At 37.0% G+C, this 129,497-nt stretch overlaps 2 protein-coding genes and 3 pseudogenes across 7 annotated transcripts; 2 read left to right on the top strand and 3 right to left on the bottom strand.

Moving 5' to 3' along the window:
• Positions 1-25,584: 25,584 nt before the first annotated feature.
• LOC120610149 (uncharacterized) lies at positions 25,585-25,704 on the top strand (annotated as a pseudogene).
• A 4,368-nt stretch (positions 25,705-30,072) lies between these two features.
• On the bottom strand, positions 30,073-36,370 carry LOC120609614 (uncharacterized). Of its 5 annotated transcripts, none has more exons than XM_039872291.1 (3): positions 36,011-36,370; positions 32,514-32,544; positions 30,073-31,547 (listed from the first exon to the last, which is right to left on the bottom strand). In XM_039872291.1, the coding sequence occupies exons 1-3, from the start codon at positions 36,254-36,256 to the stop codon at positions 31,516-31,518; spliced, it is 309 nt and encodes a 102-aa protein (XP_039728225.1). In that variant the 5' UTR covers positions 36,257-36,370; the 3' UTR covers positions 30,073-31,515. The 5 variants fall into 5 exon arrangements, 4 of the variants coding, with proteins under 4 accessions (XP_039728225.1, XP_039728226.1, XP_039728227.1 ...); XM_039872292.1 differs by having other exon boundaries at positions 30,073-31,439; XM_039872293.1 differs by lacking the exon at positions 32,514-32,544 and having other exon boundaries at positions 30,073-31,545.
• Positions 36,371-36,511: 141 nt separating this feature from the next.
• Positions 36,512-103,868, top strand: WAPL (WAPL cohesin release factor). 2 transcript variants are annotated; one of them, XM_039872289.1, is made up of 19 exons: positions 36,512-36,904; positions 39,595-40,115; positions 56,869-57,909; positions 60,163-60,263; positions 80,043-80,138; positions 81,178-81,330; positions 81,604-81,740; positions 82,464-82,575; positions 84,254-84,481; positions 87,615-87,726; positions 88,062-88,159; positions 89,127-89,203; positions 91,859-92,034; positions 92,343-92,458; positions 92,834-92,998; positions 94,988-95,195; positions 97,381-97,469; positions 101,130-101,225; positions 101,531-103,868. In XM_039872289.1, the coding sequence occupies exons 2-19, from the start codon at positions 39,617-39,619 to the stop codon at positions 101,594-101,596; spliced, it is 3,570 nt and encodes a 1,189-aa protein (XP_039728223.1). In that variant the 5' UTR covers positions 36,512-36,904; positions 39,595-39,616; the 3' UTR covers positions 101,597-103,868. The 2 variants fall into 2 exon arrangements, with proteins under 2 accessions (XP_039728223.1, XP_039728222.1); XM_039872288.1 differs by having other exon boundaries at positions 60,145-60,263.
• LOC120610064 (uncharacterized) lies at positions 47,508-47,626 on the bottom strand (annotated as a pseudogene).
• On the bottom strand, positions 49,804-49,919 carry LOC120610141 (uncharacterized; annotated as a pseudogene).
• Positions 103,869-129,497: the final 25,629 nt, after the last annotated feature.

Genomic DNA, 129,497 nt, shown 5'->3' with positions numbered 1-129,497 from the left:
TATCAAAGGATATCAAAGCTATCAAAAGATCATGAGCTAGTTACTGCTTAGGCAACAGCTCAGTCCCTCTGGGGATCCTTTGAACTATTTGTAGAATGAGCCCACCAAAAGATGGGCAAGTTAGAGAATTCTCCACTATAAGCCCTGAGGTAGAAAAGCAAAGTGAGACCACAGTGCGTAAGTGGGATTCTGGTAACTTGTATGGAACTGCCCACCACAGCCGCTCTAAAAGCAAGTATCACACACTGCCTGATAGAATTCCTTGGCCTTTGTGACCAATGGCTTCAGCCCTTCTAGATCCACTCTATGCCCTAGAAAGTGGATGAACTACAGCAAACTTTTTCTGTAAGATGCCAGCTAGTAGTTATTTTAGGCTTTGGGGGCCATACGGTTTCCTTGGCAACTTGTCAACTCTGTGTCTGAAATACAAAAGCAGTCACGTAAACAAATAAATGGGTGTGGCTGTGTTCCAATCAAATTTTATTTATGAACACTGAAATTTATATTTCCTATAATTTTCATGTGTCATGAAATAGTCTTCTTTTGATTTTTTCTAACCTTTAACAATGTCAAAACCGTTCTCAGCTCACAGGCCATACAAAAGCAGGATGGATTTGGACCACAGGCTATAATTTTGTTGACTTCTGGACTATAGCAACAGGTTCTTTTGCTTCTAGTTGTAGGCACAGGCAGAGGGAGAGTGAGGCTGAGGCCCTCGTAATTCCCTCCATGTCAGGTTGCTCTGGTTGCTACATCCCTTCCTAAGGTAGTCCTCTTTTACTGCGACTCTATCCAGGTTCCACTCACTCTTGCCCTTTCAGGCCCAGGGGTGCTAATAGCTCCCTGCTCTTGCCAGCCCCAGGATACTGCACCATCCTCGTTGGTTTCCTCTAAATTACCCATTGCAGTGTGACATCTGTTTTCTGCCCGTGTGACAGCCATCATGACCAGTCCAGCCCCCACTTTCCCTCCAACCCCCATCCCCATCTTCCCAGGCTTTCTCATTCTAGTTTCTACATAACTTCATCAGCTCAGAAAATTCTTTTGAATTTTACTTTCTGTAGGTTATATTACAAATCATAGGCTTATTTAACATGATTTTTCAGTCACTCGTAGCCCCCATTTCCCCCAAGATCTTGACATGTTTCATCAGAGATGACTTTACTCCTTGACTGCAAAGTTAGCATCTATCCATCTGTTACAGAGTTTCTTATGAGTCCCTAACAGTTTAGGAAGCCACAGCCGGCTCAGAAATTGCATACATCATGGTAGCCCCACCCCTGCTCATTCTTTCCTAGGCACAGCCGTGGTGGTTACCTCTTTGTCCATCTATCTGAAACCAGGTCTGAGAAGTCTGTGCTCTCTCACCTAACCCTGAATGAGACTCTCTCCTGAAATACAGAAGCTGACCCTCCCCCTCTTTCCAGGGCTTTCCCTCTGCTCTATCAAGGCCAGTTCCACTCTGGAACACAGCTCTTTTCCCATGAGCTTAATACAGTACTATTAAGCTAATTAAGTCAAAGACTCTCCGAAGTCTAAGCAAGATCAGCTATTGGGGATGACAAGAAAGACATGACAGGGTATCTCCCAGAGCTCCAAGAGCTCATGGTGGAGACACAGTCACCTAATGACTTCGAACAACAAAATAATGGCTTCGATTTATTACAAGAAATGATTATGTTAGGTAGCTAGTCAGATATGATTTCTGGCTGAACAAAAGAATAGGAGCCCAGCCTAGAGACCACCCAAAGAATATCCTAATGGTAGTAGAATTCTAGGTAAGCACATGCATACTAGACAGAGTTATATAGCAGCCAGGCGTTAATCAAAATGACCTCACTTGCCAATCACCTAGGAATGCCTTTGGAACCACCCCATCACGATCCTAATATAAGGCAGACATTTCCACTTCTGGGCCCCTTTTGCCCTTCTGGGTCTTCTTTTTGTGACCTTTTTGTATTGATTACAGCACTGGGACCAGGTGCCTCCTTGGGGCATACTTTGTCTTTCTTCATGTGCTTCTTTGGGGCATTCTTTGTCTTTCTAAAATATACTTTTAATAAAACTATTAAATTTCAATGTCCTGTGATTCTTCACTGCCAGTCATTTGAGGAAGAACTGAGGGAAAATGCTAACTACATGCCTGAGCCATCATCCCTCTCCCTCTTCCCTACCAAACTCCGATTGGCCCCAAGGGTGACAATTATTCCCACTGAGGGACGAAAGGTGCATTTGAGCTGAGCCTTGAGCTAGGATGAGTCAATAGGTCACAGAAGACAGTGTGATCAGGGCTGCACTGTTGGCTCCCAGTAACAAAGGTACAGGCAAGAAGGAGAGTGGCCCCCTCTGGCTCAGCAAGGATTTGCTGGATCAATCAGAGTGCTGAGGAGATTAGAAAGGGCGGGGGGCAGGACCTCAGAGCATCCAGACTGCAAGATCTGGTGTCTGCCCACAACCCTGCCACCCCACAAAGGCCTACCCAGAGAGAAGTAGGAAAAAGGCCATTGCTAGATTTTTCTGGGAAGCTGGGCCATGAGCACTCAGGGTCTGGCACCTCTGTGAAATAGAGTCTTGGAGGGCCTGAGGTGGGCTGGCATAGGAGTCAAGAACACAGAGAGAGAACCAGGGGTCTGGCTGCCAGGTGGGCCACAATCTGTGTGAGACCTTGTCCAAAATACTTTGCTTGTTGTTCACATCTTTAAAATGGATACTCCATGAGGGTATCTATCTTTAAGCTCTTTTCAAGGCCAACTTTCTTGGAATGATCCTCAAGATCCATAAGTAAATAAAATCATTTTGTGAAATATAAGTAAAAAAGCAAATATGTTTAATGTATATAATTGCAATTATTTAGTGGTAACATTCATTAAATAGAATATGATAGTTATTTGCTTATTTCAGCCACCTGTCTGTATTGGATAACTTCCACTTGGCCTCCAGATCCGCAATCCACTCTTCTCCGTCTGTTCTTCCTCTGTATAGGTTGCATCAACTGACTTCAAGGTGAGTTTGGCCAATGGGAAGGACCGCAAGACAGGATGGGAAGGAGAGGGGCTTGCTGGCATCGCAGGCGGTGAACTTCACGTCCGCTGTGTTCATCAGGGAGTGCAGAACCTCGCACTGTTGCCGGGGCTGTGGGAAGGTGCGCCCATCTCCAAGACAGAGATGGTCGCCACCCGCACGCTCACTGCCAGGGTCGCGACTATGAAGTGGGCGGCCGAGCGCAACCCCGAGCCAGTGCCTAGTTTCCTCCGAGTGTGTGCGTGCTCACCGCACCCGACTCTCTGCCAGGGCTCCTTGCGAGCACGCGGAAGGCTGTTGCCCCGCTCCTGCCCCACCCTGAAAAATGAGATTTACAAAGAAAGGGCACGGACAGGGTGGAAGGGAGAATTGATGTTCCCGACCCTGGTCCCGAGGGTCTGCAGGAGAGGAGGAACCCAGAAAGGGGCGAGAGGGCTCTTAACCCTCTTCAGATCCCAAATATGATCCCAACGAAGCAGCACTTTGCAGAGCAGTGACAGACAGATTGGCTCCCGGCACACCAGGGGTCCCTGCTTGGTGCCTACGGGACATCCTGGGATCCTCCACCAGCCCAAGGAGCAGAGCGCACCCATTGCACAGACGCGGGGCTGGTGCGCAAAGAGGGCACATGACTTGCCAAGGGCTCCCTGCAAGTGCAGGTGACTCGGTGACTCAGATGGGTTTCAGGTGTCCTGGTCCAGTCCATTCTCCAAACCCCCCTAGCCGGCAGAGGGAGCCAATGAACCTCCTCAGAATCTCAGGGCTTGGCCGAAAACCCATCTCCCCGAGCTTCCCTGGTATTAGCGCCTTGCGGCGGGGTGGGCATCTCCAGCACGTGTACTTTCCCCTTCACATGGAAACAAACATATTGATTCCTCAGTGGTTCCCACGCTTTGGTGGATATCAGAATCACCTGGGAACTTGGTAAAAATGCAAAGGCCCAGGGCCCACCTACTAAAATAAGCCTCAGCCTCCGTGTTTTTTAGTAGCTCCCCAGTGATTCTAGAGCATGCCAAAATTGGAGAACCACCACCGTAGAGCAATGGCCATATTTCATCAGAAAGCCTGCACCACCGGAACCGCAAAGGGAAAAGCTTTCATTACCCCTTGCCCATTCACAAACCTGGCAAAGCCATAAAAATCAACCCTGTGAATCTGCTAAATCTCTTCAAAATACCCTACAGATGTTATGCCGTCCAGTAAAAGTCACTTTGAATTTTTGGGAAATTTAAGGAGTTAATTCCAAATGAGACAAAACAAAACAAACAAACAAACAAAAAAAAACAAAAAAAAAAACCAAGAGTATAAATAACAATGAGTGGTAATATAATTAGTCATTAGGGATATTCAAATCAAAACCACAGTGAGATACTACTACACATCCATTAATTTTAAAAAGGAAAAGGAAAATAACAAGTGTTGACAAGGATGTGGAAGAATTGGAAACTTGTGTGTTGCTGAGTGGAAAGGTAAAATGATACAGCCACTGGGGAAATCAATTTAGCGATTCATTAAAAATGTAGGAATATTATGCTGCCTTAAAAAGGAAGGGAATTCTGACACATGCCACAACATGGATGAGCCTTGAGGACATTATGCTAATTGAAATAAGCCAGTCACAAAAAAAGACTAATACAGTCAGGTTCTATTTATATGAGGTACCTAGAAAAGTCAAATTCATAGAGTCAGAAAGTAGAGTGGTGGTTGCCAGAGGCTGGGAGGAGGGGAAAACAGAGTTGTGCAATGGGTATAGAGTTTCAGTTTCAAAAGATTAATTTTTTAAAAAGATTAGTTGTGCGACAATGTAAATAGATTTAATACTACTAAACTATACACTTAGAAATGGTTAAAATGTTAAATTTTATGTTATGTGATTTTTTACCACAGTTTTTAAAAAAGTTAAACATGGAATTACCATACAATCTAGCAATCTCATTTCTGATTATATACCCCCAAAAAACTGAAAGCAGGGTTACATAAGCCCTCCAAAATTGAAAAGAGGGACTCCAAAAGAAGTCTGTACACCATCTATTTCCCTGAAGAGGTCATAGCAGCACTGTTCACAATAGCCATAGATAGAAGAAGCAACCCAAGTATCCATCAACAGATCAATGGATAAACAAAATGTGGTATATAAGCATACTGGAATATTACTCAACCATAAAAAGGAATGAAATTTTGACATATGCCACAACATGGTAGACCTTGAAAACATAATTAGCAAGATAAGCTGGACAAATATTATGTATGATTCCACTTATATGAGGTAGTTACAATAAATATATTTACAGAGACAAAGCAGAATAGAGGTTACAAGGAGCTGGGGGATGAGGGCAAGGAGGCTTTTTTTTAATGGGTACAGAGTTTTTGGGAATAATGAAAAGTTTTGGATATAGATAATGGTGATGGGAACACAGCATTGTGAATCTATTTAATGCCACTGAATTATACACTTACAAATGATTAAAATGATTAATATTATGTTATGTGCATTTTACTGCAATTTTTTAAAAGTTAAATTAAAAAAATGAGCAGCAACTTATTGGATCAGATCCAAAAAATCTAAAACAATCAAAACAGTATGATGCCCAGATGGGGTAGGAAACAATATCAATGGATTAGAGCAAACACTCCAAAAATAGTGTCCTGTGAACACATTACTTCAGGAAGACTCCCTAGTAGCAGAGCCTGACTCTGGGATTCTTGTGTAGTGATTTGCTGAGGGAGAGCTTTCAGAACTACTAGGGAGTGAAAAAAAGGCAGGATAGTATAGGGAAAGAAGCTAGGCAAAGCTGTGGGTTCTAGAGAAGTCTAGCTTCAGCCTGAACTTCCAGCCTCGGGGGCTCTGGAGCATTACGGGCACCACAGAGGTTATTCCCAGCTTCAGTGGGCTGGTACACCCTGTTATCTGCCAGTCAGTGGCATGCATGAGGTGGGGTGTGACCTTCTAGGCAGCTCTGGGCAGGGCAGCTCCCATCAGTTGAGGTCAAGCAAAGAACAATGTAAGTGTGAGCTGTTAGCAGCCAAGAGCCCGAACAGCAAAGAACTGGGTGTACCAGCCTAGAAAAGGGAATTTGGACACCTGGACACCAAGAGCATCTCTGTAATATGGTTAGGTAATAAATAAAATGTAGCATTTCAAGTCAGAGTATGAAAGAGGAAATTTCAGTAAGTGATATCAAGACCACATCTTCTTCAAAAAGAATTTGATCTACACCTCATACTATGAATAAAAATAGGTTCCAAAATGGAACCAAGATTAATTCATCTTAAAAGAAAAAAAAACAACAAACTGGATTAGTTCTCTATTTCTGCATAACAAATTAATGCAAAATTTAGCAGCTTTAAACAAACATGTATTATTCAGGTTCCATGGATCAGGAATCTGAGAGTGGCTTAGCTTGATGATTCTGGCTCAGGGTATCTCATGATGTTGTAGCCAAGATGTTAGCCCAAACTTCAGTCATCTGAAGGTTCAACAAGAGTGAGACCCACTTCCCAAATCACTTGGTGGTTGTTGGCAGGCATTAGTTTCTCAGTGGCTATTGGCCAGAAACCTTGTTCCTCTCCACGGAATCTTCATAGTTTTTCTGAATGTTCTAATGATATGGCAACTGACTTCCCCCAGAATGAATGGCCCAAAAGAGAAAGAGAGCCCAAGATGGAAGGTACAGTGGTTTATAACCTACTATCAGAAGTGACATGCCATTACTTCTGCAACTTATTGGATCAGTCTTTCGGTCACATTGTACCAACTCTGGCACATTGAAAGAGGACACTATACAAGGGTGCGAATATTAGGAGCAGGGATCATAGGCACTATCTTGGAGAATGGTTACCACACAAAATCCTTGAAAATATATAGAAAAGTATTTTTATAGTCTTAGTTATGCATGTCAATAAATCCAGAAGGCATAAAGAAAATATTCTTCTCCCTCATTGCATGCAGATTTGGTGGGTGTGGTAGTACGGATAAGCTAGCTGCTATAAAAACAATCTCTAAAACTCAGTCTTAACCCAGCAAAGGTCTCTTCCTGGTTCAAATGGAGGAGGAAGTTACAGAGTCCCCTGGGAGTAGAATAAATGGCAGATCTGGAAGGCCTCTCCAAGGAGATATGAGACCTGGTTTGAAGGATCAGCAATCTTCACTCCTGTGGTGGGTTATGACAAATCCAGCTCAGAGGCTCCCAGTGACCATCTGACTGGCACCTGAACTGCCCAGGACACCCAGCTCCAGAACTGCCTTTGAAAGGAAATATGCTTCCATTATGCTGTGGGGTCTTTTTGCTCTCTTGGAACAAAAAGAGGCACCCAATCTCTTCTTACAAAAATCTGCTGTTCCAAACTTCAGGTCAGTCTTCAACACCGTGAGCATTTGTGCCTCTTTCACTCAAACTTGTTGAGTAGCCTTAGTCAAAGCTCTCATTCACCGAGCCTGAGTCCTCAAAAGTAAAACGGCGATAATAATCCCAACCTCTTAGGGGTATTGTGAGGATGAAAGGAGAGGGCAAGTGGAAAATAAACTGGCACCTAGGATATCCACTGGTATTTGTTATATCCAAATTATAGATAGCTTACTGATGAGTTTTCAGTTTAGCTTCATTAGATTCTAGATCGGTTGTTCTTAGCCACAGGTAAATTACTTTTAATAATTATTCGCTCAGTTACAAAAATTATACACTTTATGGTAGAAAATGTGGAAAGGCGGAAAAGTACAAATAAATAAAAATAACCAGTCACTATGTCCAATCATGTTGAAACTCCCACTCAATCCTTTCACATCTCCATTTTCATATTTGCCCAATATAACATTCTGTGAAGCTATAGCTATCTCCTATTGGTGATTTCTTCGATTGTTTGCAATTGTTCACTGATATCAAGAACACTGTGATAAATCTCCTTGAAAATTAACCTTGATGCTCATCTACTGTAATTTCTTTAAGAGTGATACTTAGAAGCAGAAGTTTTAAGACAAAGCACAAACACAATCATAAAGGGCCATTGGTATTAGAGGTTAACAGAATCCTAAAAGAATGATGGGAGTTTGGACCCTAATGTATCACCTACTGACCCATGTGCATGGCCTGCTTGCTGGCAAAATCTCCAGTGGCATTGCCCCATCAGCAACTACTTTGGGGTCCAGATCCCAACGGAAACTTTTTAGACCAAAGATTATAACCAAGGCCTCTGCTGCAACACTTTCTCACTCTAGCTTTTGTGAATCTCCTGGAGAACTGATTGAGCTTTTCATTTGGTCGTTTATTTGATTAAAATTCAAGATTTATTGAACATATTTTTTTAACCTTTGAAGCCCCCTGCCCACATTTGATACTCTGCCATTCTTCCCAGAGAGCAGGACCTCCCACTCCATTGACTTGACTTTGTAGTCAGTCTACTAGCTGTGTCTCATATTTTCTGGCTGGACACAGAATACAAAAACTGAGAGCTGATTTTGTGTTCTTGCTCTGTCCCCCCTCACTCTCCTATTGTGCACGAAGGTAGCCCCATCCCTCTCTTTTGCAGTGGGGTTCCCTTTTTGCCTTCCATCTGAACCCAGACCGGAGGTATCTCTGCTCCCTGGCTTCATCCTGTAAAGGTACATCCTTCTCCTCATGACAGAGCTGTTCCTCCCTCTGTCAAAGCCAACTTCATTCTTCCTTCTCTGGAATATAACTCTATTTCACTGAGAGAGAAAGTTTTATCCTGCAACTAAAAGTCTTGCCAATCCAAGAAAAAGGCTTGATGGTAGGGAGGTTCAGGTAGGAAAAACTGCATCCTCTTATGAGATCAGGAGTCCTGGGGCCCCAGGAGGGTCAGAAAGGCCTTGTAACAGTATAGCCTAACCACCCTGACTTATGCACGAGGAAACCAAGGCCCAGAGAGGGGTGTGGCATGTCCAAGGCCACACAATGAGAAAAGGGTCACAGCCAGGACTACGATAGGGTCTTTCCCCTGCCCCTTCTGCTCATTAAGACCCAAGTCAAAGGCCGACTGTTTCCATGCATTTGGCAGGTGCGGTACCTCTGAGTTCCTGCCATATGCCAGCACTGCGAGAATAAAATGGAGCAGACCTCCCCAACCCTCATGCTTGCCCCAGAGGTGTAACTGACAGAAAGATAATAGTACAAACTAAACAGGCATTACACTTATACGTACTTTACCTGTATGGATTCATCTGTTCTTCACAACCTGGCAGGGCAGGTACTATTCTTCTTCTTCATTTTATAAATCAACAAACTGAGGCCAGTGAAGTTAAGTAACTTGCCTTTAGTCTCACAACACATAATGGGTGAAGTTGGACTGTGAATCTAGGCTGCATCAACTAGATATTTGCGGGTGCACGTATAGGAGGGGCAAGGGAAAAAATAGTATCTGAGCTGAATCTTGGAAATTTTGACAGACTGAGAAGGGAGAAAGGTCAGCAGGACAGGGAGAAGAACCACATGACCCTCAGGCAGATATAGCAACACGGAGCCAAAATTCTGTGCCCAAGGATCCCAAAGGCACTGGGCATGCTTCTCTGCTGTTCCACCCCATTTTAACCTTAGCTGTGGAGTGCAGAAGGGCCCTGATAGGACTGTGACCCTTTGGTCGCCTTCAACTCCAGTAGTAAGTTGCCCCCACCAGCAAGAGGTAGGACCTAAGGGCCCTAGATGGGCAGCCTCAGTACAGCCAGCCTGTCACTGGGTGGCACTGTGGCTTCTCAGAAAGAGAGCAGCGCCCACGGGGAGACTGACTAGCCAAGAAAAGGAGTGAGAATGCTGCTCCGGCCCTCCTGTGCAAGTGTTTGGGATTACAAAGAGGTACAAGAAATATTTCTTGCTTTCCATAGGGACCACGAAGGGTCCAATAGAAATATGAGTAACTAATTAATTGCTCCAATAATAGACATAATTAACTGTTTTAACAATTGGTTCCAACTGAAGGGTGCGGGGGTGGGGGGGCTGTGGAGAAGAGGAGGCATTTGAGCCTTAGTGTAAGATTCTACACAGGCTATTCTAGTACAACATGGCTATGATGGCGCTGGCTCCCAGGGCACTACGCACAGGGCAATGGGGGTTGTCGAGTACCTATAAGGGCAACGATAGGGAGCTGGGAGCTAGAAGTGACAGCAGAGTGGGCCTCTGTGCACACAGGCTTCCACGCAGCCACCCCAGGGTGCTCTTTGTCGCAATGAAGCACTTAGCTCAGGGGCAGAGGAGAGGCCCCTGGTGTTAAGATGACTAAAAACTGCTAGAAGCCATGGGCAGGGGTAGAAGACAACTGGTCTCCTGTCTTTTTGCTATGCCTCGCTGGGGCTCAGCCTTCAGTCCCTGCTGGTCCCATCTTGCTATGGAACCCAGGCCCAGACACAGCAGCTCTTGAGGCTCAGTGGCTGCATCTATAAAAGGGGTCTTTCACGTGCATAAATGTGTTGAAAAAATGAAAAAATCAGAATTACAAGATGAGAGGAAAAAAAAGTCCAAGAGAAGCAAGAACAGCCTGATGTTTCCTGCTGACCCAAGACAAGCCCTGATCTTCTTTCCAGAGGCGAAGGAAGGAAGAAGGACTGAGTCCCTCTGCTGGCTTCAAGCTCAGGCAGGGCCCCATGGAAAGCCAGAATATATTTTTGTCCTTGGAGGGCAATTCATCTCCCTGGTCTCTATAAAATTTGATAGGCCAAGCTTCGTGGCCAGGAAACGGTTTAATATTCATTTGGTAGATACATTTTCATTAAATTTTTAAAGCTATAAAACTCTCTGTTTCCAAATTTTCTATTCAGAAGTTAGCCCATCATGTTGTTGAAACCCACATCCAAATGATTGAATTAACATAAGCTTCCTAAAACAATATGAGGGGTGATGGACTAGCTGCAGTTTGTGGCTAAAGGCTTCAGGCCTGAAGGGGGCATCTGTTTTTGCTCCCAATCTTCCCACTAGAACCGAAAGGACAAGGGCACTGGGGGCTGCAGGCCAGGGCCTTGTATCATTTCAAGCATATACTCCGTACCTCCTTTTGTCATTTACAAGTGTCGATGGTGAGAGGTGATAAGGAGGGGCTCCTCCTCACACTGCCCTCCACCAGTGTCCAACAACAGACCTAGATCTGCCCATCCAAACTGGATATCCCAAGTCACCTTTTACAGAGATTGTTCCCTTCTACCCAATGGTGGCATGAGGGACTTTTCTTCAAGCAACATGTATATATCACGCAAAACTTTTTCATTTAAATAGTATATTACAGGTCAATTAAATTGTGGTTTTCCAAGGAGTGACGTCAGAAACATGGCAAAGTGAGAGAAGTCCCCAGATTTCTCCCTTTGAAACAACAATAAGTTTAACATCTAAAACTCAACAAAAAACACCCAACCCCCACACAAGCACGTCTGAGTGAGGGATCTGCAAATAAGAGCTATCACAGGTCAGAACCACAGAGTCCGGCAGAACACTGGGAGAAACAAAGAGGCTGCCTCTTGCAGCCAGAGCTCCCTGCAGGAGGAGGGGGAGGGGAGAAGGTGTGGCAGGTTCCCTGAACAGCTCTTCCTGAAAGAGCTGTGAGCTCCACACAGCGGCAGTGCCCAGGGATCAGGGCAAAAAGCAGAGAAGTGGGGATGGCAGAGAAACAATACTTGATTATTACCAGCCACAGTTGCAAAACACAAAGCTGAGCCACAGCCCCCATCCCCCAACCTAGAGGGCCACTCCCACGATATCCTCAGGGAGCCCCAGGGAAATCTGAGTAAACCTTACTGAAACTGTCGCTAACTCTGACAAGGACTGAGACTGAGGGTAGTGAGCATGATTGAATATCTATAAGGGGAAAAAAAGCATTATTAAGACTTTATATAAAGCAGGGCTCCAAGAGGCTTAGGTGCCACCTACCGGAAACCAAAAGAAAAACATCTTCTCTGCGACAGGCTAAAGAGAGACCTTTATATAATAAATCTTTCTGGAGGAAAAAAAAAGCAGAATATACTTCCATTAATGTCCATGTGGGGAAATAGTCCATTAAACACCATGAACAACTAAGGCGACAAGGGAGTTCAGGAAGAAAGAGAAAAATCTCCAGGAAATAAGCTTAAAGACATAGAAATATGCAATTTGAATGACAGAGAATTCAGGATGGTACTGCTGAAAAAACTCGGCGAGATCCAAAATAGTTCATATCAACAATTCCAGGAATTGAAAAAATAACTAGATGAGCAAAATGAGTTCTTTAGCAAGGAGATTGAAACCCTCAAAAAGAACCAAATAGAACTTCTGGAGATGAAGAACACACTGAAAAAGATGAAAAATGAAATCGCAAGCTTGGGAAATAGAGCTGACCAAATGGAGGAAGGGACCAGTGGTATCAAAGACAGAAATCTAGAAACAGGTCAGAAAGAAGAAGAGAGAAACTGAAGAATGAAAAATAATGAAAGAGAAATGCAAGAACTAGCTGATACCATCAGGAAAGGAAACAAGAATAATGGGCATTCTCAAAGAGGAGGAAAAGGAGGAGGGATTAGAAAGCATTTTCAGACAAATAGTTGACGAGAATTTCCCAAATCTAAGGAATGAGCTGGAGCTTGGAATTCAAGAAGTCAACAGAACACCCAATTATCTCAACCCCAAAAGGACTTCTCTAAGACACATTGTATTAAAATTATCAAAAATCAATGACAAAGAAAGAATTCTTAGGGCAGCCAGGGAAAAGAAGATGGTAACCTATAAAATAAAACCCATTAGATTATCGTTGGACTTTTCAGCACAAATCTGACAAGTCTGAAAGGGGTGGAATCAAATATTCAAATTATTAAATGAAAGGAACTACCAGCCAAGAATAATGTATCCAGCAAAGCTCTCCTTCAGATATGCAGGAGAAATAAATACCTTTCCAGATGTACAAAAATTGAGGGAATTCTCCACTATGAGGCCTACATTACAGGAAATACTGAAAGGGGTTAGCTCGCCTAAAACAAAAGGACAAAAACAAACAAACAAACAAAAAAAACCACATCAATAGGAGTAAGGTGACTACCAGGCAGATAGAAGCAGAAGAGTGCAACCCTTACTAAGAACAGGGCATTATAAGCTTAAACAATAAGAGATTTGCTATAGCAAGATAGTAATGAACGTTCAGCATACATAGGGACAAATTGAGACAATGATGACAGAAAAGAGAAGGATTCAAAGATCCAAATTTGCAAAGGGGAATGAAGATAAGGCACACGCAGAAGAAAATGGACTACTCTATGTGTGTATATATATAACTATCCTCTACATATTCATAATGCTAAGCACACACCAAAGATTCAGAACTGAAGTATAAAACATAAAACAAGAAGGACCAGAGGGAAAATCCATAAAACTCAACCAAAATTAAAACAAAACAAAACAAAACAAAACAGACATACAAGGAAAGGACAAGGAAGCAATGGAAATACCAAGTTAACAGAAAGGAAAAAATAAAATGGCTATAAGAAGACCTCATTTTTCAATAATTGCCCTAAATGTAAATGGAATGAACTCACCAATAAAAAGGCACAGAGTCGCAGATTGGATCAAAAAAAACCCAACCATATGCTGCCACCAGGAGACACATCTCAGTTCCAAAGACAAATATAGATTCACAGCGAAAGGGTGGAAAATGATATTTCAAGCAAATGGCATTCAGAGAAAGGTGGGAGTAGTAGTACTAATATCAGATGAAATAGACTTTAAAATTAAAAGGTAAAGAAAGATACTGAGGGACACTTCATAATGATAAAGGGAATCATATACCAAGAATACATACACTTATTAATATCTATGCTCCCAATCAGGAAGCCCCACCGTGAAATATATAAAGCAATTACTAACAGAACTAAAGAGAGAAACAGACCAAAACACTATCATAGTAGGGGACTTAAACACTTCAATGTCGGATATGGACAGATCATACAAAAAGAGAATCAATAAGGATATAATATCCTTAAATGACACATCAGACTAACTGTACATAATTGACATTTACAGAGCCTTTCATCCCAAAACAGCTGCTTATAAATTCTTCTTTAGTGCACATGGAACATTTTCAAGGATTGACCACATACTGGGACACAGAGATAGCCTCAACAAATATAAAGGGTTAAAATCATACCAACCACATTATCTGATCATAATGCTCTGAAACTAGAGATCAACTGCAAAAAGAAAGCAGGAAGAACCACAAATACATGAAAATTAAATAACATGCTACTGAAGAATAACTGGGTCAGAGAAGAAATAAAAAGAAAGATCAAGAGATACATAGAAACAAATGATAATGATAGTCTAACATATCAAAACTTTTGGGACATGGCAATAGCTGTCATAAGAGGAAAGTTCATACCATTACAGGCCTATCTCAAAAAGAAGACTGAGCCCAAAGAAATAACCTAATGCTTCATCTTATAAAACTAGAAAAGGAAGAACAAATGAAGGCTAAAATCAGCAGAAGGAAAAAAATCATCAAAATTGGAGCAGAATAAAATGAAATTGAAAATAAAACAAAAAAAATAGAAAAAAATAAATGCAATAAAGAGCTAGTTCTTTGAGGAGTTTAATAAAGTTGACAAACCCCTGGCCAGATTCACTAAAGAAAAAAGAGAAAGGACACAAATAAACAAAATCAGGGATAAAAGAGGAGAAATTATTATGACAGATACTGCAGAAATACAAAGGATCACACAAGAATACTATGGAAAAGTATATAACACCAAATTTAATAACCTAGAAGAATTGGACCAGTACTTTGGACTTTAAGAGGATTTTATGAATTTGACTTCAAAGACAAGGGGAGTAAAAGCAAAAATAAATGAATGGGACTAAAAAGCTTCTGCTGCACAGCAAAAGAAAGCATCAACAAAGTAAAGAGACAACCATCCGAATGAGAAAATATATTTGCAAGCAACGCCTCCAATAAGGGCCTAATATCTAAAATATACAAAGAACTCATACAACTCACTAACAACAACAAAAAACAAACAATCCAATCAAAAAAAGGACAGAGGACCTGAATAGACACTTCTCCCAAGAAGACATACAAATGGCAAACAAGCATATGAAAAGATGCTCAACATCGCTAGCTATTAGGGAAATGCAAATCAAAACCACAATGAGATACCATCTCACACCTGTTAGAATAGCTATAATCAACAAGACAAGTAATAAATGTTGAAGAGGATGAGGAAAAAAAGGAACCCTCATACACTGTTGATGGGACTGCAAATTAATACAGCCACTATGGAAAACAGTATGGAGGTGCTAAGAATTAATCTACCATATGATCTAGCAATCCAGTATTTACCCCAAAGACTTGAAAACTCATATCTGAAAAGATACTTGCACATCGATGTTCATAGCAGCATTATTCATGGTGGCCAGGACATGGAAGCAACCGAAGTGTCCTACAACAGATGATTGGATAAAGAAGCTGTGGTACGCATATACAGTGGAAAATTACTCAGCCATAAGAAGAGATGAAATACCACCATTTGGGACAGCATGGGTAGACCTTGAGATAATCATGCTCAGCAAAATAAGCCAAACAGAAAAGGTTGAAAACCACATATCACTTATATGTGGGATATAAACCTAAAAGCAACAAACAAACAGAACAAAGACTCATGGGCATGAACAATAGACTAGTGGTTACCAGAGGGTATAGGGGGAGGTAGATGGGATAAAAGGAGTCAAATGTGTGGTGACAGAAAGAAATCTAACTATGAGCGGTGAACGCAATGTAATATATATGTGCCTTACTGTTGAGTTGTACACCTGAAACTTACTGGATTTCATTAACCAATGTCACCATAATAAAAAAATTTTAAATAAATAAATAAATAAATGGTGTTTTTTTTCCAAAGATGCTTTTATTTACACATTTCACCACAAAACAACAGAAAATTTATGTCATTAGACTAGGAGGATGCCTGAGGGGAGTTGATAGTCCTGCCCTCCCCTTTGCCTTTGCCCTGTTTTCTCCTAAACAATTACTTTTTTTAAAGTATAGATTAAAGAGTTGTACAGCAATAAATCGAGACACGCACTTGGCCCAGGCTTTGGGGTACCACATTCTGTATTCAGATTGAATGTAATTTTGTTCCCAGATTGATAAGGAGCCGTCAGTTCAGACCAGACTAGGCTCAGAAGCACTTCATATTAACCAATGTCACCCCCAATAAATTTAATACATACATACATACATACACACACACACACACACACATATGTACGTATGTATGTACATATGTACATTTTTTAAAAAGTGCTTCATCTTTATCGACAAAAAGCTTGCCTTGGAGGAAATGTAGCTATGTGTCCCTCCCTATCCCTTTATACACACACAACTGTGTGTCCCATGAGAGGCTTTGGAGGGACCTGGGAATTATCTATCCCTCATCTGTCCTGCGGAATACTTTGAATCTCTTTGTGGTTATTCTGGCATCACTGAGTTCCCATTATAAATTTAAGATACGTAAATTTAAGCAAGCAATGTTGTCTGGTCTTTCCATCGGCCAGAGCTACTGTTGACTTTGTCAGTATCTTGGTCATATATTAACTTTAATATATAAAGGACTCATATAAATCAAATAAAAAATGAGTACCCCAATTTAAAAATGGGCAAAAGACATGAAAACTACAATTCACAAAAGGCTAAGAAATGTTCGGGGGTAGTGATGTGTAACTGGCCCTCACTTCCTATGACTGACTACACATGTAGTTTTATACAATCCTTTTATCTGAGAATAGTTTCAAAATTTTAAATATGTATACCCTTTAATTAAGCAATTTCACTTCTTGAAACTTATCTCATGGAAACATCTGCCCAACTAAGCAAAGACAGATGTACAAGGACTTTCTTTGTAGCATTATTTACAATACAGTCCATCAAGAGTAGATTGGTTAAACTATGGTGTAACCATACAATGGAATACTATATAGTTATTTAAAAAGTAAGGTAGATCCATACCTCTTGATGTATGCCAATATGTCCTCAACATATCGTCAAGTAAAAAAAGCTTATTAAAAACTGGTATGTTCCCTACCTCAACATAATAAAGGCCATATATGACAAACCTATGGTTAACATCATACTCAATGGAAAAAGGCCAAAAGCTTTTTCCTTAAGATCAGGAACAAGACAAGGATGCTCACTTTCACCACTCCTCTTCAACATTGTATTGGAAGTCTTAGCCACAGCAATAAGACAAGAAAGAGAAATAAAAGGTATCTGAATTGGAAAGGAAGAAATAAAACTCTTGTTATTTGTGGATCACATGATGTATGTGTGTGTATATATATATACACACACACACACATACATCATGTCACACATACATCGTGTGTATATATATATATACATACATAGCGAGAACCCTATAGATTCCACCAAAAACCTGTTACAGCTGATCAATGAATTCAGTAAAGTAGCAGGATACAAAATAAATATTCAGAAGTCTTGCATTTTTATACACTAATGATGAACTTTTGAAAAGAGAAATGAAGAAAACAGCCCCATTTACATTTGCATCGAAAACAATAAAATACCTGGGAATCAAATTAACCAAGGGGGTAAAAGACCTGTTCTTAGAAAATTGTAAGTCATTGAAAAAAGAAATTGAAGAAGATACAAATAAATGGAAGCATATACCATGTTCGTGGGTAGGAAGAATCAACATCGTTAAAATGGCCATACTATCTAAAGCAATCTGTAGATTAAATGCAATCCCTATCAAAATACCAATGGCATTTTTCAGAGAGCTAAAGCAAATAATCCTAAAATGTATATGGAACCATAAAAGGCCCCAAATAGCCACAGTTATCTTGAGAAAGAAGATCAAAGTTGGAGGTATCACACTACCTGATATTAACCAATGTACCTGATATTAAAGGTTGCAGTAATCAAAACAGCATGGTACTGGCATAAAAACAGATACATTGATCAATGGAACAGAATAGAGAGCCCATAAATAAATCCACGCCTATATGCTCATTTAATATATGACAAAGGAGGCAAGAATATACAATGGGGTAAAGACAGTCTCTTCAACAAATGGTGCTGGGAAAATTGGACAGATACATGCAAAAAAAAAAAAAGAAAGAAAGAAAGAAACCAAACCACCTTCTTACGCTGTATACAAGAATAGACTCAGAATGAATTAAGACTTAAATGTAAGACCTGAAACCATAAAACTTCTAGAAGAAAACAGGCAGTAAATTCTCTGATATTGCTAATAGTAATTTCTTTTCAGATATATCTCCTCGGGCAAAGGAAACAAAAGAAAAAATAAACAATTAGGACTACATCAAACTAAAAAGTTTTTGTACAGCAAAGGAAACCATCAGCAAAACAAAAAGATAACCGACTGAATGGGAGAAGATATTCACTTATGATACATCTAATAAGGAGAGATTAATATCCAAGACATATAAAGAACTCATATAACTCAACAACAACAAAAAAACAATCCTATTTAAAAATAGGCAGAAGGCCTGAACAGATATTTCTCCAAAAAGGACATACAGATGGCTAACAGACATATGAAAAGATGCTCAAGGTCACTAATCATCAGAGAAATGCAAATTAAAACCACAAAGAGGTACCACCTCACACATATTAGAATAGCTATCATCAATAAATCAAAGAACAAGTGTTGGTGAGGATGCGGAGAAAAGGGAACCCTCGTACATTGTTGGCAGGACTGCAAATTGGTACAGCCGCTATGGAAAACAGTATGGAGGTTTCTCAAAAAATTAAAAATGGATTACCTTACCTTTTGACCCAGCAATTGCACTTCTGGGTATTTAGCCAAAGAAAACCAAAACAATAATCCGTAAAGATCTATGCACCTCTATGTTCATGGCAGTACAATTTACAATAGCCAAGATATGGAAGCAACCTAAATGCCCATCAACAGACGATTGGATAAAGAAGTCATGGTTCATATATGCAATGTAATATTACTCAGCCATTAAAAAAATGAAATCCTATCATTTGCAATGACATGGATGGACCTAGAGGTTATTATGCTGAGTGAAATAAGTCAGAGAAAGATAAATACCATATGATTTCACTTATATGTGGAATCTAAGTAATAAAAAGAACAAACTAATCAAAAACGGACTCATAAATATAGAGGACAATCTGGTGATGGACAGAGAGGAGGGAGGTTGGGAGGCTGGGAAAATGGGGTGAAGGGTTAAAGAAGTATAAATTAGTAGTTGATAAATGGTCACGGAGATGGCGAGCATAGCACAGGGAATGCAGTTAGCATTAATATTATGGCTAAGTGGAGGGCCAGGGGAGGGAGGGAGCAATTGGGGGGATTGTTTTATGAACTATATAGATGAATAACCAATGTACTGTATAGTTGAAATCAATTTAAATAAATAAATTTTTAAAAATACCAGACAAAACAGACTTGAAGTTTAAAGTAAAGAAAAATTTTAAAAATTGATAATTATGAAATCTTTATTGAACCATTAAACCACTGAAAAACTTTTTTTTTTTGAAAAACACTTAAATAGAGAAAGTGTTACATAGTTATACAGTAATATGAAGTTACGTAAACAAAAACCAGAAAACACTCCTCCAAAAAGTTGCTGTGTTAGGGTGTGGAATTACGGATGATTTTCTTTTTAAAAACATTATGCATGGCCTTTTATCGTATTTCCAATAAGAAGAGGGAAGGACAAAAGTAAAGCAGGCACTTCATTGAAGTTGGCTGATGAGTGACAACCAAATATCAGTTCTAATTTTTTAAATTGATATATAATTTACTTATAACATTAGATAAGTTTAAGGTGTACAATAGTTGACTTGATGCATTTATATTGCAATATGATAAGCATTGTAGCATTAGCTAACACCTCTATCTTGTTTCATTATTATCATTTATTCTAGTGGTGAAAACAATTAAGATCTAGTCTCTTAGCAAGTTTAATGTTTAAAATATAGTTGTCTACAATCACTATGTTGAGTATTAGAACTCCAGGACTTATGTATCTACGAGTTTCAAGTGTGTGCTCCTAAACAACATCTCTTCCATACCCTGACCCCCCAGGCCCTGATAACCACCATTCCACTCTCTGTCGATGGACACTAAGGTTGCTTCCAGGTCTTGGCTATTATGAATAATGCTGCAATGAACATAGGAGTGCAGATATCTCTTCTACATCAGTTTTCATTTTTGTCAAGCAGAACATCTCACTATCATTTAGAAATTATTCTGAATCCTCTGCTTGCACTTTTTGCCTAGTTTCCTCTTCAGATAGTTTCCAGGAAGGGTATGATTAAAAATGTGGTGTACAAATTCTAGGCATCCTAGACAAATTTGTCATATTTGAATGAAAACCACTATAAGGGTTATAACATTTAGTTTAATAGGACTATTTCAAACCCTCACATTTTTCCATGTATTAATTCACCACTAGATGCTGCTATAGGCTGAGATATGCTTCCCAAACTGGTATATTTGCCTTTCCTCTTTCCTGTGGGAAAATGACAAGCATTCTTTTTAAATGTTTTGTGTTAGGACATATTTATATGCATTTCTTATGCCAAATAAAGCCCAGTGAATTGGAAATATCACCCTTTTTATGTCTTTTGAGCAGAGAGTTGGAACTACAGTCTATGGAGCACCTTCTCTGGGCCTGGAAGCTTTCGTACATTTTTTTCATTTTTCAAATGGTGTCTCATTCTTCACCTTTCTGCACCCACTGTGTGCTCCAGAGGCTGAGCTGAGACTGCATCAACCAGCTCTCTCCTCTTCTGGCTTCTCCTTGGTTTTTTGGCCAATGAGGAGCATCAGCAGGAGGTGGCATGCAAAGGAAAGACTACCTGAGGTGTTTGTTCCCCAGTTCCCTCTGCAGAACATCCACTGGCTGGCTGTGTCCTGCCACCAATAGTTCTACCCTTGTAAGGTGGTCTTCCACACAGCCTCTCTGTCTCCAGGTTTTTGTCCTCCAGGCCCAGGGGAGGTGACAGCCCTATTGTTCCTAGTCCCTAGTCCTGGAGTACTCACACTCCCTTGTGGTTACTCTACACCTTATTTGCACTTTTGTAAATAGTCCTTTTATTAAACACTCCTCAAATTATCCAACTGATTGTGTCATCTGTTTTCTGCCAGGACCCTGACCAATATAATACTTAAAGAGACAGGGAGTAACTCATCCAAACTAAGAGTTAGTAAGTGGCATAACTGGGCTGAGAAACAGGTCTGTCTGCATCCTTTGCCAGTTCAGGCTGCACTGCCTAGGAAGAAGCCTGTTTGAGAAGTGGACAAGTTGAGGTCCAGCAGTGGGCCTAGGGAATGGACTCTCCTGCTTTGTGACTCAGGCCACTGCACATCCAAGACACATTCCCACTTCTGTCTTTCCTGAAGTTGGTGTGTGTCCTCATTATTCAGCTGCCATTGCATTTGTTCAGGAAGCCTTTGCTTGCAGAGCCCAGAACATTCTCCTTAATGGCTCAGGTGATAGTATTTTAAAACATACTCTTGGAGGTTCTTCCCATCAGGAGTGGAATCTAATTCTCCTTCCCTTGGATGTGGGCTGTCCCTAATAATTTGCTTCTAACAACTAGAATACAGAGGAAGGGATATGCCATTGCTTCCAAGGCCAGGTTCTAAAAGCAGACCAGCTTCTACCTGCTCCCACTTGGGATGCTCATTCATGAAATGCAGTGCCATGCTATGAGGAGACCTGGGCCACCTGGAGAAGCCACATCTGGGCATCCAGCTGAAAGCCCCCTAAGGTTCAAGCTGTGATAAAGCTCTCAGTCCCCAGCCATCCTGTGACAACTGCATGAGATACCCCACAGAGAACTGTCTAGCTGAACCCAGTGGACTCTAGAAACAGAGATAGATAATAATAATAAAATGATTGCCATTGTTTTAAGTCACTAAGTTTTGAGATAATGTGTGACACAGCAGTAGAAAATTAATAAGCAGCCTTCTGCATAACAGTGGTGGAGTACCAATATTGATTCTCTTTTGGGTGTCCAAAATGTCCTGGGAAACTACTCTTCTCTAATTCTCTCAAAAAATTTCTAAATCTCCGATTTTTAGCTCCACTATGATCTTGTCCTAGATTTCGCTCCTGGATACTTTGAATGTTGAATCCTCTTGGAATTAAATGTACCCGAATTTTTGTTTAGAATAAGTTCATATTCTAGAACTTGCTTTTTTTTCCACTGAGTAATGTATTGTTGACAACTTTCCAGGTCAGTAAATATAGGTCTCCTGCTTTTTAAAAAAAATAGCTTCATAGTATTAGGCTCCCATTTTTAAAAGTTTTCCCCAAGCTGTATATGCCACCAAATAACATCCACCTACAACCAGAGAATTTGTTAATTCGTTTATACATTAATTCTCTCATTTGCTCATTCAAAGCACCATGAAGGAAGTGTTAACTACGTGCCTAGTGATAGTTTTTGAGAATATTAAGAACTTTTTAGAGCTCTAAACCTAATTTTATAGAGACAATTTTTTGCTTAAGTAAACCAAAATTACTTAAAAGAACCCTGAATAGAAGAACTCAGTTCATGTGAGGTGTGAGGTATAAGCAATAGACTCTCAGGGAAATGGATAGAATCTGAAACTGGTCATCTTCTCCTAGATAGGGCTGAACATAATTGTGGTAGGCAGCCTTTAAGATGGCTCCCAGAGGTCCTCCCCTCCTGCTATTTAGGCTATTGTGTAACCTGAACCTAGTGACTTGCTTCTAACAAATAAAATATGACAAAAGTGTTGGGGTATTTCATAATCACTTCCATGATTAGGTTACAAGAGTCTGTGACTTCCATCTTGTTCAATTGTCTTCTATGTTTGCACACTTTAATGAAGCAAGCTGACATATTGGAGAGGTCCAAATGACAAAGAACTGAGGGTTATTTCTGACCAACAGCTCTTAAGAAACCAAATCCTGTCAACAACCTTGTAAGTGAGCTTGAACATGGATCCTTCCCCAGTCATGCCTTCAGACAAGACCGCAGCCTTAATTGATACCTTGATTGCTAACTTGTGAGAGACCCTGACACAGAGGATGCAGATAAATTGTGCCCAGACCCCTAACCCACAGACACTGTGAGATACTAAGTATGTGTTGTTTTAAGTCCATAAATTATAATTTGTTACGCACCAATAGATAACTAACTCAGTAATTATGTAGAGATGGGAAATTGCAAGTCATAGCATGTGGTGATAAAATAAGTGATTCAACTATTGCTTAGGGTTTTCCATAATGAAGTACTCACTGAGGCAAGGCTCTGGGGGAGTCAGTGGCTGTTACCAAAAAACAAACAATTAGAAAAAGAGGAATTCAATGACTATGAGTGATGTCATTGCTGAACAATTTAAGGAAAGAGATTGACAAAAACAAGGTCATAAATTCTTGTATCTCTTCTACTTTCTTTTACTTTTATTCTTCCCTTACCTTCCTAAAAAAAAAAAAAATTAAATCTTAAAAGCATTAGGTAGGGCAGAGCAAGGATGGCATTTGTGCCTGGAGAGAAAGGAACTGTGGAGGCACAGAGTGGGGTATTGCTACTGAATTGGGTAAGGAGAGCATTTGTGTGGGAGGGCTGCCTGACACAGGGAGTCAGAACCTGAACTGGCTGAGAAGGGCATTTACACAGGAAGGTGGCCTTGCATAGGTGTCAGAGCCCAAGAAGGGTGAGAAGGACAGCACTGCAGAAGAGTAGCTCGGCGAGGGTGTCACAGCTTGAGCAGAGTAATGAAAGTGTGTTAGTTATCTCTTGTGGTATTAGAAATTACCTCCAAACTTAGTAGGTTAGAACAATAATCTTTTACTATCTCAGCTTCTGTGGGTCAGGAATTCAAATAAGGCATAGAAGGAGTGGCTTGTGTCTGTCTGTTCTGTAACATTTGGGGCCTTGGCTAGTAGACTTGTTGGCTGAGGGCTGAAATCATTTGAAGTGTTGGCTGAGGCTGGGGGATCAACTTCTAAGGTGGCTCACTTCATGCCTAGAAAGTCATTGCTCACAAGTTGGTTTCTTTTCATGTGGGCCTATCCATACATGGTCCCCTCCACAGGACTGTTGAGTGTCCTCACAACTGGCTTCCCTGAGAGCCATTGATCCTTGAGACTGAGCCAGGAAGAAGCTACGCTTTTTATGACCTAGCCTAGAAATTCATATGGCATCATTTCCATCATATTTTATTCATTAGAAGTGAGTTGCTAAATCCAGCGCACAGTCAAGGAGAGGGGTCCCACCTTTTAAAGGGAGGAGTATCGAAAAATTTGCAGATATATTTCCAAACCACTACAGAGAGATGGAGAGGCAGCTTGGTGTGGGTTCTCAAACCCTGAGCAGAGTGAGGAGGGCACACACACAGAGGGGGAGCCTAGCAAGGTTTGTCAGAATCCCTGCAGGATGAAGAAGGCATGGGAGAGACAGACTGGTATGGGGAGTTGGAACTCAGGTTTGTTTGAGGAAGACATCTTGGGGTGGGGTGCAGAGGGGAAGACAGTGTTGGCAGATGGTTTGCATACAGGGGACTGATCACATAAGTAAATATATGAAGGATAATTGGGGCCAGTTTTCTCACTGTCAGAGGAATGCAGCTACCAAAGTAACACCTTTGAACACATTTGTGTCTTTCCACATTCTCAGATTTATTGACTGGAAGCTTCTCAGATAAACTAATCAGGTATCCATGCAGGTTAAAACACAACATACAGAGAGGGAAAGTACAGTCTTCCACAACAGAGTGAATGGATGAAAATCCTCAGTGTCTCCAAAGCGATCTATGTTGACCTGCAGTGTAGATGGTTTCGTGTAGGTCCCAAGCCAGCAGCTGTAACAGGCAGAGGTCAGAGTCTTCATCTCTCAGCGTACCTGTTCCTGATGCTCTTGGGTCAGGCTTGAGCATCGGCTGTCTGAAGTGTTCAGCTTATATGGTCTTTACAGGGTGAAATCCTTATGCCTACCGACTCCTGCAGTCAGGGGCTTATCAGTGGCAGCCGTGGCTGACACTTTTGTGGTTTTGGGTGTTCCAGTCACGCCCTAAGGACATTCCCATTATGTGCCAGTTGATATTATTATCATGGCTCCCATGGAATCCATTTTTTAAAGTCCAAAAATTTCTCAATTCTCTATGCTCTATACAGTTACAAATATGGAAAGGGAGAAAAATAACACAAATTCCGTGATGTTAGATTGGGAACTGGAAGCATGAGTGTGGACGCCATGGTTTTCAAGATAGGTAGTTAGACAGGTAGGTAGACAGAAGTGTGTGCGTGTGTGTGTGTGTGTGTGTGTGTGTTTCCTATTGCTATCCATAGGGCGTGGAAGAGCAGAATCCTAGACTAACAGGTAGAGAGGAGACAAAGAGGAACAAAGTAAAAGCCCTGTCCCAGGAGCATGTCAGTCACCTGGACTGAGAGAAACCCAATGAAAGCAAAGGCTAGGAGGCAGTGGACTCGATGTCAGAAGGTTCAACCCAGTGGCTGTAGCAGGTGATGAACTGCCCCCAGCTGTGGTGGAGGGTGGAGGCAGAGAACTTCAAGGGGGAGCCTTCCAGTAGGTAGCTCACTGCCAACAAAAACACTGAAGCTGGTCTATGGCCATTCTACCCTGAACAAGCCTGATCCCGTCCGATCTCGGAAGCTAAGGAGAGTTGAGCCTGGTTAGTACTTGGATGGGAGACCACCTATGAAGACCCAGGTGCTGTATGTAGGCCTAAAAAATAAGGGATTGTAAGCTGACAGGGTCCTTGCAATCCGTGAGGTAAACCAAGGATTGCCTCACCTAAACGAACAAACAAACAAACAAACATTGAAGCTGGACAGCCCAAGTACTTGCTGGAAAATAACAAGTAGGCCAGCTTGGCCGGAGAAAGGAGTTGATAAGCTAGGATGCAGAGCCTGGGAAGGCCCCTGACTAGGATCCTTATACCTCGGTCTGGACAAATTTCATGGCCTGCAGCCTGAAACCAGGTACAAAATTGGGAGACTGTATGCATTTTTCAAGGCACAGAGTAGGTGTCCTTTTCTCAAAAGGGGTAGGTATCCTTTTCTCAAAAGTCAAGACTACTAAGGAGTTTCTGTAACGTCAGGCTATCTACTGGGGCTTCTGGGCAGAATAAGATAAAACTCGAAGGACCTGGCATGGTCCTTAAAGTTTATTAAGGAGGCCTGAGTAGCATTGCCCTTAATTCACTGGTGCCTCTTAAAATCTTTTCTGGAAGGGGGAGGGAGACTGGTATAATTGTCTTCATTTTACCAAAAACTGACACCCCATTCCCTTTCACAACCCCAGGGATACTCTTGGGGGTATCTCCACGATTCCAGAGAAAAAAGTGCACAGCGTGAGGTGAGCACGAGAGATCCTGTATGCAAAAACATTCATTCTCCAGGGGAGACCCATCCTGAGGGAAGCCAAGGCCTGGGGAAGACAAGGGCGCACACAGCTAATTATAATTGCTACTACAACTCCGTAGAGTGCTGTTAGGGATCACCAAGAGGTTTGGGCCTGCAGAAGAGCCCACAGGCCCAGAGGCTCTGGGTGTGCTGTGTTGATCAGCTTCAGCAGGACCAAGGAAGCAATGCAGATGTGAGTGCGGGGGAAAGGGGGAGTGAAGCAAAGACGCGCAGGAATCTTGCATTTGGCGGCGGAGCCCCCAGTAGCAAGGCGCAAGGCTTGGGTGGACACTAGCCAGTGGCACGCCACTAGGCCCACTTCGCATGGCAGTTTCGCGCCCACACTTCCTTCCGCTGCACTGGCCGCACCTCGATGGGACGCAGTAGGCGGGAGGCACGGAGGTTCAGAGTATCCGTTTCCTCCGGGCTGGCACAGTAGTTGCTAAGCACTTTTGTACTCTAAAGCCTCATATAAGGAGATCAAAGCCCAGATGGGGGTGGACAGGTCAGTCTCGCCGCCGCAAGTCGGTCCTCAGCGGCTTCCGACCGACTCACGGCAAAGCCCGTGCGCTCGGGCGAAGGTTGCCCACATACGCTCCTCCGCCGCGGGAGCCCCAGGATCGACCCTCACTCAACGCCTGGCATTCGCTTCCCGGGCCGTTCTCTTTCAGCAGCACACAGCCCTGTGGCCAGCGATCAGCCCAGAAAGTGGCAGCGAGGTCATCAACACAACAAAGGCGGCCCCAAGCAGCACCTTCTGTCTTGTAAAAATTGCCGGGTCCCGCCCTGGGGGCGGAGTGGAGCCGGGTGGGGAGAAGTAGCAGGAGATACCCTGAGCCCTCTCCGCCCTATTCCACAACTCTGTAGTGCATTCATTTGAAATGTTAATGTTTTGAAGCTTCCCTCTTGGCCCGGATCTCTCTCCTTTAAAGTAGGCTGAAGCCTCTGGGATTAATAAACAAACCAAACAGGCATTTGATTGGGGTGGGAACCGGGTAAACATTTGTTGGTCCAAAAGAAAGAGGCAGGTGGTAACGTAGACAAACGCGGGTAAATTATTTCACGGCCCCAGCCACTCGCTTTAAAAAGACTCCTTTGTGCACTGGTTCCAGGAGTTGGAGAAGTTTTACCAATCAACAGACCCTTATTTGCACCCTCCAGACTGAGAGCTCACACTGCGCGGGGCTTTCACCCCGCCACGCACAGAGGAAATCAGGTCACGGGAGGGAGGCGGGGCGGGATGGGGCCGCGGTGAGGCGGAGCCAAGCCCAGGCCCCGCCCTGGTCCTGCTGGGCGAGTCCAGCCCCCCAGCTCCACTGTGGAGCAGCGGCTAGGACTTCAGATTTCCTGGGGTATCCTGAGGATGGTGAAGCTGGCCGGTAGGCCTGAACCTAACACAGCCAGCCATCGCGCCCGAAGAAGACACTGAGGGGTGTCACAGCGGGTGCTCTTAAAAATCTTGGCATGCGTTTCCCCGTCCACATTTGATAATTTATCAGGGTATTGCCAAAATATAACCGAGGTGAATTCCTTGCTCAGCCAAGCTGCTAGCGATGATAATAGTTCTCGCAGACACTTTAGGAGCACTGACAGACGCTGTTCAAAGCCCTTCACATGGATTAACCTGTGATGAGACATAAGCCATCCACTCGCTTCTTCCTAGAAAGGGTACATCACCTGCTCTCCATCCATTCTCGTGGGGTGAGAATTGGGGCGCGCGTCCCGCTGTTTATGGGGTCCCAATTTTGCAGATATGACTCCTGGTACCTGTGTGTGCTGGAGAAGGGCTGTAGAGGTCACCAGGACACCATCGTAGTCCTGAACCGCTTCCAGGCCCCCACAATTCTCCAACTTCAGTATTGTTTAATCCACTAAATCCTCCAAGCAAGAGCTGTTTTGTCTTCCAAAAGCTTTTGCCTCAAGCTGGGAAAACCCAATAGAGGAATGATCATTTTTCAACCATGGGAGCCAACATTCATACATAACGAAGCAAGTCACACAAAGGACAGAATTCTTTCCCACTCTCCTGGGAGAGGCCCCTCAGCCCAGGGAATCTTCAGAGCTTCCCAAATGACCCACACTGGAAGCCAGGCTGGGGTGTATATGGAGCAGTGGTTGCCCTCTGAGGAGCCCTTCTACCCACCCAAAGGCTGGAGTTGGTCACCCAAGGAAATTCCAGTCCAGGTTATTTTTCATAAGCATTTCTTAGAGGAATCCAGTTCCTCCCTTTTATCTGCCCCAAGGGCAGTTGTAGATGCCCTGGGCCAGCTGAGGGACACAGGGAAGGGAAGAACAGTTTACAGTAGAGGAGCTCCCATATACCCCAGTGATAGCATCTGGGTGCTGTCAGAGTACCCAATGGGCAGGGTGGAAAGAGATTGTAGATCACCTGGTTAAGAGAAAGAACTGGCCTCAAATTGGTGAATAAGCCTAGCTTTGTACACATTTGTTTGCCCCTTTACCCTTGGTGCTCACAGATGCATCATCTCCCAGGTCTGCTATACCTTCCTGCCGGCACTAGAACATTCCTGGCTCCTCCAACCTGGCCTCTTCCTTTAAATACCTGTGAGGTCTTAACCAGTTTCCCACTCCTCTGGGCAGACCTGGTTTGAAAGAACAAAAAAATCGGGTTCTTCTACCTGGCATGATCTTAAGGGCCTAAGATAATAGCACATGCTTCATTTTTGTGATTCTTGGAAAGACAGACACCTCTTAAACAGCTGGGTGACCTTGGGCAAGTCATTTATCTTTGTTCAGTACTCCTAAAGTTTCTCATCAGCACAGGGGTGGGATAATACATCTCTGAAAGGGAGATGCAGGGAAATCTTCACTGTAAACTCAGCACCTGAAAGCCCGCTCACCTGTGTTAATGCATGCTCTCCTGAGGCTCCACTTTAAGATGTCACTCCCACACTGTCATGCACCCTGGAAGTGAAATACCTGAAACCAAATCACCCTGGCATCCTAGTTTGGGTGAGCAGCAGCCAGAGGCAGATTGGCTTTCAGAGCAGGTGACAGACAGCCCAGAGGCCTCTCTCCTATAGCGGTAGGTAAGCAATCAGGTTAACACCACCTCATTGCTGGGATGGATCTTGCTTCCAGCAGGGCATCCCACTGCCTCCTGCATAGGAGGTGAGCCCAAGCAGATCTTCACAGAAATTCAATAGCCCTGTTCAGCTTTCACTGTTTCTGTCTCAATGATATTAATCCCTAGTCCACCAATGGTTCTCAGAACTATTTTTCAACATTTCTAAGATTAACATATAAACTCATTATCCATTTCCAAACTTATTAGAGGCACAAAATATCTAGATAACCAAAACGCCATATGCTTGGTTTTCTGCATCTTTTAATTTAGAACCTATGGAAATAAGGAAGAGAGGATAATTGACTTATATGGAGAGTATATAACACATGGTCAAGTTTCACAAGTGGAGAGGGAGGGTGGTCCAGGCAGAGGGGACTGCATGAGTCCTGCAATAGAGGCTTGTGACCCTTGAGTAGTCTTTGTATATCTTGGGAGAAGAGACACAAACCAGGTGTGTGGTAGAGTGACAAACATCTGTTAATGCCAATGCAAATATCAGTGGATGTGAACTTTTTTTCTGAGAGGGCACTAAAGTTTTTTTAAAAGAAGGAAATAGTTTATTAAATTTATGTTTTAGAAATACCATTCTGGTGGCTGTTCAAGAGTGGATTCATTTTTTAATTACTTTTTTAGAACAGTTATAAGTTCACAAAAAAATTGAACATAAAGTACAGAGAGCTCCCATTTACTTCCTACTCTGCCCCCACATTTTATTATTAATGTCTAGTATTAGTGTGATATATTTGTTGTAATTAACGAGCCAATATTGATACATTATTAACTAAAGTCCATAGTTTACGTTAGGGTTCACACTCTGTGTTGTATAGTTCTGAGTTTTGAAAAATGCATATTATGAACCCAGCATTACAGTATCATACAGAAGCATTTTACCACCTTAAAAATTCTCAATGCTTTGCCCACTTCTCCATCTCCATGAACCCATGATCTTTAGTGTTGCCTTTTCCAGAATTTCATATAGTTGGAATCATATAGTATGTAGCCTTTTCAAACTGTCTTCTTTCTCTTAGTAATATGCATTTAAGGTTTTTCCATGTCTTTCTGTGGCTTGATAGTTCATTTCTTTTGGTAAGTCTATTTTATATTTTCCTTCAATAAATATTTACTGAACTTCTATATCAGTATTCTTCCATAGAAATATAATGAAAGTCATGAATTTACTTTTTCTAGTAGTCACATTAAAAAGATAAAATTTACTTCAATAACATTCTATTTAACTCAATATATTAAAAGTATTATTTCAACATTTAATCAGTATAAAAATTGAGATACTTTATACATTTTTTATACTAAGCCTTCGAAATCCAGTTTGTACTTTATATTTTCAGCACATTTCAAGTGGACTAGCCATATTTCTAATGTTCAGTGGATACACTCAGCTGGGCAGTGAAGTACTATGCTGGGGATAGGGCAGGGATCAGAATGGACAAGGTTTCTGCACTCATGTAGTTGACAGTCTAGGGTGGTAGATAGATAATAAAGAAGTAAAATCATTTCAGAGAGTGATAAGTGTTACTGAGAAAATAATGCACTGTAATTACACAGAGACTGGGAAGCTGATTTAGATTGCCTGAGCAGTCAGGAAAGCCTTTCCAAGGCTGAGATCCAAATGAGGAGGCATTAACCATCAATTATCTATTGCCACAATAATGCTGTAGAACAAACCACTCCAAAATTCAGAGGCTTAACATAATAAGTAGTTATTATTGCTCATGAGTCTACAAGTCAGCTGGGCAGTTCTTCTGGTCCCACGTATGCTCACACATGCATCTGTGGGTGGCTGCACATCAGGTAGGTAGCTATGCTGATCCTGGTTAGGCTTGCATGTTTGGGGGCTGCTGGCTGTTGATTGGTTTTGGATGACCTCAGCTCTTTTCCATGTGGCTTCTCATCCTCCAGCAGGCTAGCCCAGGCCTGTTCTCATGGAGGCAGGGATCCAAGAGAATGTGGAAGCTGTCAAGGATTCTTAAGGTTCGGGCTCAGACTGTATCACTTTTGCCGCATTCTTTAGGTCAACGCAAGCTACAAGGCCAGCCTACATCCTAGGAGGAGCTGTAAAGTCACGTTAAAAAAGCTGTGCATACAGGGAAGGATGGAAAATTCAGGCAATTTTTGCACTTAATCTCTCATATTATTTAAAAAGCTTTCAATTCCACCAGGACGTTATAATGACTGTAAACTTAAATGTGCCAAATAAATTATCTTCAAAATATAAAAACAAAAATCAAACTACAAGGAAAAATTGACAAAATTACTCTTATAGTGAGAAATTTTAATGCATCTTTTGTAGTTGATAGGTTAACCACACAATAAAACATTAGCATATCAACAGATAGAGTTGAACATAATTTACAAGGTTTTCAGTCAACAAATACTTATGACATACTTTCTGCATGTGAGGTACTACTCTAGATGTGCTGGGCATATAGTAGTGAACAAAAGCCAACAATCCTTGTCCTCACAGAGTTTATATTCTAGTGGAAGAAAACAAATAAGAAGTTAATATGTAAGACAAACAGATGACTACTATGGAGAAAAAATGACAAGGTAAGGAGTTGAACTTAAATAGCATGGTTAAGGTAGGCATTACTGAGGAGACACTAGAGTGAAGACCTGAAAGAGGTGAGGGAGTGAGTCGTGTGCATATCTCCAGAACTAGTGGAGGGAACAGCAGCTACAAAGGCCCTGAGGCAGGAGCTGGTTTGGCAGGTTCTAGCAGTAGACAGAGGCAGGCTTGGCACTGTGGAAATGGATTAGAGTTGTCAGAGGCCAGAACATGTAGGACCTTGTAGGCCATGATAAGGATTTTGGATTACAGTCTTGAGGAAGCCCCAAAAGGGTTTTTGTTTGAGGGGGAAAGGATGAAAACTCTGGAGAGAAGAGGGCTGTTTCAAGACAAGCGTCAGGTAGCTGGACCTTTAGATGTTGCGGGGTACCAATCTTTGTAAGGCAACATGTCTCAAGGGAATTTCCCTAGCTTTGTCTTTCAACTAGACAGCAGTTTACTGCCCAAAGGATATCACCATCTCCAGAGAATATATTCCAATTATCCTGGAAAACAAAGTAATTGGGATTATAGCATTATTCATTTGCTCAATGCTCAGAATGAAAACCTATCCAAAGCAAGAACAGAAGGTAACTCAAGAAAGCACTCCCTTCTCCATTGGGAAAACCATCAACAATTTATGGATTCACAGGTTAAGTGAAACTATTGTTGGTTTTGAGTCACTGATAAATGCCCTGAAAATTTTTTTCTCCAGATAAATGCCCTGGAGAAAAATAAACTAGGAATAGTGAGCATTCGGGAGTAGGGTGTTACAATTTAAAATAGGCTGGTCAGGGAGAGATTAATTGAAAAGTCATATCTGCCCAGTCTGGGCAGAGCAGAGTTGGGGAGTGTCAGAGAGGGAAAGGCAGAGTCTGGCCCACATCTTGTAGGTTGTTCTAACACAACCACTACGAGGGCCAGTGTATGATTTATAATTTTATTATTCCACATTCTATGATGAGGAAAAATTTTCTGTACCCAATGTGGTAATTTCTGATTTCTAGTTCTCTGAATTTTGTTATATTTTACCACATATCATCAGAAAGACTAAATGGCAACTCCAGTTCTGAGTTTCTATGCCTATGCTAGAACACAATCACAATAATGGCAGAACAGGCACTTGTATTCATTTTTTAATTTTTGCAGGATTTCCTTTTTTTCAGTTAAAGCAAAGTATGAGTCCACCTGAGCGGAACTCAAGGTCATGGGGTTCTGCCCTTGTCAAGAAAGCATACAAGACGGTAGCCTGCAGTATCAAAGGGTACAAGCTTGGATCAGATCCAGGATTTCAGTTTCTGGCATAACTATGACATTTAATACGGAAAAAAAATTAGACATCTGAGGGCTTGCACAGAGGCATTCTAGCAAAGAAGAAAGCACCTACTGACTAATTGGTGTGTGAGTGAAGCAGGTTCAAATGAAGTGAAGAGAACCAATCTAGTGCAGTATAAACTGAGGGAACTGAGAAGACAAAAACCTGCTTGCTTATGTGTTATCCACCTGGATGGAGTCCAGTTCACTCGCTGTGGTGTGAAACTCAGGGCTATGGCAAGAGAATGGAGTAGGGTCATTAGGGAAGGGGCCCTTAACCCCCAGGGACCATGGACCTGGTCTGAGGCCTATTAGAAACTGGACTGCACCACATGAGGTGAGTGGTGGGTGAGGAAGCGAAGCTTCATATGTATTTTCAGCTGCTCGCCAGAGCTAGCATCGCCACCTCAGCTCTACCTCAGATCATCAGGTATTAGATTCTCGTAGGAGCACCGGTCCCTGGTGCCAAAAAGGTTGGGGACTGCTGATTTAGGGCATTTGCTTGCCATGTTGGAACCAAGGAGGCAAAAGGTAAAGATGGTGGTATAGTCTGCAGGCCCAGAGTCTGAACATCCTCTAGGAGGGGCCCTAGAGTGGGCAGGCTCTCCACTTGTCTTGAGTGTGGGGCACATGAGGGTGGGAGGCCTAGCACAGCTCGGCTCAGTATTTTTTATTTTATTTTTTTACTTTTCAAATCATGTACCATTTTCTACCAGATTTAAGAATGTCTACAAGTAATAATGGAAATTCAATGTTTAAGAAAAAGTTTGATTCCTTCATTAGTTGCAATACCTTGAGTGAATGCCAACCTATTTTTTCACCTGTCAAATAAGGATAACAGGCAAGGATGTCAATGAGGCTCTCTGGAAGCCTGGCATCATACCTGACGCATAGTAGGTTCTTAATGTTCTCCCTTTTCCCTCCCTCATCTAAATGAAAAATATTAGGTTGCTGACAAATGCTATGGGTATACTTTAAATCAGTGCTTGTCAACCTCTAATGAATGTGAGGACGAATCACCTGGGGGAATCCTGGTAAAGTGCAGATTCTGATTAGGTGGAGTTGGGGTGGGGACAAGCATGTGGCATTGCCAATAAGCTCCCACGTTAAGCCCATGCTGCTGACTTGGACTCTTTAAGTAGCAAGAATTTAACATTACTAAATTCCATTACTTAGCAAAACTACCACAAAAAAAGCCCCCAAAAGAGCGCCACAGATTGTCTATTCCTTTAAAAAATTAACTCTTCTACTTCAGCTTAGTGCAGTCACTGATCCAACCAAAGTACCCAGCACCAGCCAGGCCAGGGCACAGTGACATAGTGCTCTCCTACAGGGAGAGCTTGAAATTGTTTCCCCACCACTTTTGGCGTTTTAATCTTAGCTTTTGCCTCTGATAATTACCCCTAATTAGCACCCACCACCTTGTCATTTAAATAATTATAGTAAGTGCAGCTTACATCTCTGCCGGCAATCTTCAAACAATCTTGGCAATCTTCAAACCAACCGATAAAACAAGATCCTATGCTCTTTTTAAAAAGACAAAACTGACCCAAATAAAAGTTATGTGCACACCACCAACAGTGGAATACATAGACCTGTTATAACTTCCATTCATATGAGCCACCTAAGAGTTGATTTATTTTGAACCAAAGAAAGTACCGCATAGTATTTGGGAAATTGTAAATGTCAGAATATAAATTTTCCAAGCAGTGGCACAAAAATTCAGCCACACTCAGTTCTGCGTTAAATTACTATTGGGAAGGACTACAGGATCTCTGAACTTTTTTTCTTTTTTTCCCTTTATGGAGTTTTCAGAACATATTGGAAGAGCCTGGTAACTTCTGGGTGCCTTCAAAGCAAATTATTCATTTGTGGAACAAGGGGCGGCTTTTCACTGAAAGTAATTAGTAGTTGTCTAATTTTCCAGGGGGATCTCCATTAGCTGCCCAACAAACACAGGGCCATCGGAGCCCGATGAATCATGCGCCTCTTAGGAATTGACTGCGTTACTCTTTAGAATGTTGTTTTCCCACTGCAGCCTCAAAAAAAAAAAACAAAAACAAAAACAAAACCCAAACTATCTACTTTTCTGAATAAGTAATACACTGACCCCCAAAAAACCTTAAGTGGAGCAAAGAGTGTGTACAGCACAAAACACTCTTTCCTCCTATTACCTCCCACCTCCCTGTCTTCCCCAGAGGCAATCACTGGTTCATTTCTTTAAACTTTTTACTATGGAAAATTTCAGATGTACGAGTCAGAGAAACTGAAATAATGAGCCGGTGTGTTTGCATGACACAGCGTCAACAATGAAAAACATCTCGCTGGCTTGTTTTATTCTTCCTCCAGTTTTTATGAGTAATTTTAAAATAAATCCCAGACTGACCACATTTTATCCGTCAAAACTTTAGTACACTTTTTTAAAAAATACATAACCGCATTGCCGTTATCACCCAAAAAGGTTGATGATAATTCATTAATACCATCCAATATTCTCGGGGTCACTTTTAACAGGTCCAGGACAGACGGAGAGAGAACGACGAAGGTAAGGGTCGAGGGGCCAGAGGGGGCGCATTAAAGAGACGTGGCCTCCCTCGCTCGTGGCTGCGGCTGTCGGGTGCCTAGCGTTCCGGGTCTCCCCGTTCCCGCTATCGTTACCTGCACCAGCCAGGCCCGGTCGAGGGCGGCTCCGAGCCGCGGGCTCCCGGCCTCCCCGTTCCCGGGCGGCGGCCCAAGCAGGCCCGGCGCAGCTGTACAACCCACCGTCCCAAGACACTGGCGTGTCCCTGGAGGGGAAACGATTGACACAGCTGCCTGCACTGCGCCCCCAGCCCTCCCCCGCGACACCTGCAACTCTGGGCGGGACCAGGAGCTGGAACTGGCTCCCGAGCGCGGGGAAACCATGGCCGCGAAGCAAGTCCGCCCGTTTCCCGATCGCGCGCGGAGTTCTCAACACCCACGACCTCGCGGACCGGGACTACAACTCCCGTCGTGCCCCGCGGTCGGACCAATGGCGGGCGCCCGACCATGCGGGGCGCGGCGCCTGCGCGGCGGTTTGAGTAAGCGGCTGCGCGATTGGCTGCGGGGTCGGGCGGCCGCGCGGGGCCTGTGGGAAGCGGAGTGACGGAGCGAGCGGCTGTTGGAGGAAGGAGGTGGGGGGCCGGGAGCGCAAATGGCGTTGAGATGGTTCAGGGCCCTGTTCAAACTCCAGCGCTGACCATTCACCGGCGGAAGCGGCGGCGCAGGAGACGGCGGCGGCCCAGCGGAGGCACGTAGTGGGCTCTGGTGGCCAGGGAGGCCTAGGCCAAGGCCCGCTGGCGGCGCTCAAGGCGGGGAGGGAAGTTGCGGTGCTGCCGCTCCTCCCCCCCTCCACCGGGTTCCTATTTACCGCGAGTAGAGTCGCGGGTTCTGACGGTGGCGGAGCCCCTTGCTCCTCTTCGTTCACCAGCCGGCCCTGTTCTCCTGCGCGGGACTCCGGCGCCCGCCCGTGGGCAGCTGGGGGCGGGAGAGGCGGAGGCGGCCCGAGGCCAAAGCACCGGCCAGGCGCCGAGGGTAAGTAAGGTCTCGGGTGGCTGCCTAGGCCCGGAGCGAGCCAGTGAGGGTGGGGGAGGCAGGGGTCTGGCAGGGGGTGATGGAAGTCTCGCTATCTTACCTACCGGCCTCTAAGGAAGTTGGGCAGGGGAACGGCATAAACTCTTTTTCCTCTTTTATTTGTCCTTTTTCTGAGTTCTTTCTGGGCGGCTGCTGATTTACTTCTTTCCCCAAGCGCGGTCGAGTGTGCTGGTTTTAGCCCCAAATCCTTGGTCGTCTTTTTTTCTGTCCCTGGTCGCCACAGAGGCCTTTACACTGCCCTGGGGATTCGGTGGCCGAAGCTTCCGGGGCGTCGGAAGCAACATCCCTTTCCTGGGCGGTGGGGGCGGGGAAGAGAAAAGTTGCGTGATCCTCCAGCAGGAGGGGGGCCGCCTCTCCCGGTACCCCTTGGCGCACGACCGCCTGCAGGTGAGGATTTCTGGGTGATTGGTTTTGCCCTTTCCGGCTTCATGCCTTAAGAGAAGCCCCTAAGCCATTGCGGGAGCCAAAAGACTCTAGATTTGAACGGAGGTTAAGTGTGAGGACTTTTTATCCCAGCGCACTTCCCTGAAAATTCGACCTGGCTTTGGGCTAAAGAAAAGGCCCAGCGACCGAAAAAATTTGGTTTTGAATCATTCTTTCCTTCATAGTTAGGATGATAGTCTTTGGAAGTGAAAACCTGAGCAAGATAGCCTGTTTACTTGAAATATACTTAAAATATGTCAAGTATGGCTGCACACTAATTTTTGAATTTATACGTACTTTACATTCTAGGCTTAGAAAATGCCATCACAATAATCTGTCTAGTGACTTTTTAAAAAATGCATTGTGGAAACTATAAAGGTAATGAAAAGTAGGGATATTATATAATGAACTCCCATGTATTCATCTCAGATTCACGTTATTAACTCTACATTAACTTTTTCTTGTTTACACGCTTTAACTTCCACACTCAAAGCGAGTCATTGACATTTCATGAATATTTCAGCATACATTTGTAAAAGACATGAACTTTTTAAAAAAAAATTATGATTTTTTTTATCTTTTAAAATAACTAATTCCTTAGTATCAAACATTCACCTGCAGACTTTCAGCTTGCTACAGTGAATGCTTTGTGGTTCTGGGACCATTTTTGCGATGAGTTTTTCTGGTGTATACGTAAAGGAGCCCAAGTCTAGATTTTTGGTTTGGCCTTTAGTCAGCATTTTTAGGTCATTACCATGTAAGTGTATCCATGAAGTTCCAGCTTTGTTGGTGTTTATAAATGGGTCTATACAACAGGGCTTTACATTCTTGGAGGAATAAAAATAAATTATTTTGTTATACTTGTAGCTGCCAAATATACTTAGTTTTGTTTAGGCTGTACTTAAGAAAGACAAGATTCTTAGTGTAGGTCTACATTACAAGGGGAAATAGAACTCCCTTAGGCATGTTAAAAGATCTTCAAACCTGTGTAGTCTTAATGCAGATGTGTGTGATGACTATATTATTTTGTCAGATTGGAATTGTCTAACCAAACGTGAGAAGGGAAAATAGTCCACTAAATATATATAAAACTAAGTTTATTGTGATTCATTATAAATTGCAAGAATTTAAGTTAATAAAGGGAAAACATTTAAAGTATAGATCAAAACATTCAGAAATGTAAGTCACATATTCTAGTTGTATTGTAAATTTCAAAGTAGGAAGATTTTTTTCCAACCTCTAGGCAATTGTTCATTTTTTCCTAGTTATATTTTATATATTGATATTTAAACATTAGGTCAAAGTGTAAGAAATGGGTAACAATTGATAGTCTTTAAAAAAGTGCTGTAACTTGTTTTTAAAAATGTTTGACTCTTGATTTACTGTTCTGAAAATTTTGTCCCAGTATTTGTTATTAATAGTGTAGATAAATTAGGTGAATAAGTTTATCTTTTATAATGTGAAGAGGTAAGTTACCGCTTCGTTTAATAATCCATGGGCCACTGTAATATGCTGGAGTCCAACAGCTCCAGAAAATGTAACTCGGCAAATGAGCACAGCACTATAGGGACAAGGAAGGTAGAATAAGTATAGTTTCTTGTGCTTAGGGAAATGACCAACTAAGGACTGTTTTTCAAGTCACATTTTAAATTACATTTGACCAAGAATCAGTATCGTTAAGGTTAGGTTAAAAGCTGCAGGTTCTAATACATGAAAAAAATATAAATAAGTGCTCTGAAATTTCAAAAAACTAAATTTAGTCAACTATTTGGTATTTCTGAGATCCTGCAAAAGAACATTTTGTGTTTAAGATTTTATATTAGGGGTAATTACCCTATTAATATTTAAGGCAAAAGTGATGTTTGTGAGAATAGCAAGTAGATTGCTTTGAAGCATTAAAAAGTAAACATTCCCCACTATAAATTGGTTTTGTGTATGCTGAGTTATAAGTTGGTTAGTCTTACTTTGTAAGTAGCATATGAATATGTGCTCATTGTAAAAAAAATTGACATGTGGAAGTATATAGAGTAAAAAATGAGCCTCTCTCTTTACACTCTATCTCCATATTTATTTGACAGTTTTTAAAGATTTTATCTTGAATGTTGAAAAGCCACTTGGGGAGAATTCTTAGGTTCTTATTTTTAAATTCAGTGTTAACACTTAAGTATTTGATGATTATATATTTTCTTACATTTTTTTCCCCACAGAGAATATGAAACAGGTGTCAAAATGACATCCAGATTTGGGAAAACATACAGTAGGAAAGGAGGAAATGGCAGTTCAAAATTTGATGAAGTCTTTTCCAACAAACGGACCACCCTTAGCACAAAATGGGGAGAGACCACATTTATGGCTAAATTAGGGCAAAAGAGGCCTAATTTCAAACCAGATATCCAAGAAATTCCGAAGAAACCTAAGATGGAAGAAGAAAATACTGGTGATCCTTTTGGATTTGATAGTGATGATGAGTCTCTACCAGTTTCTTCAAAGAATTTAGCCCAGGGTAAGGGTTCCTCTTATTCTGAAACTAGTGAAGCTGCTCAGCTGGAAGACGTCACTTCAGTACTTGAAGCTAATAGCAAAATTAGTCATGCGATGGGTGAAGACAGTATTGTCTCTGATAAATGCTTACATTTGGAGGATACTTTGCTTGAGAAAGAAAAGAGCACAAATCGAATCTTAGAAGATGATGCAAGTAAAAGTAGCTGTGCTAAATTAACGACTTTGGGTAAGTTTTGATTTTCTTTATTCTGAGCCCAAAGAACTTTATGTAAGCCATTTAGTTAAATGATTTAAATTCTAAAATATTTTTGGGTTTTCTTTCTGCATTTATGATTAATGGGGACTATAGATAATTTTGTAAAAGTTAAGAACTTCAAAGAAACCAATTGGTGGTTGAAATTTTATTTAAAACAACTTGGATAAAAATGTTTCCAGGCTATTACTTATGGTACATTTTGAGAAGTCTCATAAATCCCTAACTCCAGTTTCAATAAGAAAGATTTCTTTTTTGTTGTATTAGGATTCCACAATATCTCATTGCTATTACTGTGGAGGATTTGGGTGGTTACTGACAATGAAAATGAGATGAGCATTTAGAATGAGGATTAGATTTTGGAGTGTTAGGCTTTCCTTCAAAACTAGTTTAGAAAGATTAAGGAGGTATTGAGCCCAAACATTAAAGAATTTAACTTTATTGCAAATTAAGATTAGTTCATAGTCTGGCACCAGTAGCAACTTGTATTAATAGCTTTTAATACACTAAATCAGTTGTATTTTTAAAATGTTAATTTGTAAATCTGGCATCTAGTGTTCACTCTTAACACAATATATTTTATCAATTGTACCCCTACTCCTTTTGTAAAGGATTTGAGACAAATGATACAAAGTGCAATTAACTAAAAGACTGAAGAGATAAAAATTGAGGGTGACAGGTAGACAGTGTTTGCCTTATCAGCAATAGGACCTGGATAGCACTGTAGTTGAAAACAAACTTTAGTTTTTGACTTTTTGGTAAAGTTCAGTGATATGAAAGGTTATGTAGATCTCATATTTTGAAAGAAGTAAAAACCAAACTTTTTAGTACTCAATTCTTAAGAAGAATTTTGTTCCTTGGAGGCAAAATAAAAGGTGCCTCCAACAGTATGATAAAAGACTCTGCCTTGCATGGTTACAGTAAAAATGCTGAACATTTTCACTCCCTTTTCTCACCCTTGGATGAGAGGATGAGCCAGCTGTTATTGTCGTTCACTTGATTTTCTCAGTTAATTCTAATTTGGCAGTCCTTACACTTTACCCACATTTCTTCTGAAGCATTGTTTATATCTTCAGGTTAGGTTAACATTTTATTAAAAAGCAGAGCATAAAAACTGTTTCCTGGATCAGCTCCCAAAAATGTATTGGAATTTTAGAACTGTTGAGCCAAAACAAATTTTTAAGTCAGATCTCTTCATTTTATAGAGGAGGCTCAAAGAGGTCAAGTGACTATCCAAGGTCAGCTAGTGGCAGAATTGGACGAGATTAATTTATTGATTTTCAACATGTTGAGTACCTACTGTGTGTACTCTACTAGATGAGATTAACTTATTGACTTTCAACATGTTGAGTACCTACTGTGTGTCCTCTACTAGATGAGATTAATTTATTGATTTTCAACATGTTGAGTACCTACTGTGTATCCTCTACTTTACTAGACTCGGAGTGTTTTTTCACTTGTCTAGTGTTCTTAATGCCATATCTTACTATATTCTGATACTCGATTCACAATGCAGAGTAGATAGGCTGGAGGAAGGAAGATGAGGCTAGGGAAATGGTTAAACTGGTCAAGGAAGGCAGACACAGGCTTTCCCAAATGTTATGTTTTGGAGAATAGGTTGTGATTTGCAGGCAGAGGATATCAAGAGGATGTATGTTTATGTAGAAGGAATATTAGCTTCCCAGTCTAATGTAGCTGAGTTATAGTTCTGGTGCTGATGCTGTGGCCTGGCGAAATCCAAACTCCATTATGATGGGTTTGTGAAGAGAAAATATACTAAAATACAGTCAGATGGATGTTCAGGAACATCTTGTCTCTCTCTCTCTTCCTTCACAAGGCACCCTTAGTGGGAAGGGAATGATATAGCACTATGAATATTTCATTTTTCCTTTTCTCCTTTGGCCACCCAGAGCAGCTCCCTGTAGGATAAGAAGAGAACTTTGAGGGAGTGCTTTTGATTCTCATGGTAGTCTTATCCTAAGTTGTTCTTATAAAACACAAATTCATATGTTTACAAGTTGGTTATAGTTCTGGAAATACTTCTATATGTTATGACCTTTTTCCCTTTGTCTCTCCTCTGTAAAATTTGGACATTTCCCCATGTCCGAACTTTTATTATGTCTGTCGGATTGTCATTGACTTTACTTTCATTCAGAAAGCCTTCTGATTGTTGTTGAAGTTTGGAAACCCAAAACTAAGTTTTAGACTAAAAGGATCTCTATAAATCTAAAGTGGTTCCTAACCTTTTATGAATTAGCAATTCTGTTGAGAATGATAAAATTTTGAACTTCAGATGAAAGTGCCCGTGTACCTACTTAGGTCTCAGAAATCTCTGAAATTCTTTGCAGGTCATGTTCAGGCATTTTATTCAAGAACCTTTGAGAAATTCTAAGATCAAGTTTGTTCAGAGTGTGTAAGTTAAGTGCCATAGTATCCTTTCAGTGGAATGTTCCTACTTATTTAAACCGTTTTTCACTGTGTAATTAGAGTAGTCTCCCCTTATCTGCAGGGAACACATTCTAAGACATCAGTGGATGCCTGAAATCATGGATTAGTACTGAGCCCTATATATACTGTTTTTTCCTATACATACCTATCAAAGTTGAATTTGTAAATTAGGCACAGTAAGAAATTGACAACAATAAAATAAAAAATTATACTGTAATAACAGTTATGGGAATGGCTTCAGGGTTATTATTAATTAAAATAAGGTTTATTCGAACACAGGCAGTGATGATCATCTGATCACTGAGAAGGTTAAGTGACGAATGGATGGGTAGCATATACAGTGCGGATCCGCTGGACAAAAGGATGATTTCACGTCCTGGCAGGTTGGAGTGAGATGACAAGCGTGTTCATCATGCTACTCAGAACGGCGTGCAATTAAAAATTTATGTAGTTTTGGAATTTTCCATTTAATAATTTTGGATTGTGATTCACTGAGGACAACTGAAACTGGAAAACTGAATAAGAGGAAACTGCTGCTGTCTATACATCACATCAGTGAAAAAGGCTTATCCAAGTTCAAACCATTTCTCTTGGCATTAAGTTTAAAAGTGATCGCTTTCTCTATAGAAGTGTCTATGGTTAATTTTTAGGTACTATTAAAATTCTTTGTTTCAAATATTTTATACTGGATAGTACTTTTAAAAATTGTGGCTTAGTTAAAGGGAAAATTCAGAATGAGGTCATGGTAAAGCATCTAATGGTTGCCGTTTTCCAAATAGATGTTTGATGGATCAGGGAACGGAAGCAAAATTACAAACTGTGAATGGGAACTGCAAGAAATAATTGAGTTGGTAAAATGTCCTAACTCTTGATTTAAAAAACAAAAACCAAAAAACTTTACCAGCTTAAATGGTTGTCAGTATATAGCAAATCTTGTTTCATTTGTTTTACTTACTATTTCTACCTCCCATCCTCTATCCTGGATTATTTTAAAGCAGATTTAGGATTTCCTGTTTTATTTGCACATACTTTAGTTGCAGTTGTTGAAGCAGTGAATTCTCAAATAGGTGTACCACTTAAAAATGACAACAGGACCTGAAATTTGCCTTTTTAAGAGATCTCAGAATATTCTTTAGTGTGAAATCTAAGGCTGTGTACATTAAGGATAAAAGAAGGCTTTTCTTGCCTTTTATATGAGACTACTTCCATTTTCATCTTTGTGCTTTCTGCTGCAGGTTTTTATTCTGGACTCTAGAATAAAGTGTGCAAAGACTTATCTTTCTATTTGGCACACTTTCCTTGCCAGCCAGCTGGGATTCAGTCTACACATCCTGCCAAATATTGAGATAACTTCTGCATAGGCTTTTAATTTGCATGACTGGTTTTGTAGCCAGTAAATTTTTTTCATTTCCTTAAAGCTATACTATTTGTGTAACTTAGAGGGTTGTTACTGTCAGGAAGTTAACTTTGATTTAGAACTGAGGATGATTTTTAGAAAGGGAAATGAATTGTTCTATTCCTGAAAGCTTAAAGTAGGCCAAGATCTTGCGTTTTGAGATGAGATTGTCACCTGCACATTGGATAAAATACAGGTGATTAATGAGGATTATTAAAGGATTCCGTTATTATCAGCAAGAGTTACTTTCCTTCATTTGGATATTGAATATATTTGTTGTATAGAATATACTTAAGTCATACCTAAATTTAACTTCTTTTAAGAGAAGTGGGTAAGAGATCTATTATTTATTAAGTTCCTACTTTGTGCTGACCCCTTATATATCAATAGATCCTTAATCACAACTATGTAAGGCAGGCTTTACTCCATTTTAAAGAGGGTAAAGCATAGTTTAGAGAGGCTGAATAACTTGAACTGTTAAGTGGAAGATCTGAGAAACATTCAGTATTTTTCTCATACAGTGGTGCTGTATTCCGATGTGAATAAACTTAATTTTATCATTTTAAAGCTTTATATTTACAATAACAGACTGTCACTATACAACGTTTTATCTTGATGTTGGAAATAACTTTTGACAAAGGACAAAAGAAGGATTTCCTCTTGCCTTTATTTAAATAAGTTTTAAAAAGTAAGAATGATAGCCAAACCACTTATAATACTTATTGCATAAAACTGACTTTATTTTTACAGTTAATAAGTGCCTTTTACTTTATAATTTTTTGTATACAAATGGAAATTCAACAAGTGAATTTTGAGACACTAATTTTAAGTTAATTTTGTTTTAAAGTAGAACTTTAATTTCTTATAAATGATTTAGTAAAAGAATCATTCTCAAAGCTTGAGTAATAACAATAGTGTAGGTGACAACACATTTGTAGAGTACTCGATGCTTTTCAGAGCATTCAAAAATACAGGGTTAGATGAAGTCATTAAGGAGAGTGTAAGAGGAAAATGTACTGTGAAGAACTTTTAAGATTTAATGGTGGAGAGAAGAGGAAGAAAAATTAGAAGGATATTGAATAGATGCAACTAGAGCACCTGAAGGACAGTCAGGCAAGTGATATTATATAGAGGTCAGCAGAAAGTTGTTTCATGAAGGGTCAACTGAATTGTAATGCTGCTGCAAAGTTAGTAAATGTGAGGCTTGCAAAACAGGCATTGGAGTTTGCATCTTAGATTGGCGTGTTCTCTGAGTAGTGAGTATACCCAATGAGGAAATGGGGGTAGCAAGTTGTTAAAGATGTTTTGAGGCGGGGAAAAAAAAGGGCAGTTAGAGTTTTGTGAGGGGTTCTGAAAGGTTTGATTTCATGAGAGAGTCTCGAAGCATAGGATCCAAAGCACAGGGGGAAAGTAGTCTTGGAAGAAGGGATGTTACCTTTCCTGGACAGGAGGGAGGATGATTGAAATGTGAGCTTAGTGGGAGGATGGAAGGATAAGATGATTTATGGATGGAAGCATTTTTTTTCCCTAAAAAAAAAAAAAAAAAAAAAGTTATCTCTGAAAGGGAGGGAGAAAGTAGGGCAGGGTAATATGGAGGCTAGAGGGGAGCGACAAAGGGTTCAAACAAATGTTGCAGAAAGTAGAAGATAGAGCTGTCTAGTGAGAGGATTTCTGGACATTATTGGGGCCCTAGTTGAAGTTTGTATCACTAAAAATTCATGGTCACTACCCATTATATGAATGAATGCGTTTCTCCCCCTCTGTTGGTAGGTCCCATCAACCAGAACCTACACAAATATGGAATATTGGATAGGATTATTAGAATTATCCTGGATTGCCATTTTGCCTGAAAAGATGTGGAATAAACAGATAAAGTTAGGATATTGCCTGGAGAGTGATTGAAATGAAGGACTCTGGAATTTAAAATGTTCAGGAACAGACAAGGCTGGTGGATAGGAGAAAGGAAAGGAGGAGTCAGTATACTGAGGGTCTTATTAAATAAGAGTCAAGAATGGGATTACTGGAACAAGCAAGTTAGATAGTTGGTAGATTGTGATTTAAAAGTGAGTTATTTGGTTTTAATATTTAAGAGGTGAAGCTTTTTAGGACATGACAAGTTCCTGATGAAATTGTGAGAACTGGGAGCTGAGATGGAATGTAGAAGAATGCTGATGGGAAAAGAAGATTAAAGAACTAGGAGGTCAGGAGGTTGGGATTTAGTGGAATGATAGCAAAACTGGCATGGAGGGGTACTTTATAAACCTTATGTAAAATCTTTAAATAAATGAATAAGAGGTCGTTCGATGATGGGTATGGGGAAGATTAGAGGGTGGCACTAGGTGGCACAAGCCTCAAAATAATGGGCTTTTATAAGAGAATGGAGAAGTAGTAGTTTTATAAAGAGGCTTTGAAGCGCCAGCATGCCAATGACCCCAGAACCATCCTACTCTGAGAACTCTGAGGGCTGCAGGAAAAAAGAGGCACTTAGGTTTCAGCTAGGATAAGGAAGTGGGGAGAGGGAATGTTAGGTTTCAGCTAGGATAAGGAAGTGGGGAGAGGGAATGAGCCCCCAGGTATATGTGAGTATCCACTGAGGGCCGGATACTCTGAATTTAAGGGTGTGGGTTGTTGGATTATGAGATTGGAAAGAAGTACAGATAATTTTGAGTATTAGAGTACAAGAGAAGGTAGATGACAAGGTGTGTTTACATTTTGGATAGATATAAACAGCGAAACAGATGAGAGGGATGATAGCTTTATACCCAGATTTTCCTAGAGCAGTTTTTAAACCTTTGTTCGCAAATCATCTAGAAACTAGTTTTTATAAACTGTCCCCACTTCATCTCCTTCCCCATGAATTTTCAAAGTTTGCACCTTCAAGGTCCCAATTGGAAACAGATGGCATGCCCCAGTTAGGCGAATACCAGGAAAGTTTATTTATAAAGGGGCTGTTTACAAAGATGTGAGAGGAATGTTAGGAAAAGCATAAGGCATGGTGCCCTGGCTTTGGTTAGCTGCAGTGAAGTTATTATCACCCATTTGCATAGGGACAGGGTGTTTATTTTCAGATAAACACCAAGGGATTATCTGAGCCATATAGAGGAAACCACCTTAAGACCACTGTCCTTTTGTTGAAGGGCCTCATAAGGAAAGTGCTAGAGGAGCAAAATACCTGAACCTAACTTTCCTTTGTCCTGCTGGGGGCTCCTCGTGGGTGGAACCCAATAGAAGCCTGAGGGTAAGGAAACTTTTTGATACAAGTCAGCCTTCTAGGGCTGAGATCAGGGTGGAGAGTGGATCTGGAAGGACAAGTGAAAGATATATATCTGGGGTAATATCTAAAAAAAGACCCAAACAAACCAAAAACACCAAACTGTGAAATTCCATGGAAATGTATATAATTATGTAATCACTATCAAGTTATAGAGTATTTTTTAAATTAATTATTATTATTTTTTTAGGTGAGGCAACCCTTGATTGCAAGGACTTTGTCAGCTTACAATCCCTTTTTTAATTTTTTACACCTACAGCACCTGGTTTTCCTAGGTGGTCTCTCATCCAAATAATAACCAGGCCTGACCCTGCTTAGCTTCCGAGATCAGACAGGATCAGGCTTTTACAGGGTAGCATGGCCATAGACAAGATATAGAGTATTTTTATCACCTCAAAAGTTCCTTCATACAACCCTGTGGTCAGTCCCTTTTCCAGTCTCCAATCCCTGACATCCACCTATCTGTTTTATATCCTTGTAGTTCTGTCTTTTCTAAAATGTCATATACATGGGGTCATACAGTATATAGCCTTATGAATCTGGCTTTTTTCATTTAGCATAATGCTTTTAAGAGTATTCCATATTGTATCCATCAGTAGTTCATTCCTTTATATTGCTGAGTATTTCATTGGGTATATGTTTCATAATCCATTTACTGGTTGAAGGACATTTGGATTGTTTTCAGTTTTTGGTAATTATGAATGAAGCTACTATAAACATTTATGTTTAAGTTTTTGTGTAGACATGTCCTTATTTCTCTTGGGTAAGTACCGAGGTTTGGGATTGCTGGTTATAAAAATATTGATCTCATTTAAATGTTTGCAAAGGATACAGTTTCCTGTAAAATAATAAATAATATAATTTTCTATTAAAATGGGCATTTAAAAATAAAACATGCAGTTTAGTTACAGTGATTTCTTTTAACCTTTTTATAGTAAAATAAAACAGATACAGAAAATCACACAATACATAGAAATATATAAGTTGAGCTTAATGAATTATAAGAGCAACAGCTGTATATCCACCACCCACCTCAAGAAATGGAATTTTGCCAGCCACTCCAGAGCTCTTTCACCCTCCAAAAAACTGCTATTATTGAGCAACTGCTGTTATCAGTAACTGTCTTTTATCATACTCTCCTTCTTGATTGCAGATGCCATAATTATTTGCTGTTCATTTTCATACATTAAAAAAAATGTGTTCTTTAACAGCCCAAAGAGTTGTAGTGCTCCTTTTACTTTTTGAAATTGTATTTCTGTCCCACTTCCCCTTCAGAATTTTTTCCTAATGAATATATTTGTGTTTGGTCCTTTAATGGTTATCCTTTTCATAATTCTTTGTATAAAAATATATAAATTTAAATTTAAACTTATAAGAATTTTCTGTGATTATAATGCTCTAAATATTTAAAAATTCTAGTATTACATAATTGATCAAATATGAATGCTATACATTTTAAAGGCAAGTTTATTGGAAATGTATCTATGACATGGGTGGGGCTTTTTAAAATTAATTCATATGTATGTGGATGACTGTCATTTGCTAAAATAAGAAAAGGATTTGGCATCAATCTATTCTTATTTTTTGGTACATGTAAATATAGAGAAACCATATTGACAAAGTTGATGGAAAGAGTTTTTGTTTTATAGCAGTTTCTAATTGGAAAACAACAGTTGGAAAACACCTGATGTGCAAAGGATTTGTTACAGAATTCTTAGAGTTACTCAGTTATTAAGCACAGAAGCCAATAATCAACCACATTATATTTCTATAGGTCATGCACCACAGAGCAATGTACCATAGTAATATTAGAGACAGATGAGTGATATGCCATTATTCATAAGTGGGAGAGTGAATAATCTCTGGTGAGTTGTGTTTGGACCAGTGTACGTGGGAGAGTTGAGGATTTAGAAGTGAATCTCCTAAAACTTAATTGTGCCTGTGTATATGTTTTGGAAGGTGTTAGCGTAACTCTAGGAGTCTGAGGGGTCTGTGTTTCTAATTTAAAGAGTTAATTGCCAACCTAGAAGGGAGGCCCATAGGTTAAGGAGTTGCTGGGGTATGTGGTGTGTTTTCTGTTCTCCTGGTGAGTAGATATGGGCAGCTTGAGCAGGAAGCCACAGGAGCAGACAAGTTCCTTGGCTAGCTGGTGGGGTATGGCATTTGGCAATAAGGCTGTGGTCATGTAGGGGGAGGGGAGGTTGAGTTGACTTGGACCGCTCTGTGTAGTGGGCCCAGCTGAGTAGCACTTTTGAAGTTGTTTCACGTTTTAAAATTACGTGTGAAATTTGTGTTTGATAGGCATGATTTATAAAATATAAAAATGTTTTAAATTACCAGTTGAAATACTTAACATTTTTAGAAATAGTTTTTACCTTTCAAATATGAATAAAATTGATCCACTGAGAAAGATATACCTCAGTTTTTCCTGTGTCTCTTTAGGTGCTGCTGATAAATAGCTACATACCCTGTAGACAGTGAAAAAAATAAAGTTCTCTTCCACAGAAGCAAATAATAAAATTTTAAAAATTATTTATTATTATTTAGGCCTACAGCACCTGATCTTTCTAGGTGATCTCCCATCCAAGTACTAACCAGGCCCAACTCTGCTTAGCTTCTGAGATCAGACATCAGGCTTGTTCAGGGTGACATGGCTGTAGACCATGGACCGTGGCTCCACTGGGGTGTGAAACCCAGACCTTCTGCGTGTAAAGCAGACGTGCTAACTGCTACACTGTGGAACCACATCCAAAATAATTTCTTATATAGCTTTTCACAATCTTAAATATGCATAGCATCAAATCTTTGTATCTTTAAAAGTACGCATACGATGTATATATAATATGCCTTTGAAAACACTTAAGGAGAGATCTTTAAGATGTACACTTTTCTATATTTTTATATCTACCTTGTTTATTTTAGCAGCTTCCTGATTTTCTATTGTATAGATGCACCTTACTTTAAACTAGTCTCAGGGATATTTTGGCTGTTTGTAGTACTTTGCTATTATAAATAAATGCTATATTGACCTTTTTTCTACTTATGTTTTTGAGCATCATGTTAGGAGATGTTTCCAGAAGTGGAATTGAAAGGGCATATACATTTAAATTTTCACTTGATATTGCCAGATTTACCACTGCCAGTCTGACTTTTTTTTTTTTTCATCATCCTCCTAGTAAACTTTGGGCTTTGCCAACTGAAAGGTAGAAAATGGTTTAATTTGGAGTTTAATTTTTTTCATTTTAGAATATGTATATCTGTATTTTTAAATTTAAATTAAAATTTTTATTTAGAAGCTTCCCAGCCCTTATCCCCAGTCACTCCAGTTCTTCACTCCAGACCATTTTTTGTTATTTGTTTCAGCCTTTCTGACATATGCTATGCACATACAAGCAGTTACCTATGTGTATGTATGTATTTTGTGTGTGTGTGTTTAAATCCACAAAATGATAGCATGCTGTTTTGTACCTTGCTCTTTCACTTAATGTATCTGGGGGATAATTCTATGTCAGTATATTAAAGTTTTCTTTCTGGTCTCCTTCCTTTTTTATTTAAAATACTGCATGGTGTGTCAATTTCTATCTGTGCTATAAATTTCTTAACTGGTTCCTTGTTGATGTCAGACGTTTGGGTCGTTCTGATGTTTTTACTTTCTTTTTAAGCTGCTTTATTTATCAGACAAATACCACTTAATAACTTTGTGACTGTCAACCACTAATGTATGTTTACTGTCCCTCATCTGCAGAATGGGATACAGGTTCACATTTCTTTATCTGAAACCTTCAGGGCCAGATCTGTCTTGGAATTTAGGATTATTTTGGAATATAGAAAGTGTATGTATTTTACATTAACACCCTACAGGGTCTGAGGCAGCATGCTAATCAGACAGTGTTTCTTCGTAAAAATAAAATGCCATCTTAAGTAGGATAAATGCTATAAATAGCTTCACTTAAGTCATGTGTTGCTTCAGAATGCATTATGAGAAAACTTAGTTTTCAAGACTTTATGGATATTGGAATTGTGGTTAAAAGCTTGTGAACTTGTATAATAGTACCTTCCTCAGATGGTTGCTATGATAGCAAATGAATTAATAGTTAGAAAGTATTTAGAACAGTACCAGGCACATACTTGAAGGCTTAGCAAGTATAAATATAGTTCAACTTCGTTTTACTTTGATTTTTTTCCCAGCTTTTTTGAGATATAATTGACATATAACATTGCGTATTTTGATTTTTTAATTGTGAATAAAGTAGAATCTCTTTTTATAAGTTATTTCTATTTTTTTCTATTAATTGCCTTTTTATGTCTCTAGATTTTTCTACTGGGATGTTGGATTTATTGATGTGTAAGAATTCTTAATATATTAAAGAAATCAGCCTTTAGCATTTCCCTAATGACTAATGAGTGTATATTTGATATTAGTATAGTTTCTTTGCTCATGAAATATTTCTGTTCAAATTTTTTGCTCATTGAACTTTGAGTTCTTTATATAATCTGGTTGCAGGGCTTTTATCAGATATGTCGCAGATATTTTCTCTGAGTCTATGGCTTGGCTTTGCATTCTCTTAACAGTGTATTTTGCAGAGTAGAAGTTATTTTAATCAGGTCCCATTTTATCAAATATTTCTTTTATGACAAGGGAGTACAGTCTCTTTCCTAGGCAACCCCTTCTTTGTTGGACAGCTCTAATTGATCCTTAATTTCTTGCTCATTAACCCTTATAGTGTCTATGAATTGAATGATTACTATACATTGAATAAGTTTTTCCCACTTCTCATGACAGCTACTCATACTTACAAGCAGCTTGCATATAATGGCAGCACCCTTTTATCTCCCAAGTTATTTCATGAGTTACGGTCTCCATAGCCCCGCTTCTTTATCAATACAGACTCCTTAGCAGAAGTTGAAGGTTTTGTTTAAATTTAGTCTTTAGCATGTAATACATATTTGCCATTTGCTCATCACATTAGATTTTTAACCTCTCATCTTGACCTCTTTTATTAAGATGGATTAAGATGATATATCTGCCTTAGTATTTCAATTCTTATGAACCACCACTATAGACAGTATAACATAATAGAACTCAGTATGGGTCTTTTTAAGAGATCTTTTGGCCAGTGGTTTAATTTTTAAACCTTTGCTATTAGCCTCCTTGGGCCTTTTTTCCCCTCATTTGTGTAATGATGGGTTTGTTGTAAAGTGAAAGGAAATCTCTTCACTTTCTTATAAGACAGGTTAAGGAAGTATATCCGTTGTTATGCTACACTTTACAACCCTGTGACCGTTTTGTAACTTCCAATTTTTTCTTCTTAATCCAACAAAATATTCTCCCTATCTGTAAGTTTGTTTCTATTTTATTTATTTTGTTCTTTAGATTCCATATGTAAGTGAAATCATATGGCATTTGTCTTTCTCTGTCTAATTTACTCTCGTCAGCACAATACCCTCTAGGTCCATCCCTGTTGTTACAGGTGGCAAGATTTCATTCTTTTTTTTTTTTATGGCTCAGTAATATTCCATTGTATATATGTACCACCTCTGTATCCATTCATCCATTGATGGACACCCCATATGGTTCAATTTTAATATCTCTTTTGGTTCACATACGCATGCATTTCTCTTAAATACTTTGAAATGGAGTTGCTGGGTCATAGCATGTGTTTTGTTTGGCTGTTGGTGGTTGTGTAGTGATCTTATTATGGTTTTAATTTGTACTTTTCTAATAACTAATGTACGTACATACCTTTTAATATATTTCTGTTTTATATATTTATTGAATATCCTTTTTTATCAAGTGACTGGTCAAGTCCCTTGATCATTTTTATTGAGTGGTAGGCATTCTTTACATATCTTCTCCCCCTCCTCCACCGCCCCACCCCCCCGCCCCGCCACAGTTTGTCTGGTAGTTCTCTTAAGTAGTGTTTTTTAATGGACAGATTTAATTTTGATAATATCAAACGTCTTTTCCTTTATGGCTAATTCTTTTTGTATCTTGTTTAAGAAATCCTTCCCTGCCTGAGGTAATTTTCTCTTTCATATTTAGGTCTCTAATTCATCTGGATTTGCAAGAGCTCTTTTTAAATTAAGGAAATTAACCTTTTAGAATAATAAGAGTTGCAATTATATTTTTCACATTTTCTTTTTTTTTGACTTAAACATATTTTGCCATGCTGAAATTTTAGATTTTATGTAAATTAATATGGATTATGAGTTCTGTATCTGAGAAAAGAACTTCCCCATTCAGGGTAATGCATTTTTTAAAATTTCCTTTTATTTTATATGTATCAACTTTTCCATGTTTAAGTCTTTGATTCATCTAGAATATATTTTCATATTTGAGGTAAAAAAACAACTTTTTCCTACGTACTCCAGTACCCTTTATGGAATAATCCATCTTTTCTGTAGAGATTTGAAATTCTACAATCAACATATACTGATTTCCCACATGTATTTGTGTTTTTGTGCTTTAAACCAATACAAAAATATGTTTGAGTGTTTGAAAACTTGGTAAAACTGTAGATACTCTCCCTGAAAAAGTTGTGCACATTTTTTCACACAGTTTCACAAGATTTGTGGAACCTGTGAAACGTATTCATACATCTTTGATCAAATTTCCCTTCCCACTTTTTAAATACTTTAGAGTTCGCTTCATTCTTGGAAACCTTAAATCATCTCACCTGTTTAATTTCCTTTATGAAACTATGTATACTCTTATTATTGCAAGTACTGGCATGTTTGTGTTTTTATTTTGAGGGGAGTTGTCTGATTCCTTTCAAACTTGAGAATCCGTAAGGCAAGAGTGGGCATTTAATCTTTTATGTTTTGTTGCTCCTGTTTTTTGGATCAGCAGATTGAGGCTTAGAAAAGTAATGCGACTTGTCAATATTACATATCTAGTTATTGGCTTAGTTGTGTGATTCAGCCCCATACTCAAAACTCCCAAATTCCATGTAGTCTTCTTCATTAAGGTAAAATCCCTCCCTTATATGTTAACCTAATATACTAAAGATTGAGTAATGTCTAGTGATGCTAAAATCTAGTGATGTTAAAAGGCATTTATTAAGTATCTGATTGCAGATGGTGCTGGGCTAAGTCTTGTACTGAGAACTTTCTACACTTCCAGTCTTCACCCTCTAGCTAGAGGAAAAACAGTAGGTCTTATAAGGTAGTTTTGGATTGCTTGCATGAAGCTGATAGACACAGGACATAAAGGAATAGTATTGATGAATTTATAGGTTATATTCCACTAAGAAAAGTCTTAATAGATTATTAAAAATATATTCTGTATTATGGCAAAGTCCTAATAGCTATGATAATTTGCATGTGTGTCTATAACCTGGAAAATATCCTTAAGTATGTTACCTTTTATCTTACCAACCTGTCCTTGAGACATGATTTTATTCATTTTTTCAGGTGAAGAAACTGAACTTAAGACTTCGTTTTATCCAGTAGATGACAGAGCTGGCAGTCATCCAATTCCTAAACTTATCATTGCTAGAAATACATTTCTGTTTGTAAATGATAAATATATGTATTATATATCTGTTTATATATAGTTTAGATTAAAAAGTAATGCTTAGATTCTCTTAAGAACTCATCTTTATTTTCCTTTTTTTCTTCTTTTTATAGACTTGATATTTTGAGCTGTTAAGTGGGTTTATCTGACAGAAGCTGGGATATTTGAGGGAAGAAGGCAGTTGAAAGTAAATGCTATTCTACATTTTAGGATAAGATAGCCTTACTTTCTCTTATGAAGGTATAATTACAAACATTTGTTGGAGAGCTAAACGAATACTATTGTGGCGAACTTGAACAACTTTTCTCATGCATAACTCTTTGTTAATTAAATTGGCTTTTATCGATGTAATGTATTTCAGAAGTTTAAAAATACTTTAATAATTCATTTGTAGGATTGTTTATGCTATATAATTGAATACATGAATAGATTATACTTACTAATATAAATTATATAACAGATAATTTTTAGTGAGAATACTTCTTTCTGTGTAGGGCTCTTTATTACTCTTCGCACATAAACACATTTACAAGATAAGCTCATAACACTCATCTGAAAGGCAATTTATCCTATAAAACAATGCGGATTCTTTTTGATTTTAGAAGAAACGAGAGTTATAAGTAAAACTTGGAAGTAGTAATTTTTAAAAATATGGATAATAAACTTTATTGTTAGCGTAAATTTTGTTATTTTTAAGTCAGAAGAATGGTTAATACATAATTAGAAACAGCCTAAATAAATTTTGTGACATTAAGACAATGAAATGCTATACAATTTTAAAAATGATATTGTATGGTGGTCAGTGACATCTCATAGACCTTTGTGTAGCTAAGCATACTAAGCATTCCCATAGGCATTTATTAATAAGTAATTCCTTCAGTAACACTGTAAAGTCTGGGTCAGTGGCTTCCATTTTGAACAGACGAGGAAATTGAAGTCTTCAGGAAAACTCCCAGTTAGGGGTTTTGCCTGTGCTCTAAAGAACTAGTTTAACCAGGGCAGTAGTAATCTCCAGACTCAGCTACTAGTACTCCTTCCACTTGTTATTTCTTCAGATTTGATTTTGCTTCTACCCCTTTTAAAGTATCAGATGTCAGACTCAGCTTTTAATTTTTAATTTTTCAGTATTTTATGGTTAGTGATTGGTACTACTGAGATTATTAAAACTATAGTTCCTTGTTTTCAGCTGGGAAATATCTAAGACTAAAACAAATACCTATAAATTAGATGTCTTCTAAAAGTAAGTAAACATAAATCTTAGCAAGTTATATTTAAACCCATAAGTGCACTTTTTAAAAGTAATTTTATCTTTGGCACACATTTTGCCAGTATTTTTCTACCAGTGAATTCTGGGCAAATTAGTTATATTTTCATCTCATTTAGGAAGGTAAACATAAATGTCTCTGATGATAAAAATTAAAGACAATGAAAATGATTTCCTCAAGTACAAGGTTAATAGGCAGTTTAAGGTTTACTCCTAGCTAATATGCATAAATAGCCACTGTAGCCACTTAGCTTAGACACCAGAGCCACTGTATTAAAAAAATTCTTGAAGTCATATGGACTTTAGAATTAGAAGAAAGAATAGAAAGCAGAAATAGCCAAGGAAACCTGATGCTGGGACAGATTTCTAGATAGGGCTGGAATGCCTCTTGGGCAGCCCTACCACAGGGAAATATAGACACTCTAGAATATTTTCATTTGTGTTGTACTTTTTACATTCTACTCTATTTTAATTTAAGCATTTTTATTTGAAAAACCCATAATACCTCCAAGAGGGTTTGGCTGACTCATTTATTTGTCAGTCTGAATTGATCCAGTTAATACTACTAAAATCTGTTGAATTTAGGGTAACAATTTTAAGGAACCTGGATGCTTAGGGAGAGGTCACTGTAAGACAGAGCTATGAACTGAAAAGGTGGATGGGGAAATGTCAAATATGTAAACGTTAATTTCTTCACAATTAAAATTTATTGCAATTATTTCAAAATTAATTGGTTCTATACTATTAACTAGTCAAGTTACTTGTTATTTGTTAACTTTTACATTGATGTTATTCATGCTTTTATCCTTTGACTATTTTTAATTTTTACAGGTAAAGTGGAAAATTTTAGTGAAGAATATGAAAAGAATAGTCACCATATTTACAAAAATGCTGAAGACAGTAGTAAGAAACCCAATGCAGAAACTATAGTGGCTTCTGGATACAAAGCTGATGAAATCAAGGAAACAAATGATACTTGGAACTCCCAACTTGGAAAAAGGTCAGAATCTCCATCAGAAATATCTCTAATTAAGGGATCTGTAAGAACTGGTTTGTATGAATGGGATAATGATTTCGAAGATGTCAGATCAGAAGATTGTATCTTGAATTTGGATAATGATCCTCTTCTGGAGATAAAGGATGAGGATTTAAAAAATCGGTTGGAAAATCTAAATGAAGCCATTGAGGAAGATATTGTGCAAACCGTTCTTAGGCCAAGCAACTGTAGGACGTACCGTAGGGCCAATAAAGCAAAATCTTCACAAGGAACATCAAGTTTTGATAAGCTATTGGATGGCACCAGTCAGGCCTTAGCCAAAGCAAACAGTGAATCAAACAAAGATAGCCTGAATCAGGCAAAGAAAGGCAGTGTAAGTTGTGGGACCAGTTTTAGAGGGACAGTTGGACGGACTAGAGATTACACTGTTTTACATCCATCTTGCTTGTCAGTGTGTAATGTTACCATCCAGGATACTATGGAACGCAGCATGGATGAATTCACTGCATCAACCCCTGCCGATTTGGGAGAAGCTGGCCGTCTAAGAAAAAAGGCAGATATTGCAACTTCGAAGACCACTACTAGATTTCGACCTAGTAATACTAAATCCAAAAAGGATGTTAAACTTGAATTTTTTGGTTTTGAAGATCATGATGAGACAGGAGGTGATGAAGGAGGTTCTGGGAGTTCTAATTACAAAATTAAGTATTTTGGCTTTGATGATCTCAGTGAAAGTGAAGATGATGAAGATGATGACTGTCAAGTGGAAAGAAAGACGAGCAAAAAAAGAACTAAAACAGCTCCGTCACCCTCCTTGCAGCCTCCTCCTGAAAGCAATAATTCCCAGGACGGTCAGTCTAGTACTAATAATGCAGGTAAGAATTTAACAACAGCTAGTTTCCTCCTAGATACTCACTTTTAATCTATGTTTAATTTTAATAGTAGTACTATTTAGAACCACAGATTACCTTATCCAAGGGTACAGCATTTTAAATGTTAATAATCAAGTTCCACTTGTAAAGAGCCAGGTTGTAGATTGAGGAGTCTTTTCATATTTGTTTTTATTTAATTCTGCTAATCCTCCTATTACATTAGTACTTGAGAGTTTTAAAGTGTGTGTGTGTTCTGGATTCCCAGACATCTTGATGTTTCAGTTTTGAAAATCCAGATACATTGGAAACATAAGGATAGATTTTGGACATTTTGAACTACACCGATAGTAGGTGGTTGTAATGAGAGAAATATTAGAAAGTTAAAATTGAAGAAAGCTTTGCAGTTGGTTCAAAATTAATAAATGTTAAAAACATTCTCAAGAACTCAAATTAATAAATGTTAAAAACATTCTCAAGAACTCTTTAAGTTTAAAGTTAAGATTAAACCTTAAGAATTATCCTCTTAAATTGATTTAATAAAATTGAAAAATGCTAGTTAAATATTTTTTTACTCTCAGTGGTGAAAATATAATTTTTTTTAATGTATTTATTTTTATGGTGACATTGGTTAATGCAATCCAATAAGTTTCAATTGTACACTTTAATAATAAGGCATATGTATGTTTACACTGTGTGTTCACCTCCCAAAGTTAGATTTCTGTCACCACATATTTGACCCCCTTAAGTAAGGACTAGAAGTCTTCTTCGAGGACCATGAGAGACAAACAAAAGAAATAGATTAGCTTTGCTATAATTAAGTCATTACCTGACAAGGGCTTTGTGAAGTGGATTGACTGTTGAGTGAGGAAGAATATGTGAAAGCCTCTGGGTTATTTGTATTTGACCAAACACAGTTTTTCTGTATCGGTTTACTTGTTAAAGAAAGCTTTTGTCCTTTTAGGGTCATAGAGGAAGTGTCATTATGATAAATTAGAATTCTAACAGTATTCTTAACATATAGACTTATACTCTTAAATCATCCTTCAGACTACCTACCATTTTGCCTTATTTGGCTTAAAAGTAGTTTTGCTGGATAGAATGAATCACTCTTATCTTTAAAACTAGAATTATATGGGCATAGCCCTAAGGGCTCATCTCTGACACCCCATTGCAAAAAATAAATAAAATAAGGGTATTGTCAGAATTGCCAGTGTTGTCTTGAATCTCTTAGGGAGTACTGAAGTTTGCAGCAGCCTTGTTAGTTACTTGAGATCTGACTGGGTAAATCAGCTTTACAGTTGCTTTCTCAGGGGGATGATAAGTAAACAATGTATGAAACCTGAGCTCCTGTCCTGCTGCAGTTTACTTAGCTCTTATGCTAACCTTGATGGCAAATTATCCTAATCTGTAATTAAAAATCCATGGCTAAAATTTACATCTTGTGGTAATGTAAGTTTTTAAACTTTAAAATGTGAATTCATTAGGCTCTCTTTCACAGACTTCAAGTTGATTCCAAATGAAATTTTGAAACTAGAGACCATTTGATTGATATATCAAAAGTTGGAATTTGAGTCTTTATATAATGTATAAAATAGCAAACATTTTTAAAGTTTGGGCTAGAGAAAAGTCTTCCTTTGTTCTTTCTTTATTTTTTTTAGACTTAAAAAAAAATGACCATTTGGAAATTAATCTAATCTTTTGGTTTTGTGTGAAGATCCATAAATCATTGAACTACATTGTACTAGGTCATTGTATATCTTTTGCCAAGGATAATCGTCTTTTTAAAAATAATGTGATCTTTATAGATATAAGTGGGCATTCTTTGAAGGCCAATATGATTTAGTGTCCTTAAATTCTAGAAAAATGGTTAACATAGATACCACCTGATATTGCATATATTTGTTTACACTAGACCATACCACTGTCAGTGTTCATAGATATCCAGCAGTTATTTTGCAGAAGAATTGATGTTGCCACTTGCACAAAGTGAAACTGGAGTACATAAATAGGAACTAGGTTCCTGATTTCCTCTCCGTGAGAGTGGGGGTGGGACAAGCAGGGTGAGAATGGGAGAACAAAACTTAATATGATTGGGAATATTTTGTCAACTGTGCTGCTTTTATTTCTTTATTCTTCTCTCCTGCAGTATGCCCCCTCCCTCCCTACCAAATGCTCATAGTTTGTTTGGTAGATAATTTGAAGTATTAGAAAGCTAGCTAGTTTTGGTTACCATTTCAGAAAACTTGGATTTTACAGAGGACTTGCCTGGTGTGCCTGAAAGTGTGAAGAAGCCCCCAAATAAACAAGGAGATAAATCAAAGGAAAATACCAGAAAGATTTTTAGTGGCCCCAAACGGGTAAGTAAAACATTACCAGTGATTTGTATTAGTTATTATTGGAGGGCTCGACTCTTAATTTTTTAATTTGAAAATTACTAACATCACGGCAATTAAATTTTCTTGCAGAAGATATATGATATGTATATACATATGTATGTATACACAAACACACGTGTCATTTTTTAAAAACAACCATTTTTTTTGAAGTACGGTAAAATATATGAGATTTATTATATGCAAGTGTACAGTTCAGTGACATTAAATACATTCACAGTGTGTGTAACCATCACCATTATACACAAAACATTTTCATCATCTCCATTTTCATCATCTTTATACCCATTCAGCAATAACGCATAACTCCCTCTTTATGTCTCTGCCCTCTGGTAAACACTATTTCTGTGAATTTGCTTATTCTTGGTACTTCATATAAGCGGCTTATTTCACTAAGCATAATATTGTCAGGGCCCATCCATGTGGTAACATTTATCAAAATTTCAATTTTTTTAAATGGCTGAATGATATTCCATTGTTTATCTATTTGTCTGTTGGTGAACACTTGGATAGTTTTCACCTTCTGTCTATTGAGCCCCTGCTTTCAATTCTTAATGGATATATACCTAGGAGAGGAATTTTGGGGACATATGGTCTTTAACTGCCAAACTTTCTCACCTTGGTTGTACCATTTTACATCTCCACCAGCAATGCACAAGGGTTTTACATCATCACGAACACAGATTTTCTGAGTTTTTTTGATGATAGCTATTGTGATGGCTGTGAAATGGTATCTCGTGGTTTGATTTGCATTTCCCTAATTAGTGATGTTAAGCATCTTTTCATGTATTTATTGGCCATTTGTATATCTTTTTTGGAGAAATGTTTATTCTGGTCCTTTGCCCATTTTTGAATTGAGGTGGTTTTTGCTGTTGAATAATGGGAGTTCTTTATATATTCCAGATATTAATCCCTTATTAGATACATCATTTGCACATAGATTTCCCCCATTCCCTGAGTTGTCTTTTCCTCTCTTGATAGTATGATGTACAAAAGTTTTAATTTCAGCTAAGTCCAGTTTATCTTTTGTTGCCTGTGCTTTTGGTGTCATATCCAAGAAATCACTGCCAAATCAAATGTCATAAAGCTTTCCCCCTATATTTTCTTCTAAGAATTTTATAATTTTAAATCTTACATTTAAGTCTTTGATCCATTTCGAGTATATAATTCTGTGTATATGGTGTAAGAGTCCAACTTCATTCTTAATGCATTATGTAAGTCATTTTAATATGGTTCAGCATAGGTATTGAGAATAACTTGCTTGGCTTTACCTTTTTATTTAAAAAATTCCTTTAATAGCTTATGTTACTGAAACTTACTTTTAGAAGTTGTCTGTATATTTCGTAGATTGAACTGCTTTTAAGCAACTGAAGAATGAGTGTGTCTGTTTTTTATGGCCTATTCTTTTACTTCTGTAAAGAGCCTATTGGGAATCATTTCAGAGTAATTGTGCTGTACTTTTGCTCCCCTAGGTGCCCACCCCAATGAGAAAAAGAATGCTTAATGCTAATTTCAACAGAGCTAGCTTGTTCTGGGGCCAGGGGCTGGGGGCACATGATGTAGAGACTCTAGTCATTAATGCTTAGGTGAGGTTTTTTGGTTTATATAAAATCGTGTGTGGCATGTATTAATTTCCAGAACAACAGTTATCAGTTTTTTTGGTCTCAGGACCACTTTTCAATTTAAAAAAAAATTATTGAGAATCTGAAAGAGCTTTTGATTATATGTTATATCAATGTTTATTCAGTGACATTAGAAGTGAATTTACATTTCAAAAATACTTACTCGTATTTCACTTAAAATAACCCATGTGTTACTATAACATTTTTATGAAGAAAAAAAATTTTAAGTGAGAAGAATAACATTATTTTACATTTTTTGCAACTCTTTAAAGTTGTGCTTAATAAAAGACAGGTGGATTCTCATATCCCCTGCATTCAGTATATTTCATTATGTTGTTTTGGTTGAAATATATGAAGAAAATCCAGCCTCACACAGATATTTAGTTGTATTTTAAATAGCCTTTTCAGGTCATTATAAACATTCTTCTTTAGTACTACACTAAAACTCAACAAACGAGAGTATCTTAAACATTAATTGCAACTTGGAATCTAACATCATGCCAGCAAACTATTCATGCTGTTAACATTGAAATCTAATAGTTTGTCTTGCACTTTGAGTGGATCTTTTACGCATGCCATCATACTTGATCATTTGGAAAATTCTTGTCATACTAACTTATGCAGATGTTTCCAGTGGTGACACATCTCATTATACAGTATCAAAAAATCACATTAATATCCCTGCCAAACTTGTCAGAAAATTCGTTAAGTATTGGGAAGCTAATAAGTTCATAGTGGTAGATAAAAGCTTTCTAAAATTTTAGTTTTTGCTTAAATCTTGAAATTTTTTTTATTGGTAGAAAATACTTGAGGAAGAATGACAGCAACAGGCCCATTTGGTTCATGTTTGAGAATATGTCTGCCTAATACCCAAGTCTGTATACGCATAGTTTGTCAATCTTTCAAGTAAAGAATGGTATTCCAGAAAAAAAAAAGTGGCTAGTTCAGCTCACAACTCAAGCTGTAATATTTTTTCCTTTGACTTAACCACCCTATACACACAGAAGTGTTTTATGCATACTTATTTTGTTACACAGAATAATAGTGTGTTCAAAGGTTGTGATTTGATAAAATTAATACTTTTTCCTTCATCAAGGGCTTTTCCTTATGTGAAACTGGCATTTATTTTTTAACTGTGAAGTATGTGGCAGTGAAGAATATGACTATATAATGCACTTCAAAGTCTCTACCCTGATGCGTGGTAAGGCACCAACAGCTTTACCCACCATTGCTTTTGTACCATATGTGCAAGTGTCAGGATTGTGAAAAAGGAAAATAACATTACTGTAAAAATGGATTTGGCTTTGTAGACACCCTGAAAGAGTTATGTGAGTCTCTAGGAGCCCATGGACCACACTTTGAGAACTGATTTATAGCTTTCCACTTTTCCTCCCTCTCAATTTTTAATTATGAAAAAAGTTAAAATATACATAAAATGCGAAAGAGCAGTATGATGAATACTTATATCCCTCCACCTAGATTGATTTCAACATAGTTGCACACATGGTCCCTTCCCTATCCCCCTCTTGTCTATTTCTCCTCTCCTTCCACTCCCGCTTTCTTTCTTCCCATTCCTTCTTTCTCCCTTCTCCCTCCCCCTTTATCCCTCCTTCCCTCTCTCTATATATAAATACATTTTTTTTCTGTTTTATTTGGAGTGAGTTGTAGATAGCATACATTCCTTAAGAAAAAGGACAATCTCATAACTGTGGTTATACGATTATTGGACCTAAGAAAATTAGTAATTCCTGATGTCCAGTCCATATTTACTTTTCCCTAACTGTCTTCACATTGTCTTAGTGATACTTTTTCCCTGCCAAACCGTAATTATTTAGTTGTTATATCTTTAGTCTTGATAGTCTCCTTTTAAAAATGTCCCATAGAACTGATTTTGTTTTAAGAGCCCAAGATATTTGCTTTGTAGAATGTTCCATATTCAGAATTTATGTGATTGTTTCCTGATTATGTCATTTTAGCTGTTACTCCACTATATTAAAATAGTATAGTGTCAAAGAACACTGGAAGTTAAGTCTATAAGCTTGATTAGGTTCAGGCTAAACATATTTCAGCAAGAATACTTCAAAGTGATGTTGTGTTATGTTGCTTCACATCAGAAGCTACATAACACATGTTTATTTTACTGTTAATATTGCTTGACCACCTAGTAAAGATCACCAGCTCTCTCCAAAATAAAGGTACATTTTTCCCGTTTATAATTTAATTAGTAAGCTTCCAGGTGCTGCTCTGGTGCCATGTGAATCTCCTGTTTTCCATTATTGTTTTTACCTCATCATTTTAGCACCCATTGTTGATCTTTGCCTGTATCATAACACTGACAGTTGCAGAATGGAGTTTTCTAATTGCTGTTTCTCTCTCATTTAATAACTAGAATTCTGTAAAGGAGCGTCCCCCCATTCTATCACATAAAATAATTATCACAATAAGTTTTACTTGCTAAATGTATTTACAATAAATTTGGCCGGTCTCAAGTCATTTCACGCTATCTTTTGTGTCCTTTTGATCTTTGAGCACTTCAGTTGCTTTTTGCACAAAAGATGACCCAGACTCATCTTGTACTTTACCCGATTCAATCATGAAATCATCCATTTATCCAAGGATCCTTGATTATTTATTATTTTTTTTTTTAGTGAGGATTACTACTTAGGAATCCAGATCTGAGTGCTCTGTGTTATTCATTGCTTCTAAGGCTCTTTGATTGGACAGAGCTATGAAATATATTAAAAAATAAACTATGAGTTCATATCAGTAGTTCATTTCATTATAGAATTTTTTACTTAGCTTACTTGCTTTATCCTACAACACACATTACTTTAGAAATTATAATACCAATATTACTGTGAATAATAATTATTTCCACTTTTTGTCTTTAGATTATTTCACTAAGGATAAAGTCATAGTGTTCAAAGTTTTGAAATAATTTTGTCAGTTTATGTTAATTCAGTATTCATTTGGGTTCATTTGTACTTATTTTTGTTCAGTTTTTTAACTTAGTTTTAAACTTAATATTGAAATCATTTCTTTGATACTAAATGGCTTAGAAAGCAGCAGTGTACATGTACTTGACCCGATTATGAAGGAATCTCTCCGGCCTAAAGTAAATCAGGTCATGCAACCTTGTAGGCAAGAGACCTATTTACTGTTGATAGATAATGTCAGAGGAAATATTGCTTATTTATAAAACCAAAAGAGCTATGAGATTGAACTCATTTGAAAGGTGTAGTATGGGTAAAGCCCTGCCTTAGAACAGTAGTCCTAAACATTTTATTCCTTGAAAACGGTTACTTCAGTAAATGTTTTAATTTCCTTTTTAACCTCCCATTGAAATATTTTTCAAGACCTTTTTTATTTTGAGTGGAATTATGTCAGATTTTTTTCACTTAGATATTACTACCATTTAGATGGATCAGTAAGGTTCAAAAACAAAACTTTGATCCTTTATTAAAAAGTAATAATGCTTTGGATCCCATAGAAGTTATATATCTTTATGAAAATATCTAGTTAAAAAATTTAGACGCCTACTCCAGGAAGAGAGCAACAAGAAGTTAAGCAGCATAAAATTCCTAGTTCTTATAAGAAATAGGTCATCCATTCACCTTCAAGACACTACAAGACTACTTAAGAGGTATTAAAGAGAACTATTGAGAAACAGAAATAAGGGGAAATTTTACCTGTTTAGTTTTAATGAGTGTAAAGGAATAGAGGAAATAAATGGGATCAACGTTTTAAGCATTAGGTTAAATGGCATGTATAAATATAGTGGAAATGATAGATTTGTTTTATATACAAGAAATTAGGATTTATGTTTTTTGTGCAAAAATAAGATAAGCTCACTTCCCCAGGGATTTTTATGTAGGTTATCTCCCAAATCACCAAAGAAAGAATGGAGAGGCTCTAGGTAGGTGGGTGTAGGAAATGTTCTCAACAGCTGTTGTAAATTCTCTATTATGATAGAAATACCCTCACGTAGCTGGTAGGCCAGTGGGAGTATCTGGATCTTCTCTAATCTGATTAGATTTAAAGACACTAATGACCTCATTTCCAGGTGATTAAGAGGTAGCCCATGGCTTGTAGTGGCAAAAGTTTCCCTCCCTCCCTATCAGACTTTGTTAACCTCAACACTGTAGATGTTTTACACTGTATAAATCTTAGTTGTGGAGGGTGGCCCTGTACATTGGAGGATACTAAGAAACATCCTTGGCCTCTACCCAGTAGGTGCTAGTAGCATTTCTCTCCAACTCCCCAGTTTCAGCCAAAAATGTCTTCAGACATTGCTAAATGTCCTTCGAGGGAGTCAGAATGGATCCCCAGCTCATTGAGGGTGTATGTGTATGACTTGAGGATAAGTTGTAGACTTGATGAGGCTTTATTTATTTTGATACTAATATTTTCTTAGATTTAGCCTGTGGATGTTTCTTCAAACTTACTTTTGATGTGTCCTACCATTTTGTATTTTCTTTACTGACACACTGAGGTGTTCAAGGCTCAATATATACATTCCCAGCCCTATTGTAATCAGCCATTTCTCCAAGGGCCACTGGTTTTTTTTAGTGGAGAATGGTATTTAGAAATAGAGATCTGGTCAGTAAGTATAGTCTTTCTTATGGGATTGTCATTGCTTCTAGGCCTTCTTTGAGTTGACATAGAAGTAGGAAAATTAGATATATGCATTCTTTTTCTCTTTCCCTCTTTCTCGCTTCCCCCCTTACACTGCACACTGATTTTGTTTCTATGTATATTTAGAACACATGAATTCAAACTGATAATCTCCAATATTAGTTCAACACCACATATTTTTATATTAGCCTTCTCACTTTCCACATTTTACTTCACTTCGCAGACAGTAAGAAATCTGGTTTCCATTATCCTCAACATGTTTACATATTTGTTCAATCCTCATGTATGTAACCAATTTCCTGACCACACAGGCCACCACCTCAGCTTTAGTGCCACTAGTCAAGAGGTCCCTATTCTCTTTCCCTACGTCCCCATGGTAGAAAACATTAACTTTTAAAGCTTGCCAGATGTGAGAATTTTTCTTAACACCTCACCAGGGATATAGAGAAGGGTTGTTCATAACAGGATTGAGGCTGGCTGGGGGAACATGTGAGGCAGAAGGAAGACGAAGAGGGTAAAGAAAGAACATAGTTGAAATGATTACTCAGAAAAGTTATCACTTGCTATGTGGAGAAAAGTAAAGGGTTTGAAAGATTAGGTTGGAACATCTGGATTTAAGTACCTGTTTCTATGTACAGTTTTGATAATTTGGCAATTTTAACGATTTTTCTTAAAAAAATGCCATTTTATTTCTGATCACTGGCTTACCGTTTCCCTGCATTTTATTATTTGCAGTTGTCATATATGTGGTAGTACATATTTAGATCATTTCTTCTGCCTGCCCTGTTTTTTGTTTGATTTCTGGCTTTTCATTCAGCTGTTGCTTACCTGCCTTCATAAGGCGTTATCAGTATAATCATCCTAACTTTCATTGTTTAGAGAAGGTTACATTTTACCTGGGACTTTGGCCATCTTATTTTGCCAATTAAGGCTGCTACTGGGTCATTGATGAAACGAACCATAATATTAATCTGAGTTTCAATTCTCAAATATTTATATCTTCACGTTTGTTATTTCCCTGTGATTTAATGCTGGGCTTGTCTGGGACTATCTTTTGTCTGACTTTTAAAGGAACATTCTGGATTTTATTTTTTTCTTCTGTCATTCAATATGGCGCTGGATAGTGGGCTTCTGGGCAATTAAAATTTGATTATCAGTATAATCCATAGTTACAAATGTAGCTGTATTTGAAAGTTAAAATTGCATAAAGCTACAGTTTTAAAGTTAAGTATAGTTTTATAAACTCATTTTTTGTTTCATAAAATGAGTTAATATAGGTTAGCAATTTAAAAACATAATCTTAAAGTTGAAGAGATTTTAAAGGACAAGTAGTCCCACCTCCCACCCAAGAACATATGTTCCTTCATAGTATCCTCTAGCCGTTAGCATTCACTCATGAAGCATCTTATTTTTCTGTCAAATTATTTTTACTTTTGGTTACTTTTGCTCTGTATCTGGGGATTCACTGGCCATCCTTGGATCCAGTCATCAAGGTGGCAGGCAGTGTGAGATTCGCTATATTCTCACAGACTAGAAGCTTGAGACATAGATGGAGGTGAAGCCTGAAAAGAGACTCTAGCCATTGGTTTGCTGATGAGAGATACTGGCCAAAGTGTAAAAGTAAAAAGCCACAGCTCCCCATTTATAGCTCTTAGGTTGGTGATCCAAAGAGCTGTTGAAGCTGAGCATGTTCTGGTGGAGCCTACGTATGGAAGAGGGTCAGTTTTAGTTGGCTTTTCTTTGTCATGTTTTTATTCCACATGTACTACAGGCCTTTCACTGTGCTAGGTGCTGGCGATATAAAAAAGAATAAGATAATTGTCTTAAAAAGGCTCTCTGGTGAGGTAGAATGTCTTTCCTCCATGGAAACTTTTGAGTAATCTTAGTATTTCCTTAGTGTGTTCAAAAGCAGAAATATCTTTTTTATATAGTAGTATTTAACTTAAATATTAAGCCAGGTACTTAAATCATTTATCTGTATTACATAAAGACTTAGAAAAATATAAATTATTTTCTCAGCATGAATAATTCCTTTTTTTTCTGTAATATTTTATTCTGGAAGGATTTTAGTAAGGAATAAAAATATTAATTTTTATTTCCTTTAGTTCAAGTACCTTTAAAGTTTTAAAGTTTAAAATATTTCACTATAATTACTTTCCAGAAAATGAAGTTCGAAATGAGAAAATTTAGCTGTATGTTAATCAAGAGCCTGAGAACTTTGGCATACATTTGACACTTAGCCAAAGAGTGGGTCCTTGTGTGTATTAGGGTGTTTACAGTTTGGAATTTGTTTTTCCAACTAGTAATATATTTTACTTAGGGTTAATTAGGATTCAGATATCCAGAGAACTCTGCTCAACTTTCTTGTTGAGATACTTTGATGACTTCATGCTAATGACAACCACAAATTAACATAAGATGTGTAATAATGGAAGTTTTTTGGCGATAGTGACCATATTTTTTTTACCTTTAAATTCCTAGTGCCTGAAATATACAAGGAGTTCATAAAGATTTATTTCTGGTATTCTTGGAAGTATCTTGCTGCAGAGTCTTCATTTAGTATTAAATATTTGTTTTTTTACTATTTGAAAATGGGTAAGCTTATCAAATTTGAAAAGATTTCAGCCAATATTACTACTCAGCTACATATTTGAGCGGGGAGACCCTTTGTAATTAGCCAGAGTTCTTTGTGTAGCACTCACAGGAGAGCTGTGCTCTAGCCACTTCATCTCCCTGGACTCCCAGTTCCATCTCCCTATCTCAGAGTGACTGCTACTGGTTGGACTCTGAATTCTTCCTCAGGCAGTTGTAGGGCTTACCTCATATGTTCCCCTTCTCAAGGATCATTATGCTATGGTACCTGATGTTCAGTATCTGAAAATCATTTCATAGATTTTTTTCCAGTTTGTTAGTTTCAGGTGGAAAGATAAATTTGGTCTCTGTCATTACATCGTGTCCAGAAATGGAAACTCTAGATTCATATGTGTTATAATAATTACTATTCTATAACTTTATAGTCGAGAAAATAATTTTTTTAATGTGGACTTAAAAATATGATTACCTCTAAAACTAATAATCCATTCTTGTTTCCTTCCCTTTTTGGTTTTTCTCTTCTGGCCTTTTGACTTGATCTGGAATTCAATATTAAATTGAAATACAGTTGTATCCACTTATGTTTAGTTATGATTTATATGCTGCCCATACAAAAAACATTTGAGAAAGTGTACATATATAAATTTGGTAGAACCAGGTTGAAAATAAATGAGGAAATTGTGTTATAAAAAGTAAGGAATTGAATGAGATGAAGCTTAAATTCAAGCTTTTTTGTCTTGATGGACTTCCTAGCGACCTAACAGAAATATAACTTTGAGCTTCTTAAAAGCCAGAGCAGAGAGACTGTCAGGGTACCCCTTTGCTTATTAGGAAGGATCATTAAAAATAGAAAACTCTTACTGCTCTTGGGCCAAGTTTGGGTTATGTTTTAATCTTTTTCTGTGCCTCAACCAAGAAAGTATTGCTATTAAACCTTGGTTTGTTATTGATGGGTTATTTAATTAACTATTTTCAGTAAATAAATGAAGGATAGCTTATCCCTTTCCACTTTGGAAAATTGCCTGTATTAAGGTTATATTCATCTTATATTGTGATTTCTTAATTCCTTTTACGCTTATCTACATTTGATATAGTTGCTTCATGAAAATTAAAATTATATTAACTGACAGAATAATGAAAGATTTATACTTGTTCTATTTTACAATTTTTCTGAGAGAACTTAAATGTTTAAAAATATTTTTATTTGGAAATAACTTAAAATTTTAAAAGATAGTTTGGAAATATCAAAATTACAGAAGACTTACAAAAATGGAATAGTACAAAGAACATTCCTTATCCTGATTATCTTTTTTTTAATTTCTTTTTAATTATAGTTGACATACAATATTATGTTAATTTTAGGTGTAAAACATGGTAATTCAACATTTACATACCTTACAAAGTGATCACCACCATAAATCTAGTAACCATTTATCAACATAAATAGTTATCAACGATATTTTTGACCATATTCCTTATGCTGTACACCCTTATGACATTTTATAATGAAATTATTCATACTTCTTAATCCTCTTTCCCTTTTCTGCCCATCCCGTCCCACCAACCATCATTTTGTTCTCTGTATCTGTGAGTTTGTTTCTGTTTTGTTTTGTTTATTCATTTCTTTTGTATTTTAGATTTTATGTACAAGTGAAATCTTATGGTATTTTTCTTTCTCTGTCTGACTTATTTCACTTAACGTAATGCTCTCTAGATCCATCCATGTTATTGCAATTACAAGATTTCATTCTTTTTTATTATTGAGTAGTATTCCACACACACTCACAGCCCACATCTTTATCCATTCATGTCATTGGACACCTGTGTTGCTTTCATATCTTGGCTCTTAAAAACAATGCCACAATGACCATAGGAGTGCATATATCTTTTTGAATTATTGTTTTCGTTTTCTTCCAATAAATATCCAGAAGTGGAATTGTTGGGTCATAATGGTAGTTCTGTTTCTAATTTTTGAGGAAGTGCCTTTCTGTTTTCCAGATGGTTGCACTAGTTTATAATCCTACTAGTAGTAATGAGGATTTCATTTTCTCCACAGCCTCGCCAACACTTGTTATTTGTTATCTCTTACCATGATTACCTAACATTTGCTTTTTTCAGTTCTTTCTGTATTTATGTGTGTTATATATACTCATATACAAACAAAATTTTTAAACTTATTTAAGGGTAAGTTATATATATTATAGCCCTTTAACCCGAAATACAGTGTATATTTCCTAGTCAGTTACATGTTCAGATTATAGTAAGCAGTTGCAGTAAATTTAACATTGTTCCTGTATTTTTACCTAATCTATTGTTGTGTCAGTTTTGTCAGTTGACACAATAATATACTTTGTAGCATTTTCTCTTCTCTGGTGCAGGATCCAGTCTAGGGAGAGGTATTTCATTTAGCTGTTATATCCCTCTATTCTCCTTAAACCTGGAATGTTTCCATAGTCTTTCTATATCTTTCATGACATTGACATCCCCTGATTCCTTTTTAAAAAAATCTTCTCATTTTGTTTTGGGGATTCCTTTTTTAAAAAATCTTCTCATTTTGTTTTAGTCTGAAGTTTCCTCATTATTGGGTTCAGGTTGTTCATCCTAGGCCTGGATTCTGTGTAAGTGATGATGTATTCTTTTCAGTGTACCACATCTGGAGGATGTTAATTATGATCACCCAAACAAGGGGTTGTCTCTTCCTCTATTGTATAATTCTTTTTTTTCCCCTTGCAACTAAAAAGCAATTTTAAAGAGATTCTATAAGACTATTCAAATACCCTATTCATTAGAATATACTTAGATTTACTATACATTTCCTGATCTAGTATTTATTATGCTGGTGCAAAATAATCCGTTTCTATCTCTCATACTCCCTCCATGTTCACTAGTCAGTTCTCAGCACTGCTATAATCATGAGCCCGTCCTTCTCCGCATATACTTATTTTTCTTTTATCAGTATGGACGCATAAATTCTTTTTTGTTTGTTTTAAGGTTCATAATTAATTACTTATTTTGAGCTTAAATTTGTCTTAATTTGGCTAATGGAACTTCTTCAAGCTGGCCTTTTTTCCCCTGTGACATGCCATCATTCTATGAGTACTTCTTTACTTTCTGGCATAACAATACTCCAGGTTCATCTTGTAGTTTCTCTGCTCCAGCCCTGGAATCAAACCCATTCTCTGAGGAGTCTTTGTTCCATTTAGTAGGATATGGTATTAAGGAGACCAGAATCTGGGCTCTAGGTGAGCACATTGCTTCTTGGCCAATTTAGCAGATAGTGATGGGAAACATGCATGTATATGCACATACATTAACATTGCATTGTCTGTTCCACTTCAATACATACATTTAAAGTGTTCAGGATTTGTTTACAGTCCTGCCCCCACTTTACCCTACCCCCGACTGAGGATATAGTTAAATAGTGTGTTCATAAGTTACTTAGATGAGTTCTGTCTGCCTGCCTCTTCGTTTGTCATTCTGTCTTCCCTTTAGTGTATCACTCATTTGAATTAGAAGTAGCTTTAATTTGTTCTAGTTTGCTTTCAGTTTTAGGTTTTTTCCCCTTCTAATCTTACTGATTTAATTTTTGAGTATGTACAACATTAACCTATTTCCAAAAGTCAAAACTAAACAAAAAGGTAAGTTTAATGAAGGGTCACTTCATTGAGATATATTCTAACCCATCTCTCACCCCTTGTAGGGAACCAGCTTTTTAATTTTCTGCTTTATTCTTTCTGCTTCTTTTTATAAAAATTAATAAAATTTAAAAAATTTGCTCTCATTCTTACATAAAAGGTAATATCTATAGGTGCTCTTTTGCACTTTGCTTTTTTTATTTAGTAATAACTCTTGGAAGTCACTTTTTGGGATTATAGAGGTCTTCCTTAGAATATAGACAGTTTTTTTAAGTTGGCTTTAGATTATATTTTTTCTTTAGTTTTTTTGTTTCTCCATATTGTTTGTCCTTTAAATTAAAGGTTATATGTGTATAGGTTATGTATCTACAGTAAATCTTCACTAATGTCATTGATAGATTCTTCAGGTGAAACAATGCATAACAAAACCAGTTTTACCATAGGTTAATTGATATAAACTAGAATTAAGTTTCTGTGGCATTTCATCAGTGTTATAATGAAATGACATTATTCAAGGATCTGCTGTATACATATTCATTGTTGGCAAAATTTTGTATATTTAGTACAGTCCTATTATTTGGTCCTAATTTTAGTTAAGGTTGTTCAGAACTTGGCTTAAGATTTGGTTCAGCTGCTGTAAAAGAAATCCCATATTGGTTTTTAAATAGGTAGCTTATTTTTCTCTGGCTTACCAGTCCTTAGGTTGCTGTATTGTCAGGAACCAGCTTGCTCTGTGATAGTGGTCTTCCATTTCCAGAGTATTGAAAGACATGGAAGAAATGGGAAGGAAAAGCAATGAACCTTCCTAGAATTCATTCTCATGCTACTTCAAGGTTATTACCTTGATATCTTCTGATGTGACAATGGCTTGCTTTTATAAAGCTTTCACTACCAGTTATACTTTGCAGTGATACAAGCAACTGAGTAATAGGATGTATTGTTCTTTATGTAGATAGGAGTTGATAGTTTCCTTATAAAAATAGCAGCTGTATCTTTAAAAGTTTTATCTGTAAAGCTTAATTGAATCAGGCAGAAAAAAGATTTTCAGCTCTGTTCTCTTGCACCTATGGATTATAGTTTCTTCATAGTGCTATGTATGAACATTGTAAATGTCTAGTTCTTAGCAGTTCAGACATACTTGGTTTTAGTTTAGGGATATTTGCTGTTTTCCCTCAAATAATTTAATCTTCTGAATATTTAACACATTATGAAAATTGAAGTTTTTCGGTCCTAGTTTAGAGCAATTCAAGATTATATGATTATGCTTAAAAGTTCTAGAGAGCTAAGTTATCCTAATTTAAAAAAAAACTTCCTTAAGCTCCCTGAATTTCTAATACCCATCTTTAAAAACCATCCTTAACATTTTTTTAAAAAGGCAAATCCAGATTAATTTTTCCCTTTTGAATTGCCACAGAAGCACCTCTCCCACCCCCCCAACACACACACATGTATGCACTGCAGCCCTTTGTTTCCCCGGAACTAATTTAGTTGTAGAGCATGCTGATTGAATTACTGGCAAGTGTGTGATTCTGTGTTTATATTTTTGTGTGGGTAAGTATTTGTCCTCATTTAGTACATAGTCTTCTTTGAAACAAATAAATTTGGTAATATTGTTTTAAAAATTCATATGACTTAAAAGCAGTTATTCTAGTATTTTTCTCTTTTGGAAACCAGCTCAGTGAAGAATAGCATAATGCGTTTCTACTTAGTTTTTCATGAAGGAATCTTCTTTCCTCTGCTTTATAATTATGATTTAACAAGCTAATCTGTTAACCACAGCATTGATGTTACAATTGTGAAAACTGATTTTTATCCATTATTTTCAGAAACTGGATTCTGTCCCATGTATAAATGCTCCATAGGTCTGTCATTGGTATATTTTTTGATTAACTGTAACAGAGTGAGGTTCTCCTTGTTTGTTGTGCCCTGGATGATTGAATAGTAAAGAATAGTTATGTTTAAGATAACTAGGACTGAAATATGCTAAAATGATTCCAATCTTTAGAATGCTAGAGTATTCTTAAAGAGCTTTCTAGTTATTCTAAATATTCTCATTAGACTGCAGAACATACAATTCACAAATATTTTAACAAGAGAAAAGATATCTGGTTAATATGATATGTCTGCTTTTTCAACCAGAATAAAATTAACAAGATTAAAGATAAGCCTGGTGGCGCAATCAGAATGACGCAGTTAACTTAGCTAGATTGTTAAATGGTAAGGCTTATTTTCATTTTCCACGAAAAGTTGATTGCTATATGGTATTTTTGCAAATACTATACACAGTCACTTTCACTGAGTGACATTAGCATGTGACAGTAGTGTTGCATATAGATTGTTATACCATTTTGGAATGATGTAAAGAGCTCAGTCAATCACTGTCATATGCCTGTGCGCTCCCCCCCCCCATGTGTATTAGCCACATCCAGATTTTTTTTTTATTTTAGTAATTTTTAGATAGTAGGATGTATCTTTATCTCCTTCCCCTCCCTATAATAAACCCTGTATTAACCATGTAAAACTTTCAATTATTAGTCAAGGGGAGAAGTTCTAATTAGACTTAACTTTCTTATCGATTACTCATTAGCATTTAAATGGTAAAACATCATTAAAAACTTTGTTCAACAGTAAATTGGAAGTTCATTGAATATCCTTTTAATATAACTTAGTTATTCTGTGTATTGTTTTCAAGGGCATTTTGAAAATTTTCATTATGGTAAACACATGAGTTTACTCAGGAAATTTTTAAGTGTACAGTACAGTATTGTTAGCTTAATCACAGTGTCGTACAGCAGATCTCTAGAACTTTTTCATCTTGCGTGACTGAAACTCTGTACCCATTGAAAAGCAACTCCCTATTTCCCCCTCCCTCCAGCCCTTAGCAACCACCATTCTTTCTGTTTTTATGAGTTTGATTACTTTAGATATTTCATGTAAGTGGAACCATGCAGTATTAGTCCTCCTGTGACTGGCTTATTTAGCATAACATCCTTAGTATTCATGTTGTAGCATATGATAGGATTTCTTTTTATTTTATGGATGAATTTTATGTGGATGTATCTAATAGCATTCATTCATTCGTTTGATAGACAGGTTGTTTCCACTTCTTGGCTCTTGTGATAAATGCTGCAGTGAACACTGGAGTGCAGATACTTCTTGGAGATCCTGATTTCAGTTCTTTTTGATAAATACCCCAAAATGGGAATGTAAGATCATATGGTAGTTCTGTTCTCAATTTTTGGGGGAACCTTTATGCTGTATTTCATAGTGGCTGCACCATTTAAACTCCCACAAACAGTGCTCAAGGAACCAGTTCCAGTTTCTCTGCATCTTTGCCAACACTTATTTTTTTCTGTTCTTTTGGTAATGGCCATCCTAATGGCTGTGAGATGATAACCTTGCTGTGATTTTGATTTGCATTTCTCTTAATGATTAGTGATCTTCATCATCTTTTCATATATCTTTTGGTTTTTTGTATGTCGTCTTTGGAGAAATTTCTATTCAAGTCCTTTGCCCATTTCTTAATGTTTTTGTTTTTTTTTTTCTATTGAATTGTAGGAGTTTCTTTTATAGTTGACCCTTGAACAACATGGGAGTTTAGGGGTGCTAACACCACCCCTAGTCAAAAATCCATGTCTAACTCTTGACTCCTTCAAAAACTTAACTACAGTTGACCCTTTGCGTGTGCAGATTCAACCAACCCCAGATTGAAAACAGTATTTCAATCCACAGTTGGGAATTTGCAGGTGGGAATCTGAAAATACTGTTTTCAATCCACCATGGGTTGAATCCGCTGTTGGTCGATGCAGGTGCGAACCCGCAGATATGAAGGGCCAACTGTATTTATTGGAAGAAAAAAAAAAACAAAACGGATATCAGTAGGCCTGTACAGTTCAAATCTGTGTTGTTCAAGGGTCAGCTATATTTTGCATAGTAACCACTTATCAGTTTTATGGTCTGCAAATATTTTCTACCATTTCATAGGTTGCCTTTCCACTCGATCATGTCCTTTGCTGTGCAGACCTTTTAATTTGATGTTATCCTGCTTGTCTGTGTTTGCTTCTGTTGCTTGTGCTTTTGGTGTCGTATCAAAGAAGTCATTGGCAAGACCTGTAGTTAGGTATGTTTTTCACATTTTCTCTTGGAGTTTTACAGTTTCAGGTGTTATGTTTAAGTCTTAAGTCCATTTTGAGTTGTTTTTTGTGTAATCCAGTTTCCCAGCACCATTTGTTGAAGAGACTGTTCCCATTGTGTAGTCTTGGCATCCTTGGTGAAGATCATTTGACCATATATGTATGGATTAATTTTTCTCCATTCTCTTCTATTGATCTATATATCTGCTTTGCCAGTACCCTCCTGTTTTGATTATGGTACTTTTGTGGTATGTTTTGAAATTAGGAAGTGTGAGTCTTCCAGTTTTTTTTGTTATTTCTCAAGATTGTTTTGGCTATTTCAAGGTTGTTTTTGATTTCATATGAATTTTAGGTTTTTTTTTTTTCTATTTCTGTTAAAAATACCATTGGGATTTTGATAGGAATGTATTGAATCTTTTAAGTCACTTTGGTTAAGTTTATTCCTAATATTTTATTATTTTTGAGGCTATGATAAATGGGATTTTCTTCATTTCCTTCTTTGGATTGCTTTTTGTTGTATAGAAATGCATCTGATTTTTATATGTTGATTTTGTATTGTACAATTTTACTCATTACATTCTAAAAGTGTGTGTGTTGTGAGAGAGAGAGAGAGAGAGATCGATCTTCTGGGGTTTCTACATATAAGAGCTTGTCATCTGAACTGAGAAAATTTTACTTCTTTTCTGATTTCATTTTCTTGCCTAATTGCTTTTGCTGGTGTGTTCAGTCCTGTGTTGAATTGAAGTAGTGAGAGGGGCCATCCGTGTCTTGTTCTTGATCTTAGAGGAAAAGCTTTCAGTTTTTCATTGTTGAAGATGTTAGTTGTGTTGTGGGCTTTTCATATATGACCTTTTAATATGTTGAGATAATTTCCTTCTATTCCTAGTTCGTTGAGTGTTTTTATCATGAAAGGGTGTTGAATTTTGTCAGATGCTTTTTCTACACCAATTGAGATGATCATGTAATTTTTGTCCTCCTGTTAATATGGTGTATTACATTGGTTGATTTTCGTGTTGATCCATCTTTGTATCCCAGAGATGAAGCCCACTTGGTCAAGATGTGTGATCCTTTTACTGTGCTGTTGAATTCAGTTTTCTAGTATTTTATTGAGGATTTTTTGCATCTATATCCATCAGGGATATTGTTCAAGGACTTTTGAGATGAGTTAGAACAGTATATCCTGGTCTGCCTTTTATAATAATGCTCGTTAATGGAATGTTTGCATGTCATTTATTCCATTTGTTTATCACAGTCCCTCTGTTAGGTGGGTAGACCATATAGTCCAATCTTATGATGATGCTGGACTCAATTGCACATTATCATATCCTATTATCATTAGTATTATCGATAATAATACTTATATAGCTCATACTGTTTCAGGCACCCTTGTAAGTATTTTACATATATTTATTCAATCTTCACAACAACCCATTGCAGTAGTTACTGTTATTAACCTCATTTTACAGATGAGAAAAATGTTTAGTAACAAGTAGTAGTAGAGCTTACCATTTATCTGGATTTTAATCCAGATGATTTAGTTCCTGAGTTTACTTTGTTAGCTGTTCATGTTGCTACTCACAGTTAACTAGAATGGTGTCAATTTAATTTAGAACCTTGACCTGCCCTGCTATTTTGTTACCTCTGGAACCAGATAATCTTTTTATTAACCCAAAGATTGTATATTACCTGAAATCAGTGCTTTTAAAAAGGAGGTGTAAAGTGCTTGAACTTGGAGGCACCTATTCTTTTGGCATTGGTTATCTTCCTGGATTTATGATTGTGCTTTGGATATTAGAAGTCACCTAAATGGAGGTAGAGGATCTAACAGCTAGCAGGCTGATGTTTGAGTGTCAATGTAGTTGTGCCTCAAAAGGCCTAATCAGTTCATTGCATGATGCATAAATTATTTTAGATTACTAATGCATTATCACTTTATGCGAACATGTTTTATAAGAAAAATCAGTCTGTATACAGAATACAAATGACTTTCTACTTTAAGTTTCATAGTAGGATTTCTTTTAGCATTAAGATTTTCTTAACACATTTAATAAGTGAATCAGTTTTAAACTTTTATCTTTTAAAAGTTGTCTTGATGTCACAGTATGATTATTATAAAGACAATATTTATATAAAAAGGTCATTTTGTATGATGCTTAATTCCAATTATGTTAGTTCACTGCAACTAGTAAGGGAAGGTGATTAATTTTTTGATGTAGATTTTTGGCCAGTCTTGAAGTATGTTTCTCCATTTGTATATTCTTTGTATTTAGTACTGAAAATAAGAAGATTATTACACTCATAAACAAAATCTAATGAGATTCAAACCATTTATTTGAAGGTTAAAAGACAAAACACTTTTAGGATGAGAAAATGTTGTCGGTCTTTGTTTAATCAATCTCTTTTTTAAAGTGAGGATTTCTTTTATACAGATTGAATCTTATGGTTTTGATTATATAGGCTCACAGTTCTTTATTCTCAATTATGAAATTCAGAGTGTTAAACTAAGTGTTTTTCATTAAGTTTATAGTAAATTGATTTGCCAGCAAACTACCCTGAGGTAGGGCAATATCCTTAGTGTGAATATGTATACATTTTGCTGTAGAAATCATGGATGTTGTTACTTAGTACTGCTTTAGACTTCTTCACTGTTTTGTAACACATAGCATATGTACCATATTTATCTTTATAGAATTTGAAAACTTGAATAATGGCACTCACCTGGCCTCAACAGTTTCACTTAAATGAATATGGGCCTTTATCACTTGTCGTAAGCTGCCCGATTTCCATTTTTAGGAGAATATGGGGCATGAATCAGTAGCATGAGGAATAAAGAATATGTCGAATTAACTATATTGATTAATAAGGTAGTACAAGCCTGGCAAGAGGTTTAATTTCTTCTTCTAGTTGCCCAGAGCACTGATTTTGTGGTAGAATACCACAGTGATTCCTTGTCTGCGTAGGCATGAGAGCATGATGAGAATACAAGCCAGATACTGTCTATCCTGCTCTGTCTAGGATATATATTTATGCATTTAAATTATCCATTATGATTTTTATTTTATTAAATGAGACAGTTTTATAAGGATGCAAAGATGAAAACAGTTGATCTTTTTCTCATTTCTCTAGTCTCCTACAAAAGCTGTATATAATGCCAGACATTGGAACCATCCAGACTCAGAAGAACTCCCTGGGCCACCAGTAGTAAAACCTCAGAGTGTCACAGTAAGTGAACTGTACTTTTTAATTTTGTATGTTTAATTTGCTGTCTTCGTAATTTGAATGTGACTTTCCCGTTTAATGATTTATTTTGGACTTCCTCATCAAAATTTAGTGGCTTTAGTTTAATTCATTGGACAAGTGAAGATTGTAGATAGGATTACAGGAATTCTGCTAGTAGGTTATAAATAAAAGCCTTAAAAAATATTGGACCAGTTTTTACTTCTGACTCACATTTTATGGAATTGTAGTATTTAGTTTTTAAGGGAAAATTATTCCATATTTGAAGTTTATATTAGTTATTAAGATAAGAGCTGTATTATAAGTTACATCCCACATAGATTGTAGCTTTGAGTTGTTAATTAGCTTTTTAGAGAACTTTTTTCTGCATTCTAGTAATACCTTTTTCAATTCAAAACACTTTTGAAAAAGATTCTTATCATATTTTTTTTCAGAATAATTGGTAGGTCCATACATTAATACTTGTAGATAAATGTTAACTTTTCAGTCATCTGGAACTATCAAGAAGTGAGTTCTTTATAACAACAAAAAAGGTTAGGAATTAGAGATCTTTCTAAAATATATAGTTTTCCTGCCTTCTTGAGTCGAATTTACTAAACTCCTTTTACTAGTATAAAATCTTCATTGTTCTAATTAGTAATTATATATTGTGCTCTTATTGTGACTATTTATTTCTACCTGTACTTAAAATTTTTTTTTTATTTGTTAAAGCTTTTCTGTCCCATCCCTAGCTTCTTATCGTGCTATTTATGTATGTAATTGTGGTTCTTTATTCTTTCTAATGGTCCTGGATACAAATAACAAATTGTGTGAGATGTAAGGTTAAAAAAAAGAACAGAAGGGATTCCTGAGGGGTTCTTTTGTGAGTAAAACATAATAATCTTACTTGGTATTGCATGGAATTTTGAAGTATCCCTTATGACCTTTCAGAAGATTCTCCCCATCTTTTTTCTTAAGCTAAATTTCCAGGTAGAAGAGATGTTATATATATAAAACTACTAATTTAATACCTTTATTTTAATAGGTGAGACTGTCTTCAAAGGAACCAAATCAAAAAGATGATGGAGTTTTTAAAGCTCCTGCACCACCACCCAAAGTGATAAAGACTGTGACAATACCTACTCAGCCCTACCAAGATATAGTTACTGCACTAAAATGCAGAAAAGAAGACAAAGAAGTAAGCAGCCATATAGTTTTATTGCACATGGATATTTTTGTATGAAGCATTTAGCCTTTTAATGTCTTGAACAAGTACAGTACATTGATATTCACAGTTTTGAGTCACAGACTTTTCTTGTCCTAGTATTACCAATGTTTTAAAATTTTTTTTCAGTTGTCATCTAATAAACTATTTTATACACTTTTTAAGTAAAGTATAGCAAGCCCATAGGTTTAACTAAATATGCTAGTTCATAGTTACAAAAGAGGTGGACTGATTTTTTCTTGGCAGTTATATACCGTTGTTCAGCACGTGAAGCACTTCAATGATGTGGTGGAATTTGGTGAAAATCAAGAGTTCACTGATGACATTGAGTACTTGTTAAGTGGTTTAAAGAGCACTCAGCCTCTAAACACACGTTGCCTTAGGTAAGATCTCATTTTTACATCTGATAATTGTATGCTCGCTGTATCATTAAAATTTACCAAGTGGATAGAGCCAGGCATTTGTGATTTTGTTATCATAGATGTAGTTTATAAAATAAATTAAAATGTGACTGATTTCTTATAAAGCCTTGATTCTACATGGACAAAGGAAAGTTGGATGATCATAGCTTTTTAGCAAAGTATAGGCTGCAGTTTCCACATGCTTGAAAAAAGCATTATTCTAAAGAATCTTTAAGTTCTTTTTTAGACCAGAAGTTTAGACATGCAAGTGACAAATTTGGTTAATTTAAGCATGCTGTGTTTTGGATCATCTTTTGCATACTATAATGGAGTAAATGTTTTAATTGTATTGAATTATCTAGTCAATTAGACTATATCCAATCAAACATTATTTATAATCTTATAATCTTCATATGTCATAAGCATTATGAAAAGTAGCTGAGACTTTTCTTTTAATGGTAGTAGTAATGTAAGAAATAAACTAAAGATGATCGTTTGTTATTTTTATATTTTAATACAGTATACCTAATCACATATTAGGCATGAGTAAATTTTTAATAATTTGGTTTGCTCACATTTTTGATACTGTGATCTGTATGGTGCTTTGATACACCCTACCCCCATTTGCTTGTTTGGTATTGTGCAAAGAAAAAACTAATGCACTTGCTATTTTCAGTTTCCCTAACCCAGTCTGTTTTCTTCTAGTGTTATTAGCTTGGCTACTAAATGTGCCATGCCCAGTTTTCGAATGCATCTGAGAGCACATGGAATGGTAGCAATGGTCTTTAAAACCTTGGATGATTCCCAGCACCATCAGGTATTTTTAAGTTTCTGGGATCAAGAAGCATTATTTAAAAATTCTAGTCTATTTGGCTATTGAACAATATCTTTATTGGACATTCATATATATAAGTATTTCCTAATTATGGGTTGAGTTTTATTTGCTGAATATATAGAGCTTTACAACAGAAGTTTTTGCTTAATGAATCGTTTAAGATTATTTTCTCAAGACATTTTTTTCACTTATTAAAACATCATCACCACTTAACCATAGCTAACACACCATGCCATACTGGATATTTAAATCTGTAATCAGTAATTTCCTCTAATCAGAAAGTACTGAAAAAAATCTTTTACTACCGTTTGATATCAGTTGCATGAAAAAAAAGGTCTTGAATTATTTTTTTAAAGCATTTTGTGTGAATGTTGAATCTAGGACCATAGCCCATTGTGAAAAGGGATTAATTCCTCATTTTCATTTTTGCTTTGATGCTTTCTGTTAAAAATATGTAATAAAAGGTTTTACATTTCAGAGTTAGAAAAAATAATCATTACTAATCATTATCAATAATGATATTTTGACATGGCTCGATTATATTTTTGTTCAAGGAAATTATGTTCTAAATGCAAATTAGGTGACATATCTAGTCTTCTGAAACGAAAAGCAAGGTACTTAACCCTGAGTGAGGATAACTCCATTACCAAGTTGTAGTATATACAAAACCATGAGGAGGAAGAGAAGAGAATTATTAATTTGCTTTGATATGCAGTTATGGGACAACCAGGGCATTAGTATGTGTTTTGGGGGCAGTGGATCTCCCAAGGTCTATACTGTGGCATCCTAATCCATAAGTAATTTGCTGTGTCAACATTTAATTAGTCAGTTTGAAATTTCTCTACTTACGGGGATTCAAAGTTTAAATCTTTAGATACTAGTTAATTGTTTCTGTGCATTGAAATAAGTGTAGTATATCTCATGTTGGAGTATCCCAACGTAGACCTTTTTGTTGTATTAATGCAAACCTAAACTGTATCACCTTCATTACTTATAGATTTCAGTACCTATTATAAACAGTACTGACTACCTGATTTGAATGATTTTGAGAACTCATATTTTTATTTTTAATTACTTGGTTCATCCATATCTGATGGGTTGATTGGTTTGTTTTAAAGAAATGAGTCTAAATGTGTTTATTTGGACATCTTAGTTTTATGTATTAACACAAACTCAGCTGTGTTTATTTTCTAGAAATAAGTAGCTAAGTTTCTGGTACAGATTTTAAAACACATTGATTTTACACTGAAATTCAACTTTAATCATAAAAATAAAGAGTGTGAAGTGTGTTGCAACATAGGATTAGATAGATAAGTAAGTAGGTATGTAGATAGGTAGATAGATGGCTGAAAAAAATGTTTTGTAAACCCTTCATTTAGCATGGAATGGTCAAAGAAGTATGTACTTCCACTTATATTCGTCTAGCTTTGAAGCATTCATGTAGGGAAGATCAATAGAAAGGAGAATTTTTATTTATTTTATTTGTTAAATTATTTAATAATGAATTAAATAATTATTTAATTATTTCACATTTCTCTAGAAAATTTTAAGGAGGATCACTGAATAAAACATTTTCAAGGTTTCTACTATGGGAATAAATGTAAATGGTCTTATTTCTCAAAATTGATTACATTAACTTTTCTTTTTGGTTCTGTTGAAGAATCTGTCCCTTTGTACAGCTGCCCTCATGTACATATTGAGTAGAGATCGTTTGAACATGGATCTTGATAGAGCTAGCCTAGATCTAATGATTCGACTTCTAGAACTGGAACAAGATGCTTCTTCAGCTAAGCTACTGAATGAAAAAGACATGAACAAAATCAAGGAAAAAATTCGAAGGCTCTGTGAAACCGTACACAACAAGCATCTTGATCTAGAAAATATAACGGTGGGTTCCTTCCTTCTACTGTAAAATGAAAGTTAATTTCAGAAAGTTTTAAATTAGTCGCAGCAAGTATATGACCTTGGACAAATTATTTAACCTCTTGGTTTACAATTTGGCATATTCTTCTAAGGTTGAGTTCTGAGCATAATTCTCTTCCCTGCCTGAAGTTCCTAAACTAGTTCATCTCTGTTTACTTTTTTGCCAGTAAATTTTTATTCCATTTTTGCCTGATCCTTTTCTCTTGATTTTTTTTTTTTCTTTTTAATATAGAAACTAGAAACTACATTTGGGTTTGGCTATTAGGAATTTCAAATTCTCATTCTCTGTGGTTTTCAGGAATAAAGATTCAGAGGATTTGCAAGGGCCATTTTTAGTGAGCATTCACTTATTCCAGAGTTTCTAAGGGTATCTTATTAACTACTTCAGGGACCAAGACTCAGAAGGAAGATTCCAAGGCACCTGCCCTCCCTAGAGCAATAATTGGAGTCATGGCCAGTAGCTACCCTTATGCTCAACACATCTCTCCAAGTTCAAGATGACTGTTGCTTTTGGTTGATTCCAGTTTTCTTTCCTCATTTTTACTTGCAGAATCAGTACTATCCTCTAGGGTTACTAGGTTGGTAGAAGATAACTGGCCTTGTCATTTTGAAAAAATGTTTGTTTATATAACCTTTCAGATATTTCCATTGTTTAAACTATATAAACATTGTTTTTTTCTACTGTCTGCTAAACTGAAGACTGCAGCATTTTCCTCAGAAATTACAAAATGCTTTATGCTAGCCAGATACAACTTAGGGATGTTGTTGTAGGGTATAAATTTGGGGAAAGTGGGGGTTTAGAAGAAAAGCAAGTTAACATTAAAAGGTAAGGTTCAAAATTGACATGTATGCTCAGATGGTAGATAAATGGTCTCTCTACCTCACCAACCATTTTTACACTGTTGTTAAAATGTATTCATAATTTATATTTACTTTTAACATTTTTACAACACATACCTATTTTTTAATGATACAGAAGAATAAATTTGAATTTATAATTTTTATTTGTTGCATAATTGAATAAGTGTACCTTTATTTTTTGGTCTCCCATGTTGTTCCACATTTAGATTCTTTCCAGGCATTTTGGTATAAGGAATATATAGTGATAAACTTGTTCATTGATTTTTTTTCTCCATGGTTTATTGAATTTATTAGGATGGTAAATGCCAATATAATAACTTTCTTATATTGTGTTAAATAGTTTATTCACATGATTAAAGCCAGAACACAGTTGCTAATTTTAAGATGCCTCTTTTTTCCCTCCTAACTTCAGCTATTCTTGAATATTGTTTGTTTTTAATCTTAAGTAGACTTTGTTTTGTACAGTGACTATCTCCTGTACATAAGTTTTGTTTTATTGATTGCTTAATTTCTCCCTTGAAATAAATTGCCACTCCTTATGTGCCATGGAGAGATAATTTAAAAAATTTTAATGCTTTCAGCTGTAATTCAAAGAACTGAGAGCTAACAGTTGTTGAGTACAGTATTCTGATTAATGGGTTTGGCTGTGCTTAACTCTTTGAGGAGTATTCATGTTTTCAAGTAAAATGTTTGAATTATAGGCTGTTTGAAATGCTAGCTTATAATATACTGAAAATAGCCTAAAATACTAAACAGTCCTTTTTGTGCTAGTAGAAACAAATAATAAAGTTCCCTTTTAGCATTAAAAACTTAAGAGCTTTTGCTATATTAACATCAAGTTATTATCCTCTTTCTTCCTAAATAAAGCCTCATTAGGTAGGCTTCAGCTTTACTACTGTGACTCACTAGCTAATATACCTGAACCAATCTCTTTAAATTACTCCTCCAGGGACTCTTAATGAGAATTGGGCATGGTTGAATCTGTCTTATAGTATTCTAGGTCTATATTTGTTACTTTGGACATTAATATTAACCCTATTACAGATTAGACTAAAATATTCTAGATCTCTTCTAAATCTGTAATACTAAAATTTGCTGGTAAGATCTGTTTTTTTGCATTTCTAGATATCTAATTTATATTCAGTTCCAAATAGGCCAGGAGGACCTAATATAAACTTGCATCTTTCAAAGGAAAGAAGCTTTGGGAAGAAAATCAGGTTTTTTCAGCTTTGCTAATTAAGCATTTCTTTTGTTATGCTGTAGTTTCTTATTTCCACAAGAACCAGATTACTTTTTATGTGGAGGAGGTAGTAGCTGTATGCTTTTAAAAAGAAATAGAATAGAAAAGAAAAATAATAATTAAAGTCAAATAAAGAGACAGAGAAAACTTTAGTCTGGTTGTAACTGAGACTCTTACTTACTGTTCTGTGCTTCCTCTACTGGTAGTCCTGAATCATTATTTATATGTAGTTTTGTTATGGTGGCCACATGGTGTGTATCCAAGCTGCTAACCCTGCAATATAAAATTTAAGCTAGGTGAATCTGGAACACTAAATGTAACACTAAATTTAAGCCTGGTGAATCTGGAACACTAAAAGTTATTTATTTGGAATAAATAAGAAAATATATGGAACAATAAGAAGACAAGCAACCTTGCAGGAAAATAAGGAAAGAAGAATTGACAGAGGAAACACAGTTAACTAATAAATATGTGAAAAAATGTTGAAGTTTACTGTAGTTAAAAAAATACAAACCACAGCAATAGGATGCCATTTTTTACCCTTAGACAAAAATTTGAAGTGATAACTTGTGCTTTTGAGGATTCAGGGCAACTTTGCTCCTAGAACATTACTTGTTACATCCTTTGTGGTAAATTAATCCAACATACTGATTTACAGTTAAAGTACATGTACACTTAGAGTCAGCAATCCCACCCTTGAGTCTCTATACTGTAGAAATAACAATGCTGTTATAGATTTTATTGAACTCATAAAGGATAGGCTACTTTTAGTAATAAGTTTTCTCCATGAAAACAAGCCAATGGTTAAAAACATTTTTTCAACTTAGACTATTCTGATAAAAATTAAAAGTAGTTCAGTTTTATTTATAAAAGCACTTAACCATATTATGAAGAATTCAATGGGCAGCTAACTTTTCTAAAGAAAAACAATCTCAGAGTGTTGTCTCAGAATTATTGCTAAGAGTCAGTATTCATTAATGGTACTTCTGATTTTTAGACTGGACATTTGGCTATGGAGACGTTGCTGTCTCTTACTTCTAAACGAGCAGGAGATTGGTTTAAAGAAGAACTCCGGCTTTTGGGTGGTCTGGATCATATTGTAGATAAAGGTATGATATATACACATATACCATTTTAATATATTATTTAAAAGCTGAAAGAAAATATTTACATTCTTTAGAAAATAATTACATCAGTTTGAAAAGATCTGTTTTAGTAGCATCTTGTAAATATAACTTTTAAAGGAACTGTACTAACACTTAGAGTTATGGAAATAAAATAATTACAATAAATTAGAATCTCATACATTCAACAAATATGGTGTAAAACTTAGAATAAATAATGTTCATATTTATAGCATGTGTACAGGTGGCTTTTAATGTTAGTTAAGGGGGAGTAGGTGTTGAGATGAAGAAACATACTAATTTATACCTATTTCTTTTAGTGAAAGAATGTGTGGATCATCTAAGTAGAGATGAGGATGAAGAGAAACTAGTAGCCTCATTATGGGGAGCAGAGAGATGTTTACGAGTTTTAGAAAGTGTAAGTATAGATAATTATTGGGGAAAATTATTTAATCTTAATCGTGACTGCCAAATATATATCCCAGGAGTTTCACTTTTTAAAATCCAAATTGAAATTGTAATGCATTCTTTGAGCAACCAATGTTAATGAACAAGTTAAATGAGCAGTGTAGTCTTTTAAGAATATGTATATTGCTCTATATGAAACCTTGCGTGTCGTTTATTTATATTGACAGATGTTATTGTTCTTTATAATGGAATTCTACTAAATTAACTTTTTTGTGGAAAATGATAGTTAAGTGCGGTCAGATTTTTGTTTTGTTTTTCAATTAGTAAGGATTTTCTTGATTTAGCTATTTGAGTCAGATTGTTTGTAATCACAGCTCATTATTTCTGGCTTTGAAGAATGATACGTATATTTCTTCTCTGGCTTTTATGAAAACTTAACCTAGTTTAGTATAGAATTTATGTTGTCAGTGAATTTCAGGATGCATAGGTTGTGTGTTGACCAGATTGGATTAGCTAGGTGCTCTTTGAAAGATCTATGAGAAAATAATCTAGTGTGAATTAAAAGTTCCTGGCATAGTTGAAATTGAAAATGTTACTTCTCTGATCTAGAATGCTTCAGGTACATTCGATAAACATACATATTTTCGTTATTCTAAATTAATCCACTTAAGAACTTCAAAGTATTAATTTACAAGTTAGAAATTGCTCTTCTGACATTCAAAGTGCTTGGTGATTCATTACAGTGAATGAATGGCACAGAATACATGAATTATGAGTAAGCAATTATAACAGCGATATTTTAATTTTATAATAAAGTAATAGCTCTATTATTTTAAATCTGGAGCATGCGGGTTGTTATCCACTTAGATGACAAGGGTTGAATCTACGTCTTTTAGAGCACCAGACATACAGTGTGTTGTATGTGAATGAATGAAAGTTACGGATTGCCACAATCATTTCAAATTTTGTCCTTTTAGGTAACAGTGCATAATCCAGAGAATCAGAGCTACCTGATAGCATACAAAGATTCACAACTCATTGTTTCATCAGCTAAGTAAGTTTTCCTGAAATACCCAGTTTTTTTTTAAAGCATTTGGATTTACTCTAAAGGAAATAAAATTGTATTACCTTCTAACATAAAATACTTCTGTTAAGTTCTGTGAACCAGAAGCAATACACTATAGTACAAAAGTTAGGAAAGATTCTAGAGCCTGAATGACTGAGTGTGGATCCTAGCTTTCTAACTTTAGCCCTATAAACTTGGGCAAGTCACTTGCTACAGGTTCTTCAGAGGGGCGTTAATAATTGTATCTCCTTACCCAAAGTTGTTGTTACAATAAAAAGAATTAATATACATGTTATTATATTTTAAGTTATGTATAACTTAAAATGTGTATGTTAAGTAGTATATGTGTATATGAAATACATTTTTTGAAACTTTTTTAAAAAATGATTTTTAAATGTCTCTTGTATGTTGTATATAATATGTATTATGAACAATATATATTAAAGGAGTTTATGTGTATAAAGCCTAGAACAGTGCTTGGCATAAACATTAAATATTAGTCCTTATTTTTATTGTAGATGAACTTTACTGGCCTCTTCTGTTCTTTGTTTATGCTTGTTTTCCTCATTCCACACTTTCTCAGCCTAACTTTTACAACATTAGGCTAATGCTATCACCTCAGTGCAAGGGCCTCTTTCTAATATCTCTATCTTCGTTCTTGATATCTCTGCCCTGGTCCTCTAGCCTCTAACCTGTCCAATACAAGTGCCACAGGGGATTAACCTTCCTCAAATCTCTGCTCTATAAATATAATCCTAAACTCCAAATCTCTGTGGTTCTTTACTGTTTTTGCATGTATAGAGTATAATATCAAAGGCTCACTATAACCTGACTTAAGTTTATCTGTGTTTTATTAACCTCTAATTTTGAAGAATTCCAATCATGAAAAAAGGAGACAAAATAGTATGATAAACCCTGATGTACACATCATTCAGCTTGAATAATTATCAGTCATGGCCAGTCTTGTTTTTCTATCTGTAATCTTATCCACTCCAACTTCTCTCTCTCCCCTCTCTCTCTCTCTCTTTCTCTCTCAAGTTTATTGAGGTAACATGTACGTTATAATTATTTTGAAGCAAATTACAGATTTCTTAATTTCTTTCATAAATACTTAAGTACATCATCTCTAAAAGAGGACTCTTCAAAACTATAACCACAATACCATTTTCATACCCTATAAATTATTAATTGCTTAATATTATCGTATGTCCAGTCAGTATTCAATTTCCAGTCTCAAATTTCTAGTAGTCTTGTTTATAGACTTTTTTAACCTGTAAATTTCCCCTCCATCTTTTTTTTTGTCTTGTATTTTATAAATTTTGTGTTACACTTAATACCCTTAAGGAATATGGTCTTGTTTATTTATTTTAAAACTATGTTTTACCCTCCCTTAAAAGAGAGTAATCTTGTAAGTTAAATCTGTTAGTTTTTAAATGTTTCCTGTATACTTCATGACTCCTGACAAATGCCTTCTAAAAGGAGGTATTTAATATGACTGGTTTTAGCTCTTCCATTGTAGTTAGGAACTTTGCATCAAAAGTCTTAGAAGTGTAGCTGTAGAGGTCAGAATTGGATGTTTGTAAAAGATCACTCATCTTTTTTTTTAACCATTTCTATGGAACCCTGATAAATGCAGGGATAGCATATGGAAAAATTAAATAATATACCTCTGCCATTCACCCACCTCCCACCCCAAACTACAGATGTAGCTCAGGACTACTTAAGACAATTAACAGTAACAGCATGGTAGTTCTGGCTAACATCCTCAAACACCTAAACAAATTATTTTAGATTAGACATGAGGAACACCTTCCTAACCAGAGTGTTTGTTTTCAGGAGCAGCCTGGGGGTGGGGAGCGGCGGGGATGGGCGGGGTGGGGGTGGTGGAGCTGTAGTAGTTTTCTTTAAGTGTTTTGTGTGGCATATAGTATATGAAGAATCAACTGACAGTCAGTTTACATATCTCATAGACTTTTTAAATGGACTTGGTGATTTAAGGAGAGTCTTTAGAAATACTAGACCTGCTTAAGCATACATTTCCTTGGTATTTGGGGTAACATCTTGAGAACCCTTGGGCGCAGCTGAAACCTTATCTGTCTTTCAGGAGACATGTCAGTTAAATGACCTCATCATTTGCTCTTTAAATTGCTTTAATGTTAATGAAGTATTTAATACTCATCTATACGAGGATATTTATTGTGCAACATTAATATAAATATTAACTACCTGCTTAAGAGTATGCATTCAGAATGAAAAACATATAAATGAAATTCAGGAATGTTCATTGTTAGCTCTGAAAATTTTACTTTGTTTGGAGAGGGATTGTGCTAAGTCTCTTGGTTGGAGAGATTGGTAAAATGGTGGACAACTGTAGGATAAATATCTGTATTGAGTTAATAATTGTAACTTTGCCTAGAAAAATTTAAATGATTAAGTTTTGCCAAAATAAGACAAAATTTAGCAGCTAGTGTGATAATGCTTGGTCTTGGTGCATGATTGAATAGTTAATACATTATAACTTTGGGAATAGGAAAGTAAACTAATTTGGCAGCATTATGACATTTAAAACAGTAAGGGCCAAGTAAGTAGAAATTCTGACTGTTTTCGTTTAGCATAATAGTCTACATTTTGTTTTTTCTTAAGAGCATTACAACATTGTGAAGAATTGATTCAGCAGTATAACCGTGCTGAGAACAGTATATGCTTACCTGTCAGTAAGCCTCTGCCTCAGCAGAATGTAGCTAACCACGTGGGCAAAGCAGTGGAAGACTGCATGAGGGCCATCATTGGGGTGTTGCTCAATTTAACTAATGATAATGGTAAGTAATATTTTCTACATAGTCTCATTGGAAGATTTTATGTTACATGTAAAAATAAGTTAGTCCCTTTGTTTCTTCCTTTCTTGATGTTGTGATTTTTTAATTGTCATCATGCAGTTCACTTATTCATACATAGATTTAACTGCTTTTTAGGAGTTGGTATTTTTAGAACCAGCCTTGTAGCTTGGATTGGAAATATGACAGTCAACATTTCTAAATTTTAATATCTGTGTTAATAAATATTGGTTGTTAGTGTCATGATGAAGAATCAGTAACAATTTTCATTTTCTTTCTATTTCCTATTTTAGAGTGGGGCAGCACCAAAACAGGAGAACAAGATGGCTTGATTGGCACAGCAATGAACTGTGTGCTTCAGGTTCCAAAGTACCTACCTCAGGAGCAAAGATTTGACATTCGAGTGCTGGTGAGTCGAAGTGATGTTCAGAAATGAATATTTGACTTACTAAGATGATAAAAACTTCATCTTAGTTTTGGGGTTAGAACCATTTGTTCATTGTATTATGGGTTTCAATGGATTCCTTATGAACATACCTCTTATTGTACAAAAGAAAGCCATGAGGGCCCTATGTAAAAATAAAAAATATAAGAATAATGGTGATTTTAAAAAAGTGATGAAACCATTCTTTGTGGAGACCATTGTCTTACATATTTGTTTTTAACCATTTTGTAGATGGTAGAACACTGATTAGATTTCTAGCTGCCAATAAGAGTTATATATAGTGTGTTCATTTGCTTTTAATTCTCACCTGTGATAATATGCATGTTTTAATTTTTGTAGGGCTTAGGTCTACTGATAAACCTAGTAGAGTATAGTGCTCGGAATCGGCACTGTCTTGTCAACATGGAAACATCGTGTTCTTTTGATTCTTCCTTCTGTAGTGGAGAAGGAGATGATAGTTTAAGGATAGCTGGACAAGTTCATGCTGTTCAGGCATTAGTGCAGGTAAGCAACAACTTAATACCTTCAGTTTGTTGCATCTGTTCAGTTTCCTTATCAGTTGTATCTTCTCACTTCCTCCCCTCCCCTGTCCTCATACCTTTCCCTCCCTTTCCCCACCCCTCTCTTGGTCTCATTCTATTTCCACTGTCACCACCAGTTCAGTTCAGTGAGAGGTACACTGGGTTAGAATGAATACCTTTACTCTGTTGACTATCTTCAACTGTTACAGTCACTCCTTAGGCATTGTTAGTGAAAAGCAGAAAAAAGCCATATTTGTTAATGAATCAAAAATATATTATTAACAAATTAGGACTCAAACTCTAGCCCATCTACTTTAAGTCCTCCAGCATTTTCTTACTGGTCTATTCTTTGGCCAGGACAATGTGTACCAAAATATTGGGCCATACTTTTCAATGTCTGTGGAGTAATTTCCTGGTTTAGGAATTGTGTAAGAATACGTATATTTAAAATTGATGTCTCCACTCACCCCAACTCAATCACTAAACGCACACTCACTCCCCCCTTCCATTTATCCTTCCCCCAAAAACCTATGTCAGTTCTTGTTATTTGACAATGTTGGGCGTTACAAATTTACTTTTTGCCAGTCTCATAGGTTCCTAGCTACCTTTATCAGTTCCTTAAATAACAGTTCACTTATGTTCAGAAGTGATAATGAACCATCCTTTTCATTGTTTCCAAAGCCTTTGCTAACCTGTTAATCCTTTTGGCCTTTTTGAAACTAATAATGCTTGAACTTGTGTCTTCAAAAAGTAATCCACAACAACTTGACCTTTTCCTGAATCATAACTACGAGCCCATCAATCTTGTTTCAAACGTTATCTCAAGACTTCTTTATACTCTTAAAATTTATTAGAGACTCCAAATAATTTTGGTTTATGTATGCTCTATCTTTCCATATTTACTGAATTAGAAATCAAAACTGAGAAAATAGTGAAACCTAGGCATTTATTCCATTAGCCATGAGAGCAATAATATCAAATGGCATGTAGATTCTGGAAGAAAATTCTACTGCACAGTCATGAAAGAATGAAAGAAGTCAGTTGACCTCTTCATATCATTATGAATGCAATTTTGACCTCACAGGTGCCCTGAAATGAACTTGGGAGACTCCTGGCGACCTTAGAACCAATTTTAAGAAGTACAGCTTTATATAAAACTTAAATTTTATTTTTCTTAAGGGTATTAAATTTTATATACCCCTGTTGTATATACTAAGCAATTCTTTGACATCTACTTAGCATTTGATTTTCAGATAGTTGTCTCTGGTAACTTGGGGTTTTTCCCTAATCATATCAGTATATTAAATGCTTTCTGTATGTTGAGCACTGTACCAACACAGGGAAGATAAAATAAAGACAAGGAATTTAGTGTATTCCTTTTTGACTTAGTTTTTATTGTGTACTCCTATTAACAATTGTACTTACATTGTTTATAATACATTGTTTATAATATTAGTTGAGATCCAGTTCTGGGTCTTTCTCTGAGACCTTTCTTTCGCTTTTTACTTTTACTGGTTCTTATCTCTTTACATTTCTTTTAAAGAAGCTGTGTTACTTTTTACCAATATTATGTAGTTTTATTCGGTTTTCTTTCTTCCTTTCAGTTAATATTTCCAGTCTGCTTGAGTTAAAATATATATATATATTTTTAATCAAGTTTGTGTTTTTTGTTTGAATTTCCTGTCAGTATTATGTAAATTAAAGTGCCTGTATTGTTAAGTGTATCATTAGCAGACACACTTAATTTACTTGATTAAATCCCAGCAACATTTATAACTTTGTTTTGGCCTTCAATAGGATGTCAAGCAAGGATGATTAGAGCAGGCGCTTTTACTGGTACTTAAACTTTTTATCAGACAATATGCTTCCTAGAAGTTAGTGGTATTTAAAAACAGAATTAACCTTATATTTGGGTACATACTTATTGGTTGATGATCTCTTTTTAATGATCTTCAAAAATAATTTTTATTAGCTATTCCTTGAGCGAGAGCGAGCCGCCCAGTTGGCAGAAAGTAAAACAGATGAGTTGATCAAAGATGCTCCCACTACTCAGCATGATAAGAGTGGAGAGTGGCAAGAAACAAGTGGAGAAATACAGTGGGTATCAACTGAAAAGACTGATGGTACAGAAGAGAAACATAAGAAGGAAGAGGATGATGAAGAACTTGACCTCAATAAAGGTACTTTATCTTGAGTGGTGTATTCAAATTGAAAATAATGGCTTATTTTTTCTCCAGAATATAGTTTTAATATAATTTTATGTTTTCTCATAATCTTTTATTTCATCTATTATTTTATGGCCTCTAGTGCAGTGCAGACAAGCTTTGCTATTTCATTGTTCCTAGGAGTTCTTTGTTGGCTTCCTGGCAATGAGGAATGCACATGAGCAGTGCAGGAAGGGTCTGCCTTTCTTTCTGGCCAGCTTCCTGTATTTACCTGTAAAGAGACGTGGCTGAACAGTATGACTCCTAAAGGTTTTACAGTTTTGAAAGTTCGAGATTCTTTTAATGGCCTCACTTATAAACAGAGATCTCTTGTCATAAATTACAGTAATGGTTTTCAAATGGTATGTAGGTGGTAGCAAACACAGTAAGGAATACACTGAAGGTAATGTCCTCAGTAATCAAACATTACTCTTGTCAGGAACTGTGATACTTAATTTACTGCAAAATAGCCATTTGTAACTTCATGCCACTCAAGTCATGAAATTTAAGAAATATGTTTAGCTTCACTTAGCTAGGAAGCAAGCACCAGCAATATTTGATTCTGAGTCTAGTCTCTTATGCCCACTGCTCCCAAAATCTAATGTCCTTAGTTCTGAAGTAAGAAATCTATTTCATTTTCTCATTTTATAAGTTTTGATGTTTTCTTTGGCATAATAGTTTTGGTTGCTTAGCAGTCTTCTTTTTTTTCTTTTTTCCTGAAAAGGCTTTATTAAAGGGGGATGGGGCTCAGTCCTTGGCTGCTGCCTTCCTCAGGGCTGCAAGGACATGGCTCTGCTCCTCTCTTTCTCTTGGTGTGGATGTGTGTCCTCACCCTTTTTTCTTGGTGAACATCAGGGACTTATCCTTAGAGACCTTGAGCGGCCCCATGGCTGCTCCATAACAAGATAAATTCACTCTTTTAAACAGTTGAGTAGTTTTCAGTATATTCACAAGGTTATATAAACATCACCACTGTCTATCATCACCCCCTGTTTTCCCCTCCCCTAGCCACTGGAGACTACTAACCTACTTCTGTCTCTGGATTTGTCTATTCTGGACATTTCATATAAATTAAATAATAGAATATATGGTCCTTTGAATATATGGACTGGCTTCTTTGACTTAGTCTAATGTTTCCAGTATTCGTTTATGTTATAGCATGTTTTAGTACTTAATTCATTTTTATAGCCAAATAATATTCCATTGTATATACCTATCACATTTCATTTATCTAATCAGTTGATGGTCATTTGGGTTTGTGTCTTTCTTTGGTCGTTATGAATAATTCTGCTATGATCATTCATGTATAAGTTTTTGTGTAAACGTATTTTCAGTTCTGGGTATGTACCCAAATGTAGAATTACTAGATTATTCGTTAACTCTATGTTTAATATTTTAAGAAACTGCCAAATTTGTTTTCCAGTTTCTCTGCATCCTTACAAACAGTTGTCTCTTATTTTAGCCATCCTAGTGGGTGTGAAGGTATATGTCACTTCATTTTCGGTTCTCTAAAGAATAAATAGTATTGAGCATCTTTTCACATGTTTAGTGGTCATTTACATATCTTCTTTGGAGAAATAACTATTCCAAGTCCCATATTTTAGATTAAGTTGTCTTTTTATTGTCGTACAAATTTTCTTTATATATTCTAGATACCTGACCCTGATCAGGTACATGATTTGCAGATATATTCTGAGGTTTGTCTTTTCACTTTCTTGATGGTGTCTTTTCAAACACAAGGTTTAAGGTTGATGCAGTCTTTTTTTTTTGGTCATTTGTGGGTTTTGTGTTGTATTTAAGAAACCATTTCCTAACCCAAGATCACAAAGATTTAGTCTGTGTTTTCTTCTAAGAGTTTTATGGTTTTAGCTCTTACATTAAGGTCCATCTTCCATTTGAATTATTTTTTGTTAATTTCTGTGGATACCCATTTTCCTGGCACCATTTATCAACGTTTAACAGTTTTGTAGAAAAGATAACTAAGGAAGGAATGGAGCAATTAGGGGGGATCGTTTTATGAACTACATAGATGTCTAATCAATGCAGTGTATACTTGAAACTCATTTAAATAAATAAATTTTAAAAAATAACTAAGTTGTTAGTTTCTTGGGTTTTTATTTTTTAATGTACTGTTAACAGTTTTTTGTTTAAATATTCTTAGCCCTTCAGCATGCTGGCAAACACATGGAGGATTGCATTGTGGCTTCATACACAGCGCTGCTTCTCGGGTGTCTCTGCCAGGAGAGTCCAGTAAGTAATAGTTCGGTGTTTTATGTGTTTTAAAAAGATTCTGTTACGACAGCATCATATCCTTATCTAACTAATTTATTACTTTTTTCCTCCCTTATGTTAAAAACTTGATTATTTGGTGAACTTCTAAAGGTACATTCCAAAGTAAGAGCATATTAGTTTAATGATAAAAGTTCTTGACTAATGAGTGATGAATCAACTCACATGCCTTTGGTTGAAGAAAAAGAGAGCATATATAAAACCTGTGCTCAGCTGACTTAAGATGGGGAAGTCTAGCCTCAGTGATATCAAGGACTCAGATAATTTCTGTCTTTAAACTCAGCCATCCTCTGCATGTTGACTTGTTCTTTGCTAGCTCACCCTATGGCCCCATTCTGGCTCTAGCTACTTGTCTCATCTAGTTAAATAATGTCCAGAAGAAGAAGGTGGACTCTTCCTGTAAATTTCTTTTTAAGAGCAATGTTTTTTTCCCCCCTCGGATCCCTCCACACCCACTACTCATCTTGGCCAACACTGGCTCACATGCTTCTCTTTGAAGTATTCACTGGCCAGGAAAACAGGGTTGGTATGTGAGATTTAGATCATCATGATTTAACTAAAAGAAGAATGAGCATCTAGATAATTGGGCCGAGTTAGCACAGAAGTGGATGGTTTGGGCCTTTGGGACAGTCTGGTATAATTTGGGGAAACAATGAGCACCATCCAGGGATTTTTTTTTAAAGCAATTTTTTTTTTCACAGAAAAAAATTATAAGTCCATAATTTATGCCCAGTAAAAGTCAAGTATCTTCCAAAATTAAAGGTGAAATATTTTTTCTTCCTTAAACAAAGAACGTCAAGAAGCAAGAAAAAATCACCAACACAACCTCTACTGTGGGAGAATGTTAGGAAAGTAAGCCTTTCTGAAGCTGAGGTGGACAAAAAAAGAACTGATAACACAGATAGAAATATGAAAGGCTTTATTAGTGATAAAAGGCACTCATACCAGAAATGATAATTATCCACCCACCTACATGTCTTCATTATTTCCTTTGCTGTTATTTCAATCAGTTTTTTTTTTAAAAGTATTGACTATTTTTTTTTTTAATCAATTGTACTGTGTATTTTTCTGAATCTTTCTTGTCTGTCTCTTTCATGTTTATATTGTAGTCAGGCTCTTATCTGATACTAGCCTGCTTCACTGTGATCCTTGCTGGCACTACTGCTTTCAAGATCAAGAGCAAAGTTCTCATCATGGCTCTGAAGGCCCTTTTGGGGAATTTTTATTCCCTTTCTGGGAATCTCTTCAGCTCAGCCCTTTTCCTCATTTCCTTAAAATCCAGAGATTAAGGGTAAATGAGAAACAAATCTAGCAAAGGGAAGGAGGAAGAGGCAAGTCTCAAAAACAACCAAAAACAATGGGCATACAATTTAAATTTAAAGATTTTCGGGTATTCTATTTTGTGCACCCTAGTTTCAGTCATGTTCTTTCTTAAATAAGGTTCTTGGAATTAACTTGTTTTATTACCTTGTGTGGTTATCTTGGGGCATCTTTCCTATGTTAATAAATTTCTATTTATTTATATCTTTCATCTTTAAAGAGATGATAAGGTCTCTATGTTGTGGGGAATGTTGTGAATTCATTGAGCCCAGATGTCTTTGTTGCTTTGGGATCATTATGATTAACCTAAAACACAAGGTGATACTGCAAAATGTGAAGGAAATTGGTTTGCTCTATGTCTGTGTGGAAAAGACCAGGAAGCAGGTGGTTGTATATAGTAAATGCTGCTTTACGGTGACAGGCGTCATGCTTAGGAATCCCAGGAGACTTGGTGTCATTTTTCATTGCCCACCAAGCATGTGGTGCATGAAGTAGTCAGTCTCCTCGCTGGCCTTCCTGCTTTCTTGACTCTCCATTTCTGAAATCTTGCACACTTGTATGATAGCTATCTTCTTTAAGAGCACATCTGATCACATAACTCCTCTCTTAACAATTTTTTTGTGGCCTACCATCATTTAGGAAATGATTTTGTTCACTGCTGCAAGATTCCAAATTTAAAACTGTTACTCCAGTTTCTAAATCAGTCATATCCCTTGAGTACTTTCTAAATTTCCCAAATAGGCCATACAGTTTCACACCTTTTCTTTTTATACCTACTGCACTATTCCCACTAATGGACTATCATGCCTCTTCCCTAGAAATTGGTTAAAGACATTCTTAAATCCAGCTTTCCTTTAACTGTAGTTACCATAGCCATTACCCGTATATTTTCCACTTAAGTAGATTTTTTAAACATTTTGTAAAATCTCAAGTGTTTTTAGCTACAAGGTTTTTTTACTCAGTAGGAGTAAATTTGTATTCCAGCTCACAGCTGGGGACCTACGGTGGCTTTTGGTGGGGAGGTTCACTTGGAATATGGGTGATTGATACTACATACTTTTTAGCACATGGTTGTTTTAGCAACGTTTTTATGAGATCTTTTCTGAAATTGTATTTGTACCATTATTTTGCTGCTTTATAATTTCAAAGGTACCTGATAGAAGAATATAAAAAAAGGGAGAGCGGACTGGTAGCAAATTTCTTAAAAGGGAGTAATTGTAGTCTCTCTTTCCCTGCCCACATCAACAAAAAATTAAGAAGTGTGCCCGCCTTGGCAATGTCCCCCAACATATTTTCATATTCTTATAGGTGACCCTTTTTAGAAGAGCTTTTCCTTTCATTCTTTATGAACCTTACAAGCATTTTTAAAACACAAATGAAATAGAACAGTTTTTAAAGCAGGTCATATATTTTCCTTATAACAGATTGGTTTATATATAGTTAGGCTGCTTCTTGCTAACAATGAAGGCAAACACCTTAACCTCTCCTGGCTTGCCGACATTGTCTTTTTCATTGATGATCTAGAACACGGGTCCCCAACCCTTGAGCCGTGGACTGGTATCAATCCTTGGCCTGTTAAGAACCAGGCCACACCAGCAGGAAGTGAGCAGCAGTCTAGCAAGCGAAATTTCTTCTGTATTTGCAGCCACTACCCAATGCTAGTATCCACTGCCTCAGCTCCATCTCAGATTATCAGGCATTAGATTCTCATAGGTGCACTGGTCCCTGGTGCTAAAAAGGTTGGGGACCACCACTAGATTACCTTTGGAAAGATCTAGTTAATTCTTAGTCTGCACAGTTTGTTGAATTCAGCTCTGGAACATGAGGAATTTTCTTTAATCTTTTTCTTTTTATATAATTAAGCATTCTGAAGTATAACATTTTAAGTCTACACTCCTTTTCCTCACTCTCCTAACACACACACACCACCCCACCCCACACTCACCCCTCCCAATCCATCCATATCCATACCACGACAAACACTACCCTCCTCCTCCAGCACGTTTTGTTTTTTTCAGGCATTTTTCTGGGCTTTTACAAAAGTAAATCTGTACACATGTTTCTTTGTAGCCTTTTACCAGCTTTACCTTTGTTCTTTCTGTGGATAGGATGGGGTAGGGAATGGGAACACACATGTGCAAGCAGAGTTGAGGAGCGTGGAAAAGGAAATTGTGTATTAACCAAAGGAGTTCGAGGACTGTATAGATGTTTGGAACAGGATGTGTGTCAAAACCAACAATACAGTGCAAGGTGCCCGTTCATGTTTCCTGCCCCCTAACCAGTATTTCTTTGTTAACTCAGATCAATGTCACCACTGTACGGGAATATCTCCCAGAAGGAGACTTTTCAATAATGACAGAGATGCTCAAAAAATTCCTGAGCTTTATGAATCTTACTGTAAGTAGTTGCAGCTTCTGTGGTTTTAAATATACATATGATACATTAATGACAGTATAAATAAAAATAATGTGGCAATAGTGAGCGGAAGCAAAAAGGGATTCCCTTTTAATAATTGTACTCTATTTCTTTTAAGATATATTGACAACTACATTATCAAAACCATAATTTAATCTCAGTGTGTTTTGAGTCAGTGTTCAGTTTAGGAAAGCTAAAAATATTTAAGCTTTGATATAATACTTTTTAAAATTTGTAAAATATTAATTGTTACTTCTTTTCTACCTGCCCCACCCTCCCCTTTTCAGTGTGCTGTTGGAACCACAGGCCAGAAATCTATCTCTAGAGTGATTGAATACTTGGAACATTGCTAGCTGCTTTACCTTTGCTTCAGGTGCTCGGTAATGCTGGAGCTATTCTTAGACAAAGAAAAGTCATGAAAGAAGTCCTTGAAGATACACCAAGAACATTCATCAGTATCATTCACATTTGGATTTTTAAGGCCTCCTGATTTCTTCGTCATGCATTCTGCATTTGCTAAATGACAGTTACTACATCAATCTGCAACTATCAAAAATGAGGGAAAAGGTTCAGGCTGTTAATTCCATGCAGTATTTAAATACACTTATTTTGGCAGAGTTTATACTCTCCCCTTGTTCTCTTGCTTTATTCTGGGCAAGTTTTAAGGGGAAATTTTGTGCTGCTGTTAGTGCAACTGCTGTGTATGTTGAGCCACTGTTGTCATGCCAGCCAGGTGCAAAGGCAGCTTAGCTACTGAGGTATCGAATGTTCTGAGGACATTCTAGACAACAGCTTAGTTCCTTTTTCAGGCTCATTTGCTTTTGCTTTTTTGTTGAATGATTCCAATCGTAAATAAAGCTTTTAATAATTTTGTGAAATTTTTTGTTGTTGTTCCCTGAACTACTGTCTATATTTAAAATTAGATGGAATCCAAAGACACAAGGGATTAATAGCATATTTTTTTATTCTTGATTTGATTTGGGTTGTCGAACTATTTTTCACTTTTCAGACCATGACCATGTTCATTATGATACCATCATGAGTCATAGCTATAGACTTAAGAAAACAAATGACAGTTTGAGGGACTATTATATAAGATGATGTGCCCTGTTAAAGGATGAAGCAAAATAGACAAACCCAGGGTAGTTTATGTTTAATGCTAGGGGAGGCTCTTGAAACATTAAGTTTTAAGGGAGAACTCTCTAGATATATTTTCTAATAATGCTCAGTACAATAAATATAAGGAAGCTAAAACACCAATGTGGAATTCATGTTTCTAGATAACGTGTATATTCTCCTATAGAGTGACAGGATCAAATGCATAAACGCAAAGCCTTAAATTGCTGGTGTAGAAAAAGGTCTTTTTTTTCATTCAGATCCTTAGTTCATAGAGCAGTGTGTTGTTTGGAAAACAGTCATGGAACACATAAAACACATTTTATATATTTAATTTCACAACATTGCAAAATTTTTCTTGTGTTATTGTTCAGACCACTCGTTATACATTTTTTTTCTTTTAATTGATTGGGTCTGAATACAGGCTTTCCAGAGATCTATTTCATTAATACTTTTAAATACCTTTCAGGTAGTTATATCATGTTTCTTCATTGGATTTGTAAAACTTGAAGCCATAAAAATATTAGTTTGGTGTGTACTGGGGAAAATAGCTAAAAGTCTAATTTTTACTCATTTAGACTTTGTTATTTCCTTGTATAAAGTGACAAATCGGGGCTCTTGTATCAGTGCCAGCTGTAATGTTTTTTAATGCAGTGGCTGCCTTCTAATGTCTTCCTATTTTTGATAATGCAGATTGTTGGTAAATCTATAAGGAAGTAACTGGTTCCAGGCAAACTGTTTTCTTCTTCCTCTTACCCACCCTGACCCTACCCATCACCTTTTGAGAGCATGGTATGCCAGTGTAATTTGGGAAAGACTTAGGTTGTATTTGCCCTGAGCTTAGTGAACTCTTTTAAAACCATATTGATAAATGAAATCCGTAAAATTGAATTAAATATATTTTGTTTAATTATTTTAAAATACATTGATATTTATTAATAATTGGATTTAGGAAAAGGAACAGAGTTTTGGTAAAACTGACTTGTGGCAGGTGGTAAGAAATATAAAACATTTGAATGAGAACAATCAGGGCGAACTACATTTTTCTGTTACACTGGTAATCATTTGAGAATTGATTTACCTCAGTGTTTAACAGTTTTTGTTTTGTTATTTAAATATAATACTAATTGTCAAGCACTGATAGAGATGCAGATTTTGGGGGTGGTTGTGGGGGAGAAAACACCTCACCAACTGCAGTGCATTTGTGTGTTTTTAACCCTCAGAGAACTCTGCATTATAGGGTACTTGAGGCTGACTTACAAATTAAAGTTTTAAAGTAACCTTTTTTTCCATTGTAAATATTTCTGTAAATACTACCAGTTGGAAATTAGAACAGTAGAGTACTTTTCTGAATCCAATCTTATTTTTATTTTATACAGTATTTCTCAGCTGTGATCTTTGGAGCAAAAGCCAACGGCAGGAAAAAAATAGTTTGTACCAGTTTCATGAAGTATGTCTTTGGGTTTTGTAAATAATTTTAACTCAAATAAAATTGCTACTTTCAATACACATGTTGTCTTTAACATAAGTCTATTTGAACTGTTGTGGAGGAAGAAGTCTCATGATACAGCCGACTACTGGGAAACACGAAGTGTCAAGTGATTTTCACATTTTCATCATACACATAAAAATTTAACCAATTTTTGTTAAACGCGTGTAATTTTCCTTGTTTTTAATTATACTGAAGAATGTCAACTCTCAGTAACTCAGGTTCATTAGAGATAGTGGTTTTCTGGTTATGTAGTTAGGCCCTCAGTGTGTTTGCTAAGTTGCTTTAGTCTTGCCTCTCTGAATATGACCCAAAACTGCTTTGCTTTTGAGTTTTTACAGCTGCTTTCTAGATTTTTCAGTTTCCTCTTACCTGTGAACCTTTAGGTTTCCTGCATTTACTACAAGTGGATTCCTCAACCTTCTTTTCCCCTCTCCTGGGAGTTCCATCTACTCTCCCCTTTTACATAAACACAGTATAAACATTTAAAAGTGAAGGCTATGGATATAGAAAGATTTAAATCACACACATGAATTTTGAATATTAGTGCTGATGTTTATTTTATTAACTGAGCAAATTTCTGAATTTATACCCTGTTTACTCAAATGTCTTTACCTCAAGAGTTGTGAAAATTAAGACAATGCAATGTGAAGCATAGTGTTCCAAACTTAGGTCTTGCTAAATGGTAGCTTTTATCAACCAATTCTGTTTTTACTCTGTTGGGAAATATAAATGTTCTAAACTTTACACAGAATATTGTGACTATTTCAGACACTTGGAATAATTAATGCCTTTCATATCGCTGAGGTCATTGAATTTGATTTACTTTAACAGTAAATCTCTAAAAGTGTTTCCAAAATTGGTATTTGTTAATATCTTGGTAGTGACTAATAAAGCAGTGGGGAGATGGAACAAACTTCATGATCATTTAAACACAGCCCTTAGATTTTTTTCTTACATTAGAAGGAAGGACCAGAAAAGGATTCACTGTCAATTAATGGTCTTCTGACAGTGGATGTATAGATTAGTAACTTTATGTAGAAAGTCTTTAAACCGAACAAAGAATTTGAAAAAAATACCATCGAATGTTTTGGTCAAACCTCTATTTCCTTAGCTTTTATGTTTGCAGTTTGACTTTGTTTTATTTTTCCTTTGCCTTTGGTATTGGAGAGATGGATAAGCCTCATAGAAAATTATTTGAGCAGTATTTCCTTTTCTGCCTTATCAATAAGTTTAAGATTGATATTGAGTATATTCGAGTGGTAGAGTATTATTCCCATTTAGATAAAAGGCAGATCATCAAACTAAAAAACCAAGAAACACTAAATACAAATAGGCAAACAGTTTGAAAGAAAGGGATGGTCAAAGATACACCGTGCAAACTAAAGTTGGAGTGACTATGTATCAGTAAGAAAACAATCATGTCTATGCACCTGGTAGGACTTTTAAGATTAATAAGAAAAACAAAGGGAGAGACAAATCACAATCATAATATGATATTTTAATGCCCCTCAGGAATTGACAGGATGTATTTTTAAAAATAAGATCTGAATGACATCAACTACCTTGACAGTTTTTCAAATGCACATGAAAGTTTCACCAAGATAAACCACATAATGGAGCATCAAACAAGTCTCAGTAAATTTAAGATGACTTAAGCCTTGGCCACAGGAATTATGAGTCAATACAGTATATTATATAGAAAATCATTTGAAAATTAAAAACATTTCTATATAATCTATGAATCAAAAAATCAAGGGAAATTAGTACTTAAGCTAAATGACAAAATTTGTGAGATGCAGCTGAAGCAGTGCTTAGAGGAAAATTAGCTTTAAATGCTTTGGAAGAAAGCTTAAAATCAACTATCTGAATTTCTACTTGAAGAAGCTAGAAAAATAAAGTTAGACGACAAAAATACTTTACCAAGCCAAAATTTGGTTCTTTGAAAAGTTAATAAAATTGATAAACACTTAACAAGAACGATCAAGAGAAATTAGAAATTAATGACGTCAAAAATGAGATGAAAGATCTATAGATTCTATAGACCTTTAAAAAAATAATGTGAACAACTTATGCCAGCAAGTTTTACAACTTGGGTGAAATGAATAAATTCCTTGAAAAAGAAAACTTAGAAAACTAACAAGAAATAGGAAACATAATTTGCCCTATGTCTATAAAAAACAATTTATAATTTAAAACCTCCCTACAAATAAAAGTCCTGTCCTAGAAAATCACTGGTATATTATAAAACATTTAAGAGAATATCAAATATCAATCTTAAATCGACTTACTAAGAAAGCAGAAAAGGGACTGCTCAAATAATTCTCTGTGAGGCTTACCCAAACATTCCCAAAACTAAAGGCAGACAAACGAAAACATAACTATAGACCAACATTTCATCAATATAGATGCAATATCTAACAAAATATTAAAATTCATTATATATAAAAAGAATAGTAAATGGGGCTTATCAAAGTACAAGTTTGGTTTAACATTCAAAAATCAAGATAATAAACTAAACAACATAAAGGACAAATTAGGATCATCTCTTTACAGAAAATGTATTTGACAAAATGCAAAACCCATTCATGCTTTAAAAAATGCCAAACTGTCAGCAGACTAGAAATTAGAACTACTTTAATCAGATAAAGAGCATATATGAAAAGTGCAATTATCAATGTATAATATTTCTAAGCAAGAAAAGGCAGATGTCCAATATCAACACTTTAAAGCAGAATTGACAGGCTGACCTAAAATTCACATGGAAATGCAAAGGACGTTAAAGTAGTCAAAATAATCCTGAAGAATAACAAAGCTGGAGAATAGACACTACTGAACTTCAAGTTTCACTATAAAGCTACAGTAGTTAAGACATGGTAGCATAAAAACAAAATAGATGTGCACAAAAAAGAGCCTAGAAGTAGAACTACACATACATGGTCAATTGACTTGGCAGAAGCACCAAAGCAATTTAATGTAAAAAGGATTGTATTTTTAACGAATGGTTCTGAAACAACTGGATATCTATTAAAAACAAAAAATTTGACCTCTACTTCATGCCAACACAAAATTTAGTTCCAGATAGATCATAGATTGAAATGTGAAAGCTAAAACTATAAAGCTTTTAGAAGAAAGCATGAAAGAACATCTTCATGAATTGGAGATTGGCAAGTTTTTAGGTAAGATACAGAAATCAATAACCATTAAAGTAAAAACTGATTAGACAAAGTCAACAACTTCTGTTCATCAAAAGACACCATTAAGAAAATGAAAGGGAAAGACTCAGACTGGGAGAAAATATTCACAAATTGTATGCTTGACAAAGGACTTGTATCCAGATTACATAAGGAAATGCAACTCAATAATAAAAAGCAAACCAATTTTAAAATGGGCAAAAATCTTGAATAAGTACTAAAAGGATAATATATGAATAACTAGTGAACACATGAAAAAATGTTCAACATCATTAGTCATTATGGAAATACAGATCTATAGTCAATAGAACAGCTAGAATTCAAAAGAGGATAATACTAAATATCGGCACAAATGAACAACTGGAACTTTGGCAAGGTTGTTGAGAATGTAAAATCATAACACCACTTTGGAAAAGTTTTAGTAATTCCTTGTAAAATTGAAGATACACCTGTCCTTCAACTCAGCATTTCTATTTTATTTAGGAGAAATGAAAACATTCAACAGAAGAACTTGTGAAAAAATGTTCCTGGCCATTGTATTAACAGCCAAATACTGGAAACAACCCAAATGTCCATCAACAGGCAATGGATAAACAAATTGTGATATATTTATGCAATAGCATACTACTTAGCAGTAAATAGGAATGAACTCTTTCAATCAACAATGTAGATAAATCTCATATAATGTTGAGTGGAAGAAGCCAAATAAAACGCATACATATAACATGAATCAATTGATACAAAAATGTAGAACAGGCAAAACTAGTCAAAGGTGGAAAACATTCACAGCAGTTCATTTAAAAGACTAACAAAAAGATGAAAAATTCTGTATGTTTAGAAATTTTAAAATATACCTCTCGATAACTCACAAGTTAAAGAAATTATAATGGAAACTTTTTAAGAATTAGAATAACAAAACTAAAATGTATCAAAAGTCATGGGATGCAACATAACAGGACCTAAGGAGAAACATTTAACCTTAAATATTTATAAACAGAATGGCTGAAAATTCTATAATACAAACTCTCCATTTTAAAGACAGAACAAGAGCTATAGAATAAACCTTGGTAAGTTGAAGGAAGGTAACAAAAATTTTAAAATAATTTGGCCCAAAATTGATTCTTTGAAAAGGGTAACCTAGCTTTAGGGACACTGACCAAGAAGGAAGACATAAAGTACAAATTTTAAAATTAAATATAAAAATACATAAGTACCGAGACAGAGATTAAAAAGATATTAACTGAATATTCTGAATAAATGTATGCTAATGAATTTGATAACCTAAATGAAGTACATTACTGGAAAAATAAAGTGAACAAAAACTCACACAAAAAGAAATGGAAAGCCAAAGTGTTTTATAACTTCTAAAGAAACTGAATCAGCACTGAAAAATATTTCATACCAAAGTTTATGGTTTAGAAAGTTATTTCCACTATTTCAAGAAATAAACAATTCCAATCTTATACAAATTCTTATGGAGCTTTGAAAAAGAGGGAATTCCTCCTAAATACTCAATGAAGTCTACATAACATGGACAGGGACAATAAGGAAAGAAAATTACAGGGTTATCTCACTCGTAAACAGAGACACTAAATCCCTTTAAAATATGTTAGCAAGTTGAGTTTAACAGTTTATAGAAAGATAATATAACATGTCCAAGTTGCATTTATCTCAGGAATGCAATGGTAAATTAACATTAGAAAAGTCAGTAACTAACTCACTACCCATTAACACACAACAAAGGAAGAAAATCATGGGATATTCTCAGTGGGTGCATGAAAAGCATTTAATTCCAATAATATTGAAAGATAAATATTCAAAATAAATCAAAATACTAGCTGAAGTAAAAATTTATTTGAAGATTTGATATTAACAAATTCAAAGATATTCAAAATTAAAATCTTTTAGCAAAGTAGAAAAGGAAGGAAACTTCCTTGAAACAATTGAAGGAATCCAATAAAAACCTACAGAAATGTATCTTAATAGTATAATCCTAGATGTATTTGGTTCAAAGTTAGGAACAAAACAAGGATTTCCAATGTTTGTACTTCTACTTAACATTATATCAGGGGTCCTAGCTAGTGTGATAAGACAAATAATTACAGATATAAAAGTTTGAAAGGATTAAGTAAAGCCTGAACCTATTTGCGGATGCTATTATTGTCTACATAGAAAATCCAAATAAATCAATAGAGAATTTGTTAGAAGTAAAAAGATAGGTTAGCAATATGGTAGATACAAATTCAAAAGACAGATAGCAACAAAAGAGTTCAGATCAATCATCCTGCTGAAGAGAATTAGAATACTGAGAAAAAAATTTTTTTTAATTATAAAAAGCATTGAAGAGCTATCAGGATAATTAGATATTAGATATTACTTGGCCTAGCTGAAAGAAGATGAGAAGGAAGAACTCACCACTCACAATCACTTTTGCCCTGAGGGATTTGCTACTCCAGAAGAAATAACAGTGAAACTTTAAGGCAAAAAAGTATTGAGTCATAAATATTACATTCTCATTTCCTAATGATAAAATGGCCAATTCACTAGGAAGATAAAAAATTAAAAAATTGTTTTCATCTAATATGATCTCAAAATATTTAAACCACTAATTACCAGAATTCTAATGATAAATTGATAAGCTGAACTTTATCAAAATTAAGAACTTCTGTTCTTAGAAGGGCACTGCTCCAAGAATGAGCACACAAGCCAGAGACTAGGAGGAAGATATTTGCAAATCTATCAGATAAAGAACTTGTATCTAGAATATATAAAGAACTCTCAAGAACTCAATAACAAATGGGCAAAAGATTTCAACAAACACTTCATCAAAGTAAACACAATACACATATCAGTTATGCAGATTTGTAGGGGATGGGAACTTTTTTGTAGGAGGGAGGGATTCTAAAGGGTCATGAGGAAACTTTTGGGGGTGAAATATACACTCATTATCTGGGTTGTGGTGATGGTTTCATGGGTTATACCCATGTCAAAACTTCTAAATTGTACATTTTAAATATTGTTTGCAAATTATACCTCAGTAAATCTGTTAAAAATAATAAGCTTTCCTATGAAGAAAATACTAGGCACATTTACCTTTACTGGTGACTTTTCCAACATTCTAAAAAAAAAGGTCTTACACAAACTCTTTAAGGAATAGAAAAAAAGGAAACACTTCCCAACCAACCCATTTTATGGGACCTGTTTGTCTATGATATCAAAACCAGACAAGGATATTGTATGAAAGAGAATTATAAGCCAATCTTTCACAATTTAGATGTGAAATGGCAAATAAAATATTAGTGAATTGATTCTAACAATATACAAATACGTTGTTAATACCTTGCAACCAAGATGAACTTACATTAGGACAAAAACCAATCTGGGTGTATCTACAAGAGCTTCTTTAGTGCTTCTTGTCTCAATCTGTGGATCTCTTCTTTATCTTCCCTCACTCCATGGTGACCTTATCCAAATTCATGGCTTTGAACATCATCTATGTATTGATAACTCCCAAATTGATACTTTCAGTCCAGGTGCCTAGTCACCTTTTCCCTTTGGATGTTTAATAGGCCTCTTGCTGTACTTAATCCATCAGGCTTCCATATCTCATTTCCTTTCACTGAGCATCTAGGCTTCAAACTTGGAATGATTCTGACCCTCCCCACACCCTTCATATTGAATTCATCCATTATCCTCTCATTTCCATCTTCAAATATGCCCAGAATCAAATGACTCTTCACCCTCTCATTTCCAGATCTTATATTTTTACTATTTCTCTGTTTATCATCTCTCTCCCCCACTAGCATGCAAGGTTCATGAAGGCAGGGTCTTGTCTTTCATTACTTTCATTAAATTCCAGTACCCAGAACAGTGCCTGACACATACTAGGCACCCAATCAATATTTTTATAATTAATGACCTATAGTAATTTTCACACATCACAAAAGCTTAAAAGATTGATATCATCAATTTTGTAAAGATATAAGGCCACAGGTACACTGTGGGTATGAGTGTAAATTGTTACAGCCTTATTAGACATCAATTTAATGGTGTCTATTGAAATTTTAAAGGTGTATATCTTTCGACCCAGAAATTTTATTTCTAGAAATCCACTGGCAAAAACACTTGCACTGTGCACAATGAGTGAATATGAATATATTCTCTGCAAAGTCATATCGTCAGGGGGAAATTGAAGTTGTGTAGTAATATGTATAGTATATAATAATCGATTAAAGTATATATTTATATAATATGTACATATACTTACGAGTCCATAGAAAAATTCTGGAAGACTACCTATCAACTTATAACAGTGATTATTTCTGGGGAAAGGTGAGATAAGGGGAGATGTCAAGGTGAACTTTGTTTAATTTGTATTGATTTGGATTTCTTTTTAAGTGAGAAAGATTTATTCCTTTCACATGTATAAAATAAATTTAAAAGGACAGAAAATCAAATGAACAGACAAAAAGTTATTATTGGCATTTCTACTTAGTAGCTGCCTGCAGAGGGTGCTAAATATTGAGCAGTGTCTAAATAATGATCTGGTTACATTCAAGAGTGTCTCAGCAAACCACACTTAACTCAATTAAAATAGTCCTAATAGCTCAGTGGAAATTTGACCTCTGTGAGCAGATTATCCTTATTTATTGACAGTGGCAGGCAGTGAATATAATTAACAGGTACCTGTAACTAAGAGCTCTTGAGGGGTTACATTTCAACAAGCACCATGTGAAGAGACAAATGCAAACTTGGGAATGGTTCTTAGATCTTTTTTACTGAATGTTTTGATTCTCTAAAACTACCCTGGAAAAGAGTTATGACTATTGAAACAGAGTCAATTACCAAATAGTTTAAGGTATTTAAAGTCTTTTAAAACATCAGAGCAGGATGTAACTCAAAATAACTCTGTGATGAGAACATGACCACTATTTGCTGATAAACAAGACTTTGGGAGGAAAAACAGGAGCTTGAGCAGCAGGAGCCCACCCTCTGATGGAGAGCCAAGCAGAGGGAGGTGCTAGAGGGTTGTTGCACTTTTAAAACTGTTCCTATAGCTTTCAAGTAACACTAAGTGATGACTGATTGAGAGTGTATACTTTACTTATAGAACACAGAACAGCAGAATTTTTAGTGAGGGGATTTTTCTCAAAACCACTGCAAGGAATTTCTGATACATAAAACTGGAGTCAAGCTCTGAAATGGGCATGAGATGAACTGAAGTTATTACCTTCCAGGAAAATCGAGCCTTTTACTCCTCTAAATACAAAACTATAAAAGTGCAAAAAAGCTTATGATTTTTGGATGATCGTGATATGAAATTCATATTTGCATAAATCCTAAGATATGTGATCCTCAGATTTTATTTGGAGAGTTTTTCTGTGATTGCAACGGCTGAGGTTGAAAGGGCACTGCCATTCGAAGGGTCCAGCATGGTGCTAAGTGTTTTCACATGTCTCTTTTCTGATATAACCTCTATAACATCCTGGAAGGGAATGGTGTCTGTCTTTTACAGAGAGAGATATCAAATCTCCAGGAGGTTAGGTCCCACAAGAGGCAGAATCAGGATTCGAACCCAGGTCTGCCTGATTCCAAAGACAGGCAAGGGTCCCCACACCCATGCTGCCTCTCTGGGGTGACCTCTCGTCTCCACTGCATCTGAAAGTGTTCTCTGTTTGTATCTTTCTGTTTCATGAGTTTCCCAGTCCAGACTGAGTTTGTTAAGGGCAGAGAGCAGGACTTATTCATGTTTGAATACTCAGGGTCCTGATGAAACTAGCTTAAAGTAACCTTTTATTTTTATCTCAACCATTTTCTAAAATAAATTCTGATTTCTTAAAGCAAGGAAGAAACCATTTAAAGTTCTAAGGAAGAGAGTAATTAGAAGTAGGACTCCAGGATTGACATAATTAAGAAAAAATCAAGCTGATTCAAACTTCATTGGTTTGAATGTTTTGAGAAGCAATTTACATGTCAGTTGGCAATTTCAGATGAATTAGAGGTAGGTACTCAGAAAACTGAGCAAACTGTTAACTTTGATGTAACAAAAACTTGCACAAAAAAGAAATGTAATCATGGTACAGCACATATGGCTTATCTGGGAGTAATATTACAACTATTACATAATTGTGATACTGAATACTGAATATGGATCTCACCCAAACTTGTGACATAGCTATGCTGGGAGGACAAGTGTATGTGTAGGGGAGACCATACAAGAGAGAAACCCTAGGTTTTAGGGTAGCCAGTTAAAAGAACAATCAAGAAATAGAAGTGTAAGCATGTTGTTTAGAAATATGATGTAACAGGCAGAAAAAAACAGCTGAAAGAGCTACAAATGGGTGCTTCTGGGGAACAGGATTGAGGTGCATTGGAGGAAAGCCAAGGGAACCATTATTTTTCATTGTAAAACTTTTGCATTTTTAAGATATATACACATATTACTATGAAAGAGATAAATTATAAAAGTTTAAGTGAGTAGCAGCTGGACTGGCTTCAGGGCGGAAACCACATCCTGAGTTGAACCTTTAGACCATGGAACAGTTTCTGAAGTACATGAGCATGAATTCTTGCATGGCTGGCCATGTGAAGCATCAAATAATTTTTGGTGACTAAACTGAAATAATAAAAAATAAACTTTCAGGGTTTTGGTATTCCAGTTGTCAGTACTCTAACTATATAGCATATCATGGAAAAAAAACAATCAAACCAAATATTACTTAAGTACATATTGCTTAAGCACAGTTTTCATAAAAATAGCTCACCTGTATTGAATACTCACTACATGTGTGCTGGACCTGTATAAATCACATCCTGCCTTTAACCTTGGATCATTGAACAATTTCTGAAATGGTAAGCATGAATGACTGCAGTCTACCACATCCAGCCAGAAATAGTTTAGTGGAATAATTTTAAATACAACATTTATTTTTAGGGTTTTAGGAGTAAGTGACATAGCAAAATCACATACAAGAGAAACCAAAATGGAGTTAAGCAAATCATCTTCCTTATGCACCTGTTATTTTTCCAACTACTACCTCATCTTGATATTTTGAGGGGTGTTTTAATATAAATTACTAACATTTACTGAGCACCTAAGGATATGCCTGGCACAGCCTTTAATTTTTAGATACGTCTAGAAGAGCTGATGTTTCAGTTCTTGGGTTCCAGGTCTATGCTTAAAGAGTTTGTGAAGTGCGAACAAGCTAAATCTTAACTAATTTTCAAGGCAGTGTGAAATTAAAAAAAAGAAGAGGTTTACCTTGGGCCTTGCCTGGAAGTTAATGAGTACAGGCTATGATACAGCATGTAGACCTCTTCTACACAACATACTGATAGTGACGTTTTAGTCAAATCTTCTACCTGGTGAAATGACTTGACAGTGATGTACATACTAGGGACGAGCCACCAGTGTGTACAGCCTCATGTGGTAGAAAAATGGACAACTCCTTTGCAGAGGCAGTGCTGAGTGCGGATAGCCTAGCAAGGTCTGGTACTATGATGATTGATAAAGTTGGTGGCCAGTTGTCTGCGGGGCGGGGCTGTTCCAGTTGTCCCAGTAGAAACCAACATCCACTGAACGCCTATCAGGTGCTATGTATGGTGCTAGGAGCTTTAGGTATACTCTCAGTTGTGACACCAACAGATGTAGAACTGTGGTGTAGAGAAGGCCAGGGTCATAGTTAGTAGATAAGGGCTAACTCAGGGCTGTAACCCAAACCTTCAAGGCTGTCCTGTGACAGCGTTGCTGCCAGCATCTGCAAGCTCTGAAGGGCACAGGAATTTCCTGTCTGACTCCTGAAATAGTCTGCTGGGTCAGAAGGCTGATCAATGTATTTGATCTGTGCAGTGTTTGACATTTATTTGTTTTGCTCCACCTACATTTGTACTGATACTTCGGTTTTACAAAGATCTAGCTTGAATGAGAAATCCAGGAAGCAGCTGGATGTAATAGGGAGCAGTGTCAAGAGAAGGGACTGACTTAATTGTCCAATCTGGAGTTTGCCCAAGATAAAATTTTCTTTCCTTTCTTAAAATAAAGAAAATATTTTTAGACCAGCCTTTTTAGTCTCCTACTCAAGGATGGACAATATCTCTACATTTTCATAAGCATGGTTTTCTCTAAACACAGAGGACATCTAATGTGGGTACAAAGCCCAAGCCTCTGGTTTAGCATTTGTTTGTGTATTTTAGGGATTGTGGCAGCCATTATCTGACAGTTTTACAAGAGCTCAATGGGGGAAAAAAAAAAGATGTGTTGAAGTAATTCCTAATGAGTTGGCAGTGTTAAGAAGAGGGAAGCCTGGTTGAGTTGCCCCAGATGTGCTATGTGAAGAAGCAGCCATGGCCACTGAATCCTGCTCAAATTCCTACCCAGAGAATCACAAGCGACAAAATGACTGTTGTTTTAAGCTACTAAGTTTTGGTGTACATTGTTACACAGTAATAGCTGACTGAGATAGGCACCTATTAGGAACAGCCTAGATTCATAGGCAAGACTGAATCCAAGAAAGTTAAACTCATGAGACAAAAGATCTACAGAGAAAAGGGTAAAAAGGTGAGTGAGGCAGGTACAGAGGGAAACAGTCACTATGAAGGGGACGATTGAAACAGCTCTGTTGTAGAGGGGTAAATAAGAAGGCCAGATCCTTTGAGAACTTTGCACAATGTCTGCACATGGCAGAAGTTCAAAAACATATTTGTTAAATAAATAAATTCATGAGGCAGCAGCTTTCCTGCTCTACTTATCTCAAATCCATCAGCAAAAATACATTCCTCTCAACTGTGTCAGCTGGTTTCTTGTTTATATTGTGAGCCATTTTGTGCTCCTAATAATATTCAATTTATTTACTGTGCTTGTTCACTGTGATTCAAGTGTCTTTCCTCGGACAAAATGTCAAGGGTTCCAGAATTCTTATATAGGGCAAGCTGGAGAGAAGAAAACTGGTTGAAAAGGAATATTAAAGGACTTTCTTTTAAAAAAAGGTATAACTTATATATAGTAGAAACACAAATCTTAACTGAACAATGCTGTAAGTACCTGCATCTGTATACACCATGTAACCACAACTCAGATTAAGATCTAGAATATTTCCAACATCCCAGAAGTTTCCTTCTTGCACCTTCCAAGGCAAGGCCTTCCCACACCAAGAGATAACCACTATTCTGACTTCTATCATATTAATTAACCAGCCTTGGAATTTCACATATATGGAATTATCTGCTCAACATAATGGACATTCATCCATGTTGTTGTATCAGCAATTTTTTCTTTTTTATTGTATGAATATACCACAATTTACCTTGTAGGTTGAACATGTAGGTTGTTTCCACTTTGGGGCAATTCTGACTAAAGCTGTCAATATTCTCATACATGTCTTTTGTGGACATATGCACTCATTTCAGTTGGGTAAATATCTGGGAGTGAAATTGGTGAATCATAGCGTTGAGCATACATTTAACTTTAGGAGTTAATGACAATTTCCAGGTGTTCCATATCCTGGTCAATACTTACTACTGTCAGTCATTTACATTTTAGCTACCCTGTCTGGCATGTTGTGGTATCTCATTGAGGTTTTAATTGCATTTCCCCCATGAGTGATAAAGTTGAGCACTTTTTAATGTGCTAATTGGCCATTTGGTATCATCTTTATGAAATGCCTAATCAGGTCTTTTGCCTATTTTCTAATTTAGTTGTTCGTCCTTTTCTTATTGATTTGTAGGTGTTCTTTTGTCAGATTTATGTATTATGCATCTATTCTAGTCACATTTGCCTATTAATGATGTCTTTGCTTAACATAAGTATTTTATTTTAATGAAATAGGACTTACCTTTTAAAAAATATAATGTAGATGTAAGTTATAATGATAATAAAACGAATATCTGCAAACTTACCCAAAACTTCAGATCTAAGACATGACCCCAACTTTGGAGCAGCATGCTCTTTCTTAAGCCAGCAACTCCCTTGCACCCCCCACTCCCTCAGAGATTACTGCCTTGTATTTTGTGTTTATTTCTTATGCTTTTAAAAAGTGTCACCTGATATGAATATATCTTTCAACAATATGTTGCTTAGTTTTGCTTCTTTTTGAGATTTATAAAAATACTATCTTATAGTGTACTGTCTTCTGAGGCTTTCTTTTTTTCTCACTCACTTTATATTTCCGAGATTCATTTTTATTGCTGCATATAGTTATAGGTGATCCATTTTCACAGCTGGACAGTATATGAATTTTTCAGTTTATTTATTCATTAGCCCATCCATGGAAATATAGGTTGTTCTTAGCACTGCTTTTTAAATTTTAAAGAATGCTGTTATGATCCATTGTGCAAATATCTCATGCCCCTGTTCAAGAGTTTCTCTAGTGTATATACCATGGAGTGGAATATCCAACTCATGGGATATATGCATATTCAATTTTACAAAATACTGTCAAATTGTTTTCCAAAGTGGTTGTACCAGTTTATACTCCCACCTGCAGTAAAGGCGATCCCATCACCCCATGTTCCCACCAACACTTTGAACTATCAGATTTAATTTCTTTTTCTAATTTGGTAGGTATAAAATAGCATCTCATTGTCATCTTGACTTTCATTTTCCTCACTACAAATGAGCTGGATCATATTTATGGACGGCTGGTCTTTTACTCATTTTTCTATTGGTTGTTTACCTTTTTCTTATTGTTGTTTTAAATACTGTTCTTTTGTTGGTTATGTATGTTGTGGATATCTTAATTTGTGACTTGAGTTTTCACTTTCTTTACAGCATCTTTTAATAAACAGAAGTTCTTAGTTTTAATGCAGTTGCATTTATTAACTTTTTATTAGAACTTTTTTATATTGTTTAATAAATCCTTCTCTACCCAAGTTCATAAAGGCATTCTCCCATATTAGCTTTTTTGTTTTTCACATGTAAGTGTTTGATCTATTTGGAATTGATTTTTGTATTACAAGTATCAATTTCATTTTTTCCATATGTACAACCAATTGTCGCAGCACCATTTCTGTCCTTTCTCTGTTGGTCTTTGTGGTAGGCTGAATAAATGGTTCCTCAAAGATGTCCACTTCCTAATCCTTGGGAACCTGTGAATACATTACCTTATATGGCAATAAAAAATTTGCAGGTATGATGAAATTAAGAATATTGAGAAGGGGAGATTATCTTGGATTATGTGGGTGACCCCAAAGTAATCAGAAAGGTCCTCATAAGAGGGAGTAGATGCAGAGTCAGAGAAATATAGGACAGAAGCAGAAGTCAGAGGCTGCAGTGATACACTGAAGATAGAGGAATAGAAAATGAGCCAAAGAATGTAGGCAGCCTCTAGACATGGGAAAGGTATAACAACACATTCTTCCCTAGAGCCTCCAAAAGGAACACAGTCTGCTGGACACACTGTAGAATTCTGATCTTGAGAACTGAACAATAATAAATTTTTCTTGCTTTAAGCCGTAAGTTTGTTGTAATTTGTTATAGCAGCAAAACTAATACGGTCTTCAATATTACCTTTGTCATATATCAAGGTTTCATATTCTTCTGAGGCTGTTTCTGGGCTCTCTATTCTATTCCAATAGTCTATCATTTATCCTTCTGCCAACACTACATTATTTTAATTATAGTAGCTTTATATAAATATTGATACCTGGTAAAGCAAGTCCTTCATTTTCCTCCAAGTCTCTATGTCTTGACTATATGACTCATCTTAGGCCTTTGCTTTTCCAAATAAATTATAGACTCTGTTTATCAAGTTCCTCAAAAAGACAGACCTTATTGAGACTTTAGAATTATATTGACTCCATGAATAGTCTTTCTGGGAAAAACTGACCTCTTTCAACACCGAGTTTTCTTAAGACCATGGTATACTCCTATATTTGTTTAGGTCTTTTATGTATTACAATAGAGGCTTTAAATTTTTCCATACTGGTGTTGCACTTCTTTTGTAAGATTTTTCCATACGTACCTTGCATTTTCTTGTTCCTAATGGAAATGATATTATTCTTAAGATTATATTTTCCAACTGCTATTGCTACATAGAAATGCAATTGATTTTTATATAAACTCTTATTAATGTCTCTAGATTTCTTTGATTTTCTGTTACATAATATCATCTGTATAAGAACAGTTTTGTTTCTGCCTTTCCATTTTTTAGACATTTTCATTTTCTTCTCTTACTGCATTGGCTAGGATCACCAGTATAATATAGAATAGAGGTGGTGATTGTGGTCATCCTTTATTTCTAGTTTTAAAGGAATTTTAATACTTCTCCATTGACACTAATGTCTGATATAGATTCTTTTAAAGTTATGACCTGGTGTTGAACTTCATCAAATGCTCCCCATTCATGTTTTCCTCTCAGCAAAATGCAGCAACATTTTCCAGTAGGAACGGATTGTCACTGCTGTTGTCTTCAATTGTTTCTCTTTGGCATTTCTACCAGGCATTGTTCAACTGCTTACCTAATCTGGTTTGCCAAAGCTCAAGAAGTGGTAGGCCTGGGTGACCTCATCCAGGAGTAGATACATGACTCAATGCCCTCATGGCTCAATACTGGCCAGTATTTCAATGTCAAGACTCCAACCTGTGTTCAGAAGTGTGGAGAGTGGGAACTTCTAGGTCACAGAGATTAGAGGTTAGAATTGGTGCCATGGCAACCCTGGATCACTACAGGATGAAGTCAAGGGAGCAGAAACCTATAACCATGGAGCACAGAGTAGTCACAGAAAAGAGAGACATGGACCCTACACACATACATCAAGGAGCTTCCTCTGATCGTAATGATTTTCAAATCCCAGCTTTATTCCCATGAGGCCTGGCTCTGCTTCATTTCTGCCTTTATAGAAAACACCCCTTGCCCTGTGTGGGCTTCTCCACATGATTGAACAAGTCTGACCCATATCTCCTCCCATATCAGTCCCTATGATGATGGCCTCCACAGCATCTGTCACACAAACCCTTTCTTTTCCACCCTTATCACCCACATCATCCAGGTCCTTCTTGTGTTCCACTAGGCTTCTATGCTGGTGCAAAACCAGTCTCTAGCTTAACCTTAGGCAAACCACCTTCCCTAGCTTCTAGATGCATCAGTCTGCAGTCTAGCTCTGAAATTATCCCTGTTCTACCTAACAATTGGCCATGGCTGCCTACATGCTCTAGAAGTCTGAGTATCTCACCCTGACATTCAAGGACCCACATGATTTGTTCTTATTGCCTCTCAAACTTATCCCTGCTCTCAGCTATAAGTGACCCAAACTACAACAGAACTGTACTGGCTTTGGGCCTTGGTGTGCTCATACCCTGGTCCCCAGAAGCCCTTGCTCCTGCTCTTCACTCCATCTACTGGGCCATGTTCCTTAGGTCATCTCAGGCTGCACAGAACAACAGCCCTCTCAGTTAGGGATGGAGACACGGGGAATTGAGGACACATCTCAGCGGTGATGACCAGCCCTCAGAAGTACATGTGCATCCATCCCCTGCCAGTGGACCTGCTATTCCCATAACCCCTCTTCTCTTTTCCTCCATCTATGATCCCTTCTGTTCTCACTTCAAAAGGCCCCTGTGAGCACTTACCAGGAAGGTTCTGCCCCACCCCTTTCCTTAAACATGTCTGTGGGTATGACAGACACCCACAGTTCTCAGTGATTCCTCTTTAGGAAAAATACCTCTTTTATTTTTTTCTTCAGGTTTCCCTACTGGATTTATAGTTTCACAAACTGTATAAAATACATCTCTCCCCCCTTTTTTTCTTTGGTAAAAATAAAGACCACAGTGACAAAGCTGGAGTTCCACCGACCCCTAGATGTGCCAGTTTTCTGCTGTCTCCTCGGTTGACTAGAGGCCACAGAAGGGAAGGTTCAGAGTCTGCCTCTCCACACCCAACGCCCAATCGCCCAATCGGAGGATCTAACTGGGTCTGCAGCAGAGGCGGTGGAAAGCTCTGGAAGGCTGCCAGAAGGGAGTGGCCCTCCTGAGAGTGGAGAGATATCTTTTAAAGACTTGAGGACAGAGGTCCAAGCAGAAGGACAGAAAAGACGTGGAGTGGAAGGACGTCATGGGTGTGGTGGGGAGAAGTTGGAGCAGGGGTCGGACCGCTCATTTTCTAGGGCATTTGGCTGCTCAGGGCCACCGGGGTGTCCTCCTTCCCATGGCCCCGCCCTGTGCTGTAACCTCTTCTGAGACCAGGCCTGTGGGGCTGACTCGCCCTTCTATCCCCAAGACCAGCCCAAACCTGTCAAGGAGCAGGGGGAGGGAGGGAGGTTGCCCTTGGTGTACTACCAGTCCTGTGCCAGTGCCTAGGTGAGTTTCTATCCTGGCGGGATGCCGAGAAAACCGCGCCGCTGATCCCAGCCAGCCCCTTGTGTAGCTCCTGTTCCCCAGAGGTGGGTTAAGAGGCCTCTGGAGGGCTACCTAGGGAGGAGGCTGGGGTTGGCGGGCCTGTCCTATTCTTTCTTGTAATTTCCTGGAGTCTCACCGGGACCCTGGGGTGGGTGGTGCAGGGATGGGGTTTGCAGGTGTCACCCCCTTAAATAAGCAGGTGGGTGGAGTGATGCGGCGTACGCTCTCTGTCCCATGGGCCAGCAGGACTGGCCTTCTGAGGCGCCGCATCCCCAGGCATGTCTGTGGCCTCAGCCTCTCAATCAGCCAAAGTGGATTGTCAGAGAAGGAAAACTGGGCGGAGCCGCCCCTCACGGTCCCTAGGGAAGTCCATCAGCCCTATTCCTTATCTCCTCTGTCTCCGTGCCACCAGCCCTGCCGCCCCTCGGGGACCGTGATACCTGGGGGCGGCAGGGCGCCTTGACTTCAATCCTCCCGAGCCGGATATCCTCCCTACCGACCTGGAAGGTACGGGTCAGGTACTGGGCGAGGCGAGGCTGACTCAAGCCCAGCTTGAACAGCTCGGAGCCCACAGCCAGCCTGGGAGCCCGTCCCAGAAGCGGGCGCGAGTGTGGATCTGTACGGAGGGTTCCCGGAGCCACCGTGAGCTGACGCCTTAGAGGGGCCTACAGGGAGCCTGCCTGCCGGCCAGCCCCACAGGGTGAGCGCCTTCTCGCGCCTATTACTGGCAGATGTCAGGTCTCCGTCCTCCTGTGCCCAGCTGCCCGTCTGGCGGGTTCTTCCAGTCCTTGGTCGCATGCCCAGGCCTATACCAACCCGTTGTGGGTCCCGGATCCCCGCAGCTCTCCCAGTTCAGCTCCTGTGAGCACGCGAGTCCAGAAGGCTCTGCCAGTTCCTGCACCATATGGCTCTCACTGACCGCCAGCTCTGGCGCGCACTGGCCAAGAGTGCTCATTGTGCGGGGCCTGTCCTCTTTCTTCCTTGCTCTGCGATTCCAAGTAGGAATCTGGGAGAGAGAGAGGACTCTGGGCCTCCCTGGGACCAGGTCTGGAAATTGCAGTCCTTTCATTAGTCCCAGTGTACCTGCAGCGCCCCCTGCAGTGAACCTCCTGCACGGTAGCCCGGGACACACACTTATGACTAGAGTCCCTTTCTTCTACTTGGCTGAACCAGCCTTTGCAGGCTGTAATCTTCCGCGTGAAAGCTGGAAGCTCTTAGGTTGAATCAAATCGCCAACATGCAGAAAAGACACAAAACAAATGTGAATCTCAGTGAATTATTATAAAATCAACGTCTTTGTAACCACCATTCAGGCCAAGAAACTGTACTTTTCCAGCCACCCCAGAATTCCAACGGCTGTGCCCTATCCAGTCCCAACCACTTCCCTCCTTCAAAAAATATCCTGACTCTTATAGTAATTACTTTCCCCGAGTTTATAGTTTTGAGCACCTAACTGTGCCTCTCTAGACAATATAGATTAGTCTTGTTCATATTGTTTATGTCTTTTAAATTTCTTTCAATCTGTAGGTTCCTTCTCCATCTTTTCTTTCCTTACAATGTATCCATGGAAGAACTTGAGTCATTCCACCTGTAGAGTTTTCCAGTCTGGATTTTGGGGATTGCATTCTCATGGTGCAGTGAAACACATTCCTATGTTCTCTACATTTCCTGCAGATTGACAACTGGATCTTTGAGACTTGATCAGACTCAGTTTCAAGATTTTTGATGAGATTCTGGGTGTTGATGTGCTTTTTCAGTAAGGGACGCAAAATGTCTGGTTGTCTCTCTTTTTTTGAGTTGTTAGCAGAGATAATGTTCAATGCTTACATTCACTAATTCATTGGGGGAGGGGGTAGACAATGGTGCTATCCTAATTATATTATTTCTATTTCATTTATCACCTAGATTAATTTAATTTTATAAACAGACACTTCCCTTCATCTACTATTTGGTTACCAGTTGAACTGGTCATAGAGGAAAGACAGGATAGATGCTTGTGTCTTTTCATTTATTTATCCGTTTTTAAGATAATGAATTGCTACCTTGTTATCCTGCAAAGATGAATTAGTTAAAAAAAAAAATACCACGATGAAGTCAAGCATTTAAACGTGTTCGATGGATCAATACATTGCAGTTATTATCATTATTGATCTTCAAATTGTCCCATCTTTGGCTAGTTGGAGCCTCTTTAGGTTAACTCTGAAGTACTTCTGATGTGACCCTAGTAGTCTGAATCTTTCCTTGCTATCTGATTTGGCAAGATGTTTCAAGCTCATCTTGTATATTTCCTGCCCAAGAGTAGAGTTGGCCATTTCTCCAAGAAGCCTTGGTTTCTCTTAGTAGAGAATAATATGGAAGACTATAATTGGAATATTAAGAGTCCTCCTTGCTTCTGGTTGATCAGTGTTTCTAGGTCTTTTCAGTGGGAAAAGCTAGAAATTACAAATATGATAAAATACTCTGGGAATTTATACTGACATATCCCATTCAAATTGAGGACTATTGGGTTTTTACTTAAACTCTTCTATTCCATTCATATTGTTATCTCCTTTCCTCTACACTGGGAAACCTGGTAGTTTACAATAACAAACAATTCTAAAATTTATATGGAATCACACACACACACACACAAACCCAAATAGCCAAAGCAATCTTGAGAAAGAAAAACAAAGCTGAAGATTTCATGCTTCCTAATTTCAAACTACATAAACAAGCTATAGTAATCAAAACGGCATAGTATTGGCATAAAAACAGACACATAGATCAATGAAACAGATTAGCGATCCCAGAAATAAACACATGTATACGTGGTCAATTAATCTATGATGAAGTAGGCAAGAATATACAATGGAAAAAGAACAATCTTTTTAATAAGGATGCTGGAAAAACTGGACAGCCACATGCAAAAGAATGAAACTGAATTATTATCTTACACCATACACAAAAATTAACTGAAAATGGATTAAGGACTTGAATGTCAGGCCTGCAACCATAAAACTCCTAAAAGAAAACATAGACCGTAAGCTCCTTTACATCAGTCTTAGCAATGATTATTTGTATCTGATATCAAAATTAAAGGCAACAAAAACAAAAATAAACAAGTGAAACTGCATTAAACTAAAAAGTTTCTACATGGCAAAGGAAGCCATCAACAAAATAAAAAGGCAACTTGCCGAATGGGAGAAAATGTTTGCAAATCATGTATATAATGAGGGGTTAATAACTGAAGTATATAAAGAACTTATACAAATAAGTAGCAAAAAACAAACAAAACCCCTAAAACATCTTGATTAGAAAATAGACAGATCCAAAAAGACATTTTCCCAAAGAAGACATACAGATGGCCAATAGGTACATAAAAAGATGGTCAACAACACTAATCATTAGGGAAACACAAATCAATACCACAATGAGATATCACCTCATCCCTGTTAGAATGGCTATTATAAAAAAGACAGGAAATAACAAATGTTGGTGAAGATGTGGAGAAATAAGAACCTTTGTGTACTGTCAGTGGGAATACTAATTGGTGCAGCCACTATGAAAAACATATGGAGGTTTCTCAAAAAATTAAAAATAGAACTACCACATGATTTAGCAAGTTCATTTCTGGGTGTTTATCTAAAGAAAACTAAAACACTAACTCAGAAAGACTTACTCACCCTTGTGTTCATTGCAGCATTATTTACAATAGCCAAGATATGGAAACAACCTAGTGCCCATCAGTAGATGAATGAATGGCTAAAGAAATTACGGTGTGTATATAGATAACAAAGAAATATTATTCAGCCATGAAAAAAAAATTTACCATTTGCTACAGCATGATGACCCTTGAGGCATTTATGCTAAATGAAATAAGTCAGACAAATACCATGTGACCTCATAAGTGGAATCTAAAAAAACAAAACAACAACAAAAACACCCCAAACTCAAAGATACAGAGAACAGATCTGAGGCAGGGGGTGGTGGGCAGGTGAAATGAGTGAAGGAGGTCAAAAGTCCAAATTTCCAGTTATAAAATAAATAAGTCATGGAGATGTAATGTACAGCATGGTAGCTATAATTAACAATACTGTATCGCATATTTGAAAGTTGCTAAAAGAGATCTTAAAAGTACTCATCACAAGAAAAACAATTTTTTTGTAACTATGCATGGTGATAGATGTTAACTAGACTTATCGTGGTGATAATTTTGCAACATATGCAAATATTGAATCATTATGTTGTATATCTCAAACTAATAATGTTATATGTCAATTATACCTCAATAAAAAATACAGTAACTACAATGTTTTAGGACAAAAATACCAAAACTAATTATGATTTCTTTAAACAGTGAAAACTTTTTTTGCATATTTCAATTCCCTCCTTCCCCTCTCCAATTTTTTGTACCATATCTACATTCTCAGACTATAAAGCCATTAATAATGGAATTTCTCCTTTTTAACCTTCATTTAATCTTAACTCTAGAATTATATATTTACTACTTACCACTAATCCTTATTGCGATGTCTCTTTAGTTATTTTGGTTTCTGAAGCAGGTTCTTTAGTAGATTCCTGAAGGACAAGTTATGGAGTACTCTACTATCACACTATAATAAAGACAGGTGCAGTTTTACTACTTTTTCTTTTTGCTGTGGGTTGCAGTGTGGCTTAGTATGGGACTATTAATAATTCTATCTTTATTTAAAAGTTTGATATTTTGCTTATCAACGATGTTTTGGCATTAAATTTGCTTTTAAAGATATTATTGTATTTCAGGTCCAAGATGGTGGGGGCATAAGACACTAAACTTGCCCCTTTCCATGAACAAACTCAAATATATATGCGTATAGAAAACAATTTCTCTTGCTAGACAACTGAGGGCTGAATGAACAACTTCTGAAAAATAATCAAGAGGAGACTGAATAGACAAGGCTGAGAAAGCGCAGTAGCCCTTAGGGAGCCTCAGGGACTCTCTAGGCAGAGGAACTAGTGAGTGCCCTTGTTTACATTCTCCTCAGGTGCCACTACCCCCTCCTCCCCCCACTCACCCCGCCCCACACAAGTACACTCCACACACACTTTGATAGGGCAGATAGGAACAACTCTACTTGGTGCTTTGGCATACCTGCAAGACTGCCTTGGTATGGTCCCAGTTATGTTGCCTGGAGCCTTTTGTCTCAGCATAAAGGGAGCAAGCTGGTGACAGGGTGTTACCACACATCACTGGCCTCTGCCAGGAGCTGGAGATGCTCCAGCCCTGCAGGCCAGTGCCCCACATGCCATAAGTGATGGCTTGGCTCTACCTGGCCTCCTAAAGCTACCTGGCACACAAAGCCTATACAGAGTTGCTTCTACATGGGACCACTTTCAGTTCAACAAACAAGAGAGAGAACGTATAGAGAAAGCTGGGGAGTTGCAGGAGCTCTCCAGGGACTAGAATTCTCCAGGGTCAAAAGTGCTGGTGAATGCCATTGTTTATGTCCTCCTCCACCTCCACAGGGTGGGTGGGGGTTCTATCCATGTGCTTTGGCACACCTACAAGGTCGTTGCAGTATACTCCTAGACATGTTGCCTGAGCCCATTTTGGCCCCAAAGGGAGCCAGCAGGATCAACAGGGCATTATTATATACACCTGGCCTCCCTGCCTGGAGTTGCTCTAGTTTGGTAGACCAGTGTGCTGGACACCTTAGGCACCCACTCAACTACTACTGTTACTGAACTCAAGGAGTTCACTTCTTGGGGTATTCTATTTAGGAACGAAACATGTTGCTGTTAGGTAGTTTGATTTACTTGCAGCAAGTAAAGAATATAGCAGATTGACACCCAAAGCTCTGACTCTCTGAAGGGAGAGTTAGCCATTGCTTATATATACTGTTTGGTTAACTACATGTTAATTTCTTCTTTGGAGTTGGTTATACTTATCTGGTTCGGTTCCTGTCAAGCTCAACCTTTTACAGCTGTGTCTGCAAAATACTGTGCTACATTCTAATGTTTAGCAGAAATAGCATTTAGTAAGAACTACCCAGACTTTGAGGTCTTTGTCCTATCTAACACTGCCAGCCTGCCAAAATTACCTGGCACACACAGCCTACACAAGGCCTGCTTCTATATAAGACCACTATTTCAAGACTGGGAGACATAGCTATTACGTCTAATTCATATAAACAAATATAGAAAATCAAACAAAATGAAAAGACAGGAGAATATCTCTCAAATAAAGAAATAAGAAAAATTTCCGGGGGGGTGGGGATGGGGGGAGGGGAAACCTAAGAAAACGGACATAAGTACTTTGCCTTATGAAGAATTAAAAGAAATGGTCCTAAGGGTGCTCACCAAACTTGAGAACTCAGGGAGAACTTCAACAAAGAGAAAGTAAAATAAAGAACCAAGCAGACAGGAAGAATGCAATAACTGAAATGAAAAACACTTTAGAAGGAATCAACATCAGATTAGAATACAGAAGAACAGATTAGTAACTTGGAACACAGATTACTGAAAATCAACTAATCAGAACAGCAGAGAGAAAAAGGAATTTATAAAAACAATAATAGTTTAAGAGACCGCTGAGATAACATCAAGCTCTCAAACATTTGTATTTTAGGGATCCCAGAAGGAGAAGAGAGTGAAAGGAACAGAAAGTTTATTTAAGAAATAATGGTTGAAAACATTCTTACCTGAGAAAGGAGGCAGACATCCAGGTCCAGAAAGCACAGAGAGTTCTAAACAAGCTGAACCCAAAGAGGCCTACACCAAGACACACTGAATTAAAATGGCAAAAGTTAATCATAAAGAGACAGTCTTGAAGGAAGCAGAGGAAAACAATGAGTTACATACAAAGGAAACCCCATAATGCTATTATCTGATTTCTCAGTAGCAATTTTACAGGCCAGAAGGATGTGGCAGGACATCTTTAAAATGCTGAAAGAAAGGAACCCATAGCCTATAATAATTTACCCAGCCAGATTATCATTCAGAATTGAAGGAGATATAGTTTCCTGGACAAGCAAAAACTAAGAGTTCATCACCATTAAATCAACTGCCCAAAAAATATTAAAAGGTCTTCTTTAAGTAGACAAGGAAATGCCATAAACAGAAATAAGAAAATATGAGAAAGGGAAAATTCTCACAGGTAAAGCCAAATATTTTATAAATACAGTAAATTAGACGTTTAAAAAGCTACCATGAAGGTCAAAAGAAAAAAGTATCAAACTCAAACAATAATAAGCAATTAGGAGATATGCAACACAAAAAGTCCTAAAATATGACATCAATAACATAAAACATGGAGGGAGGAATAAAAATGTAGTCCTTATGAATAAATTCAACTTAAATACCTGTCAGTTTGAAATAGAGTGCTATAGATATAGAATTATATACATAAACCTTATGGTAACCACAAACCAAACATTTACAAAAGATATACAAAGAACAAAGAGAAAGAAACCCAATTAAAACCCTAAAGAAAACCAGCAAACCACAAGGGAGGAGATCAGGAGAAGAAGAAATAAACAGAAAAACTATAAAAACAACCAAAAACAATGAACAAATTGGTAATAAGTACATACTTATCAATAATTTCTTTAAATGTAAATAGATTAAATGCTCCAATAAAAAGACATAGGGTGTCTGAATAGATTAACAACATAACCCATCTATATGCTGCTTATCAGAGATTCACTTCAAACTGAAAAACACATATAGAGGAAAAGTGAAAGGATGGAAAAATATATTCCACGAAAATAGAAACAATAGGAAAGCCGGGATAGCAATACTCATATCAGACAAAATAGACTTTAAAAAAATGTAAAAAAAGACAAAGAAAGACATTACATAATTATAAAGGCATCAATTCCAGAGGAGTATGTAACAGTCATAAATATCTATGTGCCTAACATAGGAGTACCTAAATATATAAAACAATGGATTAATGGATATTAAGGGAGAAATCTACAGTAACACAATAACAGTAGAGGATTTTAATATCCCACTCTTATTAATGGATAGTCATATAAAAAGGAAGTTAATAAGAAAATAATGGCCTTAAATGTTGCATTAGACCAGATCAACTTAATAGACAGAGAACATTTTATCCCAAAACTGCAGAATACACACTTTTTTTCTAGTGCACATGGTACATTCTC

Source organism: Pteropus medius, unplaced genomic scaffold (genome assembly GCF_902729225.1).
Source record: "Pteropus medius unplaced genomic scaffold, Ma_sr-lr_union100, whole genome shotgun sequence".
Taxonomy (NCBI): domain Eukaryota; kingdom Metazoa; phylum Chordata; class Mammalia; order Chiroptera; family Pteropodidae; genus Pteropus; species Pteropus medius.
The sequence above is the reverse complement of the archived record's forward strand: the minus strand, read 5'-3'. Positions and strand labels throughout refer to the sequence as shown.

Coding starts and splice junctions, on each gene's coding strand:
- WAPL (XM_039872288.1), top strand. CDS start 39,617: ATGACATCCAGATTTGGGAAAACATACAGTAGGAAAGGAGGAAATGGC. Junction 57,910..60,144: donor GTCTAGTACTAATAATGCAG/GTAAGAATTTAA, acceptor TTACCATTTCAG/AAAACTTGGATTTTACAGAG. Junction 97,470..101,129: donor GTCTCTGCCAGGAGAGTCCA/GTAAGTAATAGT, acceptor TTGTTAACTCAG/ATCAATGTCACCACTGTACG.
- LOC120609614 (XM_039872290.1), bottom strand. CDS start 36,256: ATGGTTTCCCCGCGCTCGGGAGCCAGTTCCAGCTCCTGGTCCCGCCCA. Junction 32,545..36,010: donor ACCGGGCCTGGCTGGTGCAG/GTAACGATAGCG, acceptor TTTGTTTTCCAG/GATAATTGGAATATATTCTC.